The following is a 144,179-nucleotide window of genomic DNA, read 5'->3' as shown; positions in this document are numbered from 1 at the left end:
ATGGGCATTCATCAGGAAGTTTATAGAAGACACTTCTCCAGTGGCGGGAAGGTTAATTAAGTGAAATCTTTACATTTTCAACTCTAAGGCTAGAAATCCTATTATCAGTATTGGGAGACTAAAGATAACCCTGAAGGCTTCTACTTTGGTCAAATTAAGCTAAATATCATCTGGAAGCTTGCTAGCAAATGATGATGCACCAGAAATTAGACTATCAAGAAACATAGCACACAACTGGCTCTGTGCATGTATTTGGGAGTGGGGAGGCGAGGGAGCAAAGCTCCGATTTGTAATGTTTGCCAATTACTGTGGTGTAATTACTCCTACCATGGCAAACCTTAAGCTACCCACGGTTTAATAACTGTGAATCATCTCCTGAAAATGTAACACAGTTTTCACAAGCCAGTATGAGGCGACTCCTGCACACCACTTCCAGCTCCTCACTTAGCAGTCAGCATACAGTGTCAAGATAAAATTGATCAGTCCATCATATATGTAATTTTTTTGTTGTTGTTTTATGTTTGCCATGGGTCCCACATTCTGAAAAGTCCTGATAGGTGACAAGGTCTTTTTCCTCAAAAAACGTAAGGCTAACAGGGAGGAACAGTGGGGGTGGTGGCAGTGGAGGGTTAAAGATTAAGATGCACAGAAAAAAATAGAGTTTTTAAGACACGGAATGGGCAGCAAATGAAGGTCTGTGCTGATGGAGCTCAGGAAGCAGTGAAGGGACAAGAGCTAACGTTTATTGACGTTGAAAGGCTCATGTGCTGGGTGAGCCACCACTTTTTACATTTCAAGAAACAAAATCATAACCCTATGAGGTAACTTTTGTGCCCATTGTATGGATGAGGAACAAGAACTCAAAAACATCAGGATATGTACCTGCAGTTCACAACTGATAGCACAAACCATCGGAGTCTGCAGATCAAATCCATCCCACCACTCACTCCTTTGCATTGTCAGGGAAGGAGGAAAGTGAAGACTGAAGCTTAGCTGGAAGGACAGATAGAATTTAAATGCTTCCTTCAAAACCAGAAGCCTACAAAGCAGAGAAATAGTCCTATCTGGCTGGGAGGCAGCCTGCTGCAGTTGACTTGAACAGCTCTTTGAGGCCAGTGTCACTCCCGAGCCATAGCTGATTTAGAAAGCAAGGCAAAGCAGACAGCAAGGAGGCTGTACCTCAAACCCTGCCCATCTGCACTAAAATGCTTCCCACTGCCACTCTATCAAATGGACTTGGTCTTGGGTTTTGAGTTTTTGCTAAAAATTCAGTATGAGTACAGTGGCATGCTCCTGTAATTTCAGTTACTTGGAAGACTGAGGCAGGGGGATCACTTGAGACTAGGAGTTTGAGACCAGCCTGGGCAACAAACCGAGACTGTGTTTGAAAAAACAAAAGAAAACAAAAATTCCATCAGTATGAGTTGGGAAAGTAAATAGCTCTTTGAGCATCAGTTTCTTGTTGAGAAGACTAAATGTGCTAATTTTATAAAACACCTAGCACAATGCCTGGCACAGAGTAAGCATTCGATGAATATGTGATTCCTTTCCCTCCACACAGGCGCACGGTTGCCTCCCTCGCTGGATTGTCATATGCATATGTACGTCTTTTCATCCCCAACTACTGGCAGAGAGTGCAGGTTAACTCTGTCTACATCCAGTGCTGATTCATTACTCTGGGCTCAGAAATACTTCTTAGGCTAAATAAAACAAGTATATATGCACATGCATAAATCCATTGTAGTGTGAAGTCAGCGTGTGCTTTCTCAGGGCTGGTCATGCCATGCACATGAAGGAGCGCCAGCTCTCTGGCAAGGCATCCTGGTGGGCCACTCTCTCAGTCTGAAAGCTGCTTTGATTTGTTTACTTCAACAAGGTTTCATCTTTCTGCCATGTTTTCTTTTTCATTCTGGTGCCCTGTGTGTCCCATTACATCGACAAGTGATAGTGCTGGAGTTGCCACTAAGAGTCCGAAGGAAAAGTGTTGTGCTGGATGCCAGTGTTCATGGATTACAGCAGCACAAGGCAAGTGCAGTCTAAGAAACAGGTAACAAAGCTCAAGAGGCTGTTAGGGAGGTCTGATTTTTACGAAGGGCCTCATGTCCATCACTGAAGCCTGGAGGATTGACTAGTAATTGTATGAATGGGATCTGGAAGGAACTGTGGTCTGAGGCTTGTCATGACTTCAGGGGCTGGCACCGTACAAAGCCCCATAAGGATCACGCAAAGGCACCCAACCGTGCTAACTCACCCTTTCCGGGAACTCAGCTCCCCCGCCCAGTACTGCTTGCCAGGGTGTGCCCACAGGCGCTCCCTGCATGTGGCTGCAGGAACCAACTATGAAATCCACCTATGCATTTTCTAGTGAATCTGGCCCTGATTTTAGCAGACAGCATGAGTTATCATCTGGTTTTTGTTAAATTCCATAAGTAAGAGAGTAATTCATACTCCAAAATGTTACACTATGTAAATAGTGAGACTGATTGAAAACTATTTTGTTATTTTCTGCTTTTCTCTATTTTGTGAATTTTCTTTAATGAGCATGGAGTACTATTTTATATATATATGTTTTAGTATATATATGTTTTAATTTAAAGGATAATTCATGGCAGAAACAGAAGTATAAGGACAGAAACTTCCATTACTGGAGGCTTTGAGAACCACACTCCTGCAGCTGTAATGAACAGAAAGTCATTTCATTGGGATGTTTTCCTCCATTTTCTGTGAATGTGAGTGAGCTTCCTTCTAAGACTGCAGTTGAAGACTGGGAAATACATATTGTAACCAGTAGCATGAGTTAGTGATTGAATTCCCTGGCACCTCCTTCAGTTTGAATTCTAGGTAGAGATCTTGGAAAGTGATGGCTTTTCGAGAGCTAGGCTTCCCTAACATGGAATGACAAGTCACGTAACAGCTCTTTGTCCAGTCATATACTGAGCATCACCTGTGTATCAGGCACTGTACTGGGCACCAAAGACGGAAAGATAATTTGTGTCTTCACTGTAGTAAGGTAGATAGGGGCCAGGCACGGTGGCTAACACCCGTAATCCCAGTACTTTGGGAGGCCGAGGTGGGTGGATCACCTCAGGTCAGGAGTTCAAGATCAGTCTGGCCAATGTGATGAAATCCTGCCTCTACTAAAAATACAAAAATTAGCTGGGCATGGTGGTGCATGCCCGTAATCCCAGCTACTCAGGAGGCTGAGGCAAAAGAATCACTTGAACCCGGGAGGCAGATGTTGCAATGAGCCAAGATCATGCCATTGCACTCCAGTTTGCGTGACAAGAGTGAAACTCAGTCTCAAAAAAAAAAAAAAGAAGAAGAAGAAATAAGAAAAAAAAATAAGGTAGATAGGAACACAACACAGCTATACTAGGGGTGAGTTATGTACAAGAGGGTGTGGGTGAGTGGCGAGGGCAAGTTTCACAGAGGCCAGGACATGTCAACAGTCTTCACTTTAGAGTAGGAATTTGCCAAGAAGACCAGAAGTCTGGTTGGCTGGCAAAGAGATGGGTCACGGTAAGGGGAGTCCAGCAGAAGGAAAAATATGCATACAAGCACGGAAGTATGAACTGGCTGGCCTGTGGGATCATCATGACTCCAGGATCAAACTCATATAAGTTTCTCCAAGACATAACAGTTCTTGTCTCAAGTAAGACACTAGGAGAGTAGGCCACTATGAGCCCCAATTCCATCAAACACCTCCTAGCCCTGCCATGTACCCAGCATAAGTACAGGGGATGGTACAAGAAAACAGTGTGATATCACCGTCCCAAGTCGCTGTGGATCAGAGAGCTGTCTTACTGTGATGCTTTCTGTCTTTTTGGTGAACTTAAAGAAAAAAATTCAAAAAGTCTGAGGCTGCCGATTAAGAATGAGAAGTTGCATGTGAGGGTTAGTATACTAATTATGTTTTGTGTAACCTACCGGACACGCTGACATGGCTTTTCCTGAAAGAAATTATCTGAGTCCTGCCTTACCACCTAGACAAATGGGAAAGGGAAGGGGGTTGATTCCCCCAACAATGTGTGCTTCTGTCTTAGGCGGCTTTGCAGTCCAAGAAATACAAATAATTGTAAGGCAATTTTAATCTTTACTGAACTCTCTTGAAGCCTATCAAAGGGAATCCCAAATGCACAGCAAAACATCTTAAAATTGTCTTTCCCTATCTCTCTCAAGTCATATATATCACACATTTATGGCCCTCTCCTCCTAATATTTTTCCTCCCTCTTTCCATATTCCTCCCAAACTCTCTTAAGCTCAACTACAAGAATACTTGTCGTTCCACCCCAGCCCCTCTCCTTGCTTTCTGGATTTATTCCTCTGGTGGCTGGTAGCTCTCTCTCCTTTCTAAAGTAAATCAATTTCACATTTCTGGCCCCCTACTCCAATCAACACCACATTATTTTTATATTTGTGGCAGAGGTTTAATAGGTAGAACGAGGGGACGCTTTGCAGAGGCTAGAACACTCAGGAGAAAGATTTGTTTTCTTTGTCATTTGAACAGCAAGCATATATAGACCATGCTGGTAAAGTTTCTTTCTGGTGGCTCCCATATTTTAGGCTACTGGCCACCCTAAAAACCTAAGCCCCAAAAACCTGTTACCTTCCCATGTAACTGAAGCTTAATGTAAATGACTTTCATAAGCCTATTCGCCTTTAACTTATTTTTTCTCCTTTATCCATAGCAGATTTAAGTCTGGATTCCTTGACTCATCCAAAGTGGTTAAGTGCAAGAATGCTATTTTTTTAAAATGCCTGTCTTCCCCATTAATTCCCAGAGGGCAGGGGTCTTGGCCATCTAGGTGACCATTAGCACTGTCCCTGGAAAATGGAACACACTCATTTATTCTTATATTTAGCATTTGTTGAAGAGAATTTGAATGTGAGCATAAATTTCTTAAAGGATCTTTCAGTCCCTTGAACCAAGTGTGAACCAAGTGTCATCAAAGTTATACAACATGGAGTATAATATAATTGCATTTCACCCTAACTCAAGCCATCATAAGAACGGGTGACCCAAGAAGCAATGTTAACCCCTCATAGATTTTTCTCCAATACCTAAACTGCAAGCCAAGGATCTTTGGGGTACAGAAAAAGTCGTTTGTTTTTTTTTCTTTCCTTTGAGGGAAGTGACCAGATACAAAGTTTTCATACTCAGCTCCTAACTGCCCCCAGTTCATCCTGGCATCTGAAGAGTTAATCTGCTGCCACCTAGTGGTTCTTGGCCAACCTGCGGGAACCCCAGCTCACACAAGAGGGATGAGGGTGACTGGGGTGGGTGTGGGCTGTCTCCATGAAAAGGAAAGTTTCTCAGGTGCCTTTGTCTTCCCACCCCCAAAGTTAGTTTCTCTCTCCTCTTTCTCTCTCTCCCCTCCTCTGGGGCCTGTTTCCTGTAGACCTGAGGCAAAGCAGTAGTTCAGGCTGGGATTTCTTGCAAGTTTTCCACTGTGGGGTGCCGCAACAGCTGTGACCCTGGCTTGATTTTGATGTAGACTTCAAGGGCACCGTCCCCAGCGGGGAGAACATTTTTACCTCAGGAGCCTATTCACATTGGTAGCCTTGGCAGGGAAAGTTCCAGAAGCTTTGATTATACAAATACCTCTGCTAGGTACAGGCCCGTCTTGGCAACCTGGGGAGAGAGAATGTGCACATGGGCTGATTAAACCAAACGACCCGTTTCCTTTGCTGGGGCTGGGGGTGGGGGTCTTCGGCTTGGAAATGATTTTTTCCTTGGCTGTGTTGCCTGGAAACTTTGAGGGTTTAATTAGGACTGGGGAGGTTTTTGGCTCCAGCAGCTGCCTCTGCTCTCCCCTAGGGTTACTGAGTGAGAATGTGTGCGTGCGTGCGTGCGTGTGTGTGTGTGTGTGTCTCCTGCAGTGCAGGCCAAAGCCGTCTGGAGAAGTTAATTGTGTACCAAGGCAGATGTGGCTCTTTTTATTTCAATTGATTTCAGTTAATAACTTTTAACCTCTGAACCGCAGTGAGGCTGCGTGTGGTTTATGTATCATGTACCGGAGCCTGGACAACTGAGTGGAAATGGTAGCTATTCCCTTACTGCCGCTATCCATCTAGGGCCAATCTTTGGAAACTTTTCTGAATGTTCCCAAGCAAATCCGGAAAGGACATCCTCTGTCAGTGTCTCCCTGGCTCTGTGAGTTCCTAGGAAGTGAGGCAAGAGCCGGCCTGCCCCAAAGCAGTTATCTCATTTGGTCAGGGGAAAAAAGTTACAGTAAACAAATTAAAATGAAACACTTTTCATCCTTTATTGACTTCAATATTCTTTTTATTAACCTCAACATTACCGAACAGTTACTCTCCCATTTGGAGACTTGGAGAAAGAAGAAGAATTTTCTTTTCTGCTTTTCTTTGATATGTATATATGTTTGTATTTATTTTTCAACTACCAGTGTTACACACGAACATGTTCTGGTTATATAAGGATTCAATACAGAAGTATAAACCCTCTTGCTCAAAGGCAGATTTTCCAGCTGGGGTCAAGGCAGGTGCAGGTGCATTGTGGCCCACCCCTTTTCTTCCTTCCTGCCCTCTTTTCTTCTCTGCTTTCCTTTCCTCCTTCCTTCAGAGGAAGATTCAGAGACACAGGTCTTTCCTTCATGGAGCATGTGGAAATCAGCTCCCACATACCATGTGTATTTGTTTACCAGGACTGCTATAAGAAGGTACCACACAAAGGTCTAATATCCAGCATCTATAAGGAACTTAAACAAATTTACAAAAAGAAAACAAACAACCCCATTAAAGAGTGAGCAAAGGACATGAACAGATACTTCTCAAAACAAGACATACATGTGGCCAACAAGCATATGAAAAAAGCTCAATATCACTGATCATTAGAGAAATGCAAGTCAAAACCATAATGAAATACCATTTCACACCAGCCAGAATGGCTATTATGAAAAAGTCAAAAAATAACAGGTGTTGGCAAGGTTGTGGAGAAAAGGGAATGCTTATACACTGTTTGTGGGAGTGTAAATTAGTTCAATCATTGTGGGAAACAGTGTGGCGATTTCTCAAAGAGCTAAAAACAGAACTACCATTTAACTCAGCAATCCCACTACTGGGTCGGTACCCGCAGGACTATAAATCATTCTACCACAATGACACATGCACATGAGTGATCATTGCAGCACTATTCACAACAGCAAAGGCATAGAATCAATCTAAATGCCTATCAGTGAGATTGGATGAAGAAAACATGGTACATATACACCATGGAATACTATACAGCCATAAAAAGGAATGAGATCATGTCTTTTGCAGGAACATGGATGAAGCTAGAGGCTATTATCCTTAGCAAACTAATGCAGGAAAAGAAAACCAAATACTACATGCTCTTACTTATAAGTGGGGGTTAAAAGATAAGAATTTTTAAACACAAAGAAACAAACAAAGACACTGGGTTTACTTGAGCAGGGAGGGTGAGAGAAGGGGGAGGAGCAAAAAGGATAACTATTGGATACTGGGTTTAATACCTGGGTGATTAAAATAATATGTACAACAAACCCATGTGACCGGCATTTACCTATGTAACAAATCTGTACGTGTGTCCCCAAACATAAAATAAAAGTCAAAAAAAAAAAAAAAACCTATGATGATTAAAAAAAAAAAGAAAAAAAGAAAGTACCACAGACTGGGTGACTTAGGCAGGAGCAATGTGTTTTCTCCCAGTTCCAGAGGCAGGATTGATTCTTTCTGCAAGCTGTGAGGGAGGCTCTGTTCCACGCCTCTCCCAGCTCCTGTGGTTCGCTGGCAATCTTTGCTGTTCCCTGACTCGTAGACACATCGCCCTGATCTCTGCCTTTGTGTACATATAGCTTTCTTCCTGGCACTGGGAGTGACATGACTTGACTGTTTTCTAGGGAACCCTCACTTTAGGCTTCTCCTCTTGGGTTGATCAGATGCCCAGAGAAGACTCTTCAGTCCCCTACTTGAAGAATGTGTGTGCCTGGCTGCTGTGTTCCGGGAGCCAAGTGTGAGAAGAAGGCTGGAACCCAAATATTCAGTCTGCTCCTCCATAGTCTTTAATCCCTCTGTATTCAGTACAGCATCCTGCCAGACCTCCCCACTCTCTGGCTTCTCTAGTTCAGAAACCCCCTGGTTACTGTCTCCAGAAAATAAATCTCTCCTACCATTTACTACAGTGGAAAAGGAGCCATGTGGCTGCATGGCATGAGGGGATAGGGCACGGTGAGAGGTCTAACTGCTTCTAAAACTCTTTTCACCAACCCTCCTTCTTCAATGCCATCTTCACTCTCACCTCCAGAGGTACCAGGTGCCAGTCCTGCGCTGTTTCACTGCTCTGAATGTGAACCGAGTTGCTTTTGGCGTTTCCCACCGCAGGCTCTGTGTGCAGTTTCATGGGGTCTGGCAGGCCAGTCACCAGTTTTCCACAGCATTTTAACTGTCAACATTTCGCTGCTGTCTTTGTTTCCACTTTCTTTGTGTTTGTGTTAGTGGATTTCAGGAAGAAAGAGAGCTAAATAAATGTGTCCAATTTTCCAGCTTTGCCTTTAAGGCCATTCTTGTGTTTTAAGCAGCATGTTCCAGAGACATTCTCAAACCCCAAAGGAGTCATCCTATCCCTGGGTTATCTGGAAGTTTTGGGTGAGTTTAGGATAAGAGAGGCCCTTCAAAGATCCTGCCATTTGCAACAACATGACTGAACCTGAAGGACTTTAGTGAAATAAGCCAGACACTGTGGCATGATCTTACTTATACCTGGAATCTAAAAATGTCAAATACACAGAAACAGAGAATGGAATGGTGGTTACTGGGGTGGGGAGGAGGAGGAAATAGGGAGACATAGGTCAAAGGGTACAAAGTTGTAGCTATGTAGGATTAGTCTACAGCATTAATGCACAGCATGAGAACTTTAGTTAATAATACTGTATTGTGGCTGACATGGAAGGATCGCTTGAGCCCATGAGTTCGAGACCAGCCTGATTAACATGGCAAAACTCCACCTCTACCAATGAAACAAAACAAACAAACAAAAAAATTAGCCAGTCATGTTGGCACGCACCTGTAGTCCCAGCTACTCAGGAGGCTGAGGTGGGAGGATGGCTTGAACTGAAGTCAAGGTTGCAGTAAGTCATGATCGTGCCACTGTGCTCCAGTGGACCCCATTTCAAAAAAATTAATAATAATAATACTGTATTGCATACTGGAAATTTGCTAAGAGAGTAGATTTTAGATGTTCTCACTATTCCCATTCCCCCCAAAAAGGTAACTGTGAGGAGATGGATATGTTAATTTGCTAGTAATCATTTCACTATGTATATGTATATCAAAACACCATGTTTTACACCTTAAATATATACCATAAGAGGCTGGGAATGGTGGCTCACGTCTGTAATTTCAGCACTTTGGGAGGCCAAGGCATGTGTATCACCTGAGGTCAGGAGTTCGAGACAGTCTGGCCAACATGGCGAAACCCCATCTCTACTAAAAGTACAAAAATTAGCTGGGCGTGGTGGTGTGCACCTGTAATCCCAGCTACTTGGGAGGCTGAGGCACGAGAATCGCTTGAACTTGGGAGGCAGAGGTTGCAGTAAGCCAGGATTGCACCACTTCACTGCAGCCTGGGTGATAGAGTGAGACCCTCTCTTGAAAAAAAATAAAAGAAAAAATATATATACATACACCGTAAGAGAGGGCCTTCAATATGCTTTATTTAGTATATGAACATATGGATGCACATTCGCACACACAAACACACTCACGCTGCCTATTTTCTCTACAAAATCTACAGCCAACCTGGGTGGAATATTTGGATTCACCAGCCAGATTCTTATTTTGTTCTAGATGGAATTCTCTAAGATTCCCCCAGCTCCCTCTTTTCCCCCCTCTCCAATTTATTCTTGACGCTACAGCCAGGGTGTTCCTTTTATAAAGTAAATCCAATTACTGTATATCCTTCCCCAACTTCAGAGCCTTCAGAGAATGTCTCCTCTTCATCCTTAGAATAAAGTCCAAAGCTCTACCCTTGTCCTCTAAGTCCCCTCCCACAGCCTGAGCCCTGACTACCCGTCCAGCCTCTTATTAGTCACCCCTTCCTTGCTAAGCTTTGGCTTCCTGGCCATTTCTCAGTTCTGTTAAGCCCTTGCATGATGTCTGTTCTCTGCCTAGAAAACTGTCTCTCCTCAGGCCCCCACATACACCAGGTTAAACCCCACACTGCATGCTGCCATAACACCCTGTACTTTCGTTTCCATAACACTTTAGCTACATGTCCAGGCTAGACTGGAAGCATTGTGAGCTTTGTGTGAGCACAGTGGATTTTTCTGTCTTGTTCACAGCATAATCTTAGTGCCTTAGCACCAGACCTGACAACATGGGAGGTGTTCAATATATTTATCTAATGAATTATACTTTTTATGTTAGCTTTTTCTAATCTTTGCTCTTAGTCTCACTCCCAGCACACGCTTCATTCTAACTTTACAGTTATAACAGGGGAAAACATTAGCTCAATACTGGAAGTTTCTGGCCTGAAACAATGCTTGTAATTCTCTTTCTGAAAAGTAGGGCTTCATGTCTTTCCAAGGAGAAAACAGTCCTGGATGGCCTCAGGACACTGGAGAAGGCGACTAGATGTGTCTACGCTATTCCGCTGGCAGAAGATCGTAGGAGATGGATATGTTAATTTGCTAGTAATCATTTCACTATGTATATGTATGATTATACATATCATATTTTAAAAAGCAGAAGATCCCCACGATTATAAAGACTTAATTTTTGTTTTTCACAGGCAATCAGGGAAGTTGGTTGTAGTGATAAAGTTGGCAGGTCATATGAGGATTCTCATAAAATCTACTAAACAGAGATCTCTGTTGCAGAATTATAGTTGCAGTAAGACATGAAAAGGTCACCCACGAATTTTTTCTCATTGTTTTCTTTACATGAAAAATAATGTTTCCCACTGTATATGACAATTGAAAGCTTGAAAACTGAAACTATTTGTTTCCTCATCTGTAAAATGAGAAGGTTGAACTTAGTGCCCTCTTAAAGCTGCTCTAAAACACGATGACCTTATTCTGATTCTTTATAAGAGCTGTTCACAAAAAGCTTCTGGGTTTCTGAAAATACATTGCTCTTGAGGAAATCAAACTTTTATTGCAGGGTTTTTAAAAAATATAAACACATTTATGGACTTGCCAGGGAATCAGGTGAAGAATAGTGTGGATTTGAGATCTGCCAACAATGGCACCATTCTGAAGAGTTCCATAGCCAGCATTTTAGGACTCAGCATAGAACTACCTAAGGGCTGGAAGGGCTGAAATCTTCAGTAGCAGCTTTGGAATTTTGCATCTTTGCACAGTAGTAAAACTGAAATAATACCTGTCCAAATGAAAAGGATTAAGTTGACTCAAATGTTATGAAAAACAAATAAATAAAAAGACTGCACAATACTTTGTACTGTTACTTAGTAAATATCTACTTCCCTCCTCTTGCCACCATGGGTACCTCTCTCCCCCATTGATGTTGAATTTAGCCATGCAATTTGCTTTGACTGATAAAGTGCTCGTGGACATGACATGTGCCTTAAATGTGCATGCTCGGCTTAGCTTCAATCTTGTGCACTGGTAGCCTGCCTTGACATGCACGTGCCCTGGGTAGCTACTGTTTCTTTAGCCTAGACACCAAAAAAAGCAAATATGGAGCAAATACAAACACAGAACTTCCCAGATGAGCTCAGCCAAACTCAGCCAAATCCTGGTTGATCTGCAAACTTTTGAACACAGAATAAATGCTTGTTGCTTTTAAGCCACTGAGTTTTAAGGTAGTTATTACATAGCATTATTGTGGGAAAAGCTGACTAATACAGAATACAATATGGATTCTTGTGAGATACTGTAACATCATGGTTAAAAGTGTGTGTGTGTGTGTGTGTAGTGTTTTGTTTTGTTTTGTTTTTTTGAGATGGAATTTCGCTCTTTTGCCCACACTAGAGTGAAGTGGCAAGATCTCAGCTCACTGCAACCTCCACCCCCCAGGTTCAAGAGATTCTCCTACATCAGCCTCCCAAGTAGCTGGAATTATAGACACCTGCTGTCATGCCCAGCTACTTTTTGTATTTTTAGTAGAGACGGGGTTTCGCCATGTTGGCCAGGCTGGTCTTGAACTCCTGACCTGAGGTGATCCACCCGCCTTGGCCTCCCAAAGTGCTAGGATTACAGGCGTGAGCCACCGTGCCTGACCCAGTGTGTGGTTTTTTAACTTGCTCGCTCGAAAGTAGGGTCAAACTTTTAAAAAGAGAGAAGAAAAAGAGTGTGGTTTTTGAAGTGTAGCATAGCTTTTATTTTTTGTTTTAAATCAGGTAGCCCCTGAACCAGAATAGATTCAGAGAGGCTCCTCCATATCTTGTTTTGAATCTCACTTGTGGTACTTTGGAGGTTATTATGATACCAATCTCCTAGCACTGTTTTGTGAACCAAATGAGACCATGCCTATCATAGAGCTAAGACAATTCTTGATATACAGTGAAGATCCAATCAATGTTTGTATTAACAATAATAATAATTGTCATTTCTATAAAGGGAATTTTACTTTCCTGTTAACTTACATTATAAAGCTGTATGTATTTTTTCTTGTGAAACTGGATATAGGAGAATTCTGGGAAGAGGGCAGAGTAGGGAGCACCAACAATCTGTCTCTCCGCTTAGACAACAATTATATTGGCAGAATCTGTCTGATGCAACTATTTTGGAACTCTGGAATCTATTGAAGGTTTGTGACTTTCAGAGGAAGGCTTGGAGGGTACTTGTAGTTAATTTCAATCAGTTTCAACTCTTATCACCCTCCATCTCCCTTACACACAGCTTACAGGAACTGTGGTGGGGAAAAATCACCTGTCTTCCAAATATCATAAATCTGTCCTCTGATAACTAGTTGCTGCTTCCAACCACAGAGCTACAAAGAGGCAGGAAGTCACTGTTGTTGCACCTCCTCACATTGTTGCAAGCCCCTTGTCCTCCAACTGAGATGGCGTCTATAGAATTTAAGGGGCTAGCACCCTCTCTCCCCTTTCATTTTTCTCTTTTTCCCTTTTTGGAAGCCAGACATTAAAGAATAGGGCATTCAAAACAACACATATATGGGGAAAATTAGAAATTGACTATACACGCTCAGGGAAAGGCAAGGCTCAGAAAAGACCTAAGAAGAACTTAAATGTATTCCTTAGATTGAACCTTGGCACAGAGATAGCCTACAATATCAGACAAAAACAAAAACAATAAATAAAAACAATTGTAAAAATCAGTAAGCTCTAGAGGAGAAAGATAAAATGATTTCCTAAGTTACATTATTAAATTCAAATGTCCAATTTTTAACAAAAAAGTCAGAACTCACACAAAGATATTGAAAAGTGTGGCCCATTTAAAGAAAAAAACCCGGCCGGGCGCTGTGGCTCATGCCCATAATCCCAGCACTTTGGGAGGCCAAGGCGGGTGGATCACAAGGTCAGGAGATCGAGACAATCCTGGCTAACACGGTGACACCCTGTCTCTACTAAAAGTATAAAAAATTAGCCGGGCGCGGTGGTGGGTGCCTGTAGTCCCAGCTACTCAGGAGGCTGAGGCAGGAGAATGGCGTTAACCCGGGAGGCGGAGCTTGCAGTGAGCCGAGATCGTGCCACTGCACTCCAGCCTGGGCGACAGAGGGAGACTCCGCCTCAAAAAAAAAAAAAAAAAAAAAAAAAAAATTACAAACTGTTTCTGAAAAATACCTGATAGTCGATCTACTAGACAGAGACTTTAAAACAACTGTTGTAGAGACGCTCAAAGAACTAAAGATGTGGAGAAAATCAGAAAAACAATGTATGAACAAAATTTAAATATCAATAAAGATATAGAAAACCCTAAAAGAAGCCAAAATGAAATTCTGGAGCTAAAAAGTGCAATAACTGAACCAAAAAAAAATTGACTAGAGGTATTCAAAGGCAGATTTAAGCAGGCAGAAGAAAGAATCAGCAAACTTAAAGATAGGACATTGGAAATTACTGCAAATTAGCCGAGTATTGTGGTGCATGCTTGTAGTTCCAGCTACTCAGGAGGCTGAAGCAGGAGAATCGCTTGAACCCCGGAGGTGGAGGTTGCAGTGAGCTGAGATCACCATTGTGTTGCAGTTGCCTACAGTAAGTACTCAGGATAGTAACGTGTTGTATAGGTTTGTAGTCTAGGAGCAATAGGCTATACCATATATCCTAGGTGTATAGCAGGCTATACTCTCTGGGTAAGTACACTCTATGATGCTCAAAGAATGACAAAATTGCCTTACAGTGCAGTCCTCAGAATATATCCCTATCACTAAGCAGCAAATGATTGTACATGAAAATGCAATGCTATTATAATCAGATTTCTTATCAAAAACTTTAAAGTCCTGAAGGCTATGGGCTAATATATTCAAAGTACTAAAAGAAAAAAAAAAATCTGTCAGCTAAGAACTCTATATCCAGCAAAACTGTCCTTCAAAAGTGAGAGAGAAATTAAACATTCCCAAATAAACAAACACTAAGAGAAGTTGTTACCATTACACATGCCGTATAAGAAATGCTCAACAGAGTACTAAAGGGTGAAATGAAAAGACACTGGACAATAATCTGAAACCATATGAAGAAATAAAGGTCTCAGTAAAGGTAGATAAATGGAAAGTTACAAAAGCTAGAAGCATTATAACAACATTTTTCTTCCTTTCTTTTTTTTTTTTTTGAGATGGCATTTCGCTCTTATTGCCCAGGCTGGAGTGCAGTGGCACAATCTTGGCTCACTTCAGCTTCCGCCTCCTGGGTTCAAGTGACTCTCCTGCCTCAGCCTCCCGAGTAGCTGGGATTACAAGCATGAACCACCACGCCTGGCTAATTTTATATTTTTAGTAGAGATGGGGTTTTTCAATGTTGGTCAGGCTGTTCTTGAACTCCCGACCTCAGGTGATCTGCCTGCCTTGGCCTCCCAAAATGCTGGGATTACAGGCATAAGTCACTGCACCCGGCCTATAACATCCATTTTTATCTCCACTTCTTTTCTATATGATGTAAGATGCTAACATATTTTTAAAGTATTAGTCTAAAAACTAGTAGTATTGTAACTTCGGAATGTAACTCCACATTTCGTTCTCTACATAATTTAAAATACAAATGCATTTAAGAGAATCATTAGTTTATGTTTTGGGGAATACAATTTATAAAGATATAATTTTGTGACATTAACAGCCAAAAGGGGTGGGGCTGGAGCTGTGAAAGAGCAGAGTTTCTATATGTTACCAGTGTTACTCTGGTATTAATTCAAATTAGAGTGTTACAACTGTAGGATATTCAACGTAATCCCCATGGTAACCACAGAGAAAATAGCAATAGAATATAAACAAAAGGAAATGAGGAAGGAATTTAAATGTTTCACTACAATATATGAACTAAACACAAAATTGGACAGTAATGCAGGAAATAACAAAAATCTATAAGGCATAGAAAACCAATCACAAACTAACAAAAGCAAATTTTTCCTTATGAGTAATTACTTTAAATACAAAAGAATTAAACTCTCCAATCAAAAGATAGAAATCAACAGAATGCATTAAAATTATTATCCATCCATCTCCTGTCTACAAGAGATTCACATTAGATCCAAAGACACAAATACATTGAAAGTGAAAGGATGGAAAAAGATAATCCATGCAAGCAGTAACAAAAAGAGAGCAAGGGTAGCTATGCCAATATCACACAAAACAGACTTTAAATCAAAAAAGTTTAGAAGAAACGAAGAAGGACATTACATAATAATTAAAAGTTCAGTATGATAAGAATATATGACAATTATAGATATTTATACACCTAATGACATACCATCAAATTACATGAAGCAAAAACTGACAGAACTGAAGACAGAAACAGACAGTTCTACAATACTAGTTGGAAACTTCAATATTTCACTCTGAATAATGAATAGAACAAACAGAGAAAAGTAAGGAAACAGGGAAGTTAACACAATAACTGCATAATTGCATATGTGTACTAGACATATGCAGAACATTTCAGGATAGACAATATGCTAAGTCACAGATTAAATCTCAATAGATTTTAAAAGACAGGTATCATAGAAGTATCTTCTCTAATCACAAGATAAAGTTAGAAATCAGTCAAAAAAGAGGAAAATGAAAGTTCACAAATTTGTGAAAATTAAACAATATGTCCATAAACAATCAATGGGTTGAAGAAGAAATCCCAAGGGAAATTAGAAAATACTCAGAAATGAATGAAAATGAAAACACAACATATCAAAACTTATGGGACCTGTGAAAGCAGTACTAAGGGGGAAATCTATAACGCTAAATGCTTGTATTTATAAACAAGAAAGATTTCCAATGAACAACCTAACCTTACAACTAACTTAAGGAGCTAGAAAAATAAAACCCAAAGCTAGCAGAAGAAAAGAAATAATAAAGATTAAAGCAGAGATAAACAAAATGTAGAACAAGAATATTGAAAATCAATGAAAACAAAAGTTGGTTCTTTAGAAATATCAACAAAATTGATAAACTTTTAGATGGATGGGCTGGAAAAACGAGAAGACTCAAATTACCAAAATTAGAAATGAGAGTGGGACATGACTACTGATTCTACAGAAATGAAAGAGATCGTAAGGGAATACTATGTGCATCAACAAAATGGATAATCTAGATGAAATGAACAAATTTCTAGGAGCACAAAACCTACCAGGACTAAATTATGAAAAAATAGAAAACCCGAATACTGTAATGAGGTACCATCCCACAGCAATTAAAAGATATTTAGTATTTTTTTAAAAAACAGGAAATAATAAATGTGGTGAGGATGTCCAGATTGGAATCCTTGTGCACTGTTGGTGGAAATGTGAAATGGAACAGCCACTAAGGGAAACAGTACAGCAGTTCCTCAAAAAATTAAAACAGAATTAGCAATTCCACTTCAGGGTATACACCTAAAAGAATTGAAAGCAGGGTCTAGAAAACATGTTTTCCATCCATGTTCTCATCATTCACAATAGCTAAAACATGGAAACAGCCCATGTCCATCAGTGAATGAATGGATAAGCAAAGTATAGTATATACATGCAATGGAATATTATTCAGCCTTGAAACGGAAGTAAATTCTGACATATGCTACAACATGGATGAAACTTGAAGACGTTATACTAAGTGAAATAAACCAGTCACATAAAAACAAATACTATAGGTTGGTGCAAAAGTAATTGTGGTTTTTGCTATTTAAAAAAAAAAAATCACAAAAAACACAATTACTTTTGCAGTAACCTAATACATATTCCCTTTATATGAGGTACATAGTACTCTATACTTTATGTCAAAATCATAGAGACATAAAGTAGAATGGTGATTGCCAGGAGCTGAGAGGGAGGGGGAAGTGGGGGAGCTATTGTTTAATGGGTATAGAGTTTCTGTTTTACAGAAGTAAAAGCGTTATGGAGATGAATGGCGGTGACTGTTGCACAGTGTTATGGATCTATTTAATACCGCTAAACTGTATAATTTAAAATGGTTAAGATGGTAAATTTATGATCTGTGTATCTTGCCACAATAAAAAAATGGAAAAATTCCTAAATATAAAAACTTATTTAAAAATATTTGGCAAAGAAGATAAATATCCTACCACAGGTCTAATAAATTCCATATAATATGACAAGTTACTTGTACATGGGAAGTTTATTTTCTACCAACGAAGTCTGTGTGTTTGTGTGCGCTCGCGTGTGCATGTGTGTGTGTGTAAAACGCTTAAGCACTGCTATCATATGAATGTCATGTTTCTCCCAAGTTCATATAAAATCCTGGTTGAAATCCTAACCACGCACCCTGCCCGTGTGGTATTGCAAGACTAAGTACTTTGCCACAATTGCCCAAATCTGAGCTCCTTTTACCACCAGAGTTTACATTCCCATATCCCACAGTCTGGAGGATGAAGTATGGTGTCAAGTATTAACAGCCTGGGTCTGACTCCATACTCTCAGCACCAAAAATTGTTCCTTAGAGTTCACGTGTAATAGTTCAGTGCTGTCACACTTTGCCATTCGTGTATTTAACAAATATTTATTAAGCACTAGGCATTGCGTTAGGTACTGGAAGTTGGGAGATAAATAAAACAGGGTCTGCGCACTCATGGCATGCACAATGTAGCTATAGAATGGCAAATATGTTTCACTCTGGTGTCAACTCTGATGGATTTAGAGCGTTGCCCAGAGCAGTGGTTAAAAATAATTCTAGGCAGTATTTGAATTCAGTGGGGAAAAGAGCCATAGATGTGGAAAGAAGGAATGGCTTTGAATGTTTGTTCAACCAGGTTTAGCTGGGGACAGACACATATAAAACAAAGTATAATTTAATGTGGTAAATGCTATTCATGAGATAAGAACAAAGTCACATCAAAGCGCAGAAAAAGGAGTTAATTTTGCCACGAGGGAAATAGAGTAAGGAAAGACTTCATCGAAGAGGCTAAATTATAGCTGGGCCTTGATGGATGATTAAGAACCCAGTAGGTGATGAAGTGGGAAAAGAAGATTCTAGTGCAAGAATACATCACGAGCAAAGGCAGAGGTTTGTAAGCACGTGGGGTGTGGAGAGAACAGTGAGTAGTCCTGTTTGGTGACAGCACAGGGTATGGAGATGATGCTAGTAGAAATGAGGCTGTATCATAGTAGATTGAGACCAGATTCTACTGCCTTATCCTATAAGGCACAGGACTCATTGAAGGCTTTTAATTAAGAGACTGCACAGCCAAATATGTGCTTTAAAAAAGTTACCCAAGAAGAACTAGATTGGCAGTAGAGACAAGAGAAAGAGGTTGGGGGGGGGCGGTGGTGGGCGGGGGCAGAGAGGAGGCTACTGCAATTCTGAAGACAAGGGTCAGTAAGCGCCCAAATGGGGGTGGCATGGGATGGGGCACAGAGAGAAGGAATAGCACCACCTCACAGCACAAGGATGCTCTTGAAAATGACCCATCATAAGAGTTCTGATCAATATAAAGAAAATTCATTAGTCTAATGTTTTCATTGCTCATGTTCTAATATTATTTGCATATGTGTATACATAATTAAATTACATATATAAATGGGAGTTCCAAGAGTAACCTCAGATTTTAAAATTTAGCCTCATGACAATCCTATAAAGTAGGTAGTTACTCCCATTTTACAGAGAAGAAAACTGTGGCTCAGTGATTTAAAAAGCCCAAGATAAGCGATGTGAAACCACACATCTTCTAAGTGTCAGAGATGGCATTTGGACCCAGAGCAACTCAAGATTAATTACTATTCTATACCACATGAATGATTAATTTGCCAATATTATTATCCACCTGTAATATATGTTGAATCACCTACATACATGCCACTTCTTTTCACTTATATGTATGAAAAGATAGATGTGTATGACCCAGAAGATAACCCAATGAGTATTAGAGAAGTGTTGAAAGCAGGAGAAAATTGCCAAGAAACATGAAAATAACAGTGACTGAGCCCATCCTCTGTAGTAACCCAAATGAGTTGGATTTGCAGTTTAACAAAAGCTATTAATTTTTTCCTGAGTGCTGATTCATCAAGTAATTTTGATTCTCTTACTCTACTACAATCAATGCATTAATCGATCCCACTGGCAGTGTGCCTAGCATTGTGCTGAGGAAATACATCGTACATCTTCCCAGGAGAAAGATCCTGGGACTCTGAGACAGGAGACATGGTTAGCAGCCCTGGCTCTGCCATTAGCCCGCCACATGGCCTGGGACTAGCCGCTTGACTTTTCGGAGCCTCCCTTTCACCATTGGAAATAGCATCGATGATCACAAAGGTCCTTACCACGCCTTCAGTGTTCTTGTGTCTGCCTTACAGGATTCATTTCGAGAAAAAATAAAAGAGTGGTTAGTACTCAACATAAAGTATAGTAATAAAACACATTCAATTGCCACGACTGGTTTAGTAATCACTTGGCCTCCTCTGAAACAACCTCCTAAATATGCAAGGGAAGTGTTTATCATTCCTGCGCCTAAGGAGCCTGACACTTCACTGAGAGAATGAGCTTTATAATTTCTTACTTTTTCAAAAATGCCTGCATTGAAATCTTGCAGGATGTTTAAAAAGGCTTTTAGAGAACCTGAGGCACTCTGAAGCGGGCGGAGTTGTTCAATGCCTTATTCCTCCTTCCATTTCATCTTGCCTAGAGAATCCCCAGCGGTGATTTTTATACATGTTAAGGTACTTAATCGAGACCTTTGGAGTTTGGCCAGCGAGTAGTTTACTCTGAGACAAAATATTTCGAAAGATGGCTGGATACACATGCTGCTTCCTAGAACTAAAGATTGCAAATACATGTTTGCATCTGATTTCTTGCAGAGGAAGACCGACCATAAGGTGAATGGAACATAAACTTGCTTTTGCCACTTCAACAGCACCATTCATTCTTGCTAGCATCTTTTTGACTTCCAGAGGGTTTGAAGAAGCACGTGTTGTCTTGCAACAGTGCAGTCCCTGCTGTCTTCCAGCTCTAATTGTCAAGATGCAAGTCTCCAGAGAGCGAGGGCTCCAAGCACTTATTAGAGATGATGGCATTCCTGGAGTGCTAGGGCAGCATGCTCTGCCCTCCAAAATAAACGGTTCTCTTACGACTTCACCCTATGCATTCCTCCTTATATTAACGCAGGAGCTGACAGATTGGTTGAGAAGCTGCAACTAAGATTTTTGAGGGCATAAAAGATGATTGTGTTAGTTCTAATTTCAGAGCCCATCTTTTTAGCAGATTATGATGGATGACTCGCCGTGGTGGTCAGCGCCTCCTGTATATTTTAGGTGGAATGCTTTCTTTTGACACACACTTTACAGAGACATATGTGTATCCTATTTTAATTAATGGAAGAAATGATTCACTCACAAGTGAAAGATTTAATTAAATAAAGGGTCAGCACTGGTCAGCCATGAATTGCAAAATACCTCAGGTGTTTGTTAGGCTCTCTGCCATCTCTGCATGCTCTCTGGAGTGGTACATGGCAGTAAAAGCAGGCCTTGCAAAGAAATGAAATGAAGTTTCATTCATTCATTCATCCAACAAATAGTAATTGAGCCCCTACTGTATTTCAGGCACTGTGTTAGGCTCTGGAGATACCATGGGGAAGAAACACCCAGTTTTTACCCTTATGGTGACTACAGTACAGTAGAGAAGGAAAGAAAGAAATGAGGAAAGAACAAAAAGGACACAGTTATTACAGACTGTAACATGTTTTATGAAAGAAAAATAACAGCTGTGGGCAGTTTTCCTTGCAGTGTTTCGTAATCATTTTTTAAAGAAATTAATGCCCAACTTTATAATGCCATACTTGTTTAATTTCGGAATATATACCTGAAATCAATCTGATCCACCTGCAGTAGATAAAATATTTTATTCCTATAAGCAGCAGCTATACACATTGAGTTGCCCAAACTTAGGATCGTTGTTATTTTCAGGAAATACTGGAGAACACAATTGCTTATCTCGTTAGCTCCTTCCTCTAAGTTGGTCAACCTTTTGCTTTGGAATCAGACAACCCTGGATTCAAATCCTGACTTCCTGACTTGTTCACTTTCTAACCTATAGTATTACTTTGCTATAGTATTAATTTCTGACTTCAGAGAATAATAATAATAGTCCATAAGACACTGAGTCATTATGAGATAATACATACAGAGTACCAAATACACAGAAAGGACTCCATTGATATTTGTAGTTCATGTTCTTGCTATATTATTATTAGTAGTAGTAGTAGTAGTATTTTTGCCTCTCTTCTGCAGCTTTCCACATTCTACTTTTTTCTAGTCATTCATGTTATTTTCTTATTCTGTTATTTGATTACAGAAGTCACAACTCTTTTAGCACTGAACCCAGGTGATATATGGTTAATACTCAATAATTGCTGAATAAATAAATAAAATTCTTTCTACCTCTTTTTGGAACTGAGTAGAGAACAAGTTAACAATAAACAAAGTCTCCCTCACTGGGCATGGTGGCTCACGCCTGTAATCCCAGCACTTTGGGAGGCCGAGGCAGGTGGATCACGAGGTCAGGAGATTGAGACCATCCTGTCTAACATGGTGAAACCCATCTCTACTAAAAATACAAAAAAATTAGCTGGGCATGGTGGTGGGCACCTGTAGTCTCAGCTGCTCAGGAGGCTGAGGCAGGAGAATGGCATGAACCCAGGAGGTGGAGTTTGCAGTGAGCCGAGATAGCGCCACTGAACTCCAGCCTGGGTGATAGAGCGAGACTCCATCTCAAAAAAAAAAGGCTCCCAAAAGCTTCCCATGACACTTGGAATAAAATATAAATGCCTTATCATGCTAAACGGGAGCCTACAGACTTTGGTCTCTGCTTACCTTTCTAATCTCAACCACCACCACTTCCCCTTCCACACTGGCTTGAGCCACTGGCTTTGCCTGTCTAGGGAATGCCTTTCCTTTAGAACTATGTATGGCTCACTCCTCCCAGTCTTTCTGCTGAGATATCTTCTCCTCCAAGAATTCTTCTCTAATCACCTTACCTATTCATTTTCTATAGCCTTGTCTTAATATAGTGCTTTATTTTTCCTTAAACTGTTATTGCTATTGGAAATTAAAATATAGATTTTTGAATTTACAAGTTGATTATATATCTCCCCCACTTATAACATGCAAACTGCTGAGGGCAGGAGACTTGTCTGTCCTTGTTCAGCCCTGAGTCACCATGCCATTGAATGAATCAGACAAATGAAGAATCTATTTTTATTTTCCTAAGAAAATATAGGTGTAAGAACTATCCAAATAGTTTCCAAGTACAGTAGCCTCTAAAATATAAGAACATTCCCTAAAATGTCTTGCTTGCGGCAGGCACTGAATTTAATTTCAGAACGATAGGAAAGGGAAAATAAATTATTCTAGTCACATGGAAAATGAAGAAACAACCAAAAGGAGGTCTCCCAACCCCCAAATTTTAATAGATTTCCTAAACAGTTTTGCTTTCTCACCATGAGTCTAACCTTTTTGTAACACTTCCTTTGCTATTAAAAAGTAGTTGGTTACTCCTGTTCTCCAAGCCAGGAAACATGGATTTTCTTTAGTTTCCACATGATCTGGCCCAAAGCATCGAGAAGGAAACTTGGATGTTTCACTTGGCATCTTTCACTGACTGAGAACCAAAGAACTGCAAACAAGGGAGATGTCTCCATCTTCCTAGGATGTCTTCATGGTAGAGGAAAGGCGAGAATCATGTATACCAAGATATTGTCCAGGAAATAACAACTGTGATTAACTCCCACTGGATTGGAAGAAAGGAGGGGAACTGGTAGATTTTCTTCTACTTCTAAAAATGTGAGCCATCAGAGCCTGGGTGTGCCATGTACAAGTTGTTGCATGGTGTGGGGCTTTGCTGTGGTTGTTTGGAGCATTTTGTCCCGGAAGTCTCTCCAAAGAGCCTTGCCGGCTGTTCCTGGCAACGTCGGGCCTGGCTTACTCAGATTAGTGTTTTAGGAGAGGTGCTTTGGGGTAACAGAACTGGCTTCATTTCCACCATGACCACATCGGCCCTGTTTTCCGCTATGCAAAAACAAAATTCTAAAAAATGTTACCATACCAAATTGTATGCTGCTTTTGTTTTATAAACAATTTTTTTTAGTCTGTGGAAACTGTAATAAAGACTAATAACATATCCAGTTGTTTTCCAGAGCGCCAACTCAACTTGGGGAACTTTTTCTCTCAGCATGAGGTCCTGTCTTTCTTTCCTAGCAGATACTCCTGAAATTCATCTCCATGTAGTCAAGTGCGTAGCAGTGGGGTCAAGTACTTGGCACCCCACCTTGGAACCATGAGCTTCTTTCTGCCTCTGAAAGAGGAGGTTTTGGAACCACCAACAGAGCTCCAGTGGGTACCAGCTAGAGTCAAGGAAGTGTTCTTGGAGTGGATCTCAGTTCTGCCAGGGAAGGAAGAGGCTCCCTTGTAAAGGGTGTGATGCATTTGGGGCTCACTTATCCCATGGGTAATGAGAATATTTCACGAAGGCTTTGATATTCCCAGATGCCTAGACAATTCCCTGAAGCTCATTGCTTCCAAATGCCTCGCTGCTCTGCGTACGATTTCATATGAGTCAAGCAAGATGAAAGCTTACAACAGGATGTCACTGATTTTCAAACACAAAGCAGGCGAAGGTGATAATATTAATGGAACAAATGTGCTCTAGGAGAAAATCTAGTAGATTCTTTCATTACACACATGACAAATCACAAAATCGGGGTGAGCGCCAGAAGCCTTTCCCTTGTAACCAAGAAAACTTGGGCTAGCTGCTCTAATCCCCTGAGGACAGATCCCATTTACAACTGATTCCAGCTACAGCTGAGGGAATCTGTGCAGTGTTTTTACTCCCAGATTGCACGAAGCCATGGTTAAGAATCAGACTGTCATCTTCAAATCTGACTCTGCCACCCATGACTGTGCCTTAAATTTCATGTCTATAAAAAGAGAAAAATAATATACTTACCTAAAAGTGTTGTTATAAAAATTAAATAAACTAATCTACAAATGTGCTTGGCATAGAGTCTGGTATATAGTGAGTGCTCAATAAATGTTACTTACAAAATAAAATTATTATTACCATTATAATTCATGGCACTATTATTACAATTTTTCACTGTCTTTTGAATTGAGATTGTCTGGTAGCCTGTATATTAAGAGGTAAAATACAAAATCACTGTCCTTCAAGGCGAATTTATTGGAAAAATACTACAGGTGATACTACAGATTTCTTTAAGTATGTTCTTAACATTCTTTTCTACTACTAGACTATAAGTCCCCTTTTAATATCTTCTTTACTATTCTTTCTTCAGAATAGTAGTGCCTGACACATGAGACTCCTCAAAAAAACATTTGCTGAGTAAATAAATGTTCTTTATTGATACAGAAAAAATTCATTCATACTTTCAACCTAAGAAAGCTGATTGAAAACAACAGTAATAACTACTGCCTGAGTAACCCCTACTATTCTTCCATCTAACACTCTTTCAGCAAAGGAATTTCCCTGGTGAGTATAAAAGTCCTAAGATTGATGTTGTTGTGAGCAAGTGAGCTCTCCATCCTTGCATTTCACTCTTCCTGGTGGTCTGTGTTAAAGAGATCTCGCTCTTAAGGACAAAATCTAAAAGACTGGCTAGAACATCTCCTTAGATACGTCATTTGAAACACTGACTCATTATTTTAATAGCATCTTTCTTAAATTAGAGTCAGAATTCTTTTCCCAGCATCATCCTTTCCATCTATTTTAGGACAGAGCCATCACTGTCTCATGTCCCCACTAATTGGATAAGTGGGTCTTTCTGACCTTGCAACAACTAAGCAGAAAGCATCCTTAGTGACTATAAAATTGACAGGCTTCTCTTTTTCTAAGTGGCAGGTATAATCTAGGACTTTTTGAACAGCACTTTGAGTTCCTACACTTTTCTATAAAGGGGTTTATATGTGAGTTGGCAAAAGATGGGGAGTTAACAACGCAGGGATCTACCACCTTCATTTCAAGCCATGTGCAAGGGGTTTCCATTGCACCACATGGAGAGAGTAACATGTTGGCAGATACCACCGTGTCTTGTATTCTGACTCCTACCTGGGAAATCTAGAAGCTGGGCCATGGGATAGCCGGCCTCTTTGATGGTGGAGTCAGGAGAGGGCAGCAGAGACTCCAGAGAGCTTTCCCCGCCTCTTCTTCTATGTGAGGATATAATGAGAAATCAGCTCCCTAGCAGCTCATAATGAGGTTCTCATCTACTGCAGTGAGAGGGCAAAGAAAGTTAAGGTCAAAGTGGCCAAGAGCCAGAAAAAGTTAAATGACCAACCAAAGCATATCTGTCATGCGGGGTCAGGGCCCCGGCTGGGAAAAAAACCGGACTGAACACTTGGAATCATGTGGTTGAATGCCCCTTCAAATTTTGAACTCCTAGACTTCTCTGAATTCTCTCAGCCCGAGAAATGCCCACTCCTCCCTAATAAGAGCAAGAACTTCTCCTTGCTTGAAGACAATGAAGAGGCCTCTGCTCTGAAAGACAACATATGCCCCCTCAGGACCTTTTCCCAATCTCCCCCTTACCAGTAGGCCTATAACTAGGATCAGGTCACAATATAATCCCACCAGTGTTAGACCATCCAAGGCTTGATAAGGGAGGAAAGGGACTATTCCCCAAAGGTACTGCAAAACATAGTCAATATGTACCAGCAGAAGCTGGGCACTCAGTACCGGGCTGAATTCTGAGGGTGCTTGATCAAGGAGGCTGGAACATAAGATTGAATGGGGTGAGCTTATTGATTTCAGAGCACTCTGACAAAATACAAGGTTTAACTTTCTGGCAAGGGCCCCAGGAGATGATGTAAACGCCTTCTAGGATATCTCCTAAAAGTAAGGAACAAGCAATGGACCACATCAAATGTAGTCCAAATGCCATAATTGCTGTGCCAGATGGTTGCAAAAGTGATTAAAAGGCACAGAGAAGTAGGCACGCTGGAGTGGACATAGTAAATAAAACCAGAAGATTCACAAATGATTGTGCTTCATGAGAAGGCCAAGACCGTTTACCAAGACCAGAAGGAATGTGCTGGTGAGAATGGCAGAAAGCTGCCAAAGTAACCTCTGTGAATCACAAGTTTGACCCCTGCTTAAAACTCTTTCCATTCTTCTGAGCATCATCAAAATGTTCCAGAGCCCTCCTCGGAAGGAGGAGGTACTGGTAAGAGAGGTTATCTCAGAAATAGACTTACAAAGCAATTGGTACGATGGGGCCCCCACAGCAGTGAAGGTCTGGCGGTGGAGCTTGACTGCCAGAAGTTAAGTAGACACAATTATCACAATGAAAGCATGCCTCAGTGGCAGCCAAGGGGGCCTGACCTGTGGAGATGTACTGAAATACCTAACAGAATATGGTGCCCATCGAGGCAAAAGAGATGGGCAGGCAACAAGGGTCATCACCAGTATTTACCTCCAAATAAATCAAGAACAGATGGCAGGAGCCTGAGGGCAGATACTCTAAACAATGTCACAATCTCTTGTCCAATTTCTGGACTTGAATCTGTTTTCAGGCTCAGACTCACTACTGAACTGGAGGCCAGTTCTCCAGGAGGAGGGACTCTGTAACACCACAGCAAGTATACATGGTCATCATTTCCCCAATCCTTCCCCGAGGCACCTATGGTCATGGACTTAGATAACTACACACTGAAGAAAAAGAAATATTCAAATATTTCAAGGGCTGTTGGACAGAGTTGACATGAATACTCAGCAATCAGAACCATCACCATGCCCTCTATCTCAGGGTACAGGACTACACGGCTGGCAAAGGATCAAATCCTAGTCAAGGTCCAGTTTACAGTGTGTTCACTGGATCCATGAACTCGCACCGTTGTCCTTTCCCCTGTCATTGAATGTATAAGTGGGTTTGATATACTTGGAAGTTGGTGCAAGTTCCATACTGGGTCCTTGACCCATAAGATAAAAGCTACCATAGTGGGTAAGACCAAGCAGAGGTCTCTGAAAATGTACTACCCTCTCCTCAGTCAAAAGAGTAAATCAGAAACAATATTGCATCTTAGAGAAATGGCAAAAATTCGTTGAATAATCTATTGTCATCATCCAATATCCATTTGGTGTATTCAGGGGCTAGAGTGGCAAAATAAATGGAGATATCATGAGACCTCCATGAGGGGGCTACCAAGCTGACTGAGAAGCAATCGCTAGAGAGGTGGGAGAAGAACCAGGAGAGAGTGAAGCCATGGAAAGCAAGGAATTAAAGCACTTACACCAGCAGAGAAACAGAGTAGGTCTGAAGGTGTCCATTGAATTTGGTGAGCAGTGTATCACTAATGGCCTTAGAAATGGCAATTCTAGCCAAGTCATTCACTCACTCATTTAACAAATATGTACTGCATGTGTCAATGGGGAGGAGAGAAGAGGAGAGGAGAGGAGAGGGAAGAGAAGAGCTCCAGGCAGTTGGGATAGGATGTCCAAAGCTCAGCAGTTGATGCAGGGAAGAGGGTGTTTTCCTCTTCCAGTTACATTAATTGGTGGGTAAGGGAAAAGTCTATGGGACTTATGTATGATTTCCTCAATTTCTTGATGAAATAGGAGCAGAACCATTTTCATCATAGGAGATGGTCTCATGGTATCTGGGAAGCCAGGTACGGGTTGGTTGTGTTCAAACAAAATGACCACAGACTCTTCCTCAGCCTAATAGGGATGGCTGTTGTATCAGCTGGGGTCCATTCAGGAAAACAGAAACCAAGGAAACCAAGCTAGGTGTTACAAATAGAGGGCAATTGGCCGAGCACGGTGGCTCACGCCTGTAATCCCAGCACTTTGGGAAGCCGAGGTGGGTGGATCGCTTGAGGTCGGGAGTACAAGATGAATCTGGCCAACATGGCGAAACCCCATCTCTATGAAAATACAAAAATTAGCTGGGTGTGGTGGCAGGTGTCTGTAATCCCAGCTACTCAGGAGGCTGAGGCAGGAGAATAGCGTGAACCCGGGAGGCAGAGCTTGCAGTGAGCCAAGATCACGCCACTGCACTCCAGCCTGGGCGACAGAGCGAGACTCTGTCTCAAACAAACAAAAACAAATGGAGGGCAATTAAGATGGAGAACTGGTTGCAAAGATGGTGGAAGTCTAAGAAGGCAAAAAGGCAAGCATGGATAGCCCAAATATTCGTAACTACAGGAAATAGATGTTAGTCAAAGGTTAGGGAAAAAAAGGAGAACAGGTCTAAACCCTGGGTCAGAGGAGAGCCCCCACCTACAGGCTGGTGCTCAGACCTCAGGAAAGGGTGTGACTGGCTGGTGCAGGTTCTGCAAAGAGGGAATAGTGCAACTGGTTTGGGGAGTGCCAACTGAAGCTGGGGCTGACGCCATAGCTGCACTTTGCTGCTGTTTTTGCCGTAGCGACACCAATGCTAGAAGCAGAAAAAGTCCCTCCTCTTTTCATAGTCTAATCTCCCTCTTCCTATTAGCCAATCTCCCATTGCCTAATAGAGAGCCAACCAGCAAGAGTTTCTGGGAAATGTATTTTGCAGACCCCAACCCCATCATCACAGAACAGAGCATAGAACAGTGGTTTGGGAGCTGAAAGACAAGACGTGAATGCTATGGTCTGAATCCCTGTGTCTCTCCAAGATCTATATTTTGAAATCCTAACCCCCAAGGTAATGGTGGTAGAAGGTAGGGCCATTGGGAGGTGATTAGATCATGGGGTCTAATTTGGTGTCTCGTGAGGGCCTGTTTTCTGGTTCATAGGTGGCACAGAGCCCTCATGAATAGGATTAGGGCTCCTATAAAAAAAACTCCAGAGAGATCCCTCGCCTCTTCTGCCATGTGAGGACACAGTGAGAAAACGCCATCTATGAACAAGAAAACGGGCCCTCACCAGACACCAAATCTGCCGGCTCCTTCATCTTGAATTTCCCAGCCACCAAAACTGTGAGAAATAAATTTCTGTTGTTCATAAGTCACCCAGTTTATGGCATTTTGTTATAGCAGCCCAAATGAACTAAGGCCATAAATAAAAACCACAACTATATCAGAGTATAGAAATGACTGGAGGGACATAAACGAAGAGGCTGGTGCTCTGTGGCCCCAGGGCCAACAAGTGTGGGTGCTTTTGCCCACCAGGGAGCCCAGCAGGTGTGAGCTATGACCAGGCATTTCATTTCCTCTTTGGTGGCTGGTATTGCCATCTGCAGAGAAGTCACAGAGCCTGACAGCAGAGAGAATACAGCATTGGCAATGGTCCTGAGCACATCTGGCCAGTGCTCTTTGTGATTGCAGAACCTGGGGTTCAGGAAGGCTCTCCACAGTCTCTTCCTCGTTATTACGATTTTCCTAGGTAGAAAAGCATTCGAAGGGCTTCCTAGGGCAGCCAGACCATGTGAACTAAATTTAGAGGAGAATAAATTGCAAGCCATGTTTGGAAGAGAGTTGAAACATCTCCTGTTTTCCCTTCTTTACAACATGGGAAGGACATTTTAAACGTAAGTGAATGTTTAAAAATCAATAGCTTTCTTATATAGCAAAGGTAGCTAATTGGAAAATATAATAGAAAAGTATCCTATTCTTAATATCAATGGAAATTATAAATATCTAGGAATAAACTTAACAAGAAACATGTAGAATCTACTTACAGTTGAAAAAAACTTTGAAAATTTAAAGGACCGAAAATAGCACTGGAATAAGAGGAGAGATGTAGTCTACTGAAAGGTTAAATATCATTAAATATAAATTATCCCCCAACTGATTCAGATGTTTAATAATGTTACAAAGCAAAACCCCACAGCAGCTTTTGGCCTAATATATGTCCAAATATCCAGAAAAATAATCATTTTATACAATTTTATAAGAAAATAAATGACAAAATTATTCTAAAAAACAGGTTGGCTATATGAATCAAGGATTATTTTAAATCAAGTCTGGATGGTTCATGGTCAGAAGTCTGAGACCAGCCTGAGAACAGAACAAGATCCTATCTTTTAAAAAAATCGAAATTAAAATTAAAATAAAGAGAATCTTAAGTAAGATATTTATACAGACAATTAAAAGTCATATTATCTTGAGTACTCAAATATATGGGGCAGGCACAATGGCTTACGCCTATAATCCCAGCACTTTGGGAGGCTGAGATGGGCAGATTGCTTGAGCTCAGGAGTTCAAGACCAGCCTGAGCAACACGGCAAAACTCTGTCTCTACAAAAAATACAAAAATTAGCTGGGCATGGTGACACATGCCTGTGGTCCCAGCTACTCGGGAGGCTGAAGTGAAAGAATCACTTGAGCCCGGTATGCGGAAGTTGCAGTGAGCTGAGATCATGCCACTGCACTCCAGCCTGGGTGACAGAGTGAGACCCTGTCTCAAAAGAAAAAAAAAAAGATATAGGAAAAGTTCAGGATAAATGTTTAACAAACTCAGATCACAAACACCTAAATGTTATCAATGGTTAACCCTAGTTAATGAAATTCTCAGTAATTTTTATTTTATTCATTTTTTTTTTTTTTTTTTTTTTTTTTTGACAGTTTTTTTTTTTTTTTCGCCCAGGCGGGGGTGCAGGGGGGCAATCTCGCCTCACTGCAACCTCCGCCTCCTGGGTTCAAGCTCTTCTCTGCCTCAGCCTCCTGAGCAGCTCAGATTACAAGCACCTACCAACACGCCCGGCTAATTTTTGTATTTTTAGTAGAGATGGGGTTTCACCATCTTGGCTAGGATGGTCTAGAACTCCTGGCCTCGTGATCCACCTGCCTTGGCCTCCCAAACTGTTGGGATTACAGGCGTGAGCCACCGCACCCGGCCATATTTTATTCTTTATATTTTGGGGTGTGTTTCAATTTTTACCATGAAAACCTTATTTAACCAGAAGGGGGGAAAAAACTATCCTTTCAAAAAGAGGAAAGGAGGGGCACTTGGTTTCCTCTAAATTTTCTTTCAAAAATTCAATAACTGTAAGTGCTGATATATGCCAGGCACTGTGTTGCAGTCTGCCATTTGAAGGTCAGACCACTCCGATCAGAGTTGAGGGTCTACACTAGGATGCAGGAAAAAATGGGGATAGAAAGATGGATTGAACCAGGTTGTTCATGGCATTTTAGGTCAGACAAGGGAGACTGGACTCTATCTTGCAAGCTTTGAAGTGTAAAAGGTGATTATGATAAAGAAAAACTAGGAATGTAGCAATTGCCTGTTAAAAAAAAAAAACAAAGATAGACTTTGATTCCATCCTTCTTCCTACTCTGTGTAGGGAATGGTTAAGCACCACTCCATCTTTTGTATCACTGGGCAGCTATCTCCAACTTATGAAGACTAAGCCAATAAAATGTAAGCATTGAAATTCCCTCCTTTCTGTACAAGGCCCATAGAGACAGAAGCAATCTGTACCAAAGCTGTATCAGACATAACAAAATCACAGGAGCTTCAGACAGCAGGAAGGGAAATGTGGTTAAAAGAGATGGACTTTTAGCTGGGTGTGGTAGCTCTCACCTGTAATCCCAGCACTTTGGGAGGCTGAGGCAGGCAGATCACTTGAGCTCACGAGTTCGAGACCAGCCTGGGCAACATGGCAAAACCTCATCTCTACAAAAAGTACAAAAATTAGTGGGGCATAGTAGTGAGAGCCTGTAGTCCCAGCTACTCGAGAGGCTGAGGTGGGAGGATGGCATGAGCCTGGGAGGTGGAGGTTGCAGTGTGCCAAGATTGCACCACTGCAGTCCAGCCTAGGTGATAGAGTCAGAGCTTGTCTCAAAAAAAAAAAAAAAAAAAGCAGACACACACACACACACACACACACACACACACACAGAGATGTACTTTTTATGAGGGTGAGGCATAAAGGGATGATGAGAAGTCATCTCGTTTGTTGACTTGTTTGATCCTCTCTCTATTGCAGACAGGAACATCTTGTACAATATCTCTAGTGAGACCATTCAACTTCTAGGAGCACATCAGATTTCCATCATAAAGATGTTCTCCAAACCAAAATTCATGACTTTTTGCCAAAAACTTCTGATTGTTTATGTTGGTGAATTATGGCACCATCTACTGAAAATTGATAATCATGTTAGACTTTTCTCTTTCTCTCACCAACAGCATCCAATCACTCACCAAGTCCTGTCAATATTATCTCCTGAGTTGCATTATTTAAATTTAAGTCTTCGGGCTGGGTGCAGTGGCTCACACCTGTAATCCCAACATGGCGGGAGGCCAAGGCAGGCGGATCACTTGAGGTCAGGAGTTCAAGACCAGCCTGGCCAACATAGTGAAACCCCATCTCTACTAAAAATACAAAAATTAGCCAGCGTGGTGGCATGTGCCTATAGTCTCAGCTTCTCGGGAAGCTAAGGCAGGAGAATTGCTTGAACCCAAGAGATGGAGGTTGCAGTGAGCCGAGATTGTGCCATTGCACTCTAGCCTAGATGACAGAGTGAGACTCTGTCTCAAAAAAAAATTTTTTTTTAATAATAATAAAATAAATTTAGATCTTCATAATTTTTCACTCGGATTACTATGACATGTATCTCCCTTCAGTCCATTTCCCTCCTAATCTATACTGCCATCAACACACGCTTGGGCCGGGCACAGGGACTCATGCCTATAATCCCAGCACTTTGGGAGGCCGAGGTGGGTGGATCACTTGAGGTCAGGAGTTCAAGATGAACCTGGCCAACATGGCGAAACCCCATCTCTACAAAAATACAAAAATTAGCTGGGTGTGGTGGCAGGTGTCTGTAATCCCAGCTACTCAGGAGGCTGAGACAGGAGAATCACTTGAACCTGGGAGGCAGAGGTTGCAGTGAGCCAAGATTGTGTCACTATGCTTCAGTCTGGGCCACAGAGTGAGACTGTCTCAAACACACACACACACACACACACACACACACACACACACACACACGTGCACGCTTGAACAAATAACTTGCCTGCTTTAAATATTTCAGATCCCTTATGAATCACTTAGACCCTTCATAGTCTGGTCTTGTGTGCTTCTTCAGCCTCTTTCCCTGACATTTCCCGGGAACATGCTGCATTCCAGCCATTTCAAACTATTTTGAGTTCCTCAAATAGCCCTTACCCTCTGACATTGCCCTGCTTTTGGTTGTGCTGTTTCCACTGCAGTCCCCCATTCGCCCGATAATCACCGTTTGTTTGCCCATCAAGATTCAACCAAGGGGTGCACCATCCAGGAAACCACCACTGATCCCCCAAATCTGAGTTCTAAGTCCCCACTCCGTGTTCATACAGTACTCTCCTGTATCAGCATTCATTTAACTGCTGGAGCTGTTTAAACGTCTGTCTCACTCACCATACTGAGAGACCTGTGGAAGGGACTAGTCTTTTATTGTGAGCATCAGTTATACTGGTTTGCCCAGGACCATTCTTTTCCACTGGGCAAGTGCTACTCCTTTATTCCATGTGGTTCAGCTAAGACTATTAATCACACTTCCCCGGCCGGGCGCGGTGGCTCAAGCCTATAATCCCAGCACTTTGGGAGGCCGAGACGGGCGGATCACGAGGTCAGGAGATCGAGACCATCCTGGCTAACACAGTGAAACCCCGTCTCTACTAAAAAATACAAAAAACTAGCCGGGCGAGGTGGCAGGCACCTGTAGTCCCAGCTACTCAGGAGGCTGAGGCAGGAGAATGGCATGAACCCGAGAGGAGGAGCTTGCAGTGAGCTGAGATCCGGCCACTGTACTCCAGCCTGGGTGACAGAGCAAGACTCCGTCTCAAAAAAATAAATAAATAAACACACTTCCCCATCTACCTACTTGCAAAAGGCTTGGGCACGTGACCCTGGCCTGGCCAATCATGGCACCATATCTTCTTAACAACAATGTCTGATCTAAGCACAGGAAAACTGAAGACAGTCTTTCCATGACATTAATATATGGAACCAGGAAAGAGAAGATTCTTCTTTCACTTTGGAATTCAAAAATGATAGTAGCCCTGAACCATCAGCAGCCATCTTTCTCCTCTCATGAAAAGAGCATGTCCATGGATTTCAGTTAACCCTAGAGAAGGTACAGTGAGAATATGGAAGTAGAGCCTGAATAATTTTATTTTGCCCCTAGATCTAGCATATGAGAAGCAAACATGTTCTGCATTTCCAAGTTTATAAGCCAAGAAATTCTCCTTTGTGCTTAAAGCATTTGAGTTACATTCTGACACTTGTAATCAAGAATCCTGACAAATACATCTTTGGAATTTGTATCTCCTCTGAATTATAGTGACTGGTACATAGGACTCAGTAAAAATATGCTACATGGATGAATGAACAGCTTAGCAGAAGGTCTGGGGAATAACCTCTGTGTAAAGTGAATTTCTGCTGCCCCCAAAACTGCCTACTGTCTGCTGTTCATCAACAATGCACTCACTTCTTGCGCTTTGATGTAGAGAGGCCATACCACCTGTGTCTACATGTGGTTACTGCTTAAATAATACTTACGTAGTTAGCAAGTGGCCAAAATGTCTATTAATCTGTAAACACTTGGAAAGAATCCAGTTTGTATTATTATTTTCCTGGTTTAAAGTGTTAAATGAACCAAAAGTTAGGGAAGCTCTTATCAGAAAAGCCTCATGCCTGATCCAATCCACTGAACAAGAGATTTAGGAGCTCTCCATCTGATATTAGTCTTTGGAAAAGGAGCCTTGACTTAAGTGTGCTTGAGCCTGTGACTGTGGGTGAAAGTGCGTGAGTGATGATTTTCCTTCTTGCAGGTACCAATAGGGTAAATTCTCAAGTGTATAGCTACTGAGGACTCTGCCTCAAATGGAAGAAGGCAGAGCTTCCAAACCATTAGAAAGTTAATCTCTTTCCCTGTTTTATGGAGAATAAAAGGTGGGCCTTTTTTTTTGTTTTTTGTTTTTTTTTTTTTTGAGACGGAGTCTTGCTCTGTTGCCCAGGCTGGAGTGCAGTGGCGCAATCTCAGCTCACTGCAAGCTCCACCTCCCAGGTTCACGCCATTCTCCTGCCTCAGCCTCCCGAGTAGCTGGGACTACAGGCACCCGCCACCTCACCCGGCTAATTTTTTTTTTTAATTTTTAGTAGAGACGGGGTTTCACTGTGTTAGCCAGGATGGTCTCGATCTCCTGACCTTGTGATCTGCCCACCTCGGTCTCCCAAAGTGCTGGGATTACAGGTGTGAGCCACCGCGCCCGGCCTTTTTTTTAATGAGCAAATTTTGTTCGATTTTAAAATGTTTTTCTCCATATAAGGTAAACGTTCTATTCAAAGTTATTTCTCTCTTTTTAAACGCAGCAAATCAAACCTTCTTTTAACACACATGTGAAAGTCATAGCATTTTATGTTCTAAAAACAAGCCAAGGTTCTCTACATCAGAAACAATTCTGCTTGAATCCACTTAACTTATTCAAATATTTAGCAAGGTCAACAGGATGCTTCCGAAATTTTTTTTTTCAATTATTCCTTAAGGTCAATAATCTAAAATTGCCAAAAATGTGATGTATTTTTACAGCAAAAAATAACTATGTGAAGAAAAATGAAAGCAAAAATTAGAACTGGCTTGTTCATGTGCTTTTGAGGGGTTAGTAAAATCTAAAAGTATATGATGATTTCTGTTTGAAAATTAAGGGTCATGAACGAGCCAAAACCAGGCATGACCCGTTCCCAGCAGAGAATGAGAAGGAGGATTTTCAAAGAAAGTAGTGGCTTGTACAGTGATTTTGAAGTTTTCACAGAGTTCCCACATTTACAAAGAAAAGTCAAGGATTGCAGGGATTTGGAATAAGGTAGAGAAGGTTCGATTGCTTTGTGTAGACACTGGGAAGAATCTGAAAAAGCATTTTTGTTCCTGGGAAGGGGGTAGATGAGAGACTGAGCAGATGAGGGAGAAGGAAGGAGAGAAAGGAAACCATAGGCAGGCAGATGGGGGAACCGGGCAGACAAAGAACGTGTAAGAACAAGCCTACTGGCTGGGCGACAGTGGTTCACTCCTGTAATCCCAACTATTTCAAAGGCTGAGGCAGGAGGATCGCTTGAACCTAGGAGTTTGCAACCAGCCAGGGCAACATACTGAGACCTTGTCTCTCCAACAAAATTAAAAAATTATCCAAGCATGGTAGTACATGCCTGTGGTCCCAGCTATTTGGGAGGCTGGAATAGGAGGATCACCTGAGCCCAGGAGATCGTGGCTGCAGTGAGCCCTGATTGTGCTACTGCATTCCAGACTAAGAGACAGGGCAAGACATTGTCTATAAAAAAGAAAAAAAGAATAGGCCTATTAGTTAGATGCATTCATTTATTTAAACTGATAGCTAACACGCCAGGCATGGTGGCTCACACCTGTAATCCCAGCACTTTGGGAGGCCAAGGCAGGAGGACCACTTGAGCCCAGGAGTTTGAGACCAGCCTGGGCAACATAATGAGACCCTGTCTCTACAAAAAACATTTTCTTTTAGTTAGCCAGGTGTGGTGGCACACACCCATAGTCCCAGCTACTTGGGAGGCTGAGATGGGAGGATCACTTGAGTTCAGGAGGCCAAGGCTGCAATAAGCCATCATTGTGCCACTGCACTGCAGCCTGGGCAACAGAGTGAGCCTGTTGAGCCTGTCTCAAAAAAATAAATATAAATAAATAAATAAATAATTAATAAAAAGACAGCTAAAAGTTGTATATACTTATGGCATACATCATGATGTTTAGAAATGTAGATGCACTGTGGAATGGCTATATCAAGCTGATTAGCATGTGCCTTCCCTCACAGGCTTATCATCGATTTGTGATAAGGACACTTAGGATCTAGTCTCAAGTTTTATTTTAAGCTATGTTGCTACATCTCCCATTGTCTTAACAAACTTTAATTTGCCATACATAAGGAGGTTGTTTGTGATTAAAACACACACAACAGGCAAAAAAACAAACAAACAAACAAAAACAGCAGGGAGGCTGGTGTGGAATGTGGAATGGTAACCTTTCAAATCATAGTGGAAAGAGGGAAAAGTTTATAAGGGCAATTGTGAAGGGTAATAAATAACGATAGACAGGCTTGAGCAGAGGAAATCTAGATTGAAAAAAATCTGTATACGCTATATAGGAATAAAAATGTATTAAAGTCTTATGATTATTTCACTATGCATGTAGGTACATTATTTGTAAATACAGCTAGAAACTGTAATTATAGAAAACATTTCACATGGTCTTTAATATTTAATTAGTCTCCCCACTGGAAATCAACCACGTAGAAAAGAAACGCTTTCTCAATAGGTTAATATTAATTACTTAACAACCCTGACATTGATATTTATGGAATACTTATGAAACAAGCTTTCATGAAGTGGAAACATGTTCATCCGTCTACTGGGAGGCTTACGGCATTTTTCAAAGTGTCAAATTCACTTTGCGCTCTGCCTCTTTGTGTTGTGAAAATCTGAAATTACTGTTGATTTGAAGAGTCTTCAAAAGGCTCTTTTTTTATCCCAGCTGCGAATAAAAAAAATCGGAACAGATTAATCTGGTATTCTTAAAGTATGTCACTTCCTAATCTTGCAACAGGGAAATGATAACCATATGAAACAAAGAAGTATTACGAAGTAGAAGACACTAGCGAGGCAATGCCAACGTATGCTATCAATGACACAAAAATACAAAATTAGAAACCAGCCTTAGGAGGAAGTAGAGAAAGACAGTAAGCATCTGATGTAGTTTGAAGAATGTTAGGAAAGATGCCTCACCACTAGAACAACTTTGTTCAGAACCACAGCACAGCGGTGCCTGGTGATCATTTATGCTTACATCCATTCTTTCAGCAATATATATTGAATGCCTACTCTGCCCTATCTTCACCTTGGTGCTGGATGCAATGACAAACACAGCCCAGTCACTGTCCTTGGGAGCTCATTGTCCAGGTGGGGAGGCACACAAGTAAAAACAGTTGCAATACACTGTGCTAAGTATATCACAGAGATACTGGTGAGAATGGGAATTTTAGTGAGGCACGGCATCTCACACTTGTAATCCCAGCACTCTGGGAGGCTGAGGCGGGTGGATCACTTGAGGTCAGGAGTTCAAGACCAGCCTGGCCATCATGGTGAAACCCCGTCTCTATTAAAAATACAAAAATTAGCTGGGCATGGTGGCGCATGTCTGTAATCCCAGCAACTCGGGAGGCTGAGGCAGGAGAATCACTTGAATCTGGGAGGTAGAGGTTGCAGTGAGCCAAGATCACAACACTGCACTCCAGCCTGGGCAACAGAGTGAGACTCAGTCTCAAAAACAAAATAAAACAAAAAAAGAAAGGAATTGTAGGTAAGGAATGATGACAACTTTGTATGTAAACGTATGCTAAATATCAAATAAATACACAATTCAAAACACTTTTTTCTCTCTAATACCTGCAGGTTCCTCTATTAACTAATCCTGTTATGAGAGCTTATATGTAATGGGGCAAGGTACACTAAACTCCACACTGATTCCAGTTCTGACTCTGCCCCTTACCAGCCTGAAAACCCCCAGCGACTCCTGTGAGGCCTCAGAGCCTTAATAGCCTCTTCTACAAAATTAGTCATTTGTCCTGATGATCTATAACCTACTTGTCCAGCTTGACAGTCTAAGAAGCTTCATTTAAAATGTAAATGTTATCCTCAAAGGGTGATGCATGAAACCAATGGGACTTTATTGTGCATTAGTTAATTAAATTAGCTAGCCTGTCACCTTGCAGAGCCCTGAGAAAAAGGGACACAGGTAAGATTCATCTCAAAAGATGGGGGAAGAACTCTAGATTTTGGGTGGGTGAGAGAACCGGAGATCTTGGCAAATAGAGGCAGTGAAAGGCATTGAGCCCCTGGAGGATGTAACATGGAAGAAGGAGAATCACAGACAAATTTTTAACACATTATAGGAAAGTGTTTTTCAGCCTTGCTTTCAAAATAAAGCATTAAAACATGTAATATGATCAAAGACTGCAACAGCTTCAAACTATCTATATAGTAAGGGCTTGGGCCAGCTGTCTGGTTGAAAAGAGTCGCTCAGGGACGCTCCTTGAGGGTATATTTGCATTACATCTGCACAAACAACTTTTACTTGGACTAGAAGTTTATCTAGGATGATGGATATGTAGGGGGAGTGAGGATAAGATTATATGGGACAGTTTAGGGCCCAACCAAGTGACTCCCTTGACACCGAGACTGACCAAAGAAGAAGAAAGGAATTGAAAATTCTCTTCCTTTTCCTTAGAAAGCACCTTCCATATCTCTACTTAGCTCAAGCAGTTAGCTCAGACTTCACCCCTCTGCTCACCACATAGCTTCCCACACTGACCACATCAACAAAAGTAAGAGAACTGATCTACTGTGCTTTCCTCCTTCCCTGACACACAAAAGACCCTGCCCAGATGCTATGAGCTTAGCAGCCCTAGCAAAGGACAGATGTAAAGGCAGGTGGAAGCCAGGCGCAGTGGCTCACACCTGTAATCCAAGCACTTTGGGAGGCTGAGGCAGGCAGATAACTTGAGGCCAGGAGTTCAAGACCAGCTTGGCCAACATGGTGAAACACATCTCTACTAAAAATATTAAAAATTAGCCAGGTGTGGTTGTGCACACCTATAATCCCAGTTACTTGGGTGGTTGAGGCACAAGAATTGTTTGAACCTGGGAGATGGAGGTTGCAGTGAGCTGAAATCGCACACTGCACTCCAGTCTGGGCGATAAAGGCAGGTTGCATTTTGACCTAGTTATTTGCTTTTGGTCTTTTTGTATAACCTAGCCCAAAAGTTTTGTTCTTATCATATTCCCTTCTAAGAGTAGACATTTTTATAGTGGATACGACCTTATTGTATTATTTTCCTCAACCAAAGAACTTTTCAGGGTAATACAAAGAGCCATGTGAACAATGGCTAGAGTTAAGTTATGGAGATATGATGGCTAGCAGAAATGGAGGACCCTGTGTAGGCATGAGGTTGAAGCAGCACCATGTTGAGTCCTGATAACCCACTGATCCAGGGTTGATCAGTTACACATATTTAAAAGAGTACAGAACTCTGATCTCAGAGTACTTGTTGAACTGCATTCATATTTTACATAATACATGTTAGATTATATTTGCCCTAAGTAAACTCTGACACCAACCTGTTTAAAGTAATTTGAAAGACGAGATGCCCCCAAATAAGTTCTTCATTTGAAAAAATAGAGACTGTATCCACATCCAGTCATCTCTTTTACACAAACCGCTTTTGGATGACTGAAGCAGACATGCGTTCACCTATGATTATGCTCCTTGATTTCTCACATCCAGCAGGGTCCTTGCATGGGTCAAATCTTTGCATGTTCAAGGTCCTGGCAGATGCCTGGCTTTCCTCAGAGTAACGCTGCTCCTTTTGCTTTTCTGCTTGGGGTCAACCCTGATGACTGTAACCCTGATTCCTGCCCTCCTACTTCCTCCAGAGCTTGTTTCATCAATTGCCCCTAGTGTCCTATCCTACATTCCCAACCACCCTCTCCTTCTTTGTCCTCCCCCTCAGCCCATAACAATGCTTAAATCTCTTACATCCAAGTAGAAACTGTCCCTTTCCTCTGTATTCTCCCACTAGTTACCATCTCATGTCTCTTCTTCATATATAAACTTCTTTATGCGTTTTTTACTGTTTTTATAGCCTCATATCTATTAACCCTTCACAGGCTATTATCCTATTGCTATTTCTGCTAACAAGCAGTCCCACAAATACATGAGCATCAGCATCAAAAGCAGCTATGGGGCAGTGATGACCAGACTCAGTACCTGGTTAACATCTTCATGGATGTTAAACATTTCAATGGTGACAAAGGAAGTGGCTTACTAACCCCAAATACCTGATCTCTAAATAGCAGCTATGATGACGCACACCAAGCTGAATAGTTACAGTGGTGGTCTCCGGATTCATGCTACTCTAGTATTTCCAACCATTTTTAAGGCACCTCATTTCTTTCTTTCTTCCTTTTTTTTTTTTTTTTTTTTTCAAGATAGAGTCTTGCTCTGTTGCCCAGGCTGGAGTGCAGTGGCATGATCTCAGTTCACTGCAACCTCCACCTCCCAGGTTCAAGCAATTCTTTTGCCTCAGCCTCCTGAATAGCCAGGATTACAGGCATGCATCACCACGCCCGGCTAATTTTTGTATTTTTAGTAGAGATGGGGTTTCACCATGTTGGCCAGACTGGTCTCGAACTCCTGACTTCGTGATCTGCCTGTCTTGGCCTCCCATAGTTCAGGGATTACAGGCTTAAGCCACTGCGCCCGGCCCTCATTTCTTATATAAAATCCTCTAATTATACAAAATCCTCTAATGCTTCAAATGCCTATCTCCTATACTTCAAATGCCTCTATCTCCTATACTGAGCTCTGACTAATACAGTTTGTGAGACTGGAAGTAGTTATAGACAGCAGACTCACCAACGAGGATTTGGGAATGGTTATCTGATATGGTTGGATTTGAAGGTAGGGCTGATTCATTTGCCACTGAAAAATTGAAAACTGGCAGCCTGTGGCACAGTTGCAAAGAATTATTTAAACTGTCACACTGCTGGTGGGCTTACATTAAGTACCTCTTGAAGCATGCCTTTTGGTGAATCAGTATGGCAAGAATGGGGCACCCAAGGACTATGGGGCAGGCTGAATACTTCCAAGTCCCCGAAGAGCTTAAAGAAAGGCGCAGGCCTTTAAATTTCTTTAAATTCTAAGCTCAAGGCAAAATTAGAAGATTGGAGAGTTTCTGTAACTGCCATCAAACAATCTCTAATCTCTTAAAGTGAATGGGATGATATCCAAAAGTAAGATGCCAAGGCTGATCATGCGAGTTCTAAATCACAAATTAAATTGAATTCACAGCCTCACCGGGTCTTCTATGTGCAAGTTAGACTTTGATTAAGAAACAGAGGAACTTTGAGAACTGAAATGAGAACACTTGCGCAAATTCAGATTAATATGAGTCCTTGGAGCTCCCAATATCCACTGTACCTTGCTCACCAGCAGAAGCAATACTTCTTCCCCACCCAATCATGCCAGCTCTGCTTTGTGTGGAGACCCTGCAGTGACCTCCCTGAGATATTTACCTTCAAGAAGATGCCAAATATCCTTATGTTCCATCATAACAATTATCATTGTCTTTTGACCTATTAAAAAAGCCAAATCCCATCATGCCTCAGGGAGACAAGAAAATTTAGCTACTTAAATATTTGCAATTTCCTGTTTATATATAGCTCTAGAAGTCCAGGGAATATGTGTGATAATGGATCCATATAGGAGAAAGCCTAGATCAAACAGAAGGGTTTATTATCATCATGGATTCATTTGCTAGATTTTTGAATTCAGTGATCTAATTCAAGAGGATCGACTGAAATCCAATTTCAAAAGAGGCCTACCCTAAGTGTTATCAAAAATCCTTTGACATAATGTAGAACCAAAAAAAATCCAAAGACTTGGAGAGTTAATAACGTTAAAATGGAAATACCATGCATGACCTGTTCATCCACCATCTGCATTGGCCAAAAGAGACCAAAGAATGTTCCCTTCACTAAGACACAGAGTACATCTGTGATTCAAGCACCAATATCCTTTAAAACACTACAGTGACTGTCTTTTTTTTTTTTTTTTTTTTTTTTTTTTTTTTGAGATGAGGTCTTGCTGTGTCACCCAGGCTGGAGTGCAGTGGTGGGATCATGTTTCATTGCAGCCTCTACCTCCCAGGCTCAAGAAATCCTTCCACCTCAGTCTCACAAGTAGATGGGAATATAGGCACCGCCACACCCAGCTAATTTTTTTTTATCTTTTGTGAAGATGGGGGTCTCACCATGTTGTCCAGGCTGGTCTTGAACTACTGGGCTCAAGCAATCCTCCCACCTCGGCCTCCCAAATTGTTGGGGTTACCAGCGTGAGCTACTGCACCCAGCTGGTAGGGCTGTCTTATGTAGGAGATACTGCTATAGAAACAGACTCTCTGAGTTCCGTTGTGATGACAGAATTCTGGTGTGGCAGAGGACAAATGGCAGCAGTAACTGTCTCCCATGTAAGTGGCAGGAATATAGTGGTAATCATCAAGAATGAGGTTATGTATTATGGTCTTCCTAGAATTGAAAGAGATGGACAGAAAAAATGTCAAGAAAAAAAAGTCCTAAAAATTGTGGACTGATTTGAGTTCTCTCAATGAAAAGTCAGATTTCTTTACCCGATTTCCAGAAACTGATCCAATTTACTGTTTGATCCCATTGAATAAAGAAGCCAGATATCCATGAGGAAGGATCCTATGGCACTGTTCCAAGTATGAATTGTAAACTTCTTGTCTCCTTAAGAAAATCGAAGACATTTGCCAGGGTAATTGTGCACTGGGGAAAAGGAAATATCTAGACTTTGGGAGTATTACTAGACACTGGTTCTTAGAGAGTGTTACCCTTAGGGACACAAAAGGCAACTGTGATCCATTAGTAAGAGTAAGGACTTAAGAGGGTCAAGTGATACATGCAGTTTTGGCCAGACTCCATCTTGGCCAAGAGAGTTCGTGAACCCATTCTGTGGTTATTTTCCCATTCCAGAACACAAATTTGGAATACCATTTTGGCAAGTGGCAGAATCTCCACGTTGATTTCCTTATGGAAGAAAGGGACAAGTGAAGTGAACCAAACAGGGAATCAAAAACAATATCACATCCCTGAGGGATTATGTATAAATACCACTATCAAAAACTTGAAGGGTGAAGATAGGGGCAGCAGTGACAGCATAGTTTTAGATCTTGCCGAACCTTCCCATAAAAACATATAGAACAAATTGGTATAAAACCAAACACAACCAATATTTACAACAAAGCTAAGTGATGAGGTATCCCCACAAACCCCAAAATACAAATGGGTGGACAAAAAAACCACCAACAGTAACAACAAGATTTACATGTTATCAGCATCTGTGTTAGAGAAATCAGAGGAAAGCAACAACGATGCAACTGATGGACTGAGAATTCCCCAATAAGGCAACAGATACTGACGTCAAGTGCAGCGGCCTGATTTGAGAATAGCAGTAGAAATTCCGATAGTGGGTGAGTGTAAGGGGTCAGGAGTAAGGCCTTCAAGGGGCTGGAGCAGCCAAATCCCTCTGAACCCTTTAAACAGGCCCAACAGGACTTCCTTTCAGAACAGAACCACACAGGATAAACTTCTGGGAGTGGAATAGGAGAGGGGCAGGGTAGGAGCAACAGAGTTAAATGAAAAAGAAGGTCCAGATCAAAGTGAAGGAGGGGAACAGAGCTAGGAAATCTCAGGAAAAAAATGAAAAGAAAGAAAAGAAAGAAAGAAAGAAGGAAAGAAAGAAAGAAGAAAGAAAAGAAAGGCTCTATAAAGTGAAAAAAAAATCTCAAACAAGCCTCCTTTTAAAAGTTCAATAAAACTAAAATCAAATTTACACTAAAATGGGTAACAAACAAAGTATCAAGATCAAATACCATACAAGGTTTCTATTAAAAGGTGAAGAAAAAGAAAAAGGAAGGAGAAGAGAAGGAGAGGAAAAGACGGATCAGAATAATATCCCTATAGACAATGAAAGCGTGTCTGAAAGTCATGCTCAAAAACAGATCAACTTGGGAGGCTGAGGCAGGAGAACTGCTTGAACCCAGGAGGTGAAGGTTGCAGTGAGCTGAGATTGTGCCACTGCACTCCAGCCTGGGTGACAGAGCAAGACACCGTCTGAAAAAAAAAAAAAAAGCAAAACTGTTACATACTATTTTAAAATGAGCTGAAAAATATTCAGAAAATAATATGATATAAATAAAATTACAAATCAGATTTAGAAAAAACTCAGAAATGGCATAACAAATCTCAAGGAAAAATTACCAATAAAAGTAAAAACTTTTTTATAAAGTGAAGATTATCATAGGGGAAAAATAAAAGCAAATAAACAGGACAAGTAATGCCTTGAAATTGGAGGGTAGAAGGAAGGAAAATTTTACAATAAAAAATTAATAACGAAAAATAAAGAATAAAGTCAAGAGAAAGTGACTAATGTTGATGATGGGCAGATAAAATCCAGCATATGGATCACAGGAGTACCTGAAGAAATCCAAAGCAGGGGAACAGATCAGATACTAAAGTCTTTCCTGAAATAAAAAATAACAATATTTGAAATTACTTACTGAAAGAGCGCACTGTGTGCTTAGTAAAAGATTTAAAATGGTTGTGCCATTTATATCATTACTGTCTCTCTTTTATAATAAATTCTCAGCTGGGTGTGGTGGCTCATGCCTGTAATCCCAGCACTTTGGGAGGCCAAAGTGGGCAGATCATTGAGGGTTTTTGAGACCAGCCTGGCCAACGTGGTAAACCCTATCTCTACTAAAAATATAAAAATTAGCCAGTCGTGGTGGCGGGTGCCTGTAATCCCAGCTACTTGGGAGGCTGAGGCAGGGGAATCACTTGAACCCAGTGGCCAAGATTACGCCACTGCACTCCAGTCTGGGTGACAGAGCAAGACTCTGTCTCAAAAAAATCAATAAATAAATTTTCTGTGTTTTAATTATTGACGTGGTTTCTGTCTCCTGACTGGACACTGACTGATACAGAAAATGGTACCAGGAGTGGTCCTAGGACATAGACCCTAAGATCTCAAAGACTGGATTTAGAGACTGATTTTTGGTAATGTCTGTGGACTGGAAAAAATGCTCAACTCTTTGTCAATGAAAAGTGGGATTCTAGGTAATCCGTGGCATGCAGTGGCATTCACAATTAATAAAAGTATCATCTCTGGTTGATGTGACGAAGTGTCTACTGAAGCATTAAGTCATATTTTAGTAAAATGACTGAGCTTTAAGAAAAAAGAAAAAAATCTTTCAGGCATCTAGGCAAATAGTGCACATGACTCTAAGGGAAAAAAATTATCTTATCAGATTTTTCAACAGCAACTTTTTATGCCAGAAGAAAATGGAGTAACGTACTTAAGATACTAAAAGAAAGAAAATGTGAGCCAAGGATTCTATATACAGCAAAACAGACTCATCAATATAAAAGGAGCAGGCAAATTGTTATCAACATGCAAGAACTCAAGGAATATTGTTCCCATGAGCCCTTCCTAAGAAACCTACTACCTCTGAGCTGACCAATATGGTAGCTACTAGCCACATGTGGCTATTTATATTTTAATTTGAATGAACTAAATGAAGTAAAATTAAAAATTCAATTCTTGCCGGGTGCAGTGGCTCATGCCTCTAATCCCAGCACTTTGGGAGGCCGAGGCGGGCAGATCACAAGGTCAGGAGATCGAGACCATCTGGCTAATCTGGTGAAACCCTGTCTCTACTAAAAATACAAAAAATTAGCCGGGTGTGGTGGCGGGTGCCTGTAGTCCCAGCTCCTCAGGAGGCTGAGGCAGGAGAATAGCTCGAACCTGGAAGGCAGAGGTTTCAGTAAACTGAGATTGTGCCACTGCACTCCAGTCTGGTGACAGAGCGAGACTCCGTCTCAAAAAAAAAAAAAAAAAAAAAAAATTCGATCCTTCAGTCAAACTAGCTATATTCCAGGTGCTTAAGAGCTACATGTGGCTAGTGGCTACCACAGTGGACAGTATAGATATGGAGCAATTCCTTCATCACAGAAAACTCTATGGGACAGCACCATACTAGCTAACAAGCTTCAGACCACCAAAATGATTGGAGAATCATTGACATAAGGACTAACGATGTGTATTAGATGTATATTTAATTGCATAACTAAAACTCAATAAGGGTTAAAAGGGAGAGATTACATTATATGTCTACATAGTCTGTCAAGCTAGATATATAAAAACAATTAAAATGAGGGAGATGGAAATAGCATAGGCAAAATAAAAAATATTTTTAAGTTATGCTTTCAGTAATCTTCATTCATGACGGTGGTACTAGTATTGCTATTCTGAGACTATTATATGTGTTATGTGGGACAAAGCAAAATAGATAATTATAGGATATTCTACTTCCATCTTGTCCTTGAGCAGCAGGATTGCTGATGTGGAAGAAAGGAGATACAGGTGTAGCATAGAAGAGATTAGGTAAAGCAAACCCTATTGCCTGCATCTAAACTGGAAATATCAGTACAAACTAGAAATCATGATCACCTCAGTAATAATGAGCTTCCCTTGGGCCCAGACTGTGGTTTTGAAATACCATTTACCATTTAAGGAAACCATGGATTTTTGGAGAAAATGGCTTACAAGATGTGCCTTGCACCTGTTGACATGCCAGATGTCAAGGAAGCTATCAAAAACCCCGGGATCATGTCACAAAGATCCAGGAGGCAACCTGAAGAGGCTCCTGTGGACCAAAGATGGGACAATTTCAGCATCAGTAAAAACTGCAGTAGATTAAAATTCATCAAATATGTTTAAATCCATGAGTTTATAATCATATTAAGGCAAAATGCAATGAATTGTTCACCTTGTGAGGATAAAAAAGAATCCAATTCACTTCCTTCAGAATTAAAAGAAGGAAGTCTTTACCTTGCCTATTCCATATGAACTGACTAACCACATGGTACATAAAGAAAAGGGTCTCTTTATAAAATTATTTCAGCTCATATGAAACAAAGTTATAGAAAGTCACAATTTTAAAACCTCTAATAAATAAATGAGTCTAGGCCTTGAGCATCACTTGCTGCTAAAATGATAAAAAGAGCAAAAATCAGATAGATATTATATGCCTTCTGATGAAAGAACACCACCTATCGTATTGCCAGGGGAATTGAATTTGAATCCAATCAAGCCTCTGGATCCAGCTGCCAATTCACAGAAAATCAGAGGGTAGAGAAACACATTGAATTGCTCCATGCATATGCAATTTAGAACTGTAAGACATTGGGAAAGATTTAAGACTTTGGGAAACTCTACAGTTCAAATGGGCTGGTATAAATTGTAAGAAAAAAAAAGAAAGTAGGCACAGAGAAGGAGCCTTAGGTTAAAAGTGACTGAAACATATAAACTTTGAAATGGGCATGATTAAACTATAATATTTAATGATGCACACTTAGATGATAAAAGCTTTAAAAATGCAAGGAAGTGATCACTTCATAGAATTTAAGATCACTGTTACTTTTGAAGGGAAAGAGAGAGCTGTGACTGGGATGTGGCACTTAGAGGCTTCTGGGGTGGCTGGTAAACTTGAATTTCTTGACTTGTTGGTTACAAGGGTGTTCACCTTAAAGTAATTCATTAAGCTATTAAAAATAAGATTTGAGTCAGGCGTGGTGGCTCACGCCTGTAATTCCAGCACTTTGGGAGGCTGAGGAAAGCGGATCACGAGATCAGCAGATCGAGAAAATCCTGGCCAACAAGGTGAAATCTCGTCTCTACTAAAAATGCAAAACTTAGCTGGGCATGTTGGCACGTGCCTGTAGTCCCAGCTACTCAGGTGGCTGAGGCAGGAGAATCGCTTGAATCTGGGAGGCAGAGGTTGCAGTGAGCCAAGATTGCACCACTGCACTTCAGTCTGGTGACAGAGTGAGACTCCCTCTCAAAAACAAATAAATAAATAAGATTTGAAAGATGAAACATGCTGAAGTCATGATTTTTGTCATAGCCCCATTTAATTCACCACTATGGCCACTGCTAAAAATGTACGGGTTTGTTTTGCTTTGTTTTGGTTTTTAGAGACAGGGTATCACTTTGTCGCCCACACTGGAGTGCAATGGTGCGATCATAACTCTCTGCAGCCTCAAAACTCCAAGCAATCCTCGTACTACAACCCTGGGTCCAAGCAATCCTCGTACTACAACCCTCCAAGTAACTGGGACTACAGGTGTGAGCCACTGTGCCTGGCTTGAGTTTTCGAGAATGACAACGGATTCTCTTAAGTTTAGTTACGTGGCGCGTGTCATTTGCAATTACTTTTTCCAATATGTTCTCTTTACTAGAGTAAATCAACACAGCCTTGGCACCTGGAATGCAATTATTGATCTGATAAATACTTTGTGCTCTATCCCAATGAGCAGAAAGTACCAGAAGAGTTCACTTTCATCTGGCAGGAAAGCAGTTCACCTGCACTGTTTTACCTGAGGACCACAGCAACTCTGGCTCTGTAAAAATTTAGCCAACAGGCCATTGATCGCCTCCCAATCCCATGGGACATCATGGCAGTTTCGTACATTAATGGTATTGTATCCTTAAAACGCTGTCAATAAGAAGCAGCTGTAATCCTAGATGCCTTGATAAAATGCATCAACATGAAAGGGTCTGAAGGAAACCTCACAAAAATCCAAAGCTCTGCCACCTAAGTACAGAGATGCTCAGACGGCATCTTAGGATTTTGGAGCAACTCACACCACAGTTGGATAAGCTGCTGGATCCATTTATCAAATAACACCTAAGGCTGCCAGCTTTGATTAGGTACCCAAGCACATGACAACTCTCCGGCTGGTCCGGGATGCAGTGTATCTAGCAGAATCATGGCACTCAAAGTGTGCACGACAGATGAGGACGCTGGACAGATAGCTCCAAAAGAATAATCAGAATACAGGCGCCTGGGGGTTAGAGCAAAGCCAAAAAAATGTATGATCAACTAGATCAGGAACTCAGCCACTCTTCCACAAATACATAGTCTCTTTTTAAGAAACATCAATGTTTTCACTAATAGAGACTAACTGTTTGGCCATGGGACACCAAGGGACCATGCAATCTGAGCTGCCTGTTATTCACTGTGTATTATCTAACATGTCAAGCCATCAAATTAGGCATGCATAACAATACTCCAAAATTAAGTGGAAGTGTGGGACGTGAGAGTGTACTAAGGGAGGTGGTAAAGGCAGTAGTGAGCTGCAGGTCACTCACGCTCCCAGTGCACCTATTCCAGTGGGACTGTGGCCTCCTCTTCAGCTCACTCTGAAAGCTTTGTGGGCAATCACTTACAAAGAGTAACTTGAGGAACAAAAAAACAATCTGCAGGACCATACACCAGCTAAAAGTGGACCGCAGGAGCATGATGCCCTACTTAAGGGAGACTCTGAAGGACAGTAGAAAAAGGTATTATAGGCCGGGCGCGGTGGCTCACGCTTGTAATCCCAGCACTTTGGGAGGCCGAGGCGGGCGGATCACGAGGTCAGGAGATCAAGACCATCCTGGCGAACACGGTGAAACCTCGTCTCTACTAAAAATACAAAAAAATTAGCCGGGCGCAGTGGCGGGCACCTGTGGTCCCAGCTGCTCCGGAGGCTGAGGCAGGAGAATGCCGTGAACCCGGGAGGTGGAGCTTGCGGTGAGCCGAGATCACACCACTGCACTCCAGCCTGGGCAACAGAGCGAGACTCTGTCTCAAAAAAAAGAAAAGAAAAAGGTATAATTCTTTTAGTAGCAGAACTTCAAGTGGTATATATGTCTGTCCCCTTTGCCTGGAAGGAAACAGATAAGGTACAGATCTACAGCAATTTGTGGCTAGTGCTGAATGGTTTAGCTAGATGGTTAGACTTGGGAGAAACAAGGTTGGAGGGTGGTAACAAGAATGAACGGAAGAGCATTTTAATAATGGGCCTCATAGAATGGCCCCAGAGTGTAGGAATATTTTTATGCTGCATGGATGTTCATCAAAGGGCACCCACTGCAGAGGAGGTCTCAACAACAGTAGGAAAAGGATGATCTGATCTGTATCAGTCAGCATCTTTCCTACTCATGCCAGAGCTTGTTCATTGTGTTCACAAATAAAGTGTCCATAGCAGTAGAGATGGCTGCTAGTCGTGGGTTCAATAACATAGAAAGATTTCTCCCCTCATCCTGTTGGGTCTGGATACCACTGATGCTGAGTGCTTAGTCTTCCGAGTCAGAGACTCAGTTTAGCCCTCTCTGTGATACCATACCCTAGGGAGACCACAGAGCCACCTGGTTTCCTCAGTAACATAGAAATTTGTTCTAGAGGGCCGTGCGCAGTGGCTCATGCCTGTAATCCCAACACTTTGGGAGACCAAGAGGGGGTGGATTGCTTGAGCTCAGGAGTTTGAGACCAGCCTTAGCAACATGGTGAAACCCCATGTCTACCAAAAATACAAAAATCAGCTGGGCATGGTGGCACGCATCTGTGGTCACAGCTACTCTGGAGGCTGAGATAGGAGGGTCGCTTGAGCCCAGGAGGTAGAGGTTGCAGTGAGCCAAGATCGCACCACCGCACTCCAGCCTGGGTGACAGAGTGAAACTCTGTCTCAAAAATAAATAAATCTGTTCTAGGTATGGATTTACCTAGAGTAAAGGTATTATCACCAAACTCTACCTTAAGAAGAGTTGGATAGTGATGTTTAAGGGAGGGATGAAGGATAGGAAGATCGACCAGGCCTGACAGCTCATGCCTATAATCCCAGCACTTTGGGAGGCAGAGGTGAGAGGAATGTTTAAGATGAGGAGTTCAAGACCAGCCTAGGCAATGTAGCGAGACCCCTCCCCCAACCCCCATCTCTACAAAAAAATGTAAAAATTAACCAAGTGTGGTGGTGCACCCTGTCATCCTGGCTACTCATGAAGCTGAGGCAGGAGGATTGCTTGAGTCTGGGAGGTCAAGGCTACAGTGAGCCATTATCATGCCACTGCACTCCAGGCTGGGTGACAGAGCAAGAGATTCTACCTCAAAAATAAATAAATCAATAAGGATAGGAAGATCAAGTACAAAGTACCATTTAAAAAAAAACCCAAAAGCTACTTAAAGTCAGGTTATATCTGCCAGGTGCTACCACAATCCCTGTAACCTCCCTGCTGTTGAACTTCTCATACTTCATGATGATGGAAACTCATGAGAACAGGTGGAGTGTCTCTGTTGCTTGCCATTTTATTTGCTAGTTCTTAGCACTGTTCTAGGGATGTAGGAAAGCTCAATAGATATGTACTAACTGTTTTCTGAATCTCATACATTTTAATATTTATTTGCTACTCCTTAGCACTGTGCCTGGGACATAGGAAAGTTCAACAGATATATGATAAATGCTGAATTTCTTATATATTTTAATATTTATCATAATGCTTTTAAAATATTTTGGTCTATGCAGGTGCTCAACAGACACTTGTTAAGAGAGGAAAAAAAAAAAGATTATAATCAACTATGTCAGGAGTCAGAAAACTACAGCCTGTGGGCCCGCCACCTGTTTTTGTACTGCCCATGAGCTACGAACCGTTTTTACATTTTTAAAAGGTTGGAAAAAATCAAAAGAAGAATAATATTTCACAATGCATAAAAGTTATCTGAAATACAAATTTTAGTGTCCATAAATAAAGTTTTATTGGAAGACAGCCACACTTATTTGTTTACACGTTATCTAGGGTGATTTTGCACTACAACAGCAGAATTGAGTCATTATGACAGAGATCATATGGCCTGCAAAGATGAAAATATTTACTATCTGATCCTTCACAGAAAAAGTTTGCTGACCCCTGAGCCAGATCTTCCAAAGTAGAAAACACAACAGTCTTTAAGAAGATGGTTAATATAGTGTTGTTTCCTTCTTTTGCCCAATATCACTCCTTCACCCCAATTTCTACTAAAGAAAACAAACTGGTTTTCTTATATTTCATGGCTCTGAGGTGAGGTTTATTCTGAAACTTGCCAGTACCCATAGGCTCATCTTGGCCATGTTTGAAATATTTAGATACACAGTAGCCAAGATAGATAAATACACACAAAGAAATGGAAGGAAAATGACTGAGAACATCAGAGGAAAAGATGGAACACCACACTTGGGTGCACTGAATCCATAAAGGAAATTTTTCTTCTGTCAGTATCAACTCAAAACTATGTAATTAAAACTATCTTTATTGTAGTGAGATGTTTATTGTGATTACTGATAGAATTGTCTCAAAACTGATATTTACTGTAGTAGGGTTTGACCTGTATTTGGCGAAGCTATGTTTTAAAATAATACATTGAGATTCACCAAGGAACCATCAACTCTTCCCAAAGATAGAAATTGAAGAGTTTCTTTTCCTGAAATAATTATTTCATTAAATGTTACAAGTTGATATGTTTTAGTTATTTAACTTCTTCAGCAGTCTCTGCAAAATGCATCATTCCATCTCTCTACTATTCATCTGGAGGAAACACGTGCTAGTAACTGATTTCCCTTTATTTTTCCCTACATTCCAGATTCTTCATCGTTTAACTTTATTATAGGCAAGCAGAGCTTGGTCCATATTAGAGTGACAAAGACTATTTCCTTAATTACTGTACAGAGATAATAGCATTTATTCTGGCAGTTCCCATGTTATTCAATCAGGTAAGATCCAATACAAAAAAAAAAGCTGATTTGCCAAAAGGGAGATTAGCAGAACTGCCTACAGTCACATTCTATTTTTTGAAGTTTAAGGCTTTCAGGGAGCACTTCTTATTGGAAGTCCTATTTAAAAATTATGGAAGGATTATGATACTAGCGTCCACCTTATAGAGGAAAACAAGGAAGGCAAGTAGGCCATTTTAGAAATCACAACTTTTAAGCTAATTGCAATTTTGAAAGTAAACCTAATGGTACTGCAGAAAACAAGAAGAACAACTCTAATGTAATCCTGGCAGCATTGTGATTTCAAACTGCTAAACCATGCAATGTATTTACTTTTCCTTTGTGTGGGCTTGCATATTTACCTTCACCAAGGATATTTCTCTGTTTCGTGGTTATACATTGCAGCACTCATGATTGATGAATTATTGTCAAGGACAAACTAAGGCTCTTGCTTTTTACCAAAACGACTTTTTATAAAACACAAAACTTTTCCACAGGAGAAATGCAGATTCAGCATTATGCATTTTTGTTAACAGGTTTAACAGGATGGCCTACTACAAATGGTGACTAAAACGAGAGCAAATTTGGGAAAGCAACTGCAAAGGTAAGATTGAATTAAGGGTAAATATATGCAAATTGTCCCAGCCCTAACGCTGTCTTCTGAGGAAAATGCCAACGCTACTGATTATTTTTTGGAATTTAAAATGGCAGTCACCCAATTGTTTTGCCCTTTACTGCGATCACTAGAAGGAAATACTTCTAACCCAACCCAAAATGTCACTTCTAAAGAAAAATTATGTACATATTCCCACAGTAACCATAAAGCATGGTAATATTTTGTTTTATTTTACTTCTTTATCTTTTCAAGCTGTTAAGACAATTTCTTTTTTGCTTTTTAAATTTTTAAGATAGATATTGGGTCTCACTATGTTGCCCAGGCTAGTCTACTCCTGGGCTTAAGCCATCCTCCCATCTTGGCCTCCCAAAGTGCTGGGATAACAAGCATGCACTACCACGCCCTACATCCCCAACAACCCTCTTCTAGGGTTCCTTGTAATCCTATCTACAGAATCGTCCAGAAATTCTCACTGAGTCCATTTCAACACCCGAAAAGACATGCAAAGTGCAGGTACTTCTCTGTAATGTGATATACATCCTCTTGGTTAAAGTGTTTTAAAGTATCTCAGGAGTTAACTTACAAATTTCATAAATAAATACTGTAGTTCAAGTTTGGCCTCAAAAAATAAGAAAGGATACATGAAAGAAAACAAAAAGATCTGATGGAAATAGGGACAAAAAATTATTATTTGTTAATCCTGAGTGGTGGGTACAGAGATGTCTGTCATTTTCTGGTTTTCTGTATTGGAATGCTTCATAACTTTAAAATTTGTTTTTCTAAGGCCAAGGAAAGCTAAAGAAGTTACCAGGTGCTCAAATTCTAAATGAAGAAATGAGAAGGAATAGGGAAAATTGCACTGCATTTTTCTTTTTCAGGGGTAGTAAATTGAAGAAAACGCTGAACTGCAGTTGCATTGAAGGGACAATGATCTAGGGGGTCCCTGGGAGCAGTATTCCTATTCCACTGAAGGAGGTGAGCCAAGATACTTATAAGCTCTAGAGAACCTTTAACACAGGAAGCTATTTATCATAACAAGCTTGGTTGATACTGTTCCCATACTGAAGCAATTAGGTTCGCCTGTTTCGTCATACTTCATAACTTGGGATGATAGGTTTCCAAGTATGGTACAGTGTAGTAATTGAATTTTGATCAAACACACATGGCCCATAACCCAGTATGTGAAATTTTCAGAACAGTTCACAGCTTTTAAATATCCAGTCAACATGTTGCCAAAAGTACAGGATGTACTTGATGCAAGGGGGAGAGAAAGGGGAGGTCTGAATCTTGGTAGAGTTGTAAAACAAATATTTTTGTTCTTGTTCTCTTCTTATTTTTCAAATAGCAGTAGGGAGAGGCCATGGGATATCATATCAAAACTCAAGTCTTCCCCTTGCTTGTTCCATGTGCATAAACATCCTTAAGTCTCATTTCAGATCAGCATTTTCTTTTGCATGAAACTCTTTTCACGTCACAGGCCTGTTACACACGACCTGCTAGCATTCTCCTTCCAGCACTATCCAAAAAGTATTTCTTGACAATCTACTATATGTTAGGCACGGGGTCTCTTGGTAAACTCTTTTGAACAAGGAGACATGATCCCTGCCTTCATTTGATCTACTGTGGATGGAGAGAAGGACATAAAATACATAAAAACATCAATAATTTTTTACAATTGCAACCGCTAATAAGTAATGTGAAGGAAAAATAGGGCATCAGGGGTAACAACAATGGGGATGTGATTTATCCAGAAGGGATGAAGTGGAGAAGAGTAGCATGGACTGCATTTCCAAGGAAGTGCCATGTATGTTGAATTCTGAAAGATGAGAAGTGATCCAAGGGAGTGAACACTGAGAGAAAGTATTCCCAAAAGAAGTAGGCAAGTAAGCATATGGATAGGCCTTGAAGTAGGCAAGAGTTTGGCAAGTTCAAGGACCTGAAGTCTAGTATATTCAGTGAGAGAGCCGCTAAAAAGATAGTGGGGGCCAGACCACACAAGGCCATGCAAAGGATTATGCAAAGTGCAATCACTGAAAGCTGGTAAGCCAGGGAATGACATGATGGGAGGCAGGCAAGACTAGAAGCAGAAAGACTAACTAGAAGGCTTTGGCAATCGTCCAGCTGGGAAGTGATAATGGCTTGGAACACAGCAATAGTAAGGATGGAGAACAGTGGGCAGATCTGGGAGATATTTTGGAGAAGAACTGACATGATTTGGTGATAACTGGATGTGGGAAGTGAGGGAGAGGGAGGTTCCAAGGACATTTTCAGGTTTCTAGTTTGAAAGACTTAATGAATAAAGTCTAATGAATAACAACTTGTTAGTATAACCTGCAAGACTACACCAAAGCAGTAGGAGAGCCACACAACTTTCACAAGCTCCTGTGTCTGCAGGGGTGCTTGCTCTCTTTGGATTCTGTAGGAACAGAGGCATTAATCAGGTGCTGGAAATACAGAAATTTTCCACCAACATGCTCATCCAACTTTCCTTTACCATAAGCCAGAAGAATGTCTCTGAGCTACGAACATCAGACTTTAATATAAACTTTAAAATCTTACTCTTAGCTCTGCGGACTTGGTTATAGGTGTCTGGCAATTGAACTAGGAGAGCCTGAAAGTAAACAAATTGTCCCTTGGAAATTGATGTAAAAACCAAGCATGTTTCTTTATACATTCAACAGATTTTACTGAGCATCTTTAACCTGAGAAGTATGAGGTAAATTAGATGTGTTCCCTGCCTGGGCAAAGAGTATATTCTATTAGGGGAGAAAGAGGCATACCAAGATGTGCGAAGCACTGTTATGCAGTATGTAGTATGCCACGTAGATCTAGCAAGAGAGCGACATTGAACAGATGATGGGGAGGGGATGGAAATCGGTGCATGGGCATGGCTATGAAAGATTTCAAAGAGGCTGTATTTGAGACAAGCCTTGAAAGACCAACAAGAGTTTACTAAGCAGATGAAGAGGATGGGGGAGAAATTCCCCAAGGAAGAAGCGGCACAAACAAGGGCACGAGGGTCCTGAAGAGCATTGGATATTTGGGGCTAAAGGGTAAAAGAGCAGGGTGTCTGATTCCAGATTAAAATGTCATCCCTCTATTCTGAAATCTGAAAAACACTAGCAGCTTGATTTATCCGCAGTCACTTGTGCCAGGTAGAGAATCCTAATTCGTGTAGGCCCAAACCAACAAGAACCTCTTGATGCAATTGCTGCCTGAATATTGCAGTGTTCGTGGGAGCTTTGAATTTACCTATCCAGATGGGAGAAACTCTTTCCCGAAATTCATAAGCAGTCCCACAACTCCGCCAAGGCTACGGGACCCAGCTTTCTGAGGCGCCTAGAAAGACATGGCAGTGGCCCAAGGTGATGCTGATGTGGGCTGGCGAATGCACACAATAGAATGTCTGTGACATTTAATCTCATTCTGGCAAACTAGTGCAGCTGCCCTTGTACAACAAACGGGAAGGCATAGTGAGTGACCACCGCCAAAAACAAACAAACAAAACAAGTGTGTGCGTGCGTGTGATCTTCAAAATGTAATAGCTATTCAGACAGTCCTTAGAGAAGGAATTGGCAGCTTCGGCCTCCAAGACTGCTCCCCCACCTGTCTCCAGGCACTACAAACACAGCTGTGTAAGAAGGAGACAGTCAACGCTTCCAAGGAAAGAAATAGTGCAGTCTTGGGGGTGGGGTGATGATGACAGAACCTTTCTCACAAACCCACGTGGGACAGGGCCTTGTCTAGCAACCGCAAAAATAATTGAGTAGGACGTGGTCAAGCTCTTTATAAAACTTCATGTTAAGTAAAATCATTCAAGATCCAACTCAATGGCCACCTTAAACCCATGTTTTGAAAGCATGAGACAGAGCACACGATTCACGCTCAAGGGAGAACGAGGTAGCATGCATTCTGGCAAGACGCACATTCAGGTTTGCTTCCTGTATCAAGATGAGACCTAAAGAAGATTTATGCACTGTCATAGAACTTGTAGTTCCTCACACAAAACACAGAACTTCCTGGGAAGGTGCCTAGAAACTTCTTTATCTGTATTTCTCCAGGCTGCAAAGTGCACACATTTTTAAAGTTCAACTCTTAAAAAAAAAGAAAGAAAGAAAAAAAGTCAACAGAGGCAAGATTTCAACAGACGCCGGTCCAAATGTTAGCAATTCTAGAGTGGTCAGGGGTTTGCCGCTCGCAAAAGTAAGGGGGAAATTAGAAGAAGGAAAGAAGTCGTTTTCGAAGATGAAAACCAAAGCAAGGAGGTATTTTTGGTATCATTTTAATCACAAAATAGCACGAATGCGGTCTGTGCCTGTGCGCTACCCAAACGTCGATTTGAATACCACTGAACGCTAGTTTGAAAATTTCCATTTTTGTAATTTGCTTTCTTTTGTTAAGCCAAGACTTGAGAGAAACCTGGCAGCCGTCTCCAAGTCTGGCACGATTTCACCTCAGACGCACTCGGTTGGTTTGGATGTTGAGGGAGACCGCACAAGAGAGAGGGAAAAGGAGGAAAAGAGCTGGGGAGCAAAGCTACCGCTCAGCTGCCGCCGCAGAGAGCACGCCCGCGGCCTCTCAGCCAGGGGATCTGGCTCCACCTACAGGAATCAGAAGGCAAACCTAGTAGACGCCTCGGCGTCTGCAGGAACCCGGTGGGGGCTGGGGGGAACTTTGATAATTGCCTAGAGCATATCCTAGCCAATAGGAATGGGGGTCGGTGGAAGTGGTAAGGATTGGGAAGCAGGGATTTCCATGACCAGATCACCCACAGTCATATCAGATTCAGCAATTCTTACTTGGAGGAGAAAAGATATCATGTCACCTCCTATGACCTGGAACCTATGACTGGTTCCAGGTAAACCACATTTGAATGCAAAGGCAGCACCTCGTCCCAGGACAGGCCCAGCACATACCATGCTCAGGCAATAACATTTCAATGAATGAATGAACTGAATAATCCAATCTATCAAACAACAGAAACCTAATATGATAAAAAGAAACAACGCCCCCTACACACCCCAACACTGTTTTTCAGGTATATGTATGAGTTGCCACGCATTTTTGACGGCTGATAATTGCTACAAAAATCCTGCACCACGTAGACTAGTCGTGTTCCACCTCCGATGTGCCAGAGCAGTGACTGAGAACCACCGATTTCATCCCATGCCCTCATTTGCCAACGAACAAATAGAAGCTTGAAGAGGTTAAATGCCTTTTCCCAGGTCAACCAGTTTGTTGGTGATAGAACTGGTTTGGGGCTACATTTTCCTGACCTGTCTGGTGTTTGTTTTCTAAAGGCAGGAGACTCACTTTGCATTGGCCTGCTGAATGCCCTCAGCCAACTGGCTCTCACAGGAAGTTAGCTTCCCCCACCCACCTGTTGGCCTGTCCCTGGGCTTCTGCCCCAGCTTCTGCTCTGGACCACAGCCTTTGCTCATGCTGCCGTACTCCAAAAATCAAATGCTGCCTGGAGCTAATGCCAATGGTTGCTAAACTTATGAATTCATTTCCTAAAGCCTAAGGGACAGAATCTTTGAGCATGTGGGTTAGTAAGCTACAAACAGGCAGGTGCTTTGTTTTGGCAACACAAGTGTCTTATATACAATATCTCCTCCATCTATTTACCCAAAGCACTTAATAAGCAGTTACTGAGTTTCCCAATGATAGTTATAGAAGAAGATGTTATTTACCAATTGAAAAGGAATTTTTGCCATAGGCAGTTAGCACTCAGTTTCCAGATGAAAAGGTGAAGATCCTTCTGGGAAGTGAGATGCTGTGTACATTATGTGAGATGAATATGATCCAGGAAAAGATGGGGATTAGCAGATCCAGATTCTTTTTTTTTTTTTTTTTTTTTTTGAGACGGAATTTCACTCCTGTTGCCCAGGCTGGAGTGCAGTGGCGTGTTCTCAGCTCACCACAACCACCGCCTCCCAGATTTAAGCGATTCTCCTGCCTCAGCCTCCACAGTAGCTGGGATTACAGGCACCTGCCACCATGCCTGGCTAATTTTGTATCTTTAGTAGAGACGGGGTTTCTCCATGTTGGTCAGGTTGGTCTCAAACTCCCAACCTCAGGTGATCCACTCATCTCGGCCTCCCAAAGTGCTGAGATTAGAGATGTGAGCCACTGCGCCTGGCCTAGCAGATCCAGAGTCTAACCACAGCCTATCTATAAAATGGAACTAATATTGTCTTGACCTCTGAATAGATTAAAAATTAAGCATTCTTATTAATCACAATATTAATAATGACACTGAACTATTACTAAGTGCTTACTACATTCCAGGCTCTCAAATGACCACTTTACATGCATTGTCTAACTTATCCTCAGAGCAACCCCATACAAGTGGCAATTATTACCCCCATTTTACAGAACAAGAGAATGGAAGCTCAGAAGGGTTAAAATACTCACCTATGGTGACAGTTTACAATGGTAAGGCCAGTGGTGGGAGCCCAACTCCTATCTGACTCGGGACTTCAAAACATTATGTAACACAATAAATGCCTATTAGCTGATTCTATGCCAGTGGCATTCAAATATCAATCTCTAGTTCTGAGCTTTCAAAGGAACTCTGTGCTTCTATTCCCAAATGCTCAAAGAATATCATTAATTATATATTCCACTATTGTCTCAAACTTAAAAGAGCCTAAGCCAAACTCTTTCCTTCCTTTCATAAGCATTTACTGAGAGCCATTCATGTTCAAACCTCCATGGTTTGGAATCTAGGGCAGTGGTTCTCAACTGGGGTGATTTTGCACTCCAGAGGACATTTGATAATGTCTGGAGACATTTTTGGTTATCACCACTGGGGCTGTGGAGTGCTACTAGCATCTAGTGAGTAGAGGCCAGGAATGCTGCTGAATGTTCTGCAATGCACACAGTAACTCACCCCTCAAAAGAATTATTTGGCCCAAAATGTCAATAGCTCTGAGGTTGAGAAATTCTGGTTTAGGAATATAAGGATGAATTAGATAGCTATAATCAATCATCTGATGTAAGAGATATACGTGTAAATTTTAAGCACGAATTTGACCTAGATATCTGTGTGATGGCAAGGGGTCCATCAAGAGCTATGAGGTTTATTATAGGCTGGAGAAGTCTTAGTGGAGGAAGTGGCACTTAAGCCAGGCATTAAAGGAGAGATAAGATCTGGATTCTGGATAAAAAAGAACAAACAGTGTGCAGGGTGTGGGTGTGCATGAAGAATGTTGGTTTATTTTAATTGGAGTGGAGGAGGTGTGAAGAGGAGTAGTGGAGAAACGGGCGTAATGTTTTGTTGGGGCCAGACCAATGGGCCTGAATGCAAAGAGAACTTCGGACTTTAGGTGTAAGTAATAAGAAGCGATCTAACATTTTCACATGGGGTGTAATATGATCACCATGTTCTAGGGAGATGAATCTAGCAGCTGAATAAAAAATGGATTGCAGAGAGTAAGGAGCTGGAGACAAGAAGACATGTTATAACACTATTGCTACAGATTTTGCTATTTTAAAATAAACCACTTAGCTATTTTTGTTATTATTGGTACCAATCAATAATTGAGTGATTATTGTGATTTAGGACCTAAGCTAAACACAATATATATATAATCTTACTTAATGTTCCTCACTTTCATAAGGATTTCCCCATTATATAGATAAGGTAACAGGGTCTTAGACCGGATAAGAAAGTGGCAGAGTCAGTTTGGAGTCCAGCTCTGACTACCAAAGCCTTTGCTCCTTACTACTTTGTGTGCTGGGCATATGGTCTGGATCCTTAACCTCTTGATCAGACCAGACTGTTCTCATTTATAAGGTGGGCAATAAAACCAAACAGCTCAGACCCCTACTGGGAATGGGACAGTCTAGGACAAAAAGCCTCAGGAAATCTGCTCCTCCTTGGAGGCTGGAGCTAACTGTAGGGATAAAAAGAGTGTTTCTCTGGGCTTTGGGGGGTGTGGAGAGCATAGGCATATATCCTATTACAAATACACCTACATAATAGCTTCCTTAAGTCTATTTTAAGTCCGTTCCTCCCAAGGAGATGGAAAGTAAGAATGAAAATGGGCACAATCTGGGACATCTGAATAAAAAATCAGATTTCTCATGTCAGGCCTCTCCTGCCTTGATGAGGTTGCAAGCAGGGGATGTGAAGCGTGGAATAGAAGGGCTTTGACTCCAAAATTCCTTGTTGACTTGGCTCCTGATCAGATTGCTAACTAGGTTCAGGTGTGAGCTCCAGTTTTGTTTCAGAGACCATTGGCCACAGGTGAGGAAGGAGAGGAACGGCGTCAAATGTATCTGTAGTCAGAGTGGGTGGCAGCACTGGAATTGGAGGGTGTGCCGACAAAGGCATGGCCATACGTGCCTGCTGGCACCAAGTGGCAGTGACAGGCCTCTAGTGGGCCTGCAACTAGGGTGTGTTTGGTGACCCAGGACCCCAGCTTTTGTTATGGAAGAAGATTCATTACAAGGAACAAGAGAAGGAAAGGACCAAAACAGTGGCCACCACTGAGCACCCAACGACCAGTAGATGAATTACATGTGAGAACCTCCTTGAATTCTCCCAGAACTGTCAGCTAGAAAAAGATGGTGGACATACTCACAGAGCAGGCAGGGCACAGCCAGAGAGACACTGTTTGATGGCCATCTCTGCTGTTCTACCTGACTTCTTCCAATGCAGGATAATCTTGAAACTATTTTGGAAAGTTTGTGATCTATAATTTAAAGATCAAGCACTGCAGAATTTCAAGATTCCAATTATTCTTTCTAAAATCCCACAAATTTAAAGAAACATAAGTTCTTGCCACACCTCTTAGATTTTGACATTCTAATAAATGTACTTTAAAAAAAAATCAGGATACAGACTCTCTCTCTAGCCTTGATTTCCTCAAGGTCAATGATTAAATCTGCAGCACTGGGCTCAGGAGGCTCTCAAGAAGTTTCTGCCAGGTTTAACAGGGTGCAACGTTTGCCCAAACCATCAAGAATATTCACTACATGACTTAATATAATTTTAATCCAACTTTTACTTTCACCTAGTAATAAAAAATAACCTTATGCATCAATATGCCTATTTTCACACAGCCTTTGTCCACAGTCTGTTAAGTTGTCCTAATACTAAGACCAAATGCCAATAAGCAAATGTTTTTCCCTTGAGAAAATCTGGAAGAGGGAATCACACTAAAACATACTACTCAGAAGGATCTGTTCCACTGGTTTTGCTGGTATAAGTGGCATAATTAGGCCTCTTCAAACCAAACAGTGTCCTGAGAAAGAACGAAAACCAGAAATCCAGGTTCTCATTGATAAGGCCTTTTCTCCATTCTGTTGCCCTTCATGAGCTATTCTTTATGGAAATGAAGCTTGAGACTAAAAGTACTGCTATCAAGACATGAGAGTCTCCAGACAACTGGAAACATTCCTGGTCAATTCACACACCCCACACCTCAAACCCTCTTGCTTGAATCCAACCTGGTAGATAATATATTGAAGTATCAGGTTGGCATTGAATCCCTATTGAATGTCTACTATGCAGTCAGTGAGCAGTTTCAAGTTATAGAGATTAAGAAGAAAGGCCCTAACATTTGGCTTATAAGCTAGTTGAAGAAAACATAGTGCATGCGGAACAGTGGAAGACAATATTCCTTCCTCAAACACTACTGAGTGCCTACTTTGAGCTAGGCCCTGTGCTAGACAATAGGGGTGCCAAAAGTAAATTGATTCCATTTTGTTCAATTCAACTCATTATTCATTCGGCATTTATTGATTGAATGCTTTTGTACTAGACCACTGCTTTTCAAACCTTAACGCATATGTGAATCACCTGTGGGTTCTGATTCAGTAGGTCTGGGATAGAGCGTGGGAGCCTGCATTGCTAACAAACTCATAGGGTGTGCGGATGCTGCTGGCCTGTGAACCACACTTTGAGTAGTAAAGGACTGTACAATATCCTAGTCCCCAGCTATACAGAGGCAAATAAAATAGCCATGACCCCTGCCCTACTGAGGCTGATATGCTAACAAGGAATGTAAATATCAAACAAGGAAGTAGAGTCAGCGCTGTATTTCCTCAGGTTCCACATTCATGTATTTAACCAGTCACAAATTGAAAACAGCCAGAAAAAACAACAACAAAAAATAACACTGCAACAATAAAGAATAATATAAATAAAAAATATAATATAGCAACTTATTTATATATTATTTTTATTACCTTAGGTATTATGAGTAATGTGGAAATGATTTAAAGTATACAGGTGCCCTCTGTCAATGACATTCTGGCAAAAAAATATATTTTTTTTTTAAAGGTAAAAACATAAAATTAGATACGAGAGTAAAAAGTTTTTTAATAAAATAAAAATAAAGTATACAGGAGGATGTGCATAGGTGATAGGCAAATACTATGCCATTTTATGTAAGGGGCTTGAGTATCAGAAGATTTTTTTATCCGAGGGGGTCCTGGAACCAAACCCCTGAGGATACTGAGGGAGGACGTTTCAATAAAATACAATGTTAGAGGAAGTCCAAAGTTATGTTGGGAGCATTGTGTGAGGGCACCTAACTTCATCTACAGATCAAAAAAACTCTCCTGAGGAAGTGATGTTTAGATTGACAAGAATTTACAAATAGTAAAGGAAGGAAGACTATTTCAGACAGAGGGAACAGCATGTCTGAAGGCATGAAGGTGAGAGAAAATTTAGATATTCAACAAATATTTACTGAGTTTTCCCATTGCCAGGCTCTGTACTGGGTGGAAGACCCTGGCACAGGGGAGACTACACCAGGGGACAGAGATATGGGAACAGATGACTTCAAAATAATGTGGCAGAAGCTCTAACAGTGGTCAGCACCGGGCACCAGAGGAGCACTGAAGAGATTGCCTAACCCATCCCAGAATGGATGGTATTGGAGCTGAGCCTCGACAGACCAGGGAGAATAAAGAAGGAGAAGAAGACGTGGCAAGGTGGGAGACCTGGTCCTTGCCTCCATGGACATAGTCTAGCAGGAAAGTTGGCAAGCTGACTGTATAATACTAATTATAGTGCAGTACAATAAGTGTCTGAGAACAGTGCCTAGCACATCGTAGGCACTTATTAAGTATCTGTTGAATAAATGAAGGTATAAATGCTGTATAATACTTATAGTGCAGTACAATAAGTGTCTGGGAACAGTGCCTGGCACATAGTAGGCATTCATTAAATATGTGTTGAATACATGAAAATATAAATGCTGTATGATACTGATTATCATAGAGTACAATACGTGTCTGGGAACAGTGTCTGGCACATAGTAGGCATTCATTCAACGTGTTGAATGAATGAATTTATAAATGTTGTGCTAGTGGTAGATACAATCTTGTAGTCCTTGAAACAATTGGGTACTAAATTAAGAGTTACCAACTCCAACCACCCACAGAGCTCAGAGCACAAAGAGCTCCAAAAGGGTGAAACATGAACCAGATTTGAAGGAAGGATCAACACTGTGGGATGAAGGTCAGCAGACATTCATCCTGAAAATGAAAAACTACCAGTATCACCACTGAACGTAAAGGGTGAAGAAAACAGGAAACGAACACAAAGCAGGATTTCTTAACCCAGGGTCCATGGTACTTCTGGGGCATCTATGAAACCCCAGAGATTATAAGCAAAATCCTAGGTATGTATGAGCAAGGCTATTTTACTGGGGAAAAAGACTAGAACTTTCATGAAATAGTCAAAGGAATCCAATAAGCTGAGTAGGTCAAGACTCTCTCGGGGAGAACAGGTAACCTACTTCAGATAGCCTGTGAATCACTTCACTCATGACAAATAATTATGCCAATGGACTCCCAACACAGAAAACCTTGGGTCTGAGTGAGCAGCAGTGGTTTCAGCCCTGCCTTTAAGTGGCATTTTTAGTATTTCCTTGCTGCTGCCTGTCAATCCAGACCTATCCACGTTGTCAGGGTATCCTTAGCAGCTGATGGAGATGCCTCTTTCCAAAAGCAATTTACATGCACCAAAGTCCTTCCTCCTAATGATTTTCCAGTAGGGAAAATGCCCTCTTGTTAGAATGTCCATTGTTTACATTTATCTGATCTTTTCTCACAATTTCCATTGAGCAGCAGTTGCTACAACCACCTGAGCATCGAATGGGCAATTAATTGGAACAGATTTACTAAATGTACTGGAGAAGGAAGCTGTATGCTTATGGACTACAGTCCTTTCATGGTCATGCATAATGGACCAGGCACTTTTCCACCCAGCTGCTTATGCTACCACAGTGAACACAAAATTTACATACCTGGAAGAAAACAATTTCTGAAACATTACTAATAAATGTAGTGAATTTGTCTGTTAGGATAAGCTATGGTATCTCCAGGGCTTAACTTTGCACCATTCTATTCTTGGTTAAAAGTATCTACAGTGTCTCCCTTTATTGTCTTCTTTCTAAAATATAATTTTATATTTTAATAGAAATGGCCCTTTTTCAACCAAGAATCAGGGCATTGTGAAAGAGCAATGTGCATTCCCCCTGTTTGAAAGCACAGGGACTGCTTGAAGTTTTTAGAATACAAAGTAACTTTAGAGTGGAAACCTTAGCGACCAGATTGTACTAGTAGGAGTGTAATGTTCAAAAGGAGAACAATGGTCCCAATCCCCTCAGGGTTAGGTACACTATATAAGAAATATTTGTATCCAGTACTTGATGCCACATCCTACGAGGGATAACGATAGGCCCATGAGGCTGGTAGGTGCTCTCAAAGTGAAGGCAAATGGCAATAGCTAACATTCCATAGAGTTCTTGCTAAGTGCCAAGCACTATACATTTAATCTTCACAACCACTCAATAAGAAACTATTAGGGGCTAAGCACGGTGGCTCACACCTGTAATCCCAGCACTTTGGGAGGCTGAGGTGGGCGGATCATGAGGTCAGGAGTTTGAGACCAGCCTCAGCAACATGGTGAAACTCCATCTCTACTAAAGATACAAAAAATTAGCTGGGTGTAGTGTTGTGTGCCTGTAATCCCAGCTACTTGGGAGGCTGGGAGAGGAGAATCGTTTGAACCTGGGAGGTGGAAGATGCAGTGAGCCGAGATCATGCCACTGCACTCCAGCCTGGGTGAGAGAGCAAGACTTCGTCTCAAAAAAAAAAAGGGAGAAACTATTAGGTTGGTGCAAAAGTAATCGCAGTTTTGCCATTGAAATTCATGGCAAAAACCATGATTACTTTTGCACCAAGCTAATACTATTATTATCCCCATTTTACAAATAAAGAAACTCAGGGTCATGCACATAGTAAGTGAAGGAACTCGCAGTGCCATTCAGTTCTGTCTGATTTCCATGGACCCTCAGTGTAGTTGTTATATTTTTATTTAATATTTATTTAATATATTTTTAATTAATCTTGCTAGAGATGATTGGTAATTATGACACTGAAATCATTGCAACTGTGTTGTGTGTGCATTAGTCTTGTCTCACCAATCAGAATAAACACACTGTGAAGGCAGTGACCACATTAATTACACACATGTTTACTTCCTAGGCCAAGCACAGAGCTGGACATAAGCAGGTCTTTCTTACATCTTTGGCTGAATAAAATAACTCATTTTGAAACACTTCAAAAACCAATTTACCCATGAGATTATTGAGGGTGTTGGTGGAAAGGACACTCTGGGGATATGAATTGTTATAGGGACATTTTAGAGGACACTGGTCATAATTATCAAAATGTAAAATGTGTAAACCCCTTGACCCACAGTTATGTTTCTAGGAGTCTACTCAATCTATTCTATAGAAATGCTGATACATATATGCAAAAATAGATAGAACTATAAAGATACATACATATATATGCAAAGGTATATATATAAAGATATATATACACCTAAATACATATATATTCATATATTTCTGTTTTATTACAGTTCTGTTTATTTTAGCAAAATAAAGAAGAAACAACTTAAATGCCCATCAGCAGGGGAATTGTTAAAAATTAGACTACAACCATACCTTACAATACAATATAGCCATTAAAATATTGGAGTAGATGTATTAGGTTAACCATATGAAACTGCCAATGTTTTACTGCTATTGACATAAATAACAATTTCATATGCTTTAACGTAATATATGTACAGATGTGAAAAGATTTCTAAGAATATTGGTAGTTGTGGCTCACGCCTGTAATCCCAACACTTTGGGAGGCTGAGGCAGGCAGATCACGAGATCAGGAGATGGAGACTGTCGTGGCTAACATGGTGAAATCCTGTCTCTACTAAAAATACAAAAAAAAAAAAAATTAGCTGGGCGTGGTGGCGGGCACCTGTAGTACGAGTTACTTGGGAGGCTGAGGCAGGAGAAAGGCGTGAACCCGGGAGACGGCGCTTACAGTGAGCTGAGATCGCGCCACTGCACTCCAGCCTGGGCGACAGAGCAAGACTCCATCTCAAAAAAAAAAAAAGAATATTGGTATTTGAAAAAAGCAAGTTGCAGAACAGTACCTGTAGTATGGCATATTTATGTTTAAGACATAAGACAAATATATAGAGAATAAATAAGAAAGGTACTCATCAAAAACTTAAGATGGTCATTTCTGAGCATGGCAGTTTTCATATTTTACTCTATAAAGTTCTGCACTGTTTCAATCTTTTGCTGATGAAAATTTCTTATAATTCCTTGGCTAGGCGCACTGGCTCACGCCTGTAATTCCAGCACTTTGGGATGCCAAGGCGGACGGATCACGAGGTCAGGAGATCGAGACCATCCTGGCTCACATGGTGAAACCCTGTCTCTACTGAAAACACAAAAATTAGCTGGGCGTGGTGGCACGTGCCTGTAGTCCCAGCTACTTGGGAGACTGAGGTAGGAGAATCACTTGAACCAGGGAGTCGGAGGTTGCAGTGAACTGAGATGGCGCCGCCACTGCACTCCAGCCCGGTGACAGAGCGAGACTCAAAAAAAAAAGAAAGAAATTATAATTTCTTTTAAAAATTTGTTTAATACAACTGATTCCAAAGTATTTACGTATTTTGTAAACATTATTTTTCTGATCTACAAGCTCCAGACTCTCAGAAACTCACCATGTTTCTTCACTGGGCCAGACAAGGAGAGTAATAAAAAATTAACCTTAATTATTCAAAGAAATCCAGATGGTGAGAAAAGAGTAAAAAGCAGACCTTCAACTTGGTCAAGACGATTGCCTGAAAATTTCCGCTTACCTTTCCTGTTTAAACCTGGATTTGCAGATGAATGTGAGGTGATCTGCTTTTCTGTGATTCAGAACTTCATAGAACTTGGCAGGCAAAGAATTACAAAGAAAGGAAGAAAACGAAAGGGGGAAGTGAGGTAGTGAAAGAAGATAGGCAGAACTTGAGCAAGCTTTATAAAGTAACAGAACACACCCTACACCCTTTGGAACAAAGGAACAAAGCTGATGGGACACAGCAGATGTTCTCCTTCCCAAACCATGAAAGCGTAACACTCTACAACTCCTCCTCACTCCAAGGAGTGGCCAGTGCTCCTTACTGGAATATCTGTACATCAAAGGTTTTTGTTGTCATGATTTCCTTAGAGGATGGATAAAAAAGAAAAAACACCATTACCAGAAACTGTCAAGTATGGTTTAACTGTGTTGCCATTTTATCTTGTTTCTTCTTTCTTCTAACAAATTTCATTGAGGTGTAGTTTACATACAACAACACGAACTCATTTTAATTGTACACATCCATGGGTTTTTGACGAAGCAATACACCCATGTAACCACCACCATAATCAAGATATAAAACATTTCCATCATCCAAAAAGATTCCTTTGTGTCAACATGCTTTGCTCAGAGTGAAATTGAAAAAAAAATTAAAATCAAACAAAAACGGCCAGGTATGGTGGCTACACCTGTAATACCAGCACTTTGGGAGGCCCAGGCAGGTGGATCACGTGAGGTTAGGAGTTCGAGATCAGCCTGGCCAACATGGAGAACCCTCGTCTCTACTAAGAATACAAAAATTAGCTGGGTGTGGTGGTGCACATCTGTAATCCCAGCTACTTGGGAGGCTGAGACACAAGAATAGCTTGAACCCAGGAGGCAGGGGTTGCAGTTAGCCAAGATTGCACCACTGCACTCCAGCCTGGGTGACAGAGCGAGACACCATCACAAAACCAAACAAAAACAAAACCATTCCTTTGTGCTGGTCTATCCCCACTCACAACCCTAGCCCCTGGCAACCACTGGTCGGTTGTCTGCCACTCTAGATTAGATTTTTCTTTAACATTTCATATAAGTAGAATCATATGGTATGAACTCTTCCGTGTGTGACTTCTTTCACTCAGCATAATGTCGTTGACATTCACACATGTTGCTGTGTGCTTTGATAGTTCATTCCTTTTTCTTGTTGAGTAGTATTCTACTGTGTGGCTAGGCCACAAGCACACCAAAGTAAAACTTTGGTTGCTTCTAATCTTTGACTATTATGAGTAAAGCTGCTATCAGCATTCGTTTGACTCTTACTTTTGAAGTGAAATTCAAACCTAGCCCTTTTGGTGGGGCATGGAGATGGGAGATAAAACTAGCATTTTTAAGGCACCTACTAAGAGCTAAGATAAAAGACAAGGAAAGAGGGGAGCATTCTTTCCATCTCTAAAGAGAGCACAATAAGGATTGTCCTGGCCGGGCACGGTGGCTTATGCCTGTAATCCCAGCACCTTCAGAGGCCGAAGCCGGCGGATCACCTGAGGTCAGAAGTTCGAGATCAGCCTGATCAACATGGTGAAACCCCGTTTCTAGTAAAAATACAAAAATTAGCCAGATGTGGTGGTGCACGCCTGTAATCCCAGCTATTCGGGAGGCTGAGGCAGGAGAATTGCTTGAACCGGGAAGGCGGAGGTTGCAGTGAGCCGAGATGGCGCCATTGCACTCCAGGCTGGGCTACAAGATGGAGACTCTGTCTCAAAAAAAAGAAAAGAAAAGAAAAACAAAAGGATTCTAAAAATTGAGCAAGGAGCTGGAGTCTCTGGAAATGACTAAGGCCCGAAATATTAAATATTTCTGCTCATAGTTGAAGACAAAACCTTATAAAGCCTTGGCGGCTCCTTCCCCCTTTATCAGGGACTTAGTTCATGATCAGGAGGCTCACAGAGTACTAGAAGGGAGGGTCCGAGTCCAGCCGGGAGGACTGCGGCATGGAGGGCAGCCTAGGGCGTGCTGTGTTTGTGCTGACGCTGGCCTCCTGGCCTCCCTGCTGCCGCCGAGCTCCGTACTGGTCCTAAACACCCGCAACGAGGATGCCCTGTGGCAGCTGGAGGCTGAGCTGGGCGCCAGGCGGTCTGGCTTGCACGTGGTGCGGGTGCGCGCAGACCTGGGCGCCGAGGCTGGCTTGCAGTCCACTGCTTGGTGCCCTGCGTCAGCTCCCCAGGCCCGAGGGGCTGCAGCGACTGCTGTTCATCAACAGCGCAGGCTCTCCTGGGGATGTGTCCAAAGGCTTCGTGGACCTGGGTGACTCCACTCAAGTGAACAAAGACTGGGCGCTGGACTTGACCTCCATGCTCTCTCTGCCGGACTTGCAGCGTCTTGAAGGCCTTCCCAACCAGTCCTGGCCTCAACAGAACTGTGGTTAACATGTCAACCCACTGTGCCCTGCAGCCCTTCAAAGACTGGGCGCTCTACTGTGCGGGAAAGGCTGCTGCTAACATACTGTTCCAGGTCCTGGCGTCGGATGAACCTAAAGTGAGGGTGCCGAACTAGGTAGGCCCCAGGTGCTCCCGACACAGACGTGCCCCAGCGGTTAGCCCGGTAGACCTCCCATGGACTCAGACATGCGAAAAGGCTGCAGGAGTTGAAGGCAAAGGGAGAGCTGGTGGATTGCAGGGTGTCAGCCCAAAAATGGCTGAGCTTGCTGCAAAAGGAGGTGTTCAAGTCTGGAGACCACGTGGATTTCTACGATAAATAAACCCATGTGTTTGGCTTCCTGAACCTTTCTGCTCGCACTTTCAGACACACCCCAGAGCCCCGTGGCTCCCCACACCCTCCCACGGTGCAGTCCTGCCTTGCACAGATAAACACTCATGTCTACTGTCCTACCCTCACACATAGCCTGCTGTGATGAGCTTCCAGGTCGCTGGCCTTACCAGTTGTCGGGAGTCTGGACTTGGCACCCTGGATTATGAGGAGGCTTAGGAGAGAGGTTATGGGTGTCCCTGTGTCTATCCCCAGGAATAGAATTTAAGGGATGGGAAGAGCAGGAAAAGAAGCTGAAACACACAAGAGAGGAGGTTGTGTCTCCTGCTCATAGCTAGTCCATGGGCAGAGGGAAGAGTGACCTGAGTCAAATAGGAGGACACATGCAGATTCACAGATGGCCTGGCGGGGAGGAAGAGCAGAAGGTACAAGTCCCCGCCCACACAGATGTCCCTTGCTGAAGGGAGCAGCACCTTCTGTTGAACTTTGTGTCCTCACTCTGATGTCTCCTTCCTCCAGAATCCACCACCCCTCCCCCAGGCTGGGAGAAGGGGCCCTTGGGTGTCTGTGTACATGGCCAAGGCAGATACAAATAAAATTTAAAAAAAAAAAAAAGAAGAAGAAGAAGGGAGAGTGTTGCCTAACCTTTTCCGTTAAGGCAACATTGCTACCTTTCATGGAGTGAGTGACTGAAGTCAAGGAGGAAGCCCTGCTTGGGATTAGAGAAACTGAAAAGAAATATGATGACTCATTAAAACAGTTTGAAAACTATAGAAAGGTCAATGATTTAACGCAAATATTGATTAAATGCCTAGAAAAAGAAAAGGGAGGCAAAAGTGAATGAAGAACATCTACTGCCCTTCATATGTGTCAACCATTGAGCTACAAGCTTTACCTGTATGAATTGAATTGATTTTCATAACCCTATAAGGCAAGTACTATTTTTATCTCCTTTTTACATATGAAGAAATCGTGACATGGAGAAGTTTAATAACCTGCCCAAGGTACACACAGTAGAGCAGTCAGATTCCAAATAACCTGCCCAAGGTACACACAGTAGAGCAGTCAGATTCCAATTCACTAACTACTGCTCTATCCTCTTCCTTGGCACTACATACCAGTGACTGCTGGAGCAACAAAAATGTAGAAAACATGGTCCCAGTCTTTGGAGGACTCATGGGGAAACACCAGACAATACTGTGACTTTGGGAAGGCGGCCTAATATTTCTAAATAAAATGGAAACTGATAATCCCTTTAATGTCCTCTTTACAAGGCTCATTTATTTATCCCATAAGTTCTTACTGAATATCTCTTATGTGTCAGGCACAGTACTGAAAGTTCCTCATGGAGCATATATTCTAGAAAGAAGACAAGGCAATATTCGTGTCAAAAATAGGCCGGGCGCGGTGGCTCAAGCCTGTAATCCCAGCACTTTGGGAGGCCGAGACGGGCGGATCACGAGGTCAGGAGATCGAGACCATCCTGGCTAACACGGTGAAACCCCGTCTCTACTAAAAACTACAAAAAACTAGCCGGGCGAGGTGGCGGCGCCTGTAGTCCCAGCTACCCGGGAGGCTGAGGCAGGAGAATGGCGTGAACCCAGGAGGCGGAGCTTGCAGTGAGCTGAGGTCCGGCCACAGCACTCCAGCCTGGGTGACAGAGCAAGACTCCGTCTCAAAAAACAAAAAAAAACAAAAAACAAAAATAGCCACCGGGCATGGTGGCTCATGCCTGTAATCCCAGCACTTTGGGAGGCTGAGGTGGGTGGATCACCTGAGGTCAGGAGTTCCAGACCAGCCTGACCAACATGGTGAAACCCCATCTCTACTAAAAATATAAAATACAAAAATACAAAATACAAAATACAAAATACAAAAATAAAGCTGGGCGCGGTGGCTCAAGCCTGTAATCCCAGCACTTTGGGAGGCCGAGATGGGTGGATCATGAGGTCAGGAGATCGAGACCATCCTGGCTAACACGGTGAAACCCCGTCTCTACTAAAAATAAAAAAACTAGCCGGGCGAGGTGGCGGGCGCCTGTGGTCCCAGCTACTTGGGAGGCTGAGGCGAGAGAATGGCGTAAACCCGGGAGGCGGAGCTTGCAGTGAGCTGAGATCCGGCCACTGCACTCCAGCCTGGGCGACAGAGCAAAAATATAAAAAAGTAGCCGGGTGTGGTGGTGCATGCCTGTAATCCCAGCTACTTGGGAGGCTGAGGCAAGAGAATGGCTTGAACCTGGGAGGCGGAGGTTGCAGTGAGCTGAGATCACGCCATTGCACTCCAACCTGAACAAGAGCAAAACACTGTCTCAAAAAATAAAAAAAAGCAGGGCACAGTGGCTCATGCCTGTAATTCCAGCACTTTGGGAGGCCAAGACAGGCAGATAGCCTGAGGTCAGGAGATCGAGACCAGCCTGGCCAACATGGAGAAACCCTGTCTCTACTAAAAATAAAAAAATTTAAAAAATAAATTAGCCAGGCATGGTGGCAGGAGCCTGTAATCCCAGCTACTCGGGAGGCTAAGGCAGGAGAATCACTTGAACCCGGGAGGTGGAGGTTGCAGTGAGCTGAGATCATGCCATTGCACTCCAGCCTGGGCAACAAGAGGGAGACTTCGTCTCAAAAAAAAAAAAAAGAAAGAAAGAAAGAAAAAGATATATAAGTAAATGGGGAGAGAAAGAGCGGGGGCAGAAAGAGACGGAGGAAAGGGGAAAGGGAAGGAGGGAAGAAGTTATTTTTGGACAGTAACAAGTGCTATGAGAAAAAGGAAATTGAATGATGGGATGAAGGGCAATTTTAAGTTGAGAGGTGGTTGTTACTTTGCATAAAAGCAGTCAGAGATGTTCTCTGTAAAGTGATGACATCAAACTGATAACTGAACAGTGAAAAGTAACCAGCCATATGCAGGTCTAGGGACAGTGAATTCCAGTTGGACAGAAGAGTAAGTGCAAAGATTGTGAATCAGACTGGTCATCTTATATTTGTGGAACAGAAGGCACCCAGCATGACCAAAACATGATGACCAAGGGAGAGAGTGGAAGGAGATAAAATCACAGAAGTAAGCAGGGACCAGATCATGAAGGAACTGAAATTTGATTTTTTTGTAATCCCAATAAGAAGTTATGAGGAAGGTTTTGAATTTGAAAGTGATTTTTTTTTTTTTTTTTTTGTTGAGACAGAGTTTTGCTCTGTTGTGCAGGCTGGAGCACAGAGGCATGATCTTGGGTCACTGCAACCTCTGCTTCCTGAGTTCAAGCTATTCTCCTGTCTCAGCCTCTTGAGTAGCTGGGATTACAGGCACCCACCATCATGCCCAGCTAATTTTTTGGGGTTTTTTTCTTTTTTTTTAAGTAGAGATGGGGTTTCACTGTGTTGGCCAGGCTGGTCTCGAACTCCTGACATCAGGTGACCCACCTGCCTCGGCCTCCCAAAGTGTTGGAATTACAGGCATGGGCCACCACACCCGGCCAAAGTGATTATCTTATTTTCATATTTTATACACTTCCCTGGCTGCTCTGTGGAGAATGGATTTGCGGGGACTAGAGGGAAAGTGGGGAGAGCAGTAAGGAGGTGGTTGCAGGCTGGGCACAGTGACTTATACCTGTAATCTAAGCACTTTGGGAGGCTGAGGTTGTTGGATTACTTGAGCCCGGGAGGTCAAGGCCAGTCTGGGCAACGTAGTGAGACCCTATCTCTTCGGAAACTAAAAAAAGTAGTCTGGAGTGGTGGTGTGCATCTGCAGTCCCAGCTACAAAGGGAGGCAAAGGTGGAAGATTGCTTGAGCCTCGGAGGTTGGGGCTGCAGTGAGCTGTGATTGTGCTACTGCACTCCAACCTGGGTGACAGAGGAAGACACTGTCTCTAAAGAAAAAACAAGAACAAACAACAACAACAAAGCAAGAAAGTAGTTGCATTAGGCTGGATAAGATGGTGGTGGCTTGGTCAATGGTAGTGACTATGAAGTGGAAACTAGTTATTGGAGTCAGGATTTATTCTGGAGGTGTAGCCCATACGACATGCTAATGAAGTGAGGAATTGAGAGGAATCAAGGGTCACTTTCAGAATTTCAGTTTGGGCAACTGTTTGAATGGTGGACTCCTTAAATGAGAGTAGGAGGAGCATATTTGTGCTTCACTTTAGAATGAAAAAGCATTTGCAAATTATAAAATGCTCTCCAAAAGTATACTGACCCTGAAGAAGTAGGCCACCATGAGTCTTATGGCTGCAAGGAACTGAATTTTGTCAATCATCTGAATAATCTTAAAAGTCATCTTTCCCAGTGAAGCTTCCAGATGAGAATACAGCCCTGACTATCCGACTGCAGTTTTGTGAAATCCTGAGCAGGGGTATCAAGTACTTTTGATGCAAATCTAAAAGACAGGGACCAATTCAGTCCCAGCTGGCCCCAGTCATATCTGTCTCCCCATTCCTGGTGGGCCATGAGCAGATTTCCCTTTAGGGAAAGGGAATTTGATGACTATGTGGCCCTCTCGGGAAAGGCTATTTGATGACAATAATCTTTGTCATTCTCTCTTGTTGACCCACCAAACCAGTCACAAATGCTGGGTTACTTTGCTCTTTTCTCAATCACCATATTTGATTTTGCTAAACTTGTAAAAATCTATGCAACTCAGGAAAATCTGCATCTACAAGGCTGGCATCTCTTCTCCTAGATAAGAAAGAGTTCCCCCAAAACTGAGAGCACAACTCCCACCTGCTTCTTGAAATCTTTCCAGACCACAGGGCCCCAAGGCTGAGTGGGACCATGATGGTCACACAGTTAATTCTCCTGGCAGATGTCTGAATCCTCCACAGCCTATCTGCCATGGCCTCTTGCTTAAAACCTCCAAAAAGGAATTGCAGAGACAGACAAACCTAATTCTAAATTCTGACTCCATTTCCTACTACCTGTGGATCATGTACAAGTTCCTTAACATCCTTGGGCCTTAGTTTTTTCATCTGTAAATGGGGGATAGTAATACCCTTACAGAGTTGTTTTGATCTATCTAATATAAGTGAAGCACTAACTCTTGCTTCTCCCTGTCTCCCTCTAGTGATGAAAAACTCTAGCCCAGTTCATTATCCCCTTCTCGGATTTCTTTTACCTCTTAGTCTCGTTAACAACCATTTTGACACCTAATCATACGCTATGTTTCATTGTTCTTCAATTACTTTGTATGCATGGGTCACGACCTCCCAAGAAGGCTGAAGATAAGCAGCCATATTTTATATTTCTTGGGGTCCCCCAAAGAATTTAGGTCAATCCAGGGCCTGCAGCAAGCATACAGTGAAACAGTAAAACCTGCCAAATTAAATTAACAATCTATCATTATGAGAGTAACTTAAAACTGGCCCTCCTAAATGAACTGTCATTTAATTGAAGTTTCTCATAAAAGGACTGCCTTTCTATAACATCCATTTTCAAGTTAAAAAATACTGAGTGCAAAGTCCTTTGCTTTTAAAAAGAAATATTTTCATGCGACTCACGTTTACATTTGAAACAACCTCCTAACCTAAAAAAAAAAAAAAAGAAAGAAAAGAAAAGAAAGAAAAGAAACTAAAAATGAAGCATCCTAAATTGTACAATTCTAGTGCTGTTTCCTAACCCTGAGACCAAGACATGTTGAACTCCAGATTTGCCCCTTTCTTTTCTCATTTGCCTACCCATTTGTGTATCCAAGAATTAAGATTTTAAAAGATTGATTTTTTTTAAAAGAAATGAATCCCAAATCTACATATGAACTGTAAGGTTCTCATTTCAAGTAGATACAGATTACGATATGTTTGACCATAAAAGCAGAAAGGCTGGGGTAAAGTGCCATGAGGAATCTATTGGAAGAAATGGGATCAGATAGATGTGATGCACTTCTCTTAAGTGCATATCACTTAACTGCATAATCAGCTTGTGCTCCTAAGAATTATGCAGTCTCTGTCTGGCCCCCATTAGATTGAATGTGTTGCTACTTCAGTTAATTGCATATCAGCAAATTGCATAATTCAACTATATGCACCCTGAACTGAGTTCCAAATGCCATCCAGGACAATGTAATCAAACTAGGGAAGTGAAGAGCTGGAATACTTATGAGATTCTGCCCATTTGTCACTTTTAGTCTGGATGGTCTGTGCTGTGAAGAAGGCAAACCATTGGGCATAGACCTTGTGCCCTGGATTCCTGTATACTCTGTCCCCTACACCACCACCACTGCATGTAGTCCCCATCCCAGAACTAATTAAATGAGTCCAAAAGAAAACAGGATGTCATAATACGAAAGTGTGATTAAAAAGTAAAAACTCTGACTCCTAACCATGGTGCTCCCCTTCCCAGGACTGACATTACTGATAAGGCAGACCAGAAAAAGCAGCAGCTAGTTGGTTCTACCATGAACTAGCTGAGCAAGTGTATTAGTCTGTTCTCATGCTGCTAATAAAGACATACCCGAGACTGGATTAATTGGTAAAAGAAAGAGGTTTAATTGACTCACAGTTCCACATGGCTGGGGAGGCCTCCCAATCATGGTGGAAGGCAAAGGGAGAAGAAAGTCATGACTTACATGGCAGCAGGCAAGAGAGCATGTGCAGGGGGAACTGCCCTTTATAAAACCATCAGATCTCATGAGACTTATTCACTATCACAAGAACAGCATGAAAAAATCCCACCTCCCACAGGGTCCCTCCCACGACACATGGGGGTTATGGGAGCCACAATTCAAGATGAGATTTGGGTGGGGACAGAGCCAAATCATATTAGCAAGTTTTTTCATCTCTCTAGGCCTTGGTTTTGTCTACCACATTAAGCTGTTATGAGGGTTAAATGCAACACTGCTTGGTAACCTACAAATTAAAGTAGAAATCTACTACTAGATGCAGCAGAGTGAGGATAATGTGCATTGTATCAAGGAACATAAAGAGTCCACCAAGCTGATAGAAACACTTCAGAAAAGATCTGGGCCGCAGAAAGTGGTAAAATAGAAAAGAAATGAAAGAAGTGGTACTGACCCTGTGGCAAACTCTTCAAAGGTTAGACATTGCCCTTGGTTTTGTTTCAGTTCTCACTCTGTAAAGATTCACTGCTCTTTCTCTTACACACATGCACACGTGTCCTGCAGTGGGATCCTCATTATGTTGCTTGTTTAGCAGAAAAGGCAGCACATCCTCATTATCCAGCAATAAGCTTAGGAGCTAGTTTTGAAGAAAAAAAGTACCCACCATACAATGCTCAAAACTATCCAGATATCCCAAGGAGGAGTTTGACATGCAGGTGCCTCTATCTTGGAATATGGAGGAAATGCTCAAATGACAATTTGCGCCATTGGAGTGCAGCCAAAAGACTTCAGTTTCCCACTGCTCTTTGCAGATGTCCTCTACAGGTGCTTTATTCTCAACTTGTATCTATTAACACTAAGAGTGATATTTTTTAGACACCTTTCCTGCATATATAATATTCTTCCTGAATCACCTGGAGGAGTATCTAAGTCACTAGTTGCCAAACTATAGAGTAGTTGACTGCTCATTTATTGGCTGTGGAATGGTGAAGAAGAGATGATTCCTAGTTCAGCCTCTAACTAATTATATAATCCGGGAAAGTTACTTAATGTCATTAAGTCTGGCTTTCCTTTTCCCACAAAACGGGGTCAATAATACTATCTACCTTCTAGGACTTTTGCGAGGTTTCAGTGAGATCTCATATGCAGAACATGAGGCACAATGCTAAGCTGTGTTACAATTTGCTAGCACAGAACTCACGTATTATCCAAGATGGACTAATATGAATTATGCATCAACATTTTTACAGAATACTGAGATAATGTTTGTTTCAAGAAAAATTTGTTTTCTGGGGGGTTTTGGGTTTTGTTTTTGGTTTTTTTTTTGAGACGGAACCTCGCTCTGGTTGCCCAGTCTGGAGTGCAATGGCATGATCTCGGCTCACCGCAACCTCCGCCTCCCGGGTTGAAACAATTCTTCTGCTTCAGCCTCCCGAGTAGCTGGGATTACAGGCATACGCCACCATGCTCCGCTACTTTTGTATTTTTAGTAGTGACGGGGTTTCTCCATGTTGGTCAGGCTGGTCTCGAATTCCCGACATCAGGTGATCTGCCCACCTCGGCCTCCCAAAGTGCTCAGATTACAGGCATTAGCCACTGCGCCCCGTCTTTTTTTTTTTTTTTTTTTTTTTTTTTGAGACAAAGTCTTGCTCTGTTACCTAGGCTGGAGAGCAATGGCACAATCATGGCTCACCGCAGCCTCAAACTCCAGGGCTCAAGCAATCCTCTCACCTCAGCCTCCCAAGTAGCTAGGATGACAGGCATGCACCAATATGCCTGGCTGATTTTTTTTTTTTTTTTTTTTAATTTTTAGTAGTGATGAAGTCTGGCTATATTGCCCTGGCTGGTCTCGAACTCCTGAGCTCAAGCGATCCACTCACCTTGGCCTCCTAAAGTGCCAGGATTACAGGCATGAGTCACCTCATCCAGCCAAAATTTGTGATTTTAAGCCATTTAATCTGCATGTTGTTTTGGCTCACTTAAGTGCCTAATAAGGGCTTTTATTTGGAAGGAGGGCATCAGTATAAAACAACATGTGGGCACAAATCATTCTAGAGAATTGGCAGGAAAAGAAGTGACTAAGTATTTCTGCTCTACTCAATATTATCAGGTGCAGCCGTATTTCACCATTGAAAGGAAAATGATCGTGTGCCTGCAAAGAGCTTGCACAGAGAAGGAGCTTAAATGTTGGTTGAGTTTAATTAAGTGCTGGTTGATTTGAACTAAGGACAGAAATTGAACTGCCGAGTTGTTCCAAATGGAAGAGTCTATTATTTCTCAACAGATGGATCAAAAACTGAACAAGAACTTTAGTCTAACATTCAAAATCTTCCAAATCTGGCTCTTTTATGAATCATGATGCCCCTAGAACCCACTACAGTGCCCTCTAGATGTGTTCAGTGAATAATTGTTGAATAAGTGAATTAAGTAATGACTCCAATCTTTGCTTCCAATCTCATCTTCCACTATGTCCCAGCATGAGACCTCTACTCATGGTTTCCTAAATACTAACTTATTCATTCCTACCTGCAAGCCTTTGCTCACAAGACTTTCCCACATGCTGTGTTCACTCCTTCTTCCTTTATGCAAATTTGTCCTTTTCCCTTTTTTTTTTTTTTTTTTTTTTTTGAGACAGGGTTTCTCTGCCACCACCCAGGCTGGAGTACAGTGGTATACTCTCAGCTCACCACAACCTCTGCCTCCTGGTCTCAAGCAATCCTCCAGACTCAGCTTCCTGAGTAGCTGGGACTACAGGCACAAGCCATCACACCTGGCTAATTTTTGTATTTTTAGTAGAGACGGGGTTTCACCATGTTGGCCAGGCTGGTCTCGAACTCCTGAGCTTAAGTGATCTGCCTGCCTCAGCCTCCCAAAGTGCTGGGATTACAGGCATGAGCCACCATGCCCGGCCTGTCCCACTTTTCAAGGTGTGATGGTTTTGAACTACGTCAACTTGGTTAAGCTGCAACCACATTTTCCAGGATCTCTTTTCCTGTATGATTCCAGGTTTAAGTTGACCAAAAGAGAAATTTGCAAGAGTTCTGGAAAGAACATCCTGATTAGATGTAGTGACAGACATAAACAAAGGGGCTCTCAAGTTCAAACTGGTCCTTGCATGTCAGCTTCTGAGAGCAGCTCTCCTTCCCTGCTGGCCCTGATGACCACCACCAACTCCCCCGCTCATCACCAGATGCAGAGTCAACAACCTTCTATGGGCTTCTCCATCAGTTCTCTATGGTAGTCCCATCCCAGAGCTAGACACCTGTAGCTTCCCAGATTTCCCTTGCAAGCTCCCATTCATTCACCCATGGTAGTGCTTCAGGGGGGTTAAGTAGCAATTTTATATCTGATCTTCCAGCTTTCCTTTCTGGACCTTGTTTCCCCAGATGCTCCCACAATTATATCATATCTAATTGGTATAATTAATTCCTCATTCATAACACTCATAGTGGTTCTGTTTACCTGATATACAAGGCTCAGTTCATGTACTGCTATTGCTTGATGCCTTCTCTGACAATTCTAGAGCAATTTCTCTATGCTTCTTTGGTACAATGTGTTTGTGGCCCCCCACTGGCATTAGTCATATATTAGCTAGTACTGCATTTACATCAACAAAGGCCTTCATGGTTCTAAGTGTATGGTTGGTATTTAGGAACAGTATAATGAATAAATGAAAATTTACACAGCCTATGTGTCACCATTGTCCCCTTTCACACTTATAGCAAACATTACGTATTGATCCCACCTCTTATTCCCATGATGCTTGAGCTAAGCTTTATAATCCTTTTCAATGCAGTGCTATAGATAGGCAGTTGGAATTGGCATGGATGAGGAAACCAGTTTTCCATATAGTTTCCATAAGTCTGAGTATGAATTATACTTTTTAGGCAAATAGCATCAAAGGTCATGGTTCATGTACAGATTAAAGCTCAGATGCTACTTCCCTTCCCTACTTCCCACCCTACTGCCCCTATTTTTCACATAGTAGATCCCCAGTATTTGTTGAATGACAGAATGTTAGTACAACCTTCACAAATGAGCTGTGTGATCTCTACAAACCAAAGTGACTCAACGAAGTTCCCACCTTTCTTTCTTTTTTTTTTGTCTTGCTCTGTCGCCCAAGCTAGAGTGCGGTGGCCTGATCTTGGCTCACTGCAACCTCTGCCTCCCAGGTTCAAGCGAGTCTACTGCCTCAGCCTCCCAAGTAGCTAGGACTACAGGCGCTAGCCACCATGCCTGGCTAATTTTTGTATTTTTAGTAGAGACAGGGTTTCACCATGTTGGCCAGACTAGCCTCAAACTCTTGACCTCAGGTCACCCGCCCGCCTCAGCATCCCAAAGTGCTGGGATTACAGGCATGAGCCACTGCACCCAGCCCCAGTCCCACCTTTTAAAATAATGAATAAGCAAAAGGCCAGTTAGAGTGAGCCTCTTGCATTTTAAGAAGCCCATTCCAGCCATAACAGCCCTTTCTGAGCTAAAGGCAAAGTACAAACACATCCAGGCCCCAATTAACAATAACAACCAAAATGTGACATGTTGTCAGGTACTTGGAAAGAGGGAAAACCTTTCTAGCTTTTGTCCTTCTGGTGTTATTAGCCCACTTCTTGGCAGTGATATAGAAGGAAGACTGTGGAGAAGAAAAAAAGCTTGGAGGGAAAGTTTGGGTTCAAAGGAATCAGGTAAAATTAGGTAGAAAATACAGGGTCTAGAGAAGGATATTTTTTGTTCATTTCTGAAAAGGGAACCCAAATAAACACATGATTGATTTGACACTTGGAAATACTATTTTTGGTTTTCTCTCTTTTCCTTAATTTTTCCCCATCAACCAAGGCCCATATCTCTAAGAATTCTGTCAGGTACTTCCCATTCCTGTGTTCATTCTCTTATTTCCTATTCATGTGAACAAAATCAGATTATGCCTCTGATAATCCTGGAAATTGACCATTGAAAGCATGGATGGCAGAAAAGTAAAGAAAAAAACATCTGTGTGTTTATTCCAATGGGTAGAAAGTAAATTTAAGGCCGGGCGTGGTGGCTCAAGCCTGTAATCCCAGCACTTTGGGAGGCCGAGACGGGCGGATCACGAGGTCAGGAGATTGAGACCATCCTGGCTAACACGGTGAAATCCCGTCTCAACTAAAAAATACAAAAGACTAGCCGGGCGAGGTGGCGGGCGCCTGTAGTCCCAGCTACTCGGGAGGCTGAGGCAGGAGAATGGCGTAAACCGGCAAGGCGGACCTTGCAGTGAGCTGAGATCCGGCCACTGCACTCCAGCCTAGGCGACAGAGCGAGACTCCGTCTCAAAAAAAAAAAAAAAGTAAGTAAATTTAAAAGGTTACTCTGTTGGGTAGATGATGTCCAAAGTAAACTATTCTCCCTTGCAATCCTTAAAATTATTCACATACAACCTCCATGCTAAAAAGAAATATAAAAGCAATACTGTTCTTTCCTGTTCTCATTCTCACTTGAAAATTGTGTGTCTGGTTTCTGTTGGTTTCTCATTGGGAGAGAAATTTTAAGAATCCCTCAATTCAATTGCTGTGTATTTACAAGCCAAAGTCTGGAGTATGCACAAGATAACAAGAGCTATGCTAGGGTGGGGTGTGGTGGTTCACACCTGTAATCCCAGCACTTTGAGAGGCTGAGGTGGGAGCATTGCTTGAGCCCAGGAGTTTGAGACTAGCCTGGGGAACACAGTGAGACCCTGTCTCTACAAAAAATTTAAAAATTAGCCAGATGTGGTGGCACATGCCTACTGGTTCCAAGTACTCGCTTGAGCTCGGGAGATCAAGGCTGCAGTGAGCCGTGATCATGCCACTGCACTCTATCCCGAAAGACAGTACGAGACTCTGTCTCAAAAAGAAAGAACTACGCTACATTCATTTTCTGCTTCTCCATCAGTGAAAAGCACACTAAGGCCTGGTTAACTGTTAAACATGAGATATTTTTATTTCCCTTCCACATTTTTGGAAACACTATCGTAAGACAGATCCACTGCCGACAGTTTCTCCGTTCGAATGAAAGCAGCGTTAGGGCCAGATATTATTTTTGTGTTTGCAACCCCAGGGACTAAAGCAAGGAAGGCCTGACACAGAGTAGGTGATGAGTAAATGTTTGTTGAATAAATGAATGAGTTTTACTCTTTTAGTATGGCAGGCAGAATAAAAGCCCTCTCCAAGGGCGTCCACATCCTAGTGCCCAGAGCATCTGAATATCTTTTTTTTTAAGTATCTTATCTTACATGTCAAAATAGACTTTGCAGATGTGATTAAGAATTTTGAGATGAGGAAATTACCCTGGATTATCTGGGTGGGCCCAAGGTAATCACAAGGATTCTTATAAATGAAAGAGAGAGGCAGGAGTGTCAGAATCAGTGAAAGAGATGTGACAATGGAAGCAGAGGTCAGAGTGGTATGTGGCCATGAACCAAGGAATGTGAGTGGCCCATAGAAGCTGGAAAAGACCAAGAAACCAATTCTCCCCTAGTGCTTCCAGCAGGGCACAGCCCTGCAGGCACTTTCATGCTCAGTGACACCCAATCTAGACTTCTGACCTCCAGACCTGTAAGATAATAAATCTGTATTGTTTGAAGCTAGGGAAGTTGTGTACAGCAATAGGAAATGAGTACAATTAGCACTAACATTAAGAGGCCATATAATAAGTCATTTGTAATGGACAATAACCAAAATGAGAGCCAGCATTTATTGAGCACTTAGGGAGAAGTGCAGTACAAGATGCTTTACAGACATGCCTTATTCTAATTCTCTAAACGAGACCATAAGACAGGTATTAGCCAGGTGTGGTGGCTTACACCTGTAATCCCAGCACTTTGGGAGGCTAAGGCAGGCAGATTGCTTGAGCTCAGGAGTTTGAGACCAGCCTAAGCAATAAGGCAAAACTCCAGCTCTACTAAAAATACAAAAATTAGCAGGGTGTGGTGGCCCGTGCCTGTAGTCCCAGCTACTTGGGAGGCTGAGGTGGGAGGATGACTTGAGACCAGGAGGTGGTGGTTCCAGTGAGCTGACATCATACCACTGCACTCCAGCCTGGATGACAGAGCCAGACTCTGTCTCAGAAAAAAAAGGGAAAAAAAAAAAAAAGGCTTTATTATTACTCTTAATTTACAGCTAAGGAAACCATGGTTTAGTAAAGCTAAGTTACTCAATCAAGATCACAGTTAGCAAGTGGCAAAACAAGGATCTGAACTCAGGCAATCTAACTCCATGTCATACTATCTCCCATGTTAGTGCTGAGAGGTGTGAAAAATGGTCTTGAACTATAAGTCAGTCCTGGCCCTCAAGGAACAAATAGAATGGAAAAGACCACCCTAACATAAACGTCAGATTATAGAGAGTATAACACAGATCCTAAATGATCTATGACCTACATTTAATCAGGAAAATGGGAGAAGAAACCTGGAATCCTCAGGACTGGATGGAGCTGGACTTGAAAGGGTGCTTGGGTATGGACAGGTACAGTGGAGGTCCCTTACAGACTGGGGAAAGGAATGAGTGAAGGAATATAAGGAATATTTGGTGCAAATAAACATGAAAATGGAGAAATAAAATAATCCACAAAGCCTACCAGGGGAAAAAGTCTGATAAAGAAAAACAAGAAGGCCGGGTGCAGTGGCTCACGCCTATAATCCCAGCACTTTAGGGTGGCTGACACCTGTAATCTCTGCACTTTGGGAAGCTGAGGTGGGTGGATCACTTGAGGTCAGGAGTTAGAGACCAGCCTGGCCAACATGGCAAGACCTCGTCTCTACTAAAAATACAAAAAATTAGCCAGGCATGGTGGCGTGCACTTGTAATCCTAGCTACTCAGGAGGCTGAGGTTGGAGAATCACTTGAACCTGGGAGGCAGAGGTTGCAGCGAGCCGAGACTGCGCCACTGCACTCCAGCCTGGGGAACAGAGGGAGACTCCATCTTGAAAAAGAAAGAAAGAAAAAAAAGAGAAAGAAAGAAAGAAGGAAGGGAGGGGGGGGGGGGGGGGGAGAGAGAGAGAAAGGAGGGAAGGAAGGAAGGAAGGAAGGAAGGAAAGGAGAAAACAAGAAGATAAAATACTTAATTATTTTTATGGGAATGGTAACATTTATGGAGCACCTATTCCACCTAAAGGGCATATTCACATTTGTTATTTAATTTAATGCTCACAAACCCCAACTAAATGAGTATTATTAAGCTTCATTTTTACAAAAGAGGAAATTAAACATCCAGAGAGATTAAGTAATTGCTGCCAGGCACATAACCAGTCAGTTTGATTCTAAAATTCATGTTCTGTCCTTTGTTTCTTTTTGTCCTCATAATAATTTCAGCCCTTCTCTGAGAAGGAGCATGTTTCCATTAAAGTAGGAATGACAGGCAGAGCTGTCTGAAAGAAAAAAAAATTAGAAAGAGTTGCTTCAGAAGGTGGCAAGTTAAAAGCAGTCAAGCCGAGGCTTAGTTTCAGTCAACCAGTTAGCTGTTCAATGAGCATTTACTGACAATCCCTGTGGAATAGAGAAATCACAGCAAAAGGATACCTCAAGGCACCAACTGTTTAGTGAGGGAGACAAATGAGTAAAAAGACTTCCACACCAGCTTCAGAATAGTGTTTACTGCTAGGGAGGGAAGGTGGAGAAAGGATTGGGAGGAGTGAAGCTTTACTTATGTCTATAAGCTTGTATTTCTTCAGAGAAATAAGAGAAATCTGAAACAAATATGGCAAATTACTAACATATATTTAATCTCAGTGCTGAGTAGACAGGTGTCTGTTACAATATGCCTCTTCATTTCAGCTTTGCTTTTGGGGTCGGGTATGGTGGCTCATGTCTGTAATCCCAGCACTTTGGGAGGCTGAGACACGTGGATCACCTGAGGGCAGGATTTTGAGGCCAGCCTGGCCAACATAGTGAAACCCCATATCTACTAAAAATACAAAAATTAGCTAACTGGGCATGCTGGTGTGCACCTGTAGTCCTAGCTGCTTGGGAGGTTGAGGTGGGAAAATCACTTGAACCAAGGAGGCAGAGGCTGCAGTGAGCTGAGATTGCACCACTGAACTCCAGCCTGGGCGACAGAGCAAGACACCGTCTCTAAATAAATAAATAAATAAGTGTTGTTATTGCTTTTAAAAGAGATTATCATAATATCTAACCAGTGCCATGCTTGAGGGAAGCATAGGATACTAACAAACGACTGGAGGGGCAGCTAACCCAACTTAAAGAGGAATTGGAATTCCATAAAAAGGAATGAAATCATGTCCTTTGTGCAACATGGAAGCAGCTGGAGGCCATTATCCTAAGTGCATTAACACAGGAACAGAAAATCAAATACCACATGTTCTCACTTATGAGTGGGAGCTAAACTTTAGGTACTCGTGGACATAAAGACAGCAAGAATGGACACTGGGAACTGCTAGAGTGGAGAGGGAGAGGAGGGCAAAGGTGGAAAAACTACCTATGGAGTACTATGCTCACTTCCTGGATGACGGATCAATTGCACCCAAACCTCAGTATCATGCAATATACTCCTGTAACAAACCTGCACATGTACCCCTGAATCAAAAATAAAAGTTGAAATTATAAAGTTTTTTAAAAAAAGGAACTAGAAAAAGCAAGGAAACAGATTCTCCCCTACAGCCTCCAGAAGGACAGAGCCCTGCTGTTACTTTTGTTTTAGCCCACTGAGGCCAGATTTGGACTTCTAACCTCTGACCACATCTTCAAGAACCTGAAGGAAATCCTTACAAGGAGGTGAGCAGAGCAGTTTCAGAACAAGCAGCAGCAGTAAGCAAAATTCTTAGGCTAAAAGAGACCAAGGCACATTCCAGTCATCTCAAGGGTCAGCAGACCAAGTACTCACTGTGAGGGGACAGGGCAGGGTGGATGGGACTCAATCAGGATAAACCTTTTAAGCCAGAAAAAGGAATCTGGATTTTTTCTTCAATGACATAGTTAGCTTCTTGAAGGTTTTAAGCAGGAGATAGAGATGATCGCTTTTTTTCAGAACCATCAGTCTGGTAGGGTAGGAGTAGGAAGGGTGACAGAGAGGAAGGTGGAGCTCTGGCCAGGTAACCAAGGCAGGAGTTTATCAGAGGATCCTAGATGAGAGATATTCAGGAGCCTGAAATACAGGGTTGCAATGAGGATGATGTAATGATTTCAGAGTATTTATGAGGTGGAATTAAGTTTGGTGATCCATCCAAGGTAGGGAGAAAATGGCATCAAAGATAACTTCTGGGCTTCTTTCTTGGTGGACGTGCTGCCATTTCCCCTGTCATAATTATTAAGGGGGAAATAAGTTTACAAATGAGGATGAGTTTTCAACAAATGTTGCTGGGACAACTGGATATCCACATAGAAAAAAATCCCCTGTCATAATTATTAAGGGGAAAATAAGTTTACAAATGAGGATGAGTTTCCAACAGATGTTGCTGGGACAACTGGATAGCCACATAGAAAAACTGAATTTACATGTAGACCTTTCACAAAAATTAACTCAAAATGAATCACAGACCTAAATGTGAGACACAAAGCTATAAAACTCCTAGAAGAAAACATAGAAGAAAATCTAGATGTTCTTGGGTTTGGTGATGACTTTTTAGATACAACGCCAAAGGCACCATTCATGAAAGAGATAATTCATAAGCTGGACAACATTAAAATTAAAATTTCTGCTCTGCAAAGGTTACTGCCAAGAGAATGAAAAGACAAACCACAGACTGGGGGGAAATACTTGCAAAAGACATATTTGGTAAAGAACTATTATACAAAACATACAAAAAAAACTTTAAAACTCAACAATAAGAAAATAGGGGCCAGGCGCGGTGGCTCATGCCTGTAATCCCAGCACTTTGGGAGGCCGAGGTGGGTGGATTACGAGGTCAGGAGTTCAAGACCAGCCTGGCCAAGATGGTGAAACCCCATCTCTACTAAAAATACAAAAATTAGCTGGGCATGGTGGCAGGTACCTGCAATCATAGCTATTCAGGAGGCTGAGGCCGAGAATTGCTTGAACTTGGGAGGCAGAGGTTGCAGTGAGCTGAGATTATACCACTGCACTCCAGCATGGGTGACAGAACGAGACTCTGTCTCAAAAAAAAAAAAAAAGAAGAAGAAGAAGAAGAAGAAAAAAAGAGAGAAAAAGTTAGCTAGGCACAGTGGCTCATGCCTGTAGTCCTAGCTGTTTGGGAGTCTGAAGTGGGAGGACTGCTTGGATTGCTTGAGCCCAGGTGTTGGAGTTTACAGTGAACTCTGATCATGCCACTACACTCCAGCCTGGACAATACAGTGAAACCCTACCTTTAAAAAATATAAAAATCAGAAAACATGAATAAAAAATGGGCCAAAGTCTATTAAAAATAATAGACAGCTTACCAAAGAAGTATACAGATGACATACAGGCATATGAAAAGACGTTCTATGTCATATGTCATCAGCGAAATGCAAATTAAAATGACCATGAGATACCATTACACGCCTATTAGAATAGCCAAAATCCAGCACACTGACAACACCAAATTCTGGAGAGGATGTGTAGCAACAGGAACTCTCATTCATTGCTCATGGGAATGCAAAATGTTAACAGATATTCTGAAAGACAGATTGGCAGTCTCTTATAAAACTAAACTTGTTCTCATCATGTGATTCAGCAATCACGCTCCTTGGTATTTACTTAAAGGAACGGAAAATTTATGTCCACACAAAAACCTGCACATAGACGTCTATAGCAGCTTTATTCATAATTGCCAAAACTTGGAAGCAACCAAGATGTCCTTCAGTAGGTGAATGGAAAATAAACTGTGGTACGTGCAGTCAGTGGAATATGATTCAGTGATAAAAAGAACTGAGTTAACAAGCCATGAAAAGACACAAAAGAAACTTAAATGCATATTACTAAGTGAAAGGAGCCAGTCTGAAAAACCTACATACTATATGATTCCTACATACGACATTCTTGAAAAGGCAAAACTATGGAGATAGTAAAAAAATCAGTGGTTGCCAGGAGTGGGGGTGGCGAGGGATGAATAAGCAGAGCACAGATGATGTTAAGGGCAGTGAAACTATTTCTATATGACACTATAATAGTTGCTCCATGTCATTATACATTTGTCCAAAACCACAGAATATACACCAAGAATGAACCCTAATGTAAACTATGGACTCTGGGTGACAATGATGTGTCGACGTACGCTTATCAATTGTAATAAATATAGCACTGTAGTAGGGATCTTGATAGTGGTGGGAGGGGGGTATGCATGCGTGGAGATAGTGGAAAATCTTTGTACTTTCTACTAAATTTTGCTGTGAACCTAAAACTGCTCTAAATAATAAAGTCTATTATTTAAGAAAAAAAAAACAGATGAGAACAATTTTGAAAATGTTACATATAGGTCCTGAGGAAATAGAAACAGACGTGTTAATGAGTAGTTTGGTATTATTACGTCATTCCCGATTGACAGATAACAGCCTGAGAGAGATGAAGTATCTTGTCCAAGGTCACACAGCACACTAACAGGCAGAGGGTAGAATCTGATCTAAGAAAGTTTGACTCCGTTGTCCACATAAGTGATCATATGTGAAAGGAGTTTTGAGGCCTATATTTGTTTCCCATTGTTGCTGCTCCAGACTACCACATATTTGGTGCCTTAAAACAACACAAATTTATTATCTTATAGTTCTGGAGGTATAGAATTTCAAAATGAGTCTCACTGAGCTCAGGAGAAAGTGTTACAAGCCTTCTTGAGGCTCTATGGGAGAGTCTGTTTCCTTGACTTTCTGAGCTTCCTTCTAGAGGCCAGCTGCATTCCTTGGCTCATGGCCTCCTCCCACCTTCAAAGCAGTAATCACATTACTGTGACCTCTGTGTCTACTGTTACATTTCTTCTTCTGACCAAGGTACATCATAATTAAACTTCTGAAAACCAAAGGAAAAAAAAATTTAAAAGCCAGAGAGAAATGACGCACTGCCTATAGAGGAACACCAATTAGTAAGAGGATGGATTTTTCATCTGAAATGATAAAGGCCAGGAAGAAATGACACAACACTTTTCAAGTGCTGAAAGAAAAGAACTTTCAGTTATGCATCTTATATATGGTGACATTATCCTTCAGAAATGGAAGGGGAATAAAGTTATTCACACATGAAGGAAAACTAAGAAAATTGTTGCCATTAAACTCACCCTTCAAGAATAGCTAAAGTAAACTCTCCAAACAGAAAGAAAATAACAGAATAAGGCTGGGAACTTTGGAAATTAAAAGAACAAGAACAGAATGGATAAATATTGGGTAAATATAGCAGACTAACTTTCCTTCATAAGTTTCTTACATCATATTTGGTAGGTGAAGCAAAATTTTTTTATTTGAGGTTGAGTCTTACTCACTCTGTCTCCCAGGCTGGAATGCAATGTAGCATGATCTCAGCTCACTGCAACCTCCGCCTCCTGGATTCAAGTGATTCTCTTAGCCCCTGGAGTAGCTGGGATTACAGGTGTGAGCCACAGAAACCCAGACAAAAAATTTTTTTAAATAGCCTACAGGTGCTACTAAGTGAGGCAAAATTTGTAACACTATCTGATATGGTGGTGCTCAATATATGTAGAGGAAATACTTGAGACAATTGTATTTTAGAAATGGGAAGCACAAAGGGACCTAAATGGAAGTAAGCTTTCGATACTTAAAGGGGTAAATTGTTGACACCAGTAGAGGGTGATAAATTACATATTTATATTGCAATGGTTAGAGAGATCACTAAAAAAAATTATGTAGGGCAATATGCTCAAAAGCATTATAAATAGAGGAAAATTAATTTTTTTAAGTTCAAGTAATGCCCAGAAGGCAAAAAGGAAAAACAGAAGAATGAAAAACAGTAAAGAAGTAATAAAATGGCAAACTTAAGCCTCAATATATCAATAATTAATTTAAATGCAAGTGGCCTAAATACACTAATTTAAAGACAGAGATTAGCAGAATAGGGGAAACGATCCAACAATATAACTGCCTATAAGAAACTCACTTTGAACATAACAACTGTATTAGTTTCCTATTGGTAATGGTAAACTTATGGATACCAATAGGAAAATAGGATTACCAATAGGAAACTAATACAACTGTATTAGTTTCCTATTGGTAATGGTAACAAATTACCATAAACTTAGTGGCTTAAAATAACATATTTATTATCTCACAGCTCTGGCAACAGTAGACTGGATAAATATTTTTGGTTCATTCATACAATGGAATACTCTACCATAATAATGAGTGAAAGAAGCCAAACATATGAAGTTCTAAAACAGGCAAAACAAATCTATGGTGATAGACTCATAAAAGAGTGATATCCATGAGGGGTGGTTGCTGACTAGGAAGGAACACAAAAGAATTTTCTGGAGTGCTAGAAAAGTTATCTTGAACTGGATGGGGGTTAAATGGGTGTGTACACAGGCAGAAATTTATCAAGCTTTATACTTAAGATTTGGGCATTGTATACATACCTCAATAGAATTTATTTATTTATTTATTTATTTATTTATTATTTAAAGATGGAGTTTCATTCTTGTTGCCCAGTCTGGAGTGCACTGACGCAATCTCGACTCACTGCAACCTCCACCTCCTGGGTTCAAGCGATTCTCCTGCCTCAGTCTCCCAAGTATCTGAGATTACAGGCATGTGCCACCACGTCTGGCTAATTCTTTATTTATAGCAGAGACAGGGGTTTCACCATGTTGGTCAGGCTGGTCTAGAACTCCTGATGTCAGGTGATGCACCCACCTCAACCTCCCAAAGTGCTGGGATTACAGGCATGAACCACTGCACCCAGATTATTCTTTTTAAAATGAAGCCATTAGGCTTTTCTAAGATTGTCTTTCCTTTTTGATGACAAACTCCAGTGGGGAAATTATTAAAACATGAGACAGATATATGGCCAGTTGTCCACCCAGAGAGGGCATAAAAGGGAGGTGATATAGTATAGTGATTAGGAGGATGGGCTTAGGAGTCACAAACCTGGTTTTAAGTGTCATTTGCTGGCTGTGTAATCTTAAGATATTTGATCTCTCTAACCTTCAGTTTAATTATGTATATAATATGGATATATACATGGCTGTACTGACCTTGTAGGAGCATTGGAAGTACATAAGATAAAAAATACAAAAATCTTAAAAACCATCAGTTATTACATACTGTGTGCCACACACTGTGGAATATATTACTTAACCCTATGACAAGTGCATGAGAAGGATACTAACATGTCCATTTTAAGAATGAAGAAACTAAGGTCCAAAGAGTTTGGTCTTAAGAAGTGGCAGGTGTGTCTGATCCTAAAGTCTATGAATTTAAGCATTACCCTTTATGATATACTTGGATGAATAGGTGGGTGGATATTAAAAAACTGAATCAGAAACTAGCCTGAGTTCCGCAGAGGGGCACAATATTTAACTAAAGCTTTCGTTAACATATTAAGGGCTAGCCAATGATATCTATAGCATAAAAGACCTTTATCACTGGAAGGGAAACTAATTGTCCTGTCTCATGAGGTGATTTATAGGGATTAAGTGAGATAATCAGGTCAGGAGAGTACATAGCAAATAATAGGCAATTTAGTAGCTTCCTTTAATTATTTCTAATAATCTACTCCCTGATCTTTTATCAGGAACCACCTCTAGAAACCACCCGTTCAAAGAGAGAATTTTAATGTTTATAAAATATTTGAGCAGAGCCCTAAGGAAGCAAGTCATGTAACATGGGAAATAGTCCTCCAGGCAAAGGAAAGAGCAAGTAAAAAATCTTGAGGTAGACCTTGTGGGGTGGCTCATGCCTGTGATCCTAGCACTTTGGGAGGCCGAGGCAGGTGGATCACTTGAGGTCAGGAGTTCAAGACCAGCCTGGCCAATATGGTGAAACCCCATCACTACTAAAATTACAAAAATTAGTCGAACGTGGTGGCATGTCCCTGTAATCCCGGCTACTCAGGAGGCTGAGGCTGGAGAATTGCTTGAAACCAGAAGGTGGAGGTTGCAGTGAGCCAAGATCACGTGCCACTGCACTCTAGCCTGGGCAACAGAGCAAGGCTCTTAAAAAAAAAAAAAAAAATTGACGTAGAAATTGGGTTGGGTGCTCAGGCTGGTGGCCTGTAATCCCAGCACTTTGGGCAGCTGAGGCAGGAGGAATGCTTGAGGCCGAGAGTGCAAGACCAACCTGACCAACATAGTGAAGCCCTGTCTCTATGAAAAAACAACAACAACAAAAAGGAATCGATATGGCACATTTGAAGCATGACAAAAGCCACTGGAGAATAAGCAGAACAGTGGCATGTTCTCATTTATTTTTATCATTTTGGCTGCTGTGTGGAGAATATAGTGTAGGAGGACAAGAGCAGAAGAGGTGCATAGTAGGTCAATAAATAGTTGAGAATGAATAAACAATACATTTGCTTTTTTTTTTTTTTTGAGATGGAGTCTTGCTGTCACCCAGGCTGGAGTGCAGTGGCCAGATCTCAGCTCACTGCAAGCTCCTCCTCCCGGGTTCATGCCATTCTCCTGCCTCAGCCTCCCGAGTAGCTGGGACTACAGGCGCCCGCCACCTCGCCCAGCTAGTCTTTTTTTTTTTTTTTTGTATTTTTTAGTAGAGACGGGGTTTCACCGTGTTAGCCAGGATGGTCTCGATCTCCTGACCTCGTGATCCACCCGCCTCGGCCTCCCAAAGTGCTGGGATTACAGGCTTGAACCACCGCGCCCAGCCTTCAAAACACTTATTAAAAACAATTTTTGTTGTCTTGAACCATTTCACTCCAATAGTTTGCCTCAGTGACAAATCACACAGAGAAGTCACGCCATTCTCCTTAATGTTTCTCATATTGCAATAATAGGTGAATTACATAATCTATTCAGAATTAGTCGAATTTTGGAGTTTTTCTAAAAATCAAAGATAGGATCTTGAGCCTTCATAATCATAGCATCTTAAATACAAAATTACCTCACATGATAAAAAGTTCCAAACACCACACTTTAGTCTAAAGTATTCTGGTAAAACGTTTTTCTTTGGCATATGCAGCCCAAATAGCTCTAACATTGATCATTTTTCAAGTTGTCATCTCCACATGCTTGGCATATTCTGATAACATTGACAGGTTAAAAGCAACACTCTGTTGTATGCATAGTGATTGCGTGCAATTAACCATAATTTAGGCTGAAAGTAGGCTGATCAGCTGCCTCACAGCAACATTTTAAAACTTATTAAATATCTCCAGTGAACTTTAGATGAAAAAGCAACAAAAACAAAATCTGTAACATTTCCGCTTTTTCTTACATAGAATCTTAAAGGAGTGAAGGTGCCAATAAGACTAATTCTTGATTTAAAAAAAGACATTTTGGGCCCATATCACATCCAGTAACTGCAGATATGGATAAAGATAATGGAGATATGAAAAACAGGTAAACAATGTCCAAACGAAGTGTCTTACCCTCCTTTTGTCAAAGAGATGTTTGAGCCCACTGGCATTTTATTTTAGAAACAACCATGCTATATAGCCCAGCGTGCAGAACCTCTTGCAAGTTCCAGACACACCTCACCAGTACTTGAGGCCATTATCCCATTCTTTTAAAATGTGTTCAATACACAATTTGTATCTGCCATTTAATCGTTCAACATTACCTGACACGTGTCACTTCCTCTATTTATATGAGGGATTAAGAATGGTTACGTGCTCAGTCACAAAATAAGTGACGAGAAACAGAATGCAAACTCAGGACTCAGAAAATGTCTATACTTTTCTTATCATTCCATGCTGCTTGGATGCCAGACCTCTAATATGGCATCCTACTTTTTCCTTTCAAATGTATCTATCAGGTGGGGTGTGGCGGCTCATGCCTGTAATCCCAACACTTTGGGAGGCCAAGGCGGGAGGATTGCTTCAGGCCAGGAGTTCAAGACCAGCTTGGCCAACATGGTGAAATCCCATCTAAGATACAAAAATTAGTGGGGTGTGGTGGCACGTGTCTATAATCCCAGCTACTTGGGAGGCTGAGGCAGGAGAATCGTTTGAACCCGGGAGAATGGAGGTTGCAGTGAGTCAAGATTGTGCCATTGCACTCCAGCCTGGGCAACAAGAGTGAAACTCCATTGGCAAAAAAAAAAAAAAAAAACCCAAACCACTATTTCTTTTATACTCTTAGCGGTTCCATGAACAAATGCTGGCCATAGACAAAACAGAATCTTTGAAGTAAGGAATATTTCTGGGTATATAGGTACTTCTGGAAATTATACTAATCCTTTAGGCAAAAGCAGCATCATTTGTACATCACTGCTACAAGGTACTAAACATTTCTATGGGATTGAAAGAATCCTTCCCATTCTGCCTTAAAAGGCTTAGCAGTAATAAAGAATGACTGAACTAATCCATCTCACAATTTTGGTCACTGATCTAAAACCAGGGTTAACATATAAAACATCGGACACAGAGGGTTTAACATATAATTCATATTCATACATACTACTAACAAATTGTCATAATAGTGCTCAGTGAAAGAAAAAAACGTTGACAAAGAATTTAAATGCATTCACATGAGTTTATTAAAAAATCTGTTAAAGAATTACATATTAGGCAACAGAATTAGGCAAACTAGAAGTGTTCTTGTCACGTAAATTTAGGAAACTAAAGTGAAAATAAAGTCTAAAGGCTTAATAATGTATTGTGAAGGGACTTTGTTTCCATACTTCCTCAACAACCCTTTAAGAGTATAGCTTATTTGAATAAATACTTTTTAGCATCACCTGCTTTGAAACAGACTTACTGCCTGGCCAAGCTAATGACTGTAGCTATTATGCAAGGATCAAGATTACTTCTCAAAATTTGACTGCAGGTATTTCTTTTTCTTTTCTTTTCTTTTCTTTTTTTTTTTTTTTTTTTTTTTGAGACAGAGTCTTGCTCTGTCACGCAGGCTCGGGTGCAGTGGCACAATCTCGGCTCACTGCAACCTCCGCCTCCAGGGTTCAAGTGATTCTTCTGCTTCAGCCTCCCGAGTAGGTATTTCTTATATAGTTGAACTAATCTGACTGTGGAAACATGACTTAGTCTGGGCTTAGATGATACTGAAGTAAACTACAAAGCACTGTCTGCAACCTAAAGGAACTCAGGGACAGAGACACTAGAAAATGGTATCTACCAACCAGTTTAACTGTGACCAAAAATATCACGGTGAAACAGTAAGTCACAAGAGAATATAAGCTTCTAAAGGGCGGGGATTTTGTTCACTCCTGCATTCCCCCATATAGATCAGGCCTCCCACTTGGTGGACAAGCAAATTTGTTCAAACGTCTTTTTGAACAAATCGAAGAGATGTTCCTGGTGTACATTAGGGGGGCAACCAAATTCATTTCATATATTAATATTTAATAATCTCCCACCAACTTGAGAAGCTACTACTGAATGATTTACATATGATGAAGCTAATTATACTATACTGTCCACTTTTGAGGAAAATGTGACAAAAAATTATGGTTTTTACTCTTGAGGAGCACCGACACTAGTAATTTTGAAATTGGTATGCCTGTTCCTAAAGAAAAAGTGGGATAGTATTCTGGGACGTAACATTTCATGTATTTCCATCTTCTTAAAACCCCTCTAAACATGGTAAGAAAAACCAGTGCTAACATACAGGTGCTGCTTTTTTCAGACACTGGTACATCACTTAAGGCACCTGTGCTGGCATCTGCCCGCTGCTGCTCACAGATGGAAGACATTAATCATCTGTTTGGTGCTCCCACCTTGTCCATCCAGCTTCAAATATAACTGCAGTGAGCTAGATGAGTCAGCATCTGGTCTTCCAAAAGCTAGTGTAGCACTCCCAAAGCAAAAAAGGAAAGAGTTCACACTTCAGAGGCCTGAATCAATGCCAGAAGTGTATATGTTGCCTCAAGGTTTCACAGACTCCCTAATGATCTTTAGCTCCCTGGATACCAAGGCAAAGACAGATCTGAAAGCTGCAGAAAAACAGGTGGGTGTCATACACAGGACTGAAGCCCCAGGCAATATAAATGGTATTTGTTCACACCACGGATTAACTGCTTTGAAGGATCAAAATGGGTAAGACAGCTACATTCAACATTTAAGATTTTCTCAATAACAAAGCACTAAAAATGTGAATAAGTTATACTTTTATTTTTCAGAAACAAAATGACAAGTGGCAACTTGCCTTTGTAAAAGATTAAAGAGTATCAGAGTAATAAGCTATCTCTCACAGAGACAGAAGCCTGAGAAACACTATTATACAGCTCTCAAAGGAAGTCCTATTAAATAAATCTCACAATAATATACTTTTAACTAAATCAACAAAACAAAAACCACAAAAAATTATACAGAACTCATAAAATGGTATATGAATGAAAAACAGAAATCTTTAAATCTAGACACTAGAAGTTCTCTATTAAAATCAAGGAGGCTCAAATCCTAAAACAGAAAAAAGAAATATGTTAAAACACAGTATTTTTTAATAGTCCAATGAGGTTATTGCAGATGTACATTTTAACATTTCATTTGCTCAATATATTTTTTTCTCACTTTTGGAGCACTTCTGTATAATGCAGAGATTACATGAGTGATAATGCAGATATTGGCCTTCCTAATGGGCCCTTCAGGTTTTAAGTTTCAAATCTGACTCTGGAATCCCACCTAAATGTTTACATAATAGGCTACAAATAATGAGATTCCTCTTAAAATTACATTTGCTTAATTTTTACACATTATGGTTTAGAAACAATCTACTTTTGAAAGAGACACAATTTACAGTATGAATAATAAAAGTTACATGAAACTACACAATCCTTCTCATAAGACAGGAGAAACAATTTCCAAACCAAAAATGCCTAATACAAAATGATACAGTTGACTGGAGCTGGGGTAGGATGGGAGAAAGAGAACAACCATGTAACAGAATGTATGGAAGACCTAGATTCTAGTTTCACTTTTGCACTAATCAGTTGTGTGTCTTAGTCTCAATTTCCTTAGCTCTCAATTTTTTTTCCTGGTTAAGAAGATGTAGATGGATCTCTAAGCTTTATTTTAATTTTAAGGCTCAATGACTTATAGTTTATAAGATTTCGAAAACCTTTTGGACAATCAGTTGAATAAATTCCTTACATCTTGAGGGTGTGTCACTGTTCAATCCCATGACAATAACTACAAGGCATATCCATAATTTTACTGTTAGAAAAGAAAAAAATCTACCTAAAGGGCAAAAGTATACTTCATATCCTGTTTCCGTTCTACAAGACAGAAAACAAATGTCTATTCTCTTGCTGGCCTCTAGAAGCAGTCTTTGAGACAGAGTTGACTGAAAACCCTAGAACTAGGATAATGGTTAAGACATCTACCCTGTCTTTCTCTCTGCCTTCTGTGGCTATGAAAGCTGCTAGACAGCTGCTAGACAGTTCAAAGTGAACTATTACATAAAAGCTACTCTTCACCTTACATGATATATAGGATTTCTCTATTACAGAGAATAATTACACCAGGAAATGGTTTTCCTGATATTCTACCAAAATCCTGAGTAAAATTTGCATTATTGGAAGATTGTTAGAATAGACTAATGTATGGTAATTGAGATTTTAAAAACCTTGTAGTAGCAGAGTTCTAGAAAACCAGAGTTGAACCAGGAAAAAGGATGGTATCTCTGACTTCAGCAGATTTATCACTTATTTAAAGCTGAGGGCAGCCAGGCACAGTGGCTCAAGCCTATAATCCCAGCACTTTGGGAGGCCGAGGCAGGTGGATCACCTGAAGAGTTCGAGACTAGCCTGACTAAAATGGCGAAACCCTGTCTCTACTAAAAATACAAGTTACCCTGGCATGGTGGTGTGTGCCTGTAGTCCCAGCTACTGGGGAGGCTGAGGCATGAGAATCGCTTGAACCTGGGAGGCAGACGTTGCAGTGAGCCGAGATCGAGCCACTGCAATCCAGCCTGGGTGGCAGAGCAAGACTCAGTCTCCAAAAAAAAAAAAAAAGATAAAGCTGAGGCCAATTAATAATTCTTATGGGCAGAGCCAAACTTCAGGTTAGAAGAAGGACTTACAGGGAATTCATGCTTTGGACTCTATCAGTATCTATTTTCTGTTTCAGGGAAGGAGAACCAAAGAAGGAAGTTAAAGATTATACTGACCCTTAGACGGATGAGCAGCAGAAATATCTGCGATATTGAACTATTTACAGCACATACTTTCATCATAACCATCATATAATAAATGCCTTTTTGCTTTGATGTTACTTTTTTGTGAACTTTGTCCTTTAACCATATGCACTGCAAAGAGTCTGAAGTGGGAACCATAGGAGCCATGAGTGTGGACTAAAATGCTTTTCAAAGGATAGAAGATGCTTCAGGCATAGGGGGACCTGAGAGGTTTATATGGTCTCTTAAAATTTTCTATGGTCCTAAAATTCTCATAATTTTATATGAATAACATACTACTATAAGATATTATATATATATATATCACTTACTGTTTCTTTTAAAAAATATTTATGGATATAATTGTGTTTTTCTATATGTTTCATTAGTAATACTCAGTCTTATAAGTCTGGTTCCATAGTAATCTATGATGTAACTACTTCCATCTGAAGGTCCAACAATCTAAAAGAGACAAAATTTCAAAATTATTCATTTTATAGAAGATATTTCACAACACTTTGAGTTTACTTTTCTCAGTTGTTAATAAAAGTATTTCAGAAGCGACAGAAATCCAGCTCTAACCTAAGCAAAAACAGGTAATTTAGTGGCTCATGTAGCTGAAAAGAATACTGGGATAGCTCAAAGGATCAAAAGAAAAGCTGCAGGCACCAAGGACTGAATTCTGTGCTCCCTGAGGCCCTTGGCTTCCCTGCCTCCTTGCTTAGCTCTGCTTGTCTTCATTCTGCAGAGCGGCACTCTAACTAACTGCCAATAGTCGAGAGTCACATATTCCCAGCTCAGCAGCTCCTAATAAAGAAAGTAAAATTTTCTTCCCCAATGTTTATATGCCAATTCCAGGGAAAGACTTTTACTGATCTGCTTGGTTTTTATGCCTATTGTGGACAAACCTACTATATCCATGGGAATAGATTTAATGACTGGCCAGGCCAGGCCAGGCTAGGCTGCCTGTGGGAGATGAGGTAGTATCATTGACAGTCCTGCCAGAACCACCTGGAACGGAAAAGGAAGAGGTAGGAAAAACAACACACGTTCACTACAATCATCTTGTCCACTTAATCACATATGTGACAATCTAGTTAACAAAATCTCTATAAATTATCCTCTAAGGTAGCAATCTTCAAACTGTAGCCTTAAAGGTGGACAAAGATTTAACAAGGTGTATGTGGGCCCGGGCCCAGAGGGGAAATCAATCTTGAGATCTTAATTCCCTAAATACTCTTTGTAAAACAAATCTGCCTGATACCATGCTACAGTGGAAGCATCCTGTCAGTTTCCCTTCCCACTTCTCCTCACTGTGGTCATTTCTCCCACTTGTTAATAGTAAAGCATACCTACCAATCCAGGATACCTCGAGTCTTACGATGGACTATTCCCCTGAGGTGTGAAAGCCTCTGAGGTGCCAAACAAAGGGATAACTCAAAATATTGGATTTAGGGAACGATCCTTTACTCAAAGGTCCAAAAATACATTCTGCCGTATCTGTTCCAAAGATGCATTTCCAATAACATTTTACATCTTTTTGCTTAAAAATAATTTGCAACATGTTTATGCTGTTTTGATCAACTGTGTATTATTATTATAATGACAATCCAAAAAAAAAAATCTCAGAAAATTTTTAAATATTTTAATTTTAATGAATAAGATGATTAGTAGGAAGATTTCTCTTTTTTTTTTTTTTTTTTTTTTTGGATACAGGGTCTCAAGTCACCCAGGCTGGAGTGCTGTGGCATGATCTTGACTCACTGCAACCTCCCCCTCCTGGGCTCTAGCGATCCTCTCACCTCAGCCTCCCAAGTAGCTGGGACCTCAGGTGTGTGCCATCACACCCAGCTAATTTTGTTTTTGTATTTTTTTGTAGAGACAGGGTTTCACTATGTTGAACAGGCTGGTCTCAAACTTCCAGTACTAGGATAATGGTTAAGAACATCAACTGATCTGCCTGCTTTGGCCTCCCAAAGTGCTGGGATTAGGGCATGAGCCAACACGCCCAGCCTAGTAGGAAGCTTTTAAACATAAAAATGTATTATATTAGGATAAAATTCTGTAGAAGAGGAATAAAAATAAAGGAAGAAAAGAAGCAATGTAAAAATTATAATGGTTAATGAAGAGTTCACGCACATCTTTTTAAAGTAGGTGATATTTAAAATCCTATATTTATATTATGTCGGAGACATTTCAAAATTGATGTAACACTTTTATTTAAATATGTAAATATTTGCAGACTAGACGTTATATCCTTTGCAACTATTTAAACTTATGACAGAAAACTTAAATGTCAATTTAAAAATATATGGAGAGTATGGACTTTGTTTTTAAAATCGAAGGACACTGCTATAAAACATTCCTCATTTTAAAAATAAATTTGATCTTAAAACTATTCAACAAATATTTAATTCCTATGATATTCCAGGTTCTATGCTAGACATTATACACAGTGAATAAAATACCATCTCTGCCAACAGGGAACTTATTCTAGTGAACTACACGTTAATATTCAAGCAGTACTTACAAAGCACGTATGTGCCACACACCATGTCAGGTGCTGTTATGCACATTGACTTACTTGTTAAAGATTAAATTGATTTGGCTTGACACTTTTTTATGAATTTACATAAAAATTAACTGTAATCCCCACACTCTGGGAGGCCAAAGCAGGACGACTGCTTGAAGTCAGAAGTTTGAGACCAGTGTGGGCAAAAAAGCAAGAAATTTGCCTCTACAAAAAAAAATGAAAACAAAATATTAGCCAGGTGCCATGGTGTGCACTTGTAGTCTCAGCTACTCGAGAGGCTAAGGTAGGATTGCTTGAGCCCAAGAGTTCAAGGTTGCAGTGAGCTATGATCACACCACTGCACTCCAGCCTGGGTGACAGAACGCAACCCTATTTAAATAACCAAATTAAGTCAGTGTGGTAAAGCACTAAACTGAAAGGAAAACTTGGAAGAGAAAGCTGTCTCTTTCTATAGCTAGCTGCAGGATCAAATAATTTATTCCTTCCTGGATCTCAATTTTTCTTACTGATTCTAATGAAGAATAGAACAAGCTGATCGGTACAGTATTTTTAAAGTTTTAATGTCTTCTATGACTACAAGATTTAGATACAAAGACCTCAGCTTAAGCCACTACAAAGTATCATCAACACACTTTTCTATGAACTATCTGGTCACATAAGAAACTGTTTTATTTACTTTAAAAAAAAAAAAAAGATCAGCTATAAAGATTTCAACTATTTAGATCCATATTCCTTTGCCAAATTAAAAAAATAAAATAAAATAAAACCTAAGACAGGGTGTAGTGGCTCATGCCTGTAATCCTAGCACTTTGGGAGGCCAAGGCGGTAGGATTACTTGAGGCCAGGAGTTCAAGACCAGTCTGTCTGGCCAACATGGCAAAACCCAGTATCTACAAAAAAAAAAAAAAAAAAATACAAGAATTAGTTGGGCATTGTGGTGCACACCTGTAATCCCAGCTACTACTAGGGAGGCTGAGGCATGAGAATTACTTGAACCCAGGAGGCAGAGGTTTCAGTGAGCTGATATCATACCACTCCACTCCAACCTGGGCAACAGAGTGAGGCTCTATCTCAAAGAAAAAATAAATAAATAATAAAACCTGTTTTAAGCACCCACATACACATATATAATGTGCCAATTCTAACATATTTCATTATGAGTATATTATTGTATTATTAATTATAAAATTACATATCTTTTATAAGCACCCACATACACATATATAATGTGCCAATTCTAACATATTTCATTATGAGTATATTATTGTATTATTAATTATAAAATTACATATCTTTTAAAATATCCCATACTGGATGGGAGGTTGAGGCAGGAAGATTGTTTGAACCCAGGAATTCGAGGTTGCAATGAGCTATGATCATGCCACTGCACTCCAGCCTGGGCAACAGAGCAAGACCCTGTCTCTAAAAAAAATAAAGTAAAATATCCCAATACTGGGAATTTTTTTACTCAGTAAATATGTCCATGTCCATTTGTTCATAGACAACAGAATATAAAACCTAAAATTATGAGTTTATTTCTCTGCTAAGAAATATCCTGAAGCTGGCTGGGCACAGTGTCTCATGTCTGTAATCCCAGCACTTAGGGAGGCCAAGGCAGGAGGATAGCTTGAGCCCAGGAGTTTGAGACCAGCCTAGGGAACAAAGTGAGATCCTGACTCTATTCGTAAAAACAAAAATTTAGAACAGGCAAATTCAAAAAGACAAAAAGTATAACAGAGGTTACCAGAAGGTGGGAAGAGGAGGGGAAGGAAGCTATTATTTAAGGGGTACAGTATTTTTGGAGCGATGAAAAAGTTTTAGATAGTGGTGACAGTTGTAAAATATTCTGAACATAATTAATGCCACTGAACTGTACACTTAAAGATTAAAGTGGCAATGTTTATGTTATATATATTTTACTGTACAAAAAGCTATTATCTTATTTGTACTTATTAATGTTATAGTATTAATGTTTGCAATTTATAAACTTTTGATTTTGTTAGTGTAAAATGTAATTTGTTTGTATATACTTAGGTGGCATTCTACTATGAATAAAGGGAAAAAAATGTGGTTACCAGTAAGTACTTTATCACCTCAACTTTAGCAATTGATATGACCCCTCATTTAACAGCACTGTCAGTGAAGTCATGCTTCTTAGGTAACTCAAATATTTTATAAATTTCAAATGTAATGAATGAATTAAGAAGTGAAAGAAAAAAAAAGATAATTTATATCACTCTATGCTTTCTCTATCTAAAAGACTTCTGAGTTCCTCCATACAAAGAATGCCAACAATAACATCAGCAAGATCAGATCATCTCCTGCAAACCTACCAATCTGGTGATAAAAGTCAAATGATTCAGCTGTCTGCAAGTAAAGGATAATGCAACCTGTATCCATCCCAACTCCCCCAAATAACTAATACTTTCTTAAAAGTCAGACTACATTTTTGTATCCATATTTCACTTCTGTGTGTGATTAATTTTAAGATGATGCTATTAAAACCATCTGATTAGTCACATTTTAATTATCAAAATTCCTACACAGTGCCAGAATTTATGCATTCAGAACACCTGACTTCATTTGATTTAAAGAATTCTTAGTATTAATCATAAATGACCAATATAAACACTATTCTTTAAGAAATGAATAAGAGTCACCAGTTACATCCTGAGGAAAACACAGCTTTGGGATTTGTCTCAGAACCAGTTTAAGATATTCTTTGTTTTGAAAATCCTCTTAAAGGCACTAAAAAAAAATCTACCCATGGGGTAAGTGAACTAAGTGAAATCGACCTAATTAAGGTCACATGACAGAGTAAAAGTTACGAAAATTATCAGTCACTTCAGTTTTTCCATTTATTTTCCCAATAAATCACACCAAGGTTAAATAATGACACAGGGAGCTATTTGAAGGATTTGGTATCTATAAAATGTCCTCTGTGGCCAGGCACAGAGGCTCACGCCTGTAATCTCAGCACTTTGGGAGGCCGAGGCAGGGGGGTAACGAGGTCAAGAGATCAAGACCATCCTGGCCAACATGGTGAAATCCCGTCTTTACTAAAAATACAAAATTAGCCAGGTGTGGCAGCACATGCCTGTAATCCCAGCTACTCAGGAGGCTGAGGCAGGAGAATCACTTGAACCCAGGAGGCGGAGGTCGCAGTGAGCCAAGATCGTGCCACTGCACTCCAGCCTGGGCAACAGAGCGAGACTCTGTCTCCCTACCCCTTCGCCCCACTGTATTAAAAAAATAATATCCACACACACTCCTCTGTGGCTGGGTGCAGTGGCTCACAACTGTAATCCCAGCACCGTGGGAGGCCGAGCCAGGCAGATCACCTGAGGTCAGGAGTTTGAGACCAGCCTGGCTAACATGGTGAAACCCCGCCTCTATTAAAAATTAGCTGGGCGCGGTTGTGCATGCCTGTAATCCCAGCTACTCAGGAGGCTGAGGCAATAGAATTGCTTGAACCCGGGAGGCAGAGGTTGCAGTGAGCTGAGATCGTGCCACCGCACTCCAGACTGGGCAACAGAGTGAGACTCCATCTCAAAAAAAAAAAAGTCCTCTGTTTTTATATATTATTGTCCTACATCTAGCAAACTATCAAATATACCAGCTTTTCCAGCATTGGTAGTAGATTATGGCAATTATGCTGTTAGTCCTTCTTTTGATCAAAAAGGGATAGGCTATATCTTTGACCAAACAAACTGGCTCACACAGAGGTGATTCCATAGCCTTGGCCATATTTTGGTCTAAACTGAAAAGCTTAGCCTTTTAAAAATGTTTGTAAAATGTAAAGATTTTTAAAAAGATAAAAATTAAGGAAAGTGTTTATTAGGCCTACAGTCCCCAAGGAAATATTTTATTTTATTATTATTATTATTATTTTGCTTAGGCAAAAGCACTCTGTTGCTTAGGCTAGAGTGTAGAACTACAATCACAGTTCACTCTGGAACCTTGATCGATCTCTCAGGCTCAAGTGATCCTCCAACCTCAGCCTCCTGAGTAGCTGGAACTACAGGCATGCACCACCACACCTGGCAAATTTTTTTAAAAATTTTTGTAGATAAGGAGTCTCACTGTGTTGCCCAGGCTGGTCTCAAACTCCTGGGCTCCAGTGATCCTCCCACGTAGGCCTCCCAAATTCTGAGATTATAGGCACTTATCTGGAAATATTTTGTTTCTAAAAATAAATGGAATCTATTATCAGACTATTCTTGGAAAAGATCACAGGTTCCTCTAGGGCAAGGACCCCATGTTATTATACCTAAGTTTAGTTATTATCACTAAACCAATTTCCAATGACAGCATAATTTATAGTTTATCACATCAACTCTCATTTTTATTCATTACCTCTCAAGTGACACTGTGAAATTTAGGAATTTAGCCCTATTATGTTTTGAATGTTTGTGTCCCTGTAAAATTCCCATGTTGAAGTCTAACCCCAAATGTGTTCATACTAAGAGGCAGGGCCTTTGGAAAGTTATTAAGTCATTAGGGCTCCACCATCCATTAATGGGATTAATGACCTTATCCTTTACACCATGTGAGCACATATAGAAGGCACCATCCATGAAGCAGACAGCCCTTACCAGACACTGAACCTGCTGGTGCCCTGATACTGGACTTCCCAGCCTCCAGAACTATAAGAAATAATTTTCCATTATTTAGAAATAATCTAGTCTAGGACACACACAGTGGCTAATGCTTGTAATCCCAGTAGTTTGGGAGGCCAAGGTGGGTGGATCATTTGAGGTTAGGAGTTCAAGACCAGCCTGGCCAACATGATGAAACCCCGTCTCTACTAAAAATACAAAAATTAGCCAGGTGTGGTGGTAAGCACCTGTAATGCCAGCTACTCAGGAGCCTGAGGCATGAGAATCACTTGAGCCTGGGAGGCAAAGATTGCAGTGAGCCAAGATTGCGCCACAACTGCACCATTGTACTCCAGCCTGGGCAATAGGGCGAGACTCAGTCTCAAAAAAAAAAAAAAAGAAATAATACAGTCTAAAGTGTTTTGTTATAGCCACAAATGAACTAAAACAGGTTCTACAGGAAAACAATGACTTTTTTAAAAACTACCATTTTCAGCATCTCATCTTCCTTGTACTCAGCACAAAGTCACACTTTGTATAAGGCATACTGCATCCAATTCCAAATCAGCAAAAATTTTTGAGGGCATACTCTGTTTAACATACTACTGGTACTATAGGAGATTAATAAAAGTCATTTTTCCTCAAAAAATTTATGAGTGAAAAGTCAAATCCATTGTTTAAAAGTTAAAAACTAATACAAAGCAGTATATACAGTATTAGAGTGGCATATAATAAATATCAAATTCATGAAGCATACTTTACCAGTCTGTTAAATGTATTTATAAAATTCATAAATGTTTCAGACATTATGCTACTTTTTTGAATTTCTGCTGCTTATATGGTTACTGGTCCTTTAAGGAAATCCACTCTGTTATATTAATAGGAATGAAAAGCAATTTCTTCCATGATGAACAGAATCTTTAAAAAACTGTGACAAAGAAAGAACCCAGCATACTTCCAATAACTTTCTACATTATAACACTTATTTCCATTTTCCCTCCACACATCCTCATCTTTCTGATTTGTGGCTGTTTGTCTCCACTTAACATAGGAGACTTTCTTTTCCTTTTGTTTTGCAGAATATACATCAGTGATTTTGGTATAATTAAAAATGCCCAGGTCAGGCATGATGGCTCACACTTGTAATCCCAGAACTTTGGGAGGCCAAGGCAGGCAGATCACATGAGGTCAGGAGTTCAAGACCAGCCTGACCAACATGGTGAAACCCTATCTCTACTAAAAATACAAAATTAGCTGGGCGTAGTGGTATGTGCCTGTAATCCCAGCTACTTGGGAGACTGAGGCAGAAGAATCGCTTGAACCTGGGAGGCAGAGGTTGCAGTGGGCCGAGATCGCACCACTGTACTCCATCCTGGACGACAAGAGCAAAACTTCATCTCAAAAAAAGAAAAAATTCTCATTTTTCTGATAAAAACCTTGTATTGTCTAATCTATCCTTCATGACATGTATAAAAATATAAGGAGGCTGGGGGCAGTGGCTCACACCTGTAATCCCAGCACTTTGGGAGGCCAAGGTGGGTGGATCACCTGAGGTCGGGAGTTCGAGACCAGTCTGACCAACGGAGAAACCCCATCTCTACTAAAAATATAAAATTAGCCAGGCGTAGTGGTGCATGCCTGTAATCCCAGCTACTTGGGAGGCTGAGGCAGGAGAATCGCTTGAACCTGGGAAGCGGAGGTTGCAGTGAGCCAAGATCGAGCCACTGCACTCCAGCCTGGGCGATGAAGACACCATCTCAAAAATATATATATATATTATATGGTATTTTATATATATGGCATATTATATATATGGCATAAAAGAATGAGTGTCTTTAAATCTTCAAAACTCCCTTATGAATAACTATATATATGTAGTAGTTATAAACAATAGTTACCCACAGCTGAAGGATGGTATGCTATACATGTATCACTGATTTAGATTTTCTTGACTGTATTCTATGTATTATTTCATGCCATGCATCATCATTCATATTATCTGTATATTTTTAGGAACAAAAAATAGAACTTCCAAAGTTTAATAACAAATAGACAAACTCATAAAAGTATTTTCAGTAAATACAGCAACATGTAAAGCTTACTTTAACAATATGGGTATTACACTTTGTATTGTTTCTGTTCAAAGACAAACTATAACTAGACTCTTCGATTTTTGTTATAAACACTGTGAAACAAAGTACGGTATTTTTTATAGGTCTTGAATCCATGCCCGATACATTTATGGGATCACAGTCCAACAGAAACACATTGCTACTCACCGGGAAATAATATTTAATGGCAAAAAAGAAAGAAAGAAAGATGGAAAGACAGAAAGACAAGAAAGGCAAGAAAGAAAGAGAGAGAGAGAGAGAGAAAGAAAGAAAGAAAGAAAGAAGGGAGGGAGGGAGGGAGGGAGGGAGGGAGGAAGAAAAGAAAGACAGAAAGGAAAGAAGGAAGGAAGGAAGGAAGGAAGGGAGGGAGGGAGGGAGGGAGGGAGTCAGTCAGTCATGGAGAGAATGGGGAAGGAAAGAAAAATAAAAAAAAGAGCCAGGGCCATGCACAATGGCTCATGCCTGTAATCCCAACACTTTGGGAGGCTGAGATGAGAGGATCACTTGAGCCCAGGAATGCTCCTCTAAAACTGATGATGTCAACATCAAATGTGAAATATGTTAAATGACATGAAGAATAAGGCTACCCATCTTATTTGGCTATGCTTGAAATGGATTTATTATAATCTCCCTTGATTTGAAAGCAGTCTGAACTGATCATACCTGTGAAAATGTCTTATTTAGGGAAATTTACTGCAGATGTTTACACACTCTATTACTTAATGTGATAAACTCCTAATCCCAGATGATCTTCAAGTTAAATAACTAGAGGCCAGGTGCAGTTGCTCATGCTATTTTTACAAATAGCCCTTTGGAAGGCTGAGGTGGGCAGATTGCTTGAGCTCAGGAGACCAGCCTGGGCAGCATGGCAAAACCTTATCTCTTCAGAATATACAAAAATTAGCCAGGTATGGTGGTGCACACCTGAGTCTCAGTTACTTGGGAGGCTGAGGTGGGAGGATCACTTAAGCCCAGGAGGCAAAGACAGAGGTTGCCAGTGATCTCAGATCACACCACTGCACTCCAGCCTGTGCGACAGAGTGAGACCCTGTCTCAAAAAAACAAAAAAAAGTATTTATTGTAAAAAGTTCAGGTATAAATGAATCAGAAAGCAGTGGCTGAATCAAATTAGTTCTATAGTTCTATAATTTGATATAACTAAAGCTACAATGCAATAATATCACCAAAGAAAGAACCTAGCATGAAAATATTAACTAAATGGTTCAGTTTCAAAGACACTTTGAATTCTGGGTATCTTAACTCAAAGAATCCCAATAATACATTAAATTCCTTGGATCCTCACTGAAAGTGAGAAACTCATTTCTAAGCATATGTGCACAAGTACCTTAGCCTCTTCATGCCTGCATGCCTGTCCCACAGTCAGAGAAGGCAGGATATTTGGTTAGGCATATGTTTACGAGTACAGACAGGAAAATTCCAACTTTAAAACCAAATATTTTCCTTGTTTAATTCTGGTATCTTATTGGTCCATATGCTGCCTCCTCCTCACAGTATGGTATCCCAATCTCCTAGATTGTGACTTTCTTTTAAAGCATAATGATAACATCAAGCAGACAGAATTGAAGAGTGGAAATACTATATGAGAAAGCAGAGCAAAACAGATGATGCTCTAAATGCACACTGACACACTTGCTGAAGATGTTAGGTGCTCCATAAATGCTTGTTGAAATGCTGTTTGTCAACATTTGTTGTGAAAAATTCATCTCTTTCTCTAAGAATCCTCATGAGTTAACCACAATCAGTTCTACATAATTTAACAGAAAACATCTGGTGGCACTTTCAAATGTTACGGACAGCATTTCACAAACCATGCCTGCCCCCAGCCTCACTGCAGCAGGAGAAAATGAGACTAAGGAGAAAAGCAAGATAAGTTATCAGGAGAGCCCCAAACATGTGTATCATTTGTTTACACATATCTGGTCTACATTCTCAGATTTTCTAAAGAACGACCCCCCCGCCCCCCGCCTTTTTTTTCCTTTTTAGCTTAAGCTAGCTGGATTTCAGTTTCTGTAATTTGCAAACAACACAATACTAGTATAGAGGGCCTGTCCAGTGCAAAAGAAAATCTTGTCTCTGCCTCCACAATGTCCATATGTATAACAGAATCCTATCAATGCTTTTATGGTAATTGACAAGGTGACAGTAACTATGAGGAAAAGAAACAGTCTGAAAATCAACCACAATCCCTCTTGGAGACAACATATCTTAAAAAGCTTTTGAGAAGTTATTCAGTAAAGAAACTTCTTTAACTCAGTTGAACTCACATTTACAAATCATATTTGAGCATGGAATCTTTTTTAATGAACTTCTTATGTCTTTGAGAACTACTAACTGGTAGAGCACTAGTACATGAAGACAAATGAAAACAACCATTCATATCTGCTTCCTTGTTTACTAATCATTTTAAGTATAACAGGAGATCACAGAACTCAATTTTGAATGTAAAAGTAGTTTACATTCTAGATTGAGAAACTTACCTGCATTGAAATAAGAATGAAATCAATTAGGCTCCCAATTCCACAAAATCCTACAGTGCAAAACTTTAACAAACCTAGAAAAGAAGGTAAAGTCATTTATAATCTGGAAAGTCTTCTAAATATTAACAAACTGTTCCATTTTCCAATAAACCATTACTTTACATATACATAATGCTCTTTATATCAAGAACATAAAAGTAACACTTTAAAAAATCAAATCTTCATCTGAAAATGAGAAGAGTTTAAAGGAACCCTCTACACAGAAATGCCAAAAAACAATGTATTAGTTCCCTTAACAAATAAATATCAGTAACTGAAAAAAAACCTCAATATAATCTAACAAAATTTCTAAGAGAAAAGGCCTAAGGAAATAATCTTTAAATCTCAGTACACCAGTTACAAAACATCTTTTAGTCCTAAAATCCTTAATTACTTATTTAGACTTTATACATTATGTGACCCAAAATTCACTATACATTTGGAGAGTTAAAATATATAAATTGTCATGCCAAAAAAAAAATCAGGAAAAAACACTGCTCTTGTTGCAAAATTGCAAAAATTAGCAATCCAATTACCTTTAATTTATCTTACATATTTCTTTCCTTAAGGATCTCCTGTTTATTAGCTCTATAGTCAAAATCAACAATTCTGTGCTGATCACTATATACGGCTTTGTCCTTGGTCCCAACCCAAGAGCTTAGATGCTAAAACAGATGATAACAGAGTATCTAATATGGGCCATCTACAACAATATCACCCAAAAACAATTGTAAGAGGCGGATTGGGGTGGCCTGGGGGTGGGATGATTAATCTCTTATGAATTTAAACTTGAGTTTCTTACAAGACATCTCATATGAGATATAAAAATGGTATAAGACAAGACTCTTGGTGAAAATGTAGTTCCATATATCAACTACAAATAGATGCCAGCTAAAAATCCTGTGAGGATGAGATCACCTCCCACAACCTGAGAATACATAAATAAGACTGAACTATGTTGGGACATTAGATGACTTCTTCCCCCACATATAGCAGAATAATGTTGTTAAGTACAGAAATAACATGGTGGCAATAAGTTAATAACTATTAAAATACAGAAATAACTAAAAAGTTTGCTTTTCGTTTTCCTCAAAACATTTACTTACCTAACATTTTATCTTTGATTACTATCTGTCGCATAGAAGCCCCATTAGGGCAGGGCCTTTTATCTGTTTTCTCTTTGAGACAGAGTCTTGCTCTGTCGCCCGGGCTGGAGTGCAGTGGCCGGATCTCAGCTCACTGCAAGCTCCGTCTCCCGGGTTTACGCCATTCTCCTGCCTCAGCCTCCCGAGTGGCTGGGACTACAGGCGCCTGCCACCTCGCCCGGCTAGTTTTTTGTATTTTTTTAGTAGAGACGGGGTTTCACCGTGTTAGCCAAGATGGTCTCGATCTCCTGACCTCGTGATCCGCCCGTCTCGGCCTCCCAAAGTGCTGGGATTACAGGCTTGAGCCACCACGCCCGGCCCTTATCTGTTTTCTTTACTCCTGTGTCCTTAGTGCCAACGACATTGCCTGGCACATAGTAAATGCTCAATATTTGTTGCATAAATTGATAAATATTCTCATATTTCTGCTTCCCAAACACTCCCATCATTCCATCCATTACCTTAATAATAACTCCCTTCATTTTTTCATTAGTTGCATGGTACCATAGTAGCCCAAAGAAAATTGTCTGCTGAGATTTTATCCCCTCAGTGTATTTTATATTTCCGAAATGTATTCTTCTTCACATAGCATGTTAGTATAAATTTGAGAATGTCATAGTTTTTCTTTCTTCAATTTGTTTATAAAAAAGAACACTGGCCAGGCGCGGTGGCTCATGCCTATAATCCCAGCACTTTGGGAGGCTGAGGCAGGTAGATCCCCTGAGGTCAGGAGTTCGAGACCAGCCTGGCCAACATGGTGAAACCCTGTCTCTACTAAAAATACAAAAATTATCCAGGCATGGTGGCGTACGTCTGTGATCCCAGCCACCCAGGAGACTGAGGCAGGAGAATCACTTGAACCTGGGAGACAAAGGTTGCAGTGAGCTGAGACCGCACCACCGGACTCCAGCCTGGGCAACAAAGGGAGACCTTGTCTCAAAAAAAAAAAAAAAAAAAGAGAGAGAATATTATGTATGGTCCCTCTAAAGTTATATCTTTAACTGCTAATCCATGAAGAATAGGTAATCACATCAGGGCTTTGCCTTTTATTCTGCCATTTTCAAGATTGTTCTTCCTTTTAGGCCACTTCTTTAGAGAAGTCTTCCCTAATATGCCTGTCTGAAGCAGCATGCCACCCTATCTCTGCCCCATAACCCACTATGCTCGGCTACTTTTTAAAATTTTTTGTAGGGTCAGGGTCTCACTATGTTGCCCAGGCTAGTCTTGAACTCCTGGGATAAAGTGATCCTCCTGCCTTGGCATCCCAAAATGCTTGGATTACAAGTCACCACATCTGGCCTAAATTTCTTTTTTTTTCTTTTTATTTTTTTTCTCATACCTCTCAGGGATGAATGAAGGTTTTGATTATGATAACTGTAGTAGCAGAAATAGTGACAACAAAAGCTGGCCGGGCGCGGTGGCTCAAGCCTGTAATCCCAGCACTTTGGGAGGCCGAGACGGGCGGATCACGAGGTCAGGAGATCGAGACCATCCTGGCTAACACGGTGAAACCCTGTCTCTAGTAAAAAATACAAAAAAAAAAAACTAGCCGGGCGAGGTGGCAGGCGCCCGTAGTCCCAGCTACTCTGGAGGCTGAGGCAGGAGAATGGCGTAAACCCGGGAGGCAGAGCTTGCAGTGAGCTAAGATCCGGCCACTGCACTCCAGTCCGGGCGACAGAGCCAGACTCCGCCTCAAAAAAAAAAAAAAAAAAAAAAAAAAAACAAAAGTTGTTGCTGGGCTAACATTTATCAAATATATCTTACCTCGCTTAATTCTTATTGCCCTTCCTATCTGTGTTCATAAAGTATTTTTATATTTGAAAACCTAAAACAAGGTTAAGATGGCATTATTGGAAACTTCATTACTAAAATCATCCTTTGCCTTAAATTTGTAGAAATAGATAGACCATAGTTAACATCACACGTTTGGAGTAAGATATGCTGTAAGTCACTGTAATGATTAAACCTTCAAGTTTTTTTTTAACACTGAACTGCTAAGTTTAAATGTGTTACTCCAGGAGTTTCTTTCTTTTCTTTCTTTCTTTCCTTCTTTTCCTTTCTCCTTTTTTCCTCCTTCCCTTCCTTCTTTCCTTTGCAGGGTCTCACTACTTCCAAGGGTCTCACTGTGTTGCCCAGGTTGGTCTTGAACTCCTGGCCTCAAGTGATCCTCCTGCCTTGGCCTCCCAAAATGTTGAAATTACAGGTGTGAGTCACCACACCCAGCCTCTTGATTTTTTAAAACAGCTTGATTGAGCTATAAATGACATACATTAAAATGACATACAATGACATCAATGACATACAATGACATACAATGTACGTATTTAAAATGTACTATTTGATAAATTTGACACTTGTAAACATCTGTGAAACAATCACTATAATAAAAAAAGAACGTTATCTGTCACCCCTAATAGTTTCCTCACGCCCCTTTGTAATTTCTATTTCTTGTCTCTCCTTGCCCCAGTCTTTCCCCAGCAAGCACTTATCCGCTGTCACTATAAATTTGTTAGTTCCTTAAACTTTTAAGTATCATCTCTGATCTGTTCTCTAATTTCCTTAAATGTATTACTCCAGGTGTAGGTAATATTTACCAGTTCCAAAGATATTCTTCCCTTATCTAATATTTTATCTCAGCAGAAACCTCTCATGTTCATTTTTGTGAAGCATCCTTAAGAAGGGGTTTTGTAGCAAAATATCTAGATTTTCTTAAATTTATCATCTTACTCTGTTATGGGTGTTATTACATTACTTTGCCAATAAACATATTTCTATGTCATTGTTTTAAATGGCTGCATAGTATTCTGCTCTGTTATACACTGTACCTTAATTTTTTGAGACAGTTCCTCCCTAGTGAACATTTAGCCTGTTTCTAGCTTTTTTGATATTCATATGACAAATATTTATCAGAGTCGTACCGTCTGTCAAGTTCTGTTCAGGACACCAACTTGCATAAGACAGATAAGGCTTCTGCCTTTAAGAATGTATATTCGAGGCCAGGCACTGGCTCACGCCTGTAATCCTGACACTTTGGGAGGCCAAGGCAGGCGGATCACCTGAGGTTGGGAGTTTGAGACCAACCTGACCAACATGGAGAAACCCTGTCTCTACTAAAAATACAAAATTAGCTGGGCACATCCTGTAATCCCAGCTACTCGGGAGGCTGAGGCAGGACAATCATTTGAACCCAGGAGGTGGAGGTTGCGGTGAGCCGAGATCGCACCATTGCACTCTAGCCTGGGCAACAAGAGCAAAACTCCACTCAAAAAAAAAAAAAAAAAAAAGAATGCACAATCCAGAGGAAGACTAAAGTGAATGAATAAACAAATCCCTGAGGCTAACAGATTTATAATTAGCACTATGAAGGAAAAAAAAAAGCTATATATAAGTAGGACTACTGCTTTTCATAACCATGAAGAAAGATTAAGTTTAGTTTTAAAATGGGATTTTTCATTCATTTATTTTCTTTTTTGTGGAAATGGGATGTCACTATGTTGTCTCTGCCGGCCTCAAACTCCTGGCCTCAAGCAATCCCCCCACCTCAGCCTGCTGAGTAGCTGAGTCTATGGGCACACACCACTGCACCCGACAAAAAACTGAATTTTAGATTTTGTCTTAACTACTTTCATTGCAGTCAACATTGTAAGAATTTTTTTTAAGGCAGTGATCATTTAAAATAAAAATGCCTACATTTCTTAACCTTGGATTCTTAACAGAAATTAAAATTTATTTAAAATATTTATAAATTTTAAATTGGCCAGGCACTGTGGCTCTTCCCTGTAATCCCAGCACTTTGGGAGGCTGAGGTGGGAGGACAGCTTGAGCCCATGAGTTCAAGAACAGCCTGTGCAACACGGTGAAATCCCATCTCTACAAAAAAATACAACATTAAGTCAGGCGTGGTGGTACATGCCTGTAGTCCCAGCTGCTCGGGCAGAGCTGAGGACAGAGCATACCTTGAGCCCAGGAGGCTGAGGTTGCAGTGAGCCATGATCGCACCACTGCACTCCAGCCTGGGCAACAAAGTGAGACCCTGTCACAAAAAGAAAAAGAAAAAGAAAAAATATTTTATTGCTTCTGATACCTAAAAGGATAACTTCTGATATCTAAAGGACCCAACTCCACAGCAAGGTACTCAAAGCATTTTATGATCAGACCATAGACTACCTCTGTAGGCAGTGTCACCTCCTGCATGTTCTTCCTACACGATCAGCTAAATTATCCCCTAATCTCTCAGTGTACACCTATACACTTTACACATGCTGTTCCCTGCCATGCCTTCAACCTCTGTAATCTTTTCATCCTTCAAAACCTAGCTCAAATGTCACCACATCTAAGAACTTCCTTCAGTCAACTGCGTCAGTCCCTTTTCCTTACTCTCACAGCATTTTGTTATGGTTCTGTTATGGCGCTGTACCATAAATTGGCCTACTAACATGTTTATTTTATTTTTAACCAATATACACTGTGACCTTCATCATTATTTCCATATCACTTAGTTATTTAAATATTGAATGTTTAATTAAATAAACAAATATATATAGTACTTTATGACTTTTACTTAGGAACTTACAACACTGAGTTTTAGTACAGCTATCAGAAATATACCTACCATCAATTCCACAGTGAAGACTTCTCTTTGATCTTTTGTGGGTAGCAACATGGAAGAAATAAGGTTAGCTTTGCTAGCTAGAAGGCAGAGCATTCAAAAACTTTAAATTTGCTCAGTGAAGGGCTAATATACAAGCAGACTACTACAGTAAATAAAGCATGATCTCTGGAGCCAGAAAATTTGGGTTCAAATTGAGGTCACTAGCTGAGTGTCCTTGGGTAAATCTCTTAATCTCGTGACAATTTTCCTATCCATAAAACAAAGATGATAACAACAAGTATGTCACAGAATAAAGGAAAGCCTCTAGACTCAGTAAATCCCTTAACCTCTCTGGTGACAGTTTCCCTACCTGTTAAAGAGGATTTAAAGAGGATGATAAACTCAGAGGGTTGTAAGGCTTCAATAAGGGCAGGCATGTGAAAGTACTGTTTAAATAAAAGCTATCGTAAAATGTAAATAGTTTTCATAAGTATTAGTAACTATGGTAAATGTGATTACAGCAAGAAGGAAGATATAGAGAGCAGGGCTAAGGGTGATAGAAGTCAGGCTCCCACTCCAGCTCAAGCTAGTCACCAAAGTTCCAACCCCAACTTGTTCTGAAAGAAGTGCATAGTTTCTTTTTTTTTTTTTGAGACAGAGTCTTGCTCTGTCACCCAGGCTGGAATGCAGTGGTGCGATCTCGGCTCACTGCAACCTCCGCCTCCTAGGTTCAAGCAATTCTCCTGCCTCAGCCTCCTGAGTAGCTGGGACTACAGGCGCCTGCCAACACGCCCGGCTAATTTTTTGTATTTTTAGTGGAGACGGGGTTTCACCATGTTAGCCAGGATGCTCTTGATCTCCTGACCTCATGATCCACCCACCTTGGCCTCCCAAAGCACTGGGATTACAGGCGTGAGCCAACGCGCCCGGCCCAAGTGCATAGTTTCTAATCCCAGGGCAATGGTGAAAGAGATTTGGGCAGAAGGAAATATTTTTTGGAGTGGTAGAGGATGTACATTTGTTCATAAAACATTTACTAAACATCCAGTGTGTGCCCAGCACTAGCAGTGACAGTTCCAGTCTACTATCTTAAGTAAATGCCTACACTATCTTCTGTGTGTTTTCATAAAGGTGAAAACACAGGAAAAGTCAGTATTTCTTACCTAAGCTGAACTGTTGGGCTAATTGATAGCTCTATACTCACAGAAGAATGTTAACTACTCAACTCCAATTATAGAGAACTTACAATAAATACACAGATATTTAATCTATAAGAACACATACAATTATAAGGATTTTTTTTTTTTTTAATGAAACATACGCACCCAAGGCAGGGTATCCAAGGTAAAATCGATCTGCTCCCAACCATCCAAGAAAAAGAGACAATGCGACCGCCACTTTGTATGAATAGCCATTTCTGCAAAAAATTAAAATCTGAGTGTCATATTCATATATTTCCAACGTGAACATTTTAGAAAACAAAATTATTAACTACTACTTATTTGTTAATTGGTTCATTCATTCACTCAATTAATGTTTTTTGGATGCCTACTGTATGTCAGGCACTATTCTAGGCTACTGAAATGTATTAACGAATAAAAACAACAAAGATCCCTATTCCCGTGGAGCTTACAGGCTAGTGATAACAAGCAATAAACACAAATATATTTCAAAAGTAAATCATATGTCAGAAAGTCAAAAATGTTACGGAAAAAAAGAAGTAGGGCAGGCTGTGTAGAATGCCAGGAGCCATTTAAATGGCGTGGTAAGAGTAGGCCTCATTGAGAAGGTGATATTTGAGCAGAGACCTGAGGGAAGTGAATGAGATGGCCATGCCATGCTTCTGAGGAAACAGTGTCACAGGCAAAAGAGACAGGCAGAACTATCAATTTGAAGTCAAATTTCATCATGTAAGATCCCTGCTCATAATCCTCTTTCATGTGTGTGTGTGTGTTTATTGCACTGCATATTTGTATGAGTTAGAAAAAGTAGTAAGTGGCCCAGAGATCCTGTTTATGTGTCTAACGTTATAAGGATGTCAAACTTTATGCTGAAGGCAGTAGCACCCCATCTACAATGGAATAGGGCACCAAACTAGAAGGAGAAAAATAATTTAGAAGGCAATGCAAAAACTAACACTGAAATCTAATGGGCAGTAACAGTGGGAGAAAGAAGTGAACAAAATTGGGAAATACTAACAAGGCAGAAGCAAACAGGCTACATGTGGGGAATGAGGGAAAAGGAGAAGTCAAGAATGACTCCAAGATGGGCACAGTGGCACACGCCTGTAATCCCAGCACTTTGGGAGGCCAAGGTGGGTGGATCACCTGAGGTCAAGAGTTCGAGAACAATTTGGCCAACAGAGTGAAACACAGTCTCTACTAAAAATACAAAAATTAGCTGGGTGTGGTGGCAGGCACCTGTAATCCCAGCTACTTGGGAGGCTGAGTCAGGAGAATCGCTTGAACCCAGGAGGTGGAGGTTGCAGTAAGCCAAGATCGTGCCATTGTACTCCAGCCTGGGCAACAGAGTGAGACTCTGTCTCAAAAAAATAATAAAAAATAAGTAATGAATCCAAAAGTTTCTGCTTAAGAAACTGGGTAGAACTGGTGCCATTCAATGAGATGAAGGAGGAAAGGATTTGAAGATAAAGAAAACAAATGCACTTTTAGACCTTATATATATAAAATATATATAAAGATGATAATATATTGATATTTAATTCAATTTTATTTCTTTTTTTTTTTGAGATGGAATCTCACTCTGTTGCCCAGGCTGGAGTGCAGTGGTGTGATCTTGGCTCACTGCAGCCTCTTCCTCCCAGGTTCAAGCGATTCTTCCACCTCAGGCCCCTGAGTACCTGGGAGTACAGGTGCACACCACCACACCTGACTAATTTTTGTATTTTTAGTAGAAATGGGGTTTCACCATGTTGGCCAGGCTGATCTCAAACTCCTGGCCTCAAGTGAACCACCCGCCTTGGCCTCCCAAAGTGCTGGGATTACAAGCATGAGCTACCATGCCTGGTCCAATTCAATTTTAGACGCCTATATATATATAGTATATAAAGATAGTTAATATACTGATATTCAATTCAATTCAATTTTAGGACATATATATGTAATATATATAAAGATTGCAATATATTTTATATGTTAGAGAGCTTAAGAAACAATGGGGCCAGATGTGGTAGCTCACTCCTATAATCCCAGCACTTTGGGAGGTTGAGGCAGTTGGATCATATGAGGCCAGGAGTTTGAGACTGGCAGCCTGGCCAACATGGTAAAACCCCATCTCTACTAAAAATACAAAAATTAGCCAGGCGTGGTGTTACATGCCTGTAGTCCCAGCTACTTGGAAGGCTGAGGCATGAGAATTGCTTGAACCTGGAAAGCAGAGGTTGCAGTGAGCCAAGATCACGCCACTGCACTCCTGCCTGGGTGACAGAGCAAGACTGTCTCCAAAAAAACAAAAAAGAAAAAAAGAAAAAAAACAAAGGGAGAGTTGGGCACAGTGACATGTGCCTGTAGTCACATGCCAGTGTGTCCAGCTCTCCCACTGTTGTGCCTAATGAATATTACCATATTTATATATATGTTATATATGATATAAAATATATAATTATATATGAAGATGATAATATATTTTACATTAAATATTATATTGCATATTTAAGATGGTAATGTTATATACTATATATTACTATATATAATATACTAGTATATATTATATATAAGCATATATATGTTTTACATAATTTTGTTTTTTTTTTTTTTTGAGATGGAGTTTCGCTCTTGTCACCCAGGCTGGAGTGCAATGGCACAATCTTGGCTTACTGCAACCTCCACCTCCCGGATTCAAGCAATTCTCCTGCCTCAGCCTCCCGAGTAGCTGGGATTACAGGCACCCGCCACCACACCCGGCTAATTTTTGTATTTTTAGTAAGACGGGGTTTCACGATGTTATCCAGGCTGGTCTGGAACTCCTGACCTAAGGTGATCCGCCCACCTTGGCCTCCCCAAGTGCTGGGATTACAGGCATGAGACACTGTGCCTGGCTATTTATATATATTAAATCTGAGGTCTAAAATTTAATATAAAACATATCACCAACTTTTTTTTTTTTTTTTTTTTAAAGACATTTATTCAGCGTCACGATCAGACTATTACATTTAGCAATCAACAGCATGGGTGCAAAAAAAAAAATCTACATTAAAACCCTTTGTTGGAATGCTTTACACTTTCCACAGAACAGAAACTAAAATAACCTGTTATACAATTAGTCACAAATACAGTCCTCGAGTTTTTTGCCCATACACATGAGTATTTGTCTAAAACATGTCTTCTTTGTAGCAGCTAGGCCCTGCCACCACTGTGCTTGGCTGAGTTCACAAATCTATTGTAACCTGTAGCTTCCCTGTCACTTCTCTGGCTCTCCTCTCCTGCTAAGCTTTGTTTCCTAATTAAAATCTTCTGCCACTGCCATAGCTACTGCTGCTGCTGGAACCGCCATAGCCACCTTGGTTTCGTGGTTTTGCAAAGTATTGGCCTCCACCGCCATAGGGGCCAGAGCTTCTGCCTCCAAAATTTCCTCCCTTCATGGGTCCAAAATTTGAAGACTGATTGTTGTAATTGCCAAAATCATTGTAGCTTCCACCACCTCCAAAATTGCTTCCATCATTACCAAATCCATTATAGCCATCCCCACTGCCACCATATCCACCACCACCACGGCTGCCACCAAAGCCACCACGACCACTGAAGTTTCCTCCACGACCGAAGTTGTCATTCCCACCGAAACCACCTCCACGACCACCACCAAAGTTTCCAGAACCACTTCGACCTCTTTGGCTGGATGAAGCACTAGCCATCTCTTGCTTTGACAGGGCTTTCCTAACTTCACAGTTGTGGCCATTCACAGTATGGTATTTCTGAATGACAATCTTATCCACGGAGTCATGGTCATCAAAAGGTTACAAAGGCAAAGCCCCTTTTCTTGCCACTGCCTCGGTCAGTCATGATTTCAATCACTTCAATTTTCCCATACTGTTAAAAATAATCTCTTAGGTGATGTTCTTCAGTGTCTTCTTTAATGCCACCAACAAATATCTTTTTCACAGTTAAGTGGGCACCTGGTCTTTGAGAATCTTCTCTTGAGACAGCTCTCTTTGGTTCCACAACTCTTCCGTCCACCTTGTGTGGCCTTGCATTCATAGCTGCATCCACCTCCTCCACAGTGGCATATGTGACAAACCCAAAGCCCCTGGAACGCTTGGTGTTTGGATCTCTCATTACCACACAGTCCGTGAGCGTTCCCCATTGCTCAAAATGGCTCCTCAGGCTCTCATCAGTTGTTTCAAAGCTCAACTCTCCAATGAAGAGCTTCCTCAGCTGTTCGGGCTCTTTAGAAGACTCTGACTTAGACATGACGGCAGGGAGAAGAGAGACTTTAACGATGCTTCTTCGGCGGCGTCCACCGGCCATCACCAACTTTTTATATGGCATATATATATACAAAGATGGTGAGAGAAGCCAAAGGGGTGGATGAATGAAAAAGGAAGAAGGACCAAGGACATCAAGACTTAAGGAAGAAGCAAAGAAATAGGAATGAAGGGACACAGAAGAGTGTTTTATACTGTAAGCCAAAAAAAGAAAGTTTTTTAGGGTTTTTTGTGTTTTTTTTGAGATTTAGTTTCACACTTGTTGCCCAGGCTGGAGTGCAATGGCACAATGTTAGCTCACTGCAACCTCCACCTCCTGGGGTTCAAGTGATTCTCCTGCCTCAGCCTCCCAAGTAGCTAGGATTACAGGCATCCACCACCACTCTGGGCTAATTTTTGTATTTTTAGTAGAGATGGGGTTTCACCTTGTTGGCCAGGCTGGTCTCAAACTCCTGGCCTCAGGTGATCCACCCGCCTCAGTCTCCCAAAGTGTTGGGATTACAGGCCTGAGCCACTGGGCCTAGCCAAGAAAGATTTTAAGAAAGCCAAGAAAGTACTTTAAGAAAGGAAACAGCCAGGCTGGGCACAGTGGCTCACATCTGTGATCCCAGCACTTTAGGAGGATGAGGTGGGAGGATCATTTGAGGCCATGAATTTGAGACAGAAAAGACTGGTCAACACAGTGACACCTTGCCTCTATATTAAAAAGAAAGGAGAGAGAAATAAGGGAATAGCCAAATGCTGTAGAAAGATTAAGATATGAGGCCGGGCGCGGTGGCTCAAGCCTGTAATCCCAGCACTTTGGGAGGCCGAGATGGGCGGATCACGAGGTCAGGAGATCGAGACCATCCTGGCTAACACGGTGAAACCCCGTCTCTACTAAAAATACAAAAACTAGCCGGGCGAGGTGGCGGGCGCCTTTAGTCCCAGCTACTCCGGAGGCTGAGGCAGGAGAATGGCATAAACCCGGGAGGCAGAGCTTGCAGTGAGCTGAGATCCGGCCAATGCACTCCAGTCCGGGCGACAGAGCGAGACTCCGCCTCAAAAAAAAAAAAAAAAAAAAAAGAAAGATTAAGATATGGACTGTAAACATTCCTTCGATATATCAACAAAGATTGCTGGTGAATCTCAGCATGGCCAAAAGCCATACTACATTAGACAGAAAATCCTGTAACAGATAAGTATTATCAAAACAACTTTCAAAAAGCTTGGCTGGGAAGGGAAATGAAATTAGAAAAGCAATTATCTATATAAGTAAATCACCCTAAAGAATAATCTGAAAACTGGTGGTATAGCAGAGATTATTCACCGAGCCATTTCTCTTTCTCTGTTGCTCAGGCTGGAGTGCAGTGGCACAATCTTGCTCTCGGCTCACTGCAAACTCCACCTTCCAGGTTCAACTGATTCTCATGCCTCAGCCTCCTGAGTAGCTGGGATTACAAGCACGCACCACCATACCCAATAATTTTTGTGTTTTTAGTAGAAATGGGGTTTCACCAATTGGCCAGGCTGGACTTGAACTCCTGACTTCAAGCGATCTGCCCGCCTCAGCCTCCCAAAGTGCTGGGATTACAGGCATGAGCCACCGCGCCCAGGCTCATTTCTCTTTTTCTTATGAATATACAGCTAACCTACATTTCCTAGCTCACCTTGCACTTAAGTGCAGCCATAACTGAGTTTTGGCCAGTGGAAGGAGGATGGAAGTGTACGCCATTTCCAAGTCTGGCCCATAAAATACTCCTATAAAGGTTTCCCTCTCCTCTTTCCCACCTGCTGGCTTAGTGGAAAGGACTCAAAGGACTACAGAAAGCAAAGCCACAAGACAAAAGGAGCAAGGCCCATTCATGACTGCATGGAACAACTATGGCGTCACCAACACCACCCAGACCTCCAAGTTAACCCAAATGAAACTATGACATAATACTAATATAGATGGCCAGTATAAATAGGTGGGTGGCTTGGTCATCAATCAGGCATGGTTATCAGACTTTAGTTTCTGAAGAATACATTACAGAATATTTGCAATACTAAGATGAAGTTTTAACCAAGTATTAACCTATTATATATAGTTTTAAAAACAATATGCTAACAGGAGTACAAAGAAAATACGAAACTGGAAAAGGGACACCTAATGAACAAGAATGTATCGCTGAATCTTTATTCAGTAGCTGCACAGCAGCTGGCCTTTTGGTAGGCACGTACCTAATATCCCGATAAAGCAAAATTATTTATCAGGTTATCTTAGCTTTGCCATTCTTACCATCAAAATTACCCATCAGTCTAACTTCCACTGTTCTGATGAGCAATGCTCATTCTTTTTCTTTTATTTGTTTGAAACTGGATCTGGTTCTGTCACCAAGGCTGTAGAGCAGTAGCCATGATTTCGACTCTCGAGTAGCTGGGACTACAGACATGCACCACCAGTTAACTTTTGTATTTTTTGGTAGGGATGCGGTTTTGCCATGTTGCTCAGCTGGTCTCAAACTCCTGAGCTCAAGCAATCCACCTGCCTTGGCCTCCCAAAGTGCTGGGATTACAGGCGTGAGCCACCATGCCGAGCTGCAAATTCTGTCTTGAAATTGTAAACTTAGGCCGGGCGCGGTGGCTCACGCCTGTAATCCCAGCACTTTAGGAGGCCGAAGCGGGTGGGTCACCTGAGGTCAGGAGTTCGAGACCAGCCTGACCAACATGGAGAAACCCCATACCAGCCTGACCAACATGGAGAAACCCCATCTCTACTAAAAATACAAAATTAGCCAGGCGTGGTGGCCCATGCCTGTAATCCCAGCTACTTGGGAAGCTGAGGCAGGAGAATTGCTTGAACCTAGGAGGCAGAGGTTGCAGTGAGCCAAGATCACACCATTGCACTCCAGCCTGGGCAACAAGAGCAAACCTCCATCTTAAAACAAAAAAAAAAGAAAGAAAGAAATTGTAAACTTTATTGTAAGAAGCGAATAAGCTGGCCAGTAGCCTTGGAATATCTAGTTTACCTGATGGCTATATTTCTTACCATAATTGATACCAATATCTTATAAGGGCCAGGCATGGTGGCTCATGCCTGTGATCCCAGCACCTTGGGAGCCTGAGGTGGGCTGACTGCTTGAGGCCAGAAGTTCGAGACCAGCCCGGGCAACGTGGTGAAATTCCATCTCTACTAAAAATACAAAAATTAGCCGAGCTTTGGGGCATGCACCTGTAGTCCCAGCTACTTGGGAGGCTGAGATGAGAGGATGCCTTGAGCCTGGAAGGTTGAGGCTGCAATGAGTTATGATTGTGACACTGCACTCCAGCCTGGGCTACAGAGGAAGACTCTGTCTCAAAAATAAATAAATAAAAAATACTTATGAGTATGATTAGTGCAGCTCAGTTGTATGCAGCCTAATCCACTTTGAGACACTGAAAGAAAAATCAGCATCAACTTGGAAATTAAGTAACAGGCCATTCTGGTGTTAGCATTACAAATAATATAAACCTGTAAGTTCCAGCCTGAGTGGTTAGCTGTTCTCAACAGATGATTTTCTTACTATAACCTATATCTTGGACCAGCATTTAACACATCAGTTGTTTAGAATGTTTAACGTAGAAACATCTATAAATTTAAATATTAACTAAACCCTATTTTTTAAACTTACCTCTGTAACAGAAAAAAAATGAAACCATATCTAAGTACACTGGAAACTATTCCTTTTTAACAATTTTTACTTGACTAATGCGAAATCTTGGAACCCAAGATCAGTGGTAGGCTTAGGATTATACAGCAAGATGGAATCCCCTTGCTGTATAAAAAGCCCCTCATTAAATCAATGAGGTAGGATCAAAAGGAAAGACAGAACGCTAAAAGTTCTTGCGAAGAATCCTAATGACTTGTAGCAATAGTCTAATCGTAGTTTCTTTCTTTTTTTTCTTTTTCCTTTTTAAGGTCCAATTCATCTGTACAGTGGTTTATTTCTTGAAACAACAAAAACTAAGTGCCATCAAATAGAATTGTAACAACATACAGTTTTAGGCTGAAAATATAATGCCAATAATTAAAAATAGGTAACACTAAATCATGTTTTTGGTACAAAGCAGGAATATAAGAATGAATAATAAGCTTTAGCAGAAAGAGAAATCAAACTTAAAAGTCCTTTTTAAAAAATTTTTAATTTTAATTTTTTTAGAGACAAGGTCTCACTCTGTTACTGCGATCGTAGCTCACTACAACCTCAAACTCCTGGGCCCAAGTAATTCTCCCACCCCAGCCACCCAGTGGCTAGGACCACAGGCAAGCACCACCTCACTGGGCTAATTTTTGTATTTTTTGTAGAGACAAGGTCTCCCTACTTTGCCCAGGTTGGTCCCCAACTCCTGGCCTCAAGTGATTCTCCTGCCTTGGCCTCCCAAAGTGCTGGGATTTTAAGAGTATGCCACCACATTAGGCCTAAAAGTCCTTTAAATAGAGAAATTCCTAACAAAAGAAAGCCATTTGTCTTAGTATCCCAAACTGATCATTTTTGTTGTTGTTTTTATAAGAGACAGTATCTCACTATATTGCCCAGGCTGAACTTGAACTTCCGGGCTCCTATGGCCTCAGCCTCCTGAGTAGCTAGGACTATAGGCATGTACCACTGTGCCTAGCTAGCCAAACTGATAACTTTTGAATTCTGTTTAACATTACCATTCATCATCCATAATTTATTACAAAGAATAAAACGAAGTTTAAAATGCCCTTTATGTGCAAAAAATTAGTGTTTTTCTGATACAATAGGTACACAACTGCCATTTGTACTCTAGAAATCTCCCACATTTTGAAGACAATTTTTTCATAACTCAGTGGTATAAACTGACTGACCTCAATTAACATGGTATGAAGCCATTTATAGTCTTTATTTGTCCCACATACTGGACTACTCAGCTCTACTTGATTTGACAGACTTGTAGCAATAGTCTAACAGTGGTTTATTTCTTTTTTCTTTTTCCTTTTTAAGGTTCAATTTATCTGTACAGTGTTTTATTTCTTGAAACAATCAAAACTAGGTGCCATCAAATAGAATTGTAACAATATACAGTTTTAGGCTGAAAACATAATGCCAATAATTTAAAAAAATACACATTTATAATGCATTTATTAAAAAAAATACACCCTTGGCTGGGTGTGGTGGCTAATGCCTGTAAATCCCAGCACTTTGAGAGGCCGAGACAGGAGAATCATGTGAGGCCAGGACTTCGAGATCAGCCCTGGGAAACATAGGGAGACCTCATCTCTACAAAAAAATTAAAAGTTAGCCAGGCATGGTGGCACAAACCTGTAGTCCAGCTACTTGTGGGGCTGAGGTGGGAGAATTGCTTAAGCCTAGGAGGTCGACGCTGAAGTGAGAAGTAATCATGTCACTGCACTCTAGCCTGGGTGAATGAGCAAGACCTTGTGTCGAAAACCAAAAAACAAACACTTAAAGGTTTTCTGACACAGGCAAAAAGATAAAAGATATATTTTCAGGATAGTCCCCATAAATTATCTCATCTCTTGATGCAATCAAGATATAATATAGGCAAGTAATCTGAAAATTTAAGTGTCAGTAATGTACTTACACATTTCGGCAAGATATGGGCTTGAAAAAACCAACTTCATTCCCAGTAAAATGTGTTTCATTGCCACTGGAATCCTTACAAGTTATGTTGGGTGCTGGAAAACAGGAAACTGAAGGCAGAAAAAGTCAAGAAACTTTTTTTTTCTGCAGAGACAGTGTGTAATTGTTCTTTCTAAGACTAGCAAATATGTTATAACAAACTACCTGCCAATATAATATGACACAAGCCTTTAATTTTAGACAGGAAAAGTGACATTATGTATGTACTTACATGCAAGATAAATATAAAATGATATAGTAGTCTCTTAACACAAAAATACAAGACTTGCCACACTGGATTAGATGCATGGCTAATCTAATTCAATCTCCTGCCTCTGATAAAGGTACCAAGGGAAGAAATGCACAATATTACTGCCCTTTACTTCATCTCCAGAATTAAGAATACCGCTCAAATTTTTGTTGGTAATTCATTGAGCAATTTATCTATTAAATTATTTTAACACAATCTGAGTTTGTATTTTTAGCATATATCAACTATTATAGATAATTGCTGCTATAAATTATTTTCATTGATTCTAAATGTATTTGTTTCTTGATTCCCTCTGGGGTTTGATATAGTAGATTACTTCAGAATTTAAGCAATCTTGATCCTTCCTCATAACCCAGATGACATAATAAGAGGAAGCAACACTTATAGACTCAGGCAAGCACTGCCTTAACAGCTTTATAGCCTCATAATGCAAAGAATAAGACCTTTGGAATGAGAACAACTTATTTGGACATTGCTTCTTTCAAAACTTTGGATTCTTTACAGGTAAAAATAGTACCAAAGGGGTGAGTGCAGTGGCTCATGCCTGTAATCCCAGTACTTTGGGAGGCTAAGGTGGGCATATTAGGAGTTTAAGACCAGCCTGGGCAACATGGCGACACTCCATCTCTACAAAAAAATACAAAACTTTGCCAAGCATGGTGGCTTGTGCCTGTGGTCCCAGATACTTGGGAGGCTGAAGTAAGAGATCACTTGAGCCTGAGAGGCAGACATAGCAGTGAGCCAAGATTGTGCCACTGCCCTCCAGCCTGTGTGACAGAGCAAGACTGTCGAAAGAAAAGAGAAGAAAAGAGAAGAGAAGAGGAGACAAGAAAGAGAAAGGAAGGAAGGAAGGAAGGCAGGCAGACATATGTTGTGTAAAGCATAGTGCTTGGTTAGAAAAGGTATTCAAAGGCCGGGCGCGGTGGCTCAAGCCTGTAATCCCAGCACTTTGGGAGGCCGAGACGGGCGGATCACGAGGTCAGGAGATCGAGACCATCCTGGCTAACACGGTGAAACCCCGTCTCTACTAAAAAATACAAAAAAACTAGCCGGGCAAGGTGGCGGGTGCCTGTAGTCCCAGCTACTCGGGAGGCTGAGGCAGGAGAATGGCGTAAACCCGGGAGGCGGAGCTTGCAGTGAGCTGAGATCCGGCCACTGCACTCCAGCCTGGGCGACAGAGCAAGACTCCGTCTCAAAAAAAAAAAAAAAAAAAAAAAAAGAAAAGGTATTCAAAAAGTGTTTAGGGGCCAGGTGCAGTGACTCATCCCTGTAATCCCGGCAATTTGGGAGGCCAAGGAGGGAGGATCGCTTGAGCCCAGGAGTTTAAGACAAGCCTGGGCAAGATAGTGAGACTCTCTCTCTAAAGAAAACAAAATTAGCCAGGCATGGTGGCATGTGCCTGTAGTCCCAGCTACTCAGGGGGTTGAGGCAGGAAGATCTCTTGAGCCTGGGAGATCCAGGCTGCAGTGAACTATGATCCTGCCACTGCACTACAGCCCAGGTGACAGAGCAAGGCCTCTCTCTACCCTACCCCCCACCCCCCCCCACGCCCCCAAAAATATATATATATACACACACACAAAAAAAAGAGAGCTAGATTCCCTACTCTAGGAAATCAGAGAAATTCAACACTTAGAAGACTAAAAAAGAAATGAATATAACATTTTAAGTGGCTATAAAATTAACATAAGATTTTAGGATATGAAATTAATCAATCCAAAAGAAGCCTACAACCCTAGAGTTTGTTTAGACATACTTTATAACAATTTCATTTCATCCTTGTAAGAAAGAAGAACTTATTAAGTAAGCAAATTCATAATATTTTTCCTTTCACAAATAGGAAAACTAAGATTCCAAGAAATTAAATGAGTTGACTAAAGAGCAAATAATACTCTCTAAATCCTAGACTAAAACTCATTACTCTTAATCAATACTCTTTCCATGATATCATAATTATCCCACGCTAACACTGATTTCAGCAATAAGCAAAAATAAATCAATATGACAAGATCAAAGAAGCCAGTTATCAATAAATGTTAACTAGCAGACAAAATTAAGCAACAGGCTACAAGCCTGTAAATGATTCAATTTGCAGTTTTCTTGCAAAAAGGTTTGGTTCTAACCAACGTCTAGGATTTACATAATATCAATTCAAGCCAACAACTACACAGTATTCATTATAAAAAGCAGCATGTGGCTTTTTTTGTTTGATTGGTTTCTTTTTAGAAACAGTGTCTCACACTCTCTTGCCCAGGATGGAGTGAAGTGGCATGATCATAGCTCACTGTATCCTCAAACTCCTGGGCTCAAGACATCCTCCAGGCTCAGACTACCAAATAGCCAGGATTACAGGCACACACCACCACCACACCTGGCATAGAAAGGAGCGACGTTTTTCAAATACAGAAATGCTAAACCAGAAATAATGTAATCAGACAATGAAGTTTCATAACAATAAAAAAAGGACTAAATTTAGCCTGGGCAACTCTGCAAAAAAATACTTGGCTGGGACTGGTGGCGCATGTCTATAATCCCAGCTACTTCGGTGGCTAAGGCAGGAGGATTGCTTTAGTCCTGCAGATGGAGGCTGCAGTGAGCCGTGATCCCACCACTGCACTTCAGCCTGGGCTACAGAGCAGCAAGACTGTGTCTCCAAAAACAACAACAACAACAAAAAAATGCCAGGCGTGGTGGCTCATACCTGTAATCCCAATATTTTGGGAGGCTGAGGCAAGTGGATTGCTTGAGCTCAGGAGTTAGAAACCAGCCCAAGCAACATGGTGAAATCCCATCTCTACAAAAGAAATGCAAAAATTAGCCGGGTGTGGTGAGGCTAAGGTGGAAGGATCACTTGAGCCTGGGAGGTGGAGGTTACAGTAAGCAGAGATCCTGCAACCGAACTCCAGCCTGAGTTACCAAGTGAGACCCTATCTCCAAAAAAAAAAAGAGAGTTTTTGAAAAAAATAAAGTTGGCAAGAGCCAACCCCATCTCCATATTTTTAGCATTAAAAGAGTTCTCCTCTGAGAGTACCAGATTTGGAAAATAATCATTTTGCAACTATCAGAGTAAAGAATAGTTCCAAGGAACACTTTTTCCATTTTATGGAATGAAGTGTTGACCATTCTATAAAAAAAGAATCGTTCAGGCCAGAATCATTAATGGAATGTAAATCTGGGGGTGGTAGGAAGATATCTGCATGGCCTTAATGAGTATCCCTTTAGATTATTTATAATTGTGAAGAAAAACATACTAACTATACAGTAGAAAAAGCTGAGTGATAAACAATTAGCATCACCAAGGAGAAAGAGATACTTATCATGTGCCCCCAGATGTGAGATGTTGGGAAGGACACTCCATCAATTATGTTATTTTACAGCGTGGAATGTATACCCTAAGTCTAATCAAAAGGAAATATCAGACAATCCCAATGAGGAACACTCTATTAAATAAAGGGAGGCTGTAGTCATCAAACATGCAAATCAATGCCATAAAAGACAAAGAAAGTTGTGGAAATGTACCAATTTAAAGAAAACTAAATGTAAAATCTGATTTTAGGATCCTGTACTGGGAGAAAATGCTAAAAAGGCATTATTTGGGTCATCTGATAAAATAAGAATATGGATTAGATTAAAGCATATGTATTAATATTAAATTTACCAAAGTTTATAACTGAACTGTGTTTATGTTAAGAAAATACTTCTATTTTCATTTTTTTATTTTTTATTGATTTATTTTTTGGAGGCAGGGTCTTGCTCTGTCATCCAGGCTGGAGTGCAGTGACACAATCAGGGCTCACTGCAGCCTCACCTCCCTGGCTCAGGTAGTCCTCTCACATCAGCCTCCCAAGTAGCTGGTACTACACGTGTGCGCCACCATGCCTGGCTAGCTTTTTGTATTTTTTGTAGAGACGGGGTTTCACCACATAGCCCAGGCTGGTCTAGAACTCCTGGGTTCAAGTGATCTGCCCACCTAAGCCTCCCAAAGCGCTGAGATTACAGGTGTGAGCCACCACATCTGATCTGAAATATCTCTAAAGAAAAACACAGAAGTATTTATAGGGGCAGAAAAAAGTATATACACAAACAAATTGAGAGAGAGAAAGTATGTTAACAATTGGTCAATCTGGGTAAAGGGTATACAGATGGAGGTTTGTTCGTTGTTTTTTGTTTTTTGAGATGGAGTTTCACTCTTATTGTCCAGGCTGGAGTGCAGTGGTGCAATCTTGGCTCACTGCAACCTTAGCCTCCCAGGTTCAAGCGATTCTCCTGCCTGAGCCTCCTAAGTAGCTAGGATTACAGGTGATTTTTTTTTTTTTTTTTTTTTTTAAGTAGAGACGGGGTTTCTCCATGTTGGTTGGGCTGGTCTTGAACTCCCAACCTCAGGTGACCCACCAGCCTTGGCCCCAAAGTGCTGAGATTACAGGCGGGAGCCACTGCGCCCAGCCTACGGTGGAGTTCTTTGTACTACTCTTATTCTTCTAACTTTTCTGTAGGTTTGAAACTATCTCCAAATAAAAAGATAAAAAATAATATACTCTTTGAAACACTAATTTACAGTCAGAAGTTAGAATAAATAGTGGTTACCCACTGAGGCAGAGTAGTGACTATAAAAGACTATGAAGAGGGCTTCTGGCATGTTAATAATGTTGTTTCTTGATCTGGAAGCATTTACAGGTGTGTAGTTTGTGAAAATCATTTGAATTATACCTACATGCACTTTTCTGTAAAAATACTATAATACAAACTTAAGAAAATAAAGAAGACTTCTGTCAAAGGACCATAGTAAAATTTTCTGGTGGTAAAATCTAAATATTTTTTGTATTTCAGTGACAGAAAAATTGAAAGTACTTGCTGATATGTGTGTATATAACCTAGACAGAACACTTCTTTGTTTCTTTTCTTTTTTTAGACAGAGTCTGGCTCTGTCGCCCAGGCTGGAGTGCAGTGGCGTGATCTCGGCTCACTGCAACCTCCGCCTCCCAGGTTCAAGCGAGTCTCCTGCCTCAGCCTCCCAAGTAGCTGGGACTACAGGCATGTGCCACTACACCTGGCTAATTTTTCTATTTTTAGTAGAGACAGGGTTTCACCATGTTGGCCAGGCTGTTCTCAAACTCCTGACCTCACATGATCCACACACCTCAGCCTCCCAAAGTGCTGGGATTACAGGCGTGAGCTACCTCGCCTGGACTGACAGAACACTTCTTAAGGTCAGGGATTATGTCTTCTTTTGTAGATCACCTATACTGCCTAGCAGATGCCTGCCATGTAATAATTTCTTAATAAATAAACATAGGCCAGGTGCGGTGGCTCACGCCTGTAATCCCAGCACTTTGGGAGGCCGAGACGGGTGGATCACGAGGTCAGGAGATCGAGACCATCCTGGCTAACACGGTGAAACCCCGTCTCTACTAAAAAATACAAAAAAAAACTAGCCGGGCAAGGTGGCGGGCGCCTGTAGTCCCAGCTACTTGGGAGGCTGAGGCAGGAGAATGGCATGAACCCGGGAGGCGGAGCTTGCAGTGAGCTGAGATCTGGCCACTGCACTCCAGCCTGAGTGACAGAGCAAGACTCCGTCTCAAAAAATAAATAAATAAATAAATATAAATAAATGAACAAATTCTCCATCAATAACAACATTTTGTAATATAAATTGTCTTAATAATTAAACTAAATTTAGTTTTAAATTATTCATTACCAATAAATACTTTCTCAATAAACAAATGTGCTTGTTGAATGATACTGAGCTAACCAGGAACCGTTTTAAGATCACATCAATTTATTGTCACAGATGAATTTCTTTGCCTTTTGTCCCAATTCCTACTCACTAGCCCCAAACTCCCCTCTGTAAAACACTGCTCACGTTCATCCCTACCCAAACATTAGTTTATGAAAATTAAACAGCCAGATGTCGTGGCTCATGCCTGTAATCCCAGCACTTTGGAAAGCCAAGCAAGTGGATTGCTTGAGCCCAGGAGTTCCAGACCAGCCTGGGCAACATGGCAACATCCCACCTCTACCCACCCCCCACAAAAAATACAAAAAATTAGCTAGGTGTAGTGGCATGTGCCTGTAGTCCCAGGTACTCAGGAGGCTGAGGTGGGAGGATCTCCTGAGCCTGGAACGTAGAGGTTGCAGTGAGCAAGGACGGTGCCACTGCAGTCTAGCCTGGGTGACAGAGTGAGATCCTGTCTCAAAAAAAAGAAAAAGAAAGAAGAAAATTAGGCTGGGCTCAGTGGCTCACGCCTATAATCCCAGCACTTTGGGAGCGCAAGGCAGGTGGATCACCTGAGGTCAGGACTTCAAGACCAACCTGGCCAATATGGCAAAACCCTGTCTCCAGTGAAAACACAAAACTTAGCTAGGCTTGGTGGTGCATGCCTGTAATCCCAGCTACTTGGGAAGCTGGGACAGGAAAATCACTTGAACCCGGGAGGCAGAGGTTACAGTGAGCTGAGACTGCGCCACTGCACTTCAGCCTGGGTGACAGAGAGAGACTCTGTCTCAAAAAAAAAAAAGAAAGAAGGAAAAGTAAACATAGTTTGAGAATTTCACAATAGTTCTTCATATACCCGGTGAAAAAAACAAAGGAAAAATAATTTTGGCTAGAAGAATGAGAGAGATCACTTAACTCACACTTTTTACAACTCTTAATATTTTTCTCCTATGTTAGAACCAAAAAGCATGTTTCATGAGCTATTTTGATATCCATCTCCAATCAGGACTTAGAATTGATTCACCATAGCTAGCCCACGAGCTTCTGTGTGTTTTAAAAAAAGGCAACTAGCTGGGCACAGCGACTCATGCCTGTCATCCCACCACTTTGGGAGAGCAAAGCAAGAGAACTGCTTGAGCCTACGAGTTCAAGACCAGGCTGGATAATATAGAGAAACCCTCATCTCTACAATTAAAAAAAAAAAAAAAAGCCAGGAAGCCAGTCCAGGTGGCTCATGCCTGTAAACCCAGCACTTTGGGAGGCCTAGGCAGGCAGATGGCTTGAGCTCAGGAGTTTGAGACCAGCCTGGGCAACATGGCGAAACCTTGTCTCTACCAAAAATACAAAAAATAAAATAAAACAAAATAAATTAGCTGGGAGTGGTGGCGCACACCTGTAGTCCCAGCTACTCCAGAGGCCAAGGTGGGAGGATCACTTGATCCTAGGACGCAGAAGTCGTAGTGAACCGAGATGGCACCACTGCACTCCAGCCTGGATGACATAATGAGACCTCCCAGAAAGAAAATAATATATGCCTTATATAGGAGATATTGCTTAGTATGTATACATTTATTTTATTTAGATATATTACATTTAAAGAAAATGTTTTCCCCCCCCCGAGACAGAGTTTTGCTTTGTCATCCAGGCCAGAGTGCAATGGCACGATCTCGGCTCACTGCAACCTCCACCTCCCAGGTTCAAACAATTATCCTGCCTCAGCCTCCTGAGTAGCTGGGATTACAGGTGCCCATCACTGCACCCGGCTAATTTTTCTATTTTTAGTAGAGACAGGGTTTCACCATGTTGGCTAGGCTGGTCTCGAACCCCCGACCTTGTGATCCGCCTGCCTCAGCCTCCCAAGGTGCTCAGATTACAGGCATGAGCCACCATGCCTGGCCATTTAAAGGAACTTTGCAAGTAATCCTTTCCTTTGTAGTTAACTTATAAATATCCTTTGATTTGCCTGTTTTACATTTCGAAGTCTTTTATATCATAGCTTTCAGAACACAGAGAATAGAGTTACACATAAAGAAGAATTAGTTCTCAAATAGTTATTTCAATCATTCATATGAAAGATGCTAGAAATCTGTGAATACTATTGTAACTCAAGCATCTCGCTTCATACTGGGAAGCTGGCAGCCGGCTGTCTCAAAAAAAGAGAAAAAAAAAAAAAGCATTTTTCTAGCCTCCAGGGTGTTTTTTTTGTAGATATGGGGATTCCAAAGGAAATTATACAACTGAAAAGAATTTCTGGCCGGGCGCGGTGGCTCAAGCCTGTAATCCCAGCACTTTGGGAGGCCGAGACGGGCGGATCACGAGGTCAGGAGATCGAGACCATCCTGGCTAACACGGTGAAACCCCGTCTCTACTAAAAACTATAAAAAACTAGCCGGGCGAGGTGGCGGCGCCTGTAGTCCCAGCTACCCGGGAGGCTGAGGCAGGAGAATGGCGTGAACCCGGGAGGCGGAGCTTGCAGTGAGCTGAGATCCGGCCACAGCACTCCAGCCTGGGTGACAGAGCGAGACTCCGTCTCAAAAAAAAAAAAAAAAAAGAATTTCTGCCCCAAAAGAAGTCTGCCCTCGTGCCCTCCAGTTAGGTGTTTTCTGGAATAAAATGTTGAATCCACTTAAGAATTAGTGATAAATTTATAAACATGTAAAAAATCATTTTGGTGCCAACTGAATGCTAAATACACACACACAGGCCGGGCGCGGTGGCTCACGCCTGTAATCCCAGCACTTTGGGAGGCCGAAGTAGGCGGATCACGAGGTCAGGAGATCGAGACCATCCTGGCGAACACGGTGAAATCCCATCTCTACTGAAAATACAAAAAAATCAGCCGGGCGTGGTGGCGGGCGCCTGTAGTCCCAGCTTCTAGGGAGGCTGAGGCAGAAAGGCGTGAACTCAGGAGGCGGAGCTTGCAGTGAGCAGAGATCACCCCACCGCACTCCAGCCTGGGTGACACAGGGAGACTCCGTCTCGAAAAAAAAAAAAAAATACACACACATAAAACAAACACCCCAAATCAAACAAACATAATCAAATACAAACCAAAGTAATATAATCAAAGTAATAAAAATGACATTTATCAAAGCGACATAAACGATAGTGATGAAGTTGCTGGGAAGCATAAAGGACTTATAGGTATTATGGTACTAGCCAAGAACTATCAGGTAAGTATTCACAGATGATGTAAGTGGAGAGCTAAAGGAAAATAAAAGGAAGACTTTCCATGTGAGGGAATGATATGCTTATTCATTTGGGGAAAATAAAGTATACAAAATATAAGTACACTTTCCTAACTGAATCTGGGAACATCCACATCCGGCCCTATTATTATTTATATGGTGAAACTTCACCATTTCAGAACAAGTAGAATTCTTTTTTAAATTAAATACTGACAGCCCCTAGCTAGTTCTCCAATTTTACGTTACTCTGGTAACTGAGTAATAATGTTATAATTTAGAAAAAATGCATTTATTAATTGCCCTTAGTGATCATACATTGACCTATGAAATAATGTTTTTAAAATTATTTTTAAAGACATGTTTCTGGAAGTCTTACCATGAGCTGTGTAGTTTGTACAGTTAACTGGTTCTTGCGTAGCATCATTTATTTTTGGATCTTTACAAATATATGTAAAAAAAAGTTAAGGAAATATGGACTACATTCCAACACAACACATTATCATGCCTATACTATTCATATTATATACTCATGTTGATATTCACACGTAAATAAAGGCTGCTAGTTTGTCCAAGTCAATAAGCATATGTACAAATATACTTTTAGTATTGCTAAATAATACTTGAGGCAGGAGGATCACTGGAGCCCAGGAATTCGGGAAGAACAGCCTGGGCAACATAATGAGAAGTCTATCTCTACAAATAATAATACATAAACATTACAATAAACCTTTAAGTTTGTGCCGTAATTATCCACGCTTTTACTCATGAGAAAACAGAGTTCAAATAAGTCATCCAAGGTTACAAAGTGCAACAGAAGTTTGTCCACTGAGGTGGCTCATGCCGAGGGGGATGCGGATCGCTTGAGACCAGGAGTTCACGACCAGCCCGGCCAACATGGCGTAAACCCCGTCTCTACTAAAAATACAAAAATTATCCGGGTGTAGTGGCGCATGCCTGTAGTCCCAGCTACTCAGGAGGCTGAGGGAGGAGAACTGATTGAACCCGGGAGGCGGAGGTTGCAGTGAGCTGAGATCGCACCACTGTACTCCAGCCTGGGCACACAGCAAGACCCTGTCTCAAAAAAAAAAAAAGAAAAAGAAAACAGCCGGGCGCGGTGGCTCAAGCCTGTAATCCCAGCACTTTGGGAGGCCGAGACGGGCGGATCACGAGGTCAGGAGATCAAGACCATCCTGGCTATCACGGTGAAACCCCGTCTCTACTAAAAATACAAAAAACTAGCCGGGCGAGGTGGCGGGCGCCTGTAGTCCCAGCTACTTGGGAGGCTGAGGCAGGAGAATGGCGTGAACCCGGGAGGCGGAGCTTGCAGTGAGCTGAGATCCGGCCACTGCACTCCAGCCTGGGCGACAGAGCAAGACTCCGTCTCAACAACAACAAAAAAAAAAAAAAAAAAAGAAAACAGAAAGAAATTTGTCCACTGGCAGTCTAGCATCTCATGAAGTGTGAGGATAACAGGAGGTAATATACATAATATATAAAGTTAACGATAAATGGGCAACACACATCGGCTAGATCGTTACTACTTGTCTTCCCCCTAGGAAGAGGTGGCAAACATTTCCAGGGTAAGAGACTATCCATCTTTGTATTACTAGTGTCTAGAACGGGGCCTGGCATACTTCAGGATCTACATGTTTTATTGAACAAGTAAGCACACTGATAAAAAAGAAAAAAAAAGTGGATCAGAAGAGCACGCGCCAATGACTAGTAAAATCATAAGGAAATCACAAAGGGTGGCCTCTGGCCCTGCCATCTCCACAACTCTGTTCACCTTCAGGGATCCTTCCTGAAGGATCTAGACCTTCAGGGATCTAGAAGCCACAGATCAGGTTATCGTTTTCACTCAGTAAAGCCCTAGCCGATCCTAAGGGCAGCGACCCACCTGCGACCCCAACTCTACCTCGCCTCCATGGGGGGTGTTCCCCACAGAGGATATTGTCCCACTTTGAGGTCCTCGCACTTAGGCGACTCCTCGCTCCCGGCGGAGGTGGCAACAGCCCCCCAGGGTCCTGTAGTGACTGAGACGAACCAGAGGACACCGAGGAGTCTAGCAGTCGCGGCCTCCGGAGCAGATGGACCTGACGGCCACGCGGCCGCCATCTTGGAGACCGACACTTCCCTCGCCTCTTCCGCTTCCGCCTCCGCCCAGGAGCTGGAGGGAGAAGGGCAACTGGGCGACGTTCTTAAAGGGACCTCGCAAAGGATAGAGGCCAGTTCCGTCGCTTCGGAGACCCTTTTAAAATATGCATGTACCCTGTCCCTCGGGACGAATTTTGCCTCTCGAACCCTTGGAAGGAGCTAAGGTTGATCTTTGAGTGCTGGAGGAAGGAAACGACTAGTTTAAGCAATCAGGTGCTTCACCCGCTTCTCATTCCCGTGCTCTTAGCTGAGGCTTCTGGATCCTCTGAAAGTGCCAGCGGCGCCTGAGGTTGGAATCAATGCTTTCCTGACATCATCGCAATTAGCCCAGATAGGATTTGGGTTTACAGATAAGGAGCAAGGCTCAAAGACGCTGAAACACACTGCCCTTAATCACTAAGTGACTCAGTCGGAATGAAATTGATGTTTGCCAGATTTCAGATATATGCTCTTACTAATTGACATAATGTCCTCCTGTAACTTTTTAGAGAAGGATTTTGGAAGGCTGCCACGAACAGAACTTAAAAACTCTGAAAGACATTACACCTTAAAAAAAAAAAAGTGACAATTTAGGTGGGAGATGATTTGGGGGGTGGAAACTGTAACAAGAGGAAACCAAATTTTATGACTAAGTGAAAAGTTGAAGACTTTTTCCCTCCATCTGTTGTTTTTAAATTTCTATATGTTCTAAAAGTTCTGTGGTGGGGAACTTTAATAGTGAGAAAAAAATGTTTTCTTAAAGTTAAGTTTAATCTTTTTTTTGTCTAACAATATAAAAATTTGAATTTGAGTGGTGCTTCTTCATCCATACTTTAGCACATTTCAACCACTTTGGTGGTTCTGAAACTTTGAGTAGCATCTGAATCACCTGTAGTAGTTATTAAAAAAAGAATGACAGACCCGGCTCTCAGAGTTTCTGATACAAAAGACGTAGGGAGAGACTGGATAATTTCCATTTCTAGGAGTTCCCTAGTGATGTGGATGTTGCTAGTCGGGGGACCGCTCTTCGAGAACACTGGTATAATGAGAAGTAAATTTTTTTTTTTTTTTAAGACAGAATCTCGCTCTGTCACCCAGACTAGAGTACAGTGGCACGATCTCGGCTCACTGCAGCCTCCGCCTTCTGGTTCAAGTGATTCTCCTGCCTCAACCTCCTGAGTAGCTGGGACTACAGGCGTGTGCCGCCACGCTCAGCTAATTTTTGTATTTTTAGTAGAGACAGGGTTTCACCATGTTGGCCAGACTGGTCTTGAACTCCTGGCCTAAGTGATCCGCCTGCCTCTGCCTCCTAAAGTGCTGGGATTACAGGTGTGAGGCCACTGTGCCTGGGCTCATCTTGGAATATATATTCTGGAAGACATACAACTATTTGAAGTAATATTTAAACATAAACTAAGTTTTTAAATTTACTTTCTTTCTTCTTTTTTTGAGGTGGAGTTTCACTATTGTTGCTTAGGCTGGAGTGCAATGGCATGATCTCGGCTCACTGCAACCTCTGCCTCCCAGGTTCAAGCTATTCTCCTGCCTCAGCCTCCCAAATAGCTGGGATTACAGGTGCCCGCTACCAGCCCAGCTGATTTTTAGTAGAGAAGAGGTTTCACCATGTTGAGCAGGCTGGTCTCAAACTCATGACTTCAGGTGATCCACCTCCCAAAGTACTGGGATTACAGGCGTGAGCCACCACGCCCGGTCCTAAAATTTTCATAATAAAACAACTTTGCAGCATTACTATGCTTCATTAATTCATTCGTTCAGAGACGGAGATGGAGTTGAGATGGAGTTTCGCTCTTGTTGCCCAGGCTGGAGTGCAATGGCATAATCTGGCTCACTGTGAACTCCGCCTCCCAGGTTCAAGTTATTCTCCTACCTCAGCCTCCTGAGTAGCTGGGATTACAGCCATGCGCCACCACGCCTGGCTAATTTTGTAATTTTAGTAGAGACAGGGTTTCTCCATGTTGATCAGGCCAGTCTCCAACTTCCAACCTCAGGTGATCCGCCCGTCTGAGCCTCCCAAGGTGCTGGGATTACAGGTGAGAGCCACCGCGCCCTGTCATACTACGCTTTTTTATTTTTTTATTTTTTGAGACGGAGTCTCACTATGTCATCCAGGCTGGAGTGCAATGGCGCAATCTCGGCTCACTGCAACCTCCGCCTACCGGGTTCAAGCGATTCCCCTGCGTCAGTCTCCTGAGTAGCTGGGATTACAGGCACATGCCACCACGCCAGGCTAATTTTTGTATTTTTAGTAGAGACAGGATTTCACCATGTTGGTCAGGCTGGTCTTGAACTCATGACCTTGTGATCTGCCCACCTTGGCCTCCCAAAGTGCTGGGATTACAGGCGTGACCCACCACGCCCCGCCGCTATTTTTTGAGATGGAGTCTTGCTCTGTCACCCAGGCTGGAGTGCAGTGGCACGATCTCGGCTCTCTGCAACCTCTGCCTCCCGGGTTCAACCGATTCTCCTGCCTCAGCCTTCTGAGTAGCTGGGATTACAGGCGCACATCACCATGCACGGCAAATTTTTGTATTTTTAGTAGAGATGGGAGTTCACCAAGTTGGTCAGGCTGGTCTCAAACTCCTGACCTCGTGATCCGCCCGCCTTGGCCTCCCAAAGTGCTGGGATACAGGCGTGAGCCACTGTGCCCCGCCGCTGTTTTTAATTTAAGACATTTTACATAATTTAAATCAGGTTTAAATGATTTAAGTGAGAAATTTAGTAGTCTGATTATAAACTTCCTATTCTTTTTTTTGTTTGTTTGTTTTTGTTTTTTTGTTTTTTTTCTGAGACGGAGTCTGGCTCTGTCGCCCAGGCTGGAGTGCAGTGGCCGGATCTCAGCTCACTGCAAGCTCCGCCTCCCGGGTTCGCACCATTCTCCTGCCTCAGCCTCCAGAGTAGCCGGGACCACAGGCGCCCGCCACCTCGCCCGGGTAATTTTTTGTATTTTTAGTAGAGACGGGGTTTCACCGTGTTAGCCAGGATGGTCTCGATCTCCTGACCTCGTGATCCACCCGTCTCGGCCTCCCAAAGTGCTGGGATTACAGGCTTGAGCCACCACGCCCGGCCTATAAACTTCCTATTCTAAATGGACTTCTTCCTTCTCTTTTTTCTTCCTTTGTTTTCCCTTTCTTTCCTTTTTTTCGGTCCTCTCTCACTCCCTCTGAAAAGAAAAAAAAATGTTTTTAATTGAACATTTACTATGTACTCAGCATGAAACTAGACCTTAGACTCAAAAATTGAGACAAAAACCCTGCAGGTAAGCACTTCCTGTTTGGTAAGGGAAAATACAAACAATTAAATACTATTTGATAATTGTTTGATAATTATTACATTAGAAGCATATACTAGCTACTGTA

General features: G+C 41.2%; 1 protein-coding gene and 2 pseudogenes across 3 annotated transcripts; 1 reads left to right on the top strand and 2 right to left on the bottom strand.

The window, feature by feature from the left end:
* Nucleotides 1-58,196: 58,196 nt before the first annotated feature.
* Nucleotides 58,197-72,855, top strand: LOC111522972 (annotated as a pseudogene). The gene is made up of 4 exons (XR_002725389.1): nucleotides 58,197-58,268; nucleotides 58,738-58,991; nucleotides 69,447-69,645; nucleotides 71,357-72,855. The product of XR_002725389.1 is annotated as a sepiapterin reductase-like (transcript).
* Nucleotides 72,856-98,913: 26,058 nt separating this feature from the next.
* Nucleotides 98,914-140,831, bottom strand: TM2D1 (TM2 domain containing 1). Its single transcript, XM_023187413.1, has 7 exons — nucleotides 140,621-140,831; nucleotides 139,046-139,119; nucleotides 129,460-129,568; nucleotides 119,777-119,868; nucleotides 112,677-112,750; nucleotides 101,269-101,398; nucleotides 98,914-99,222 (listed from the first exon to the last, which is right to left on the bottom strand). Exons 1-6 carry the CDS (start codon nucleotides 140,782-140,784, stop codon nucleotides 101,288-101,290), a joined length of 624 nt encoding a protein of 207 aa, XP_023043181.1. The 5' UTR covers nucleotides 140,785-140,831; the 3' UTR covers nucleotides 98,914-99,222; nucleotides 101,269-101,287.
* Nucleotides 122,591-123,949, bottom strand: LOC111523078 (annotated as a pseudogene). The gene has a single exon (XR_002725427.1). The product of XR_002725427.1 is annotated as a heterogeneous nuclear ribonucleoprotein A1-like (transcript).
* Nucleotides 140,832-144,179: the final 3,348 nt, after the last annotated feature.

The sequence above is a fragment of the Piliocolobus tephrosceles genome, chromosome 1 (assembly GCF_002776525.5).
Source record: "Piliocolobus tephrosceles isolate RC106 chromosome 1, ASM277652v3, whole genome shotgun sequence".
NCBI lineage: Eukaryota > Metazoa > Chordata > Mammalia > Primates > Cercopithecidae > Piliocolobus > Piliocolobus tephrosceles.
Note: the sequence above shows the minus strand (reverse complement) of the source record. Positions and strands in the feature narration are given on the sequence as shown.

Coding starts and splice junctions, on each gene's coding strand:
- TM2D1 (XM_023187413.1), bottom strand. CDS start 140,784: ATGGCGGCCGCGTGGCCGTCAGGTCCATCTGCTCCGGAGGCCGCGACT. Junction 129,569..139,045: donor TACAAACTACACAGCTCATG/GTAAGACTTCCA, acceptor TTCTGCCTTCAG/TTTCCTGTTTTCCAGCACCC. Junction 101,399..112,676: donor TCATTCTTATTTCAATGCAG/GTAAGTTTCTCA, acceptor TGTCTCTTTTAG/ATTGTTGGACCTTCAGATGG.